Genomic DNA, 144,179 nt, shown 5'->3' on the forward strand with positions numbered 1-144,179 from the left:
GGTACCATTTTTATTGGGAGACTTGGGGTAACACAGAATAGCAAAACAAGTGTTTTTGCCCCTTGTATTTCTCTACAACTTGTCCTTCCAAATGTGTCAAAAAGACGTCTATTTGAGAAAAGCCCTGTTATTCACATGTTAGTATGGGCGCCCCGGAATTTCAGAGATGTGGAAATAACCACTGCTTCTCAACACCTTATCTTGTGCCCATTCTGGAAATACAAAGGTTTTCTTGATACCTGCTTTTCACTCTTTATATTTCAGCAAATGAATTGCTGTATACCCAGTATACAATGAAAACCTATTGCAAGGTGCTGCTGATTTATTGGCTCTGGGTTCCTAGGGTTCTTGATGAACCTACAAAACCTACAAGCCCTATATATCCCCACAACCAGAAGAGTCCAGCAGACCTAACAGTATATTGCTTTCAGAAATCTGACATAGCAGGAAAAGGTTACAGAGTAAAACGTTGAGAAAACTGCTGTTTTTTTTTCACCTCAAGTTCAATATTTGTTTTAAGCTGCTATTTTCTGTAGGAAAACCCTTGTAGGATCTACAAAAATTACCCCTTGCTGAATTCAGAATTATGTCTACGTTCCAGAAATGTTTAGCTTTCTGGGATCCAGCATTGGTTTCACACCCATTTCTGTCATTAACTGGAAGGAGGCTTAAAGCACAATAAATAGTAAAAATGGGGTCTGTCCCAGTAAAATGCCAAAATTGAGTTGAAAATTGGGTTCTCTGATTCAAGTCTGCCTGTTACTGAATGCTGGGAAGCTGGTGATCTTATCACCACAAACCCTTTGTTGATGCCTGTTGGACTTTTGCTTATGCAGGGTCATCCCGAATCTTTTTGCCTCCTGCCTCCTATTTTTTCCGACCTGTTGCTGTTGGCTTTTCAACTCTGAGCACTTTACCACTGCTAACCAGTGCTAAAGTGCATATGCTCTCCGTGTAAATTGTATGTAATTGGTTTATCCATGATTGGCATATTTGATTTACTAGTAAGTCCCTAGTAAGGTGCACTAGAGGTGCCAGGGCCTGTAAAACAAATGCTACTAGTGGGCCTGCAGCACTGGTTGTGCCACCCACATAAGTAGCTCTGTAATCATGTCTCAGACCTGCCATTGCAGTGTCTGTGTGCGCAGTTTTAACTGTAAATTCGACTTGACAAGTGTACCCACTTGCCAGGCCTAAACCTTCCCTTTTCTTACATATAAGGCACCCCTAAGGTAGGCCCTAGGTAGCCCCAAGGGCAGGGTGCAGTGTATGGATAAGGTAGGACATATAGTAATGTGGTTGATATGTCCTGAAAGTGAAATACTGCCAACTTCGTTTTTCACTGTTGCAAGGCCTGTCTCTCTCATAGGATAATATGGGGGCTACCTTTAAATATGATTAAAGCGTAGATTCCCCTAGAGAGTAGATGGGCATGTGGAGTTTGGGGTCCCTGAACTCACAATTGAAAAATACATCTTTTAGTAAAGTTGATTTTGAGATTGTGCGTTTGAAAATGCCACTTTTAGAAAGTGAGCATTTTCTTGCTTAAACCATTTTGTGACTCTGCCTTGTTTGTGGATTCCCTGTCTGGGTCAGTTTGACAGTTGGGTTGTTTTTCACCTCGCACTAGACAGTGACACAAAGGGGGCTGGGGTGTAACCTGCATTTCCTGATTAGCCATCTCTGCTAGGAGGGAGGGGTGGAGTGGTCACTCTCATCTGAAAGGACTGTGCCTGCCTCTGACAATGCCGGCTCCAACCCCCTGGTGTGTGTCTGAGGCCTTGCCTGGGCAAGGCAGGATTTCACAGGTAGGTGTGAGTCCCCTTTGAAGAAAGGTGACTTTAAAGACTAAAATGGGTATAAGAAGGGCACCCAAATCTACAGACTTTAGAAACACTTCTGGAACCAAGAGGAACCTCTGCCTGGAGAAGAGCTGATAGCTGAGGAAGAAGTGCTGCCCTGCCTGTGACTGTGCTTTGTGGAGCTTTCCTGCAGTGCTGCTTCTGCCAGAGTAAGAGGGCAAAGACTGGACTTTGTGTGCCTTCCATCTTGTGAAGAAATCTCCAAGGGCTTGATTTAGAGCTTGCCTCCTGTTGTTTGAAGTCTCAGGGACAGCAAAGACTTCTCTCTGCCAGCACCTGGGGTCTCTGGAGAGACTCCTGCTCTGACAAGTGGTGCCCTATCCAGTCCCTGGACCCTTGAAAGGAAAGCTGGTGGAAATCCAAGGAAATCGACTTCGGACGACTCCGGACCGCCGCCGCTGCTGAATCCGGTAAACGCCGCCTGCACCCGACGGCGTGACCTTCGCTGGAACGTGACGCTCTTCGCAGGCCCGACGCCGCTACAGCCCCGCTGAAGTCCGCGACTCCGTGGAAGTCGCCGCACCATGTCGTGACCGACGCCGCTCGAAGTGCACGGATTCAACATTTCGCACAGACGCCGCGATCCCCGACTTCGCGCATCGGCTTGTTTTCACTCTTCACCAAAGGTACTGTACTTGGGGGTCTACACGACTCCGTGTCCAGCGCTGCTGGTGTCGGCTTGTTGGGAACAACTCCGTCACGACGCCGTGTTAACATCTCATCGAAGCATTTTTGTTTCTAAGAGCTATTTTTGAGTTTAATCTTTAAAAATTCATAACTTGACTTGTGTATGTCGGATTTTTGTCGTTTTGGTCTTGTTTTGTTTAGATAAATATTTCCTATTTTTCTAAACCGGTGTTGTGTCATTTTGTAGTGTTTTCATGAAGTTACTGTGCGTGTTGGTACAAATACTTTACACCTAGCGCTCTGAGGTTAAGCCTACTGCTCTGCCAAGCTACCAAGGGGGTAAGCAGGGGTTAGCTGAGGGTGATTCTCTTTTACCATGACTAGAGTGAGGGTCCTTGCTTGAACAGGGGGTAACCTGACTGTCAACCAAAGACCCCATTTCTAACAATGCCATTCTCAGGGGAAAAAACCACAAGCCTTCTTCTGCAGTCTTTTTTCCCCATTTTGTTTTAAAAACGAAATTGCTGTTTTTTGGCTAATTTCTTGGTCTCCTTCAGGGAAACCTATAAACTCTCGGTACCTCTAGAATTCCTAGAATGTTGGAAAAAAAAGACGCAAATTTGCCATGGGTAGCTTATGTGGAAAAACAATTATGAGGGCCTAAGCGCGAACTGCCCTAAATAGCCAAAAAAAGGCTTGGCACCTGAGGGGGAAAAGGCCTGGCTGTGAAGGGGTTACATTTTAGCTAAATTAAAGAGGTCCCATTGTAAATCGCCCCCTGGCAGTGTCTGGATGATTTGTGTCCTATTTAGTCATAGTCATTGCAGTGCATGCTAGAAATTTGTGACATGCTGTGGCATGTGGAAGGGGGGGCAAGGTTTGCAGTGAAAATAATTCCCTTAATTTGTAAAATGAGAGATAGAGGAAACTTGTATAGTAAAAATAAATTAATGGGGCCAGTGCCAGGGTGAAAGAGAGGAAGGGTTATTTGTTTATTAAGTGTGGAAAGCAACTGTGAATTTGTGGCATGTAACCTAAAAATCACCATAGAAATAGAAGAAGGATGTCTACACCTTCTCTAAGGTAAAAATGCTTTAGGTATCAAAAAAGTGTCCACAGGACAGTTGGTATACTGGTTGTTATCTATAATAAGGTTCCTTGTAGACTAATGTTCAAATCTCACTTGGACAATATTTTTATATTGTTTTTCCGTTTTCTTTCTTTCATTAGTTTACCCAGGAGAAAAAGAGCCCTTTGGAAAACACACACTATCGCTATCTGCAATTATTCACAAAAGAGCATGTCAGAAAACTATGACATGCTGTGGCATACGTCACAAGAATTGTGGCATGTGCCACATGCGAGCGTGACATGTGTCACATGGCAGACTTGGGATCCAACCTCTTCTCTCACTGGACAAACAGCCAGGTCTGGTTGACAGCATCACACCCAACATGGGTCTCCTTGCAGCAGGTGGTAATTGGATGGTGTCTTGTGGGAGTCGCTGGACCTCTGTTTGATGAGGGGGCTAATAACACAGCTTTCTGCACAAGCACTCTTTAGTGACTGATAGATTTTTGGGAAGGGTTGTCAGTTTCTAATGTGCCCTAGCACGGTTTTTCTCGTACTATAGAACTTTTTTGGTATTGTTAAACAATTTGTACATAGAGTCTTGAAGTAGAAAAGTATCAGTAAACATGGAAGAATACTCTCTTAAATTCAAGGCGGAACTGGCTGTGCCGGGCATTGGCCGTTTCCCCAGGCGGCTGGAAAGGGGGAAGACTGCTTTTGTTGCTGGGTGCCGGGATTGTAGCAGTGCAGCAGTTTTAAAGGCACTGCAGAGTTCCTTGTATATCCAACTATTTTCAGGCAACAATAAAAGTGCCAAGATAGGGATGGTGATTAATGTACCTGCTAAAGAGAGAATGTAGTTTTGTCTAGTGGCAGTTTTGAGTCATCTAAGGTAGCGCAGAGGATTAATATGCCTGCTGCAAAGAACGTGTATTATGAAGATCACAGAACAGTATTTATGTGCAATGCTCAGTGGGACACTGCTTTTGTGACAGAGATCCTTTTGTTACTGTGCATTTCATAAGTTACAAACATAATCTGGCACACTGAGCTATGAAAACTGTGCTGTGTGCAAACTGCATGGTACAGGTTAGAAAGTTATGTTTTTCCACAATCTTTGATTATTCCAATTTTGCTAAAAAGGGTTTGTTTGGGTAGAAATAAATTGTTATTAGTAAAGATAACCCTAACCACTATGTTACATTTTGAATCCTGAGTTTATGCTTCCCCACATCAAGCACTCATCAGAAATGCCCACCTCTATGAATGACATGTGAATCCTAGACCTTGTAGTCCCCTTTGTCTTATGTAACATTTTCTGTACACTGATATCCATACGCATGATTCATTGTCTTTGTATGTGTTTCTGATGTAAAGTGGTGCAACACGCTTGTAGGGAGGTGCTATGAAACCAATGAAATACATGTGAGAGAGGGGCTATGGACAGATGAGAGGCAGTGTTAAAGGGTAATGGTGAGGGAATCATTGAAGAGCCCCAATAAAGATTGCAGTATCCTGGTGCGCTTTAAGGTTATCATTTACTGTGCTTTAAAATCTAATACAATTGAATATATAATGAAAATGTGTTGTGGAATGCACAAGTTTTGCCATGTTCTCCCAGCTTTTCATGGGAAGGAGAACCCCCTCAAGCCCCATTGTAGTGGTCAGACTCACTCGCTATGCACCCTATGAGGGCTGGTCTGCGAAAATTTGCAAGGGCTGCTTTGGATTCCCAGTTCGGCCCTGCTTAAATCCAATGAGTGCGCAGCTCATCTAGTCCATATTTTTTCTGTGCTTTGTGTGGGCCAACTTCATAATAGAGTTAAAAGGATTGCAAATCCCTCAACGCAAAATAAAAAACCTGGACTCAATGAGATACTCAAGCTTGAAGCCATAAACCTGATATCAATTATATTTACAGTCTGTACTCCACCGGTTTAATTTGACGACGTTCACATCTATTGTCTCTTCAAGCTCTCTGAGACTTCCAGACTTGATGTGTAGATGTGGTGATTGTGAGTGCTCATGTAAGGGTAGAGGTTCTTGAGATGTCTTATTGAATGTGTTATGAAGGTTCATAATAAAAGTGGGAACATGTAAAGTGAGAAACTTGAAGCGAGAAAACTATTAGGGAGAAATTATTTATTGGTGGCATGATATGGTAACAGCAATTTTGTACCCACAATTACAGCAACATTACAAGCCATTCCTTGTAGAATGTGGGCTGCCAGAGAAATCAGTCTTACACTACCAATATCCCCTGGTAGTCACCACTTACTGTGTCCCTTCCAGGGACATACTTATGCCTTCTTTATTCATTTATTTACACAGAACAAAAACGTTTTGTAGGAAATACTGCAGATAGAAGCTAAAAAACCCATAGAATATCACTGTAGTTATGAGTGTACATTTTGAAATGAGCTTGCCTATTTTAGATCATGAAAGAGGACCAATACAGTACAGTGCATTTGTCATATATTCATGGTGTCACAGTGACTAGATACAGTTAAGAGAATTATTGTGAAATGGATGGTTCTCTAGAGCAGCCGCAATTGATGTGAGCAGATTAACTGGAAGAGAGTTCTACTGTACTTCACCTAGTAAATGTAAGCAGTTACACCTATATGTTGCACATGAATGTTTGGTTGCAGCAACAGTTTTTGTTGAATAGGCACAAACTACTGACCCAGAATTAAAGGGAGAGAGAGAGTTGCTGATTCAGAATTAAAGGGTGAGAGAGAGATTTAGGTGAGTCGACATTAATGGCTTTAACGACCAGGATCAGTAGCTTGCATAGAGCCCTGTTTTTTGCTGATACTCAGCTCACAGAGTGGTGGTATTAGGTGCGTCAGTCTGTAAATAGAAAAAAAATACTTTCAAACTGGCAAGAAAGTCAATTATTTCTGTTTTAGAGGAATATAGCATCACTGAGTGACCAGCCTCTAGTTGCAGATGTCTAAAAGCAGTTTTAGATTTGTGTTTGAATGTGAAGAGTGGAAATAGGAAGCAAAACAAGTATTTGAGTCTGATCTGCATGGATAAGGTAGGAATAGCCTAAGGAAGAGATGATATGATCAAGAGATAAGGTGTAAAGTTAGCATAGGAGGGTACCTAGGACTGCGACTGTGAAATATTAACAGCAGAGGTGTAAGTATGGAGAGTAAAGGCCACCAAGAAACAGATGGATTTTGATTAGGGAGGAAGTATAAGACTAGACCGAGTGTGGATTCTGTGATCCCAAGGCTGGTAGGGTGGCTAGTAGAATAAGGTGATCAACAGTATCAATAGAAGTTGGGTATATAGGTGATGACTATTTCTGTGGTTATTGTGCCTAAGAAATCCGTGCTTGGAAGATTCAGTGCACTACAAGAGTGTGTGGATCCCCACTTTAGCAGATGCAGCTGTGGTAGTGGGTTACCTCTGGGGTGTTGTTCTACTGTCACTTTAAATGATTTAATTGCCCATTATGGCATCCCCACTTTTGATGAAAAAATGCACATTTTCCAGGCCAAATTCAAATAACAACTACAAGAGTATAGAAGGTTATGTGTGAGGAAGGAGAGCCATGCCATTTTAAAGAAGCCAAAAAATAACATTGTCAACACAGAAGAAAAATAAAGATGGGAAGGAAGAAAAGAATACAGAAGGGCAAATGGAATAGATGGTGTGATTGAAAGAAAGCGAGGAAGACAATGAAAGGAGAGGAAGTAAAAACACAGAAGGGAAAAATAAGGAAATATTATACAAAATATGGAATGATGGAGAAAAAGAAATAAAGAAGAAAAGGGGAAGAAATAAAAAAATAAGGATAAAAGATAAAGACATGAAATAAAAAAGGAAAGAGAAGGAGGAAAGAAATGGTAAAGGCCAAACATAATAATGACATGAAGTAAGCTCGAAATAGAACAGAATGAAGGCAAGAAAGAGGGAAGAAAGGAGTTAAGGAATGGAAGGAAAGAAGAAAAGAAAGAAGGTTAGGGGAATAAAATATGAAAGGAGGCAAAGAAAATAAAAGAGGGAAGCAAAAAACAAGGAATTGTATTAAGAAAGATTTACAGAAGGAAAGAACGATGGAAGAAACGGAGAAAAAATAAAAAAGGAACGAAAGATGAAAAGAAAATATAAATGGGATCAGTGGCGTAAAAAAGGCCCTGCAACCCCCGTGGTGTGGGGGGTCCCTGAGCTCCGAGGACCCCCTCAGCACAGTTTACTATGCACAGACGGCAGGCTTCTGACTGAGTCTGGGGGAGGGGTGCTACAGGTACTTTTCAGGGGGGCCCTTTAGGTTTTGTTACGCCACTGAATGGGATTAATAAAATTGAGAATTTAAGAAAATGAAGTAAATTGGAAGCAAAGAAAGGGACTCTAAAAAAGAAAGAGAAAAAACATTGAATGAGGAGAATAGGGATTGCTTGCTGCTTGATGACATTCAGGATACTTCTCAAAATTGTTTGTATTCCATCTTTCTGGCTATGCCATCTAGGTGAAGTATTTGTGCATGTGGATTTACAACACTACTTGGAATTTTGATTCGGATGGTAGCTTTGGTTACAATCTGCCCTGAGATTTCTTGGCACTTAGAATAGTTCCCTTGATTGGAATTTGTGTATACAATTAAACAGCCCAAACATTATTTTCTTTCTTATATCCCTTTTTGTTGGGTTTTTAGAGATAAAATCAAAAAACTTAAGAACTAGAGAGTATTGGTAAACTTTGCTCCGCCAGGGGAGTTCATGAAGGTTTGCTACTCTGCACTCCACTAAGTTTAGCAAAAACTCCTCCCACCACTGCATAGCGGTGTTTACCGGCACCCACTCCTTTGGAGCCATCTGGTATTGGGAGGAATGCTAATGTGTAAGGGGACCTATAATTGGTGACACGTCAGACAATCATAGTGCGCCGGAAGAAATTATGAAGAGCTGATTGGCTATGGAGTCTCTACTTGCCTCTGTCCCAGCCATCCTCTGATAGTCAGCTCTTTGCTGCTCAGTTTAAATAGGTTAAATAGGTCCTTGGTTGGCAATACATTTGGAGACGGCATGTCGCTCTGCCTACGTGGTTTAGCAAACTCTAATTTGAAGGACAGCAGACGGGGAAACAAGGACTTCGTACAAGCTGCCTGTGTTTTCCAAGCAAGCTAAAATTTAAAAAGTCAGGTGTCTTTCTGCATGGAGAAAGGGCTACTGTTTACTGAACACGTTCTTAAAGGCCATAGAGCTCCAGTTCATGACCCACAGGGAACAATTCGCATTGGCAGCAATGATGACGCAGCCACTTTAGCAATTTGGAAGCACACAGTAATTGACTCAACATGCAGGTTTGTGGCATATTTTGCATTCAGTGCTATTTTTTTGCTTTTACTTGAGTTAAAAATAACCCAGACCCCAGACCTGAGAATGTTGAATAAAATAAACCAAAATCAAGTGTGTTCTTTGATTGCAGTCTTCTGAGGATTTGTGTTTTAAAGCAGCAGGTGCGCCAGAATTCTTCAAATGCTCATCAAATAAATTTCAGCTTGTAAATTGTTGTATTTCTATTGTTTTTTTTCTGTGACATTTCTTCAGTAGTATTTGTAATCATCAAAATCTCTGCTGGAGAATAAGTGTTCTAACGCATATGGGCAGAGGTGTAATCCCCTTTCCCCATTTACCCAATTTTAAAATCCTCTGCAGATCTCCTTCTTTCTACACTTAAATTCCCTTTCCCGCAAAAATGCAGGCACCGAAAGTATGTTTAATGCCAAGAAATGCAGGTATTTATAACTTGTCACGATTGCACCACAGCAGATAAAGCTGTTGAAATGTTCATGATTATACATAGCACTGCGTTCAGACGCCAAGTTTCAGGAGAAGCAGCAATCCCTGCTAAACCGGATGAAGAACAAGGGCCGAAGGTGCTTTAACTGCATCGAAATAGCAAGCAATCATCCACTCTCCACGTAAGGCTGCTTTCTGGTAAACTGCACAGTGATACTGACCATACCCCGTGATTTTGTTCATTTCATTTGCAATATTACCCCACCGGTATTGTAGCAAAACTTCGTAATGTGCCTGCATTGTGGTTTTACTACAAACCTTGAAATGTGCCAAAAGAAAACGATGTGCGATCTCCAGTTGTCATGTATTATTTCCACTTCTGTAGCCCCGTCAACTATTTGACTGAAAAATAAGCACTTTGGAACATCATATTTGTTTATTATCTATAACTACGAATACCTATATACAAAGTCATTATTTTATTCTATCTGAAGAATAAGGAAGTATTCTTTTTCAGCAGTGCAATTCGCTAGTGTCACAGTCAATTGGGCATGAGTCGCATGTTTACTTTTTCACATTGCAATCTTCAGCGTGAGAATTGCAATTTAAATCATCCATAAAATAGCATTGTGGCTCTTTTATGAGTGTGTTATTTTGAAAGCGCCCGTTATTGTATTACCAGAGCTGCGTACATTTGTAGGATGCTACAGCCCATAAATCACCTCAAATAGACTGAATGGAAGTCACGAATAAGACTGTGCTGTTTCTCTCTGACATGCTTCATAATCCGAATATTCCTCCTTTGTCTGCTCACATTTTATTCATAATACTAAGCATGCATGTCTACCCCGATCTCACAGAATGTAAGGGTGGGCGTAACTCTGTGGAATTCCGAGGAGTTTTTATGCAACCCTGCATAATTCAGCGGAGTGAAGCTCTGCGAGTTCTTCCCACCCCTATTAACAACAAAATGGCACCAATCAAAGGTACACCGAGGCCCTCATTATGACATTAGCAGTAAAAAAACACCTACCGCGGTGGCGACGGTCGCCAAAAGACCGTTGCCGCGGCTACCATCCGTCCACCATATTATGACCACAGCCGGATTTCCTCCACAAAAAGGGCGGTAATCCAGCTGCGGCCATAATAGTGGATGGCGGTAAGGTGGCACTGCTACCACCAGCCGCGCCACACCAGTAGACCGCCACCAGCCATATTATGACAAATAATACGGCCTGACGGTGTTCTTCTGGCGGGCACTGCTGGCGGTACCAGCACCCCGTCCCGTCTCCTGCCGAAAGACCCCCTGGATCCAAGTAAGTCGGGTCTCCAACAGGGGAGGGTGTGGGGGGAGTTGTGTGTGTGTGTGTGGGGGGGTGCATGTATGTGTGAGTGTGTGCGTGAATGCAAGTGTGTGTTTAGTGTTGTTTGCTTGCATGTATGTATGGAAGTGTGAGTGCGTGTATGTATGGAAGTGTGAGTGCATGTATGTATGGAATTTGGAATGCGTCTGTGTGTATGTTATGATGCGTGTGGGGTTGTGTGCATGAATTGATGAATGCATGTGTGTATGTACGTGTGAATGATTGTGTGTCTGTGTGTGTGAATGGGGGTGTGGATGTGGTAGGGGTGGGGGGGTGTTTGGAGGGGTACGGGGGCCTCTTATCAGTGACAGAACTCCCTGTCACTGATAGGGCCTACCGTCATGGTTTTCATGGCGTTGCGAATGTCATGAAAACCATGGCGGTACGCATGGACATAATACCGCTGGTGGCACAATGGCAGCAGCCAGGCTGGAGATGGTTATCTCCAGCCCGGCATCTACTACCGCCACAGCGGTCAGAGAGCTACATTGGCGGGATGGTTGAAGCCAACCCGCCAATGTCATAATGTGGCGGTAAGTACCGCCAGCCTGTTGGCGGTACTACCGCCGCATTAGCACCGATCTCCGGGGTCATAATGACCCCGTGAGTCTGTTTGGGGTGTGGATACATCTCGAATGAAGGTCTTCTTTGGCCTCTCATAATCGCCTGTACTTCCAGCATGAGGACCATACTTTGTCCCAATTCTTGTGGCATCTCTGACCCTTGTAAACCACCCTCTCTGCCATCATACACCAGCCCATGTCTCTCTATTCAGTCAGTTCTGGCTCCACTTTTGTCCTCACCACACTGGGCTATATGCCGTTTCACCACTATAAGCCCCAGTGCCATTCACAGTTTAGGGTACTTTGACACTGTTGCGGCCCCTCATACATTTAACAGAAACAGTTTGACTGCTCGCACTTCTTCAATACCTGTCATCTGTTACATGCAGTGTGTCATTCCCTCCAAGCAGCTCTGCAGTTTAGGACAGTCCCACCTAATATGGATGAAAGTGCCCACCTGCCTGCATTTCCTGGCACACATTTGTGAAGCACCTCTTCCCATCCTATGTGAGGTTACCCAGTAATAGTAATCCTCTAGTGCACCCCCTTGGAGAGGGGGTACACTAGAGAATTCCCCAAGTTAATCTAATATCTGAGTATTGGCCAAAAAGTTTTAACATTTTGATGACTCTCGACATAGACTGGTGCGGGTCTGCTATATGTAACAACACATCATCTGCATAAAGGGATACATTCTCTTCCCATCTGCTGTCCCATCTCAGACCTCGAATGAAAGAGTCCTGACAGACCGATACCATGTGCGGTTCCACAGTAAGAGCAAAAAGGCATGGAGTAGAAACATTGTGACCAGCTATAAAATAGGGGTGGATGGAACTCACAGAATTTGACTCAGTGGAATTCTGCTGAGTTGCATAAAAACTTTGCGAGATTCTGTGGACTTCCACCAACGGGCAGAAATAGACACATCACACTACTCACACTGTGATTTAGCACCAATATCATGTTCCATGCTGAAAAATGAGCACAAACAGCACCACGCAATGCAGCAGAGGGTGAGCTACTCCAGTTGATTTTGTTGTCCTGAAGTAGGTTTTCTACCTGAGCTGCAGCCTTCTGACCATGAGTGATCGTGAATGGTTATAAAAATCTCACCGGATGTCCTCCTAGCAACCAGAAATCACGCTAGGTGATGCCAAATCTCACTCATGCTCGCCAACTTACCTTTCTAGAGCGGCACATGAGAAAAATTCCACTTTGTGGCATTGGTGGAATTTGAAAAAAGAGTAACAGAGTCTGCAAAATTCCTCAGGGAGAACAGAATGTTTCACCCCCCCTCTAATTTAAAATAGAATTTACATAGCTCTCCCTGCACAGCACCACCTGTTCCTGCTGCTGCCCTGTGTCCCGTGAGCCTGTGTTGCATAGGTTCTCATTATCCGAATGAGAGTACTGGATTTGGGCAGCAGAATCACCTGAATTGTGGGTACTGAGTACAATCCCACATCATGTGACACCTGTCGGCCCAATCCAGATTTTCCCGGCGAAGTAGCAGTGTTTCATCTTCACCCAAGAGCAGGGATAAGTGTGGCAACTGGGCACATGACAGAGAAAGGCTCCTCAGGGGAATTGTGGTCAACCAGATCTCATTTGTTTCTCTCGGTTACAGTAGTTTTGCAAAGACAAACAAAAGCAAAGTATGGTTCAATAGTGTTAGAAATGAGGTCTTTGGTTGAGAGTCAGGTTACCCCCTGTTCAAGCAAGGACCCTCACTCTAGTCAGGGTAAAAGAGAATCACCCTCCGCTAACCCCTGCTTACCCCCTTAGTAGCTTGGCAGAGCAGTAGGCTTAACTTCAGAGTGCTAGGTGTATAGTATTTGTACCAAAACACAGAATAACTTAATGACAACACTACAAAATGACACACCAGTTTAGAAAAATAGGAAATATTTATCTAAACAAAACAAGACCAAAACGACAAAAATCCACCATACACAAGTCAAGTTATCAATAAAAATGCAAAAAGAGTCTTTAAGTAGTTTTAAACACACACTAGCGCTGCTAGCGTGAAATTGTAACTGGTGCACGTCAAAAATAACCTCACACGGGTGGGTGTGTGTAAACAATAACCCCGCTCGGGCGGCTGTGAATCGGAAATCCAGCCGCACGATGATCCGAAAACCCCACAGCGCAGGTTGTGATCTCCCAGCCTCCGTCAGCGTTGCTGCGCGTCGTTTCTCCTGCTCCATGCGTCGATTCTTCGGTCGTGTTTCCTGCGAGCGTCGTTTCTCAGCTGCGGAGCCGGCGGCGCGTTGTTTTTTCAGCCACAGATCGGAGTTGCGTCAATCTTTTCCCCGCACGGCACTCTGTGTGTGGATTTCCTTGTCTTTAGGCTGCCAGCTTCTCCTTTCAGGGTCCCAGGAACTGGATGGGCACCACAGGGCAGAGTAGGAGTCTCTCCAGAGACTCAAGGTGCTGGCAGAGAGAAGTCTTTGCTGTCCCTGAGACTTCAAACAACAGGATGCAAGCTCTAGATCAAGCCCTTGGAGATTTAGATGGAAGGCACACAAAGTCCAGTCTTTGCCCTCTTACTCTGGCAGAAGCAGCAACTGCAGGTTAGCTCCACAAAGCACAGTCACAGGCAGGGCAGCTCTTCTTTCTCAGCTATTCAGCTCTTCTCCAGGCAGAGGTTCCTCTTGGTTCCAGAAGTGTTTCTAAAGTCTGTGGTTTTGGGTGCCCTTCTGATACCCAATTTTTCCTTTGAAGTAGGCCTACTTCAAAGTAAAGTCTCCTTTGAATGTGAAATCCTGCCTTGCCCAGGCCAGGCCCCAGACACTCACCAGGGGGTTGGAGACTGCATTGTGTGAGGGCAGGCACAGCCCTTTCAGGTGTGAGTGACCACTCCTCCCCTCCCTCCTAGCACAGATGGCTCATCAGGATATGCAGGCTACACCTCAGCTCCCTTTGTGTCACTGTCTAGTGTGAGGTGCAACCAGCCCAACTGTCAAACTGACCCAGACAGGGAATCCACAAACAGGCAGAGTCACAGAAATGGTATAGGCAAGAAAATGTCCACTTTCTAAAAGTGACATTTTCAAACACACAATCTTAAAATCAACTTTACTAAAAGATGTATTTTTAAATTGTGAGCTCAGAGACCCCAAACTCCATGTGTCCATCCACTCCAAAAGGGAATCTATACTTTAATCAGATTTAGAGGTAGCTCCCATGTTAACCTATAAGAGGGAAAGGCCTTGCAACAGTGAAAAACGAATTTAGCAATATTTAATTGTCAGGACATATAAAACACATTACTATATGTCCTACCTTAACCATACACTACACCCTGCCCTTGGGGCTACCTAGGGCCTACTTTAGGGGTGCCTTACATGTAAGAAAAGGGAAGGTTTGGGCCTGGCAAGTGGGTACACTTGCCAAGTCGAATTTACAGTTAAAAATGTACACACAGACACTGCAGTGGCAGGTCTGAGACATGATTACAGAGCTACTTATGTGGGTGGCACAACCAGTGCTGCAGGCCCACTAGTAGCATTTGATTTAAAGGCCCTGGCACCTCTGGTGCACTTTACTAGGGACTTACTAGTACCTCAAATATGCCAATCATGGATAAACCAATTACATACAATTTTACACAGAGAGCATAGGCACTTTAGCACTGGTTAGCAGGGGTAAAGTGCTCAGAGATCAAAAGCCAACAGCAACAGGTCAGGAAAAATAGGAGGCAAAAAGACTAGGGATGACCCTGCAAAAAGGGCCATTTTCAACAAATACGGTTATTTGAGGTATCTGCATCTTAGATAATATGGCATGTATTACAATAACTACGACGATAAAACACATTTCAAAGCAAAATTTTGACAAGACGAGTGAAACGCAAAAACAGTCCCACCATACTGTTACTAGGAATAATATATTTGTTTAATACCTAAGCTATGTTAGAGCCCAGCGTAATAAGCCCTAATCCACCCTTCAGGTATCCTCCCTGGAAATACATAATTTCCCCATACCTGAGCAAGGATGCATGTTTTCTAAAAAGGCACTGTCCTCATGTAGACCAGGGATTCAGCAGTCTAAGCAAGCAGCTCTAGCAAAGACTTTCAGCAATCAGCATGCAGTCGTGGTCATCTGGCTGGAATCTCCTTCTAATGTGTATGGGACAGAGTAGTGTTTTTATAATAAAACAATTGACGTTCTAAGAAAAATGTCCCCAGGTAAGGATGTGTATGTTTCAATGAACGTTGGAGACACAGCGCACCACTTTTGCAGGCAACCCGTTCTGATTGCAGCCTTGAGGAAAGCACAACGTGCAATGCTAAGATCATGATGCTTTCCTAGGTGAAAAAACAACTAGATAGAGAAAATAAAACAACAACGCAAATGTAGCTAATGCTAGAAAAATAAAGCGATGCTGAATAAAATGTAACTGGGCTAAAGTGTACAACAGCAGGCCTAGTTTCCTAAAATAACGTGTCTAAAATATGGCTAAAATAGCTATAGAACGCCCTCCCCTTGTCGGTTCAAAGGTGATTCAAAGCCTAAAATGAAATAAAATATAAAAGCTTACTAAAACCTATTCATAAAACCAAATAAACATGAATGTCAATAATGACAAGTTGAAAGACACTTGAGCGTGGTGTAAAAGGGGTAATTTAAAAGATCAGTAGTAGCGCCAATAGAACCAACTTCAAAAGTTAGTGTGATTTTTAAAGTCGCCAATTATATCCGGGACAATTGAAGCCAGGAAATGTTCCATTTTGGCAGGTGGTAAATTATCCAAATTGTTGCCAAGAAAAACCATAGAGCACTCATGTATCAAAGCCTGAGCTCCAGCCGAGACAGCAGCATTCTGTGGTGTGCCCTATGTTGTGTTAAGAGCTGCATTATCCACTAAGGGCAACTCATAGTCAGCTTCCCATAGCAAACGCACCCTCAATGTGCATGTCTGATAATGGGCCCTGAGCAAGAACATCAACAGATCAGTGTCCAATGAAAGTAAGCGCTGCGTAGAAAGACAAACTTTCAGTGCACAGTCGAAATGGCACCAAAAGCATCGAAACACGGGATACACACAATCCCAAATCGGTCTAAATGATAGAGACCAGTCGCACTCCAGTTCTTCCAGGAGTGGTGCTCCGGAATACTGCATCAGGTGTTCATGATACTGTTTCGCTGGTGGAAGCTCTTTCAGTCGTCCTTCTTGTGAAGGGACAGCCATTGCGCAGAAAAAATAGCAACAGCAGAATGCCACCTAATATAGCCAAAGTAAACGGAAATCCCCCCAAAACTCTCAAAAATATTGAGTGTATGGCTAAAGGTATTAAGCCAAATATAGAGGAAACAGTGTTAATGAAACCAGAACCAACAGCCTTGAAGAAATGCGCTATCCCAGTAGTACTGGATGAGTTGAAAAGTCATCCCACAAGTTCACTAAAGTGTCTCTGAAAGTTTGTACTTAAAAGGGACTGAATCTCTGCAGATGACCTCGCAACTTGAAGCACATGGGTCTCGCAAGGCAGATGTAAGTGCTAAATGTTTCTGAAACAATAAAGCCTTGAGTCTTCTCCACTAGTCAAAATTCACATCTAAAGTAGCAATATGGGGACAAATCTTTGCTACTTCCCTTTGTTATGTGGGGGGAAAAGGACATTCCCGCAACAGGTGAGAATTTGGAAGCCTGAAATGACATAAGCTATTCCAGCTCGCATTCCACAACAACTCTCACTGTTAGGGAGCACATAGCTACCATTTCAGAGCACCTGTAATGCAGGTGTAATCAAGGGGACTGGAACTCCCTTCAGATAGCAAGTCAAGTTCGCTGTCGAGGCATTACATGCCCCGTGCAAGGACAGCTGCTTACAAGTCATGAAATGGCTCACAGAAGTCTTGCATTCACTGCCGTTAAGAAAGACCTCTTTCATGCCATTGAAACATTTGTACGAAAAAGGAAGCTCCCACACCTTGTGTATATAACTATCTCCTAGCCTTTCATATCCGTCACTGGAATGTGTTTTAAGCAGGATGTGAATTGAAGTGTTGAAATAGGCAGATTAATAACCATGTATCAACCATTAGCAGATATTATTTTAGCCACAGTAAAAGGCAACTTTTCTAATTTCTCAATGTTTTGCATGACATGTCACTTCTTTCTTAGCCATTGATTGTTGTTGTCGGGTCTAATTAAGTTATTGAAAATATATCCCTAGCACCAACGTGTTGCCAGGAAAGGAGACCTGCTTTCAATGTTTGTAGTGTCCAACCTAACTGCAAAATGGACCTTAGCTGTCTCTGTCCATGGTGTAAATATGATATGTCATTCTGTACTATGTCTATTGCAGAAGAGACAATGGGGGTCATTACGACCCTGGCGGAACAAGTCCGCCAGGGCCGTGGGACGCGGTGGCACCGCCGACAGGCCGGCGGTGCCCCGCGGGGCATTCTGACCGCGGCGGCTTAGCCGCGGTCAGTAAAGGGAAACCGGCGGTCTCCCGCCGGTTTCCCGCTGCCCCAAAGGAATCCTCCAAGCCGGCGCAGCATGCTGCGCCGGCATGGGGATTCCGACTCCCCCTCCCGCCATCCAGTTCCTGGCGGTTCTCCCGCCGGGAACCGGATGGCGGGAGGGGGAGTCGCGGGGCCCCTGGGGGCCCCTGCCGTGCCCATGCCTATGGCATGGGCACGGCAGGGGCCCCCGTAAGAGGGCCCCTAAAAGTATTTCAGTGTCTGCAAAGCAGACACTGAAATACGCGACGGGTGCAACTGCACCCGTCGCACCTTCCCACTCCGCCGGCTCTATTACGAGCCGGCGTCATCGTGGGAAGGGAGTTTTCCCCTGGGCTGGCGGGCGGTCTTGTGAAGACCGCCCGCCAGCCCAGGGGAAAACTCGGAATACCCTCTGCGGTCTTACGACCACGGAGCGGTATTTCGGAGGGGGGAAGCCTGGCGGGCGGCCTCCGCCGCCCGCCAGGCTCGGAATGAGGGCCAATGTTGTCTAAAGTGTACATCCGTCGTTAATACCATTAACTACAATGGCTAATGCTTTGTGTAAACTTTTCTGATCTATTTGCCTTCACTGGGCAGCAGCTTCTTGTTGAGAAAGTTTCCAAATTTCATCACACACTCACATAAGAAGCGGCTTCTGCGTAACAGGAAATCCTGAAAATCTGTATCGTTAGAGAGGAGACTGAGGTGTTCTTTAACAGCATCAAGTGAGGAACTTTTCAACCATTGCTGGCATAATTTCCCTACACTATATGTTGTCACTATACCCGAGTATTTTAATGATACATAGCGAGGGTCTGGCCTATTTGTTCTAAAACCTCCTGTGGAGTTTACAAAATGTGTATGGCACCCATTGTTGCACTGGCCATGATAACCACCCACCAGGACGTGAAAGTGATGTGTTAAATGTTCCATTCTGGACTCACTCATCGGGTTGATCTTCAGCTGCATTTATATATTTTTGCTATTTGTTAAGTTTTGCAGACGGAAGGGAATACTGGGCACATTCAAATCCTTAATTTTTGCTAAGCTTAAACAACTTGTCTTTTGTACAGTTTCATTTAATCATAGGCTTCTATAGCTAACTGGGGAACAGTGGAATCCAAATAAATCAATTTTGTATCAGTTAATAAAATGTGCTGACTTTCCATTACTGGCAATTTAAAATAATATGACTCAACATTCTTAACTTTGTGCCCAGCAAAATATGCAAACTCTTCATTATACATTTTGGAACTCACCACTGGTGGAGTCGGAAAGTGTTCCCACTGCATAAAGTTTAAAAATAGTCTTTGGGGTACTTGCTCTGTGAATTAAATGAGGTCCATAATACTTATAACAGAACATATCTCCATAATTCTCTTGATTGATAAACATCTTCACTTTCAAATACAGTGAAATATTGCAGATCAGGTATCATATAATCAATTGTCATCAGAAATCACACCAGGTGTTATTAAATTGTTCATGGAAAGTTAAAATACATATTTAATTTGAATGACCTCAGTCGGGCCATATATATCAAATTATACTTTATCCCGAACAATCCCATCAGGAATTGGTATAACAGAAATGTTCACTAGGGACAAGTCTCTGCGGACTTTGTGAGTAGAAAAATGTGGTTTTAGGACCTCATTCACCAGTTCAACTGTAGAGTGTTCAAAAAGGTAATGACCAAGTATCCGTAAAAAGAAAAGTATGAAAAAGCCAATCCACAGGAGGAATGCAAGTGCAGTTTATAAAAGCCACAGATAATTCCATGGAAGAATAAAATAGTTAATTTTGAGCCAAATTATCAGTTTATGTGCTCTTGACAGTTCTGTTGCAGTAGAGGCAGATGGGTCGGTAAAAGTGTCATTGATGTTGGCAAAATATCTAGAAGTAGTTTGTGCAAACACTGGAGCCCTATTTGGAAGATGAGAGCTGGTAGAAGTCTCTTGCTGTGGTTCATAGTAGACTATACCACCAGAAGTTGAGTAGAATCGCTCAATGGTGCTGACATTACTTGTCACAGAAGAGTTTAATTTAACTAATGAAAGATACATTTCCACCCTCCCCAAGCTCGGAGAGGTGTCAGCAGATGTGTTGTCATCACGGAACTACTGTAAGTCCTGCAAGACTGTGACACGTTCATTTATGTAAAAAGGTGCTTCTGCAGCCTCTGTGTCAGGAACATCAAGATCTGGAACATACATTTGTGTTCTGAACAGGCATTTGTATGAGGTACGCCCCCCCAGGGACCTTCTCGTCAGATCATTAAGTGTTCTCTGGTTTCCATACAGGTGTGTATGCCCACTAAGACCCATGCCTAATGCTTTGGCAGTTAAGGATTGCTTTAAATCTCAGTTGCTGAGCTCCACAACACTATTTCCCTCTGGATTAAATGGAGACGAATAGTGCAGTTAGACCCCTAACGTAGCCATGACGTCCTTGAAAGCCCTTGAGGTGAAAGCAGGGCCCTGGTCCAAGTGGAAAGCCACAACAGCATTTGTGCCGATAAAGACTTGCAAATCTTTAATGACAGTTTGAGCATCAGCCGAGCGTTGTCGCCAAACCCATAGAAATCTGGAGCATGAGTCAATAGCAACTAAAATGTATTTATCTGCACTGTCAGGCGTCAGGGGACAACATTGATCCAGGTACACACATTATTATTTCTGTTCTGGTGGCCGGATGAGACCCAACAAGAAATGTGACTGGACCCCCATGGCCTGTGAGGCCATTTGCCAATAAATGTGCTGTGATTGGGGGTTGCATGTTTACTGCAATTGCTACACATTGCAGGTTTGCCATGGTAATGGTAAAGGTATTTGTTCAGAGATAAGGACACCACATGGGGATTGTTTCTTTTGAGGTTCAAGCCTGAACAACGTACAGCGTTAGTTAAGTACTCCCTATTTAGCTGAGGAGGAAATCCTCAACACCACAGCCGTCTCCGTATATAGTTTTTGGTGCCTTTAGCACATAGTGAGACAGCGATACTTAGGAGGATCCAAAAATTAGTGCCAGACAAAACATTGGCAGCAACATGTTGCGTAGATTATCCTAATGAGACTACTGGATTTAGGTGACAGAATCACCGGAATTCCAGGGTACTGAGTAGAATCCCACACCATGTGACACATGTCCGACAATCCGGATTTTTATGGCCAACTAGCAGTGCCTCATCTCCACCCAAGAGCAAGGATGATAGTGGCAACCAGGGACTACAAGACACCAGCATCTGCAGCAAAGTACTGTAGTGGATCCACTCCTTCCTCTCTGGCCGAACCCAGAGAGCCAGGCTCCCACCCTTCAACTCAAAACCAATGGAAACGAGCTGTGGAGTACGCCAGGGATCTTCTCTGAGCCCGACCCTCTTATATGTCTACATGGCCCCATTTGCTAAGCTCATCAGACATCACGGGCTCAATATTGTCTCATATGCCGACAACACATAACTAATTCTCTCTCTCACCGACTAATTATTGACAGCCAAAAACAACTTTCACAATGGAATGAAGGCAGTTGCCCACTGAATGAAGGACAGCTGCCTCAAGCTGAACTCGGATAAGACAGAGATCCTCATCCTGGGCCTTGCCTCCACTGCCTGAGATGACTCCTAGTGGCCCACTGCCCTCGGAATTGCCCAATCACCAACCAGCCATGCATACAACCTTAGCATCATCCTCAACTCCTCACTGTCCATGGCCCACCAAGTCAATGCGGTTTCATCCTTGTGCTTCCACACACTCCATCTGGCCCAAAAGATTTCCAAGTGGATCCCCATTGATGCTAGAAAAACAGTCACCCATTCACTCGTCAGCAGTAAACTCGACTATGGCAACGCACTCTATGCCGGCATTAACAAGAAACTCCAAACAAGACTCCAGAGAATACAGAACGCCACTGCAAGACTCATAATGGACATCCTCCACCACAGCCACATCTCTGCCCACCTGAGAGACCTACACTGGCTCCCCATCAAAAAATGCATCACTTTCAAGCTCCTGGCACACACTTACAAGGTCCTTCACAACAACGGACCTGCCTACCTCAGCCACTGCCTCTCCTTCTATGCACTCCCCAGGAACCTCCGCACTGATCAACTGGTCCTTGCCACCATCCCTAGGATCTGGAAGAACACGGCTGGAGGAAGATCCTTCTCCTACCTAGCTGCGCAGACCTGGAACACGCTGCTGCTTCACCTCAGTCAGTCGCCCTCGCAGGCTCAGTTCTGGAAGGACCTCAAGATTTGGTTCTTTGGCTGACCCACATCCCTTGAGCACCTTGAGACCCCCCGGTGATAAGTTGCACTATACAAACATCTGATTGATTGATTGATTACGTGGCCCAAGGCCTGAGTTCTTGGATGAAGAAGGCAAGCAAATGCTCCATTCTCCTAATGCAAAGTTGAACTGTAGCATTCAGAAGGATCAACTAACACATTCTGCTGTGTGGAGTCAGCATTTAGAGAATCTGATTTAGGAGGTGTGTAGAACCGAAAATTACAGGTATTGGCTACTACTGTTTCAGATCAAAGGCCTTTTGCTAGAGGTGAGAGCAGAATTAATGAGGGAGGAAGGGGAAAATGGGAAGGGACTAGTGAGAGGCAAGAGGCTAAGACAGAACAAAGCGAGAACTACAAAAACTTGTGCCATGTTGCTGTCCCAGGTGAAACAAGGGAAGTAGGGTGAGCCTCCTTTCACTAACATTGCCTCTTTTCCTCCTCAAATGTCATTCACTGCTATTATTAAAAGTGGAACTAGTCTGGGAGGAAATTCTAAAAAGTTCATGGGTTACTGGGCCATACACGAGTTCCTCTTTTTTTGGTGAACACACCCTGGGCAGTCACTGCTCTTATGGCAAGTCTATTGCTGCGTAGCTGACCATAAGTTTTAATCCTTTATTACAATTTTGATTTAGAACCCTCCATGAAACCACCAGGGCCTACGTCCCATAAGACGATAATAGTACCTCAGTAGTCATCACACACAACACATGAAAACACTTCCCACATAGACTCAAAACATAAATCACACCCTACCAATCACGCACCATACACGAATTAGCGTGCTTTCTGTGTGGGTAAATACTTCAGCACCTCAAAAATAGGTAGGAAGAGTTATACTAAAGCTAAGATAGAATACAGGTACCTGGGAGATTGTTTCAAGTATCTGAGGATATGTGGTGACTGTGCAAAATATCCAGAGCTGTTTCAGTTTTGTGAAGGTTGTGTAAAATATCTGGTACCATGCATGAATTGTATGCCTGCATTACCTTGAGGATTTGCGAAGTAGCTTGTGGCTGTGTAAAGTATCAGTAGGCTGTGTAACACACCTGGAAGCTGTGTAATATTTCTGGGGATTGTGTAAAGTATCTAGAAGCCTTGTAAAGAATCTGAAGGCTGCATTTTTACACTAAGTATACATGGCTTCGTGAAGTATCTGAAAGATGTGCCTGGTGGCTAATGGTTGTGTGACGAATTAGAAGAGTTTTTGCCATATCTGAAGACAGAGTGCACTATATAAAAGTTTTATGAAGTATCTGCAGGCTTTGTGAGGTATCTCAAATTTGTGAGACACATCTGTAGGCTATATGAATTTTCTGTAGAAGTATGGAAGTAGTAGGAGGCTATGGAAAACATCTGGACTTGGTGCACACTATCTGAAAGTTCTATAAACTATCTTGGAACTGTGTGAACCAACTGCAGGCTGTGTGTAGTATCTAACAGCTATTTGAAGTATATTCAGGATGTGTGAAGTAATGAAGTATCTGTAGGCTATTTCACATATGTTGAGGATGCATTAAGTATATGGGGGGGTCTATTAAGTACATGGGAATAAATGAAGTATGTGAATTATGTACAGTATGTTACTATGGTGTGAAGTATATATCGCACCTAAAAGATGTTTGAAATAACTGTAGACTTTGTGAATTACATTAGAGACTGTGGCCCTCATTCTGACCCTGGCGGTCTTTGACCGCCAGGGCGGAGGACCGCGGGAGCACCGCCGACAAGCCGGCGGTGCTCCAATGGGGATTCCGACCGCGGCGGTAAAGCCGCGGTCGGACCGGCACCACTGGCGGGGTCCCGCCAGTGTACCGCGGCCCCATTGAATCCTCCGCGGCGGCGCAGCTTGCTGCACCGCCGCGGGGATTCCGACCCCCTCTACCGCCATCCAGATCCCGGCGGTCGGACCGCCGAGATCCGGATGGCGGTAGGGGGGGTCGCGGGGCCCCTGGGGGCCCCTGCAGTGCCCATGCCACTGGCATGGGCATTGCAGGGGCCCCCGTAAGAGGGCCCCTACATGTATTTCACTGTCTGCTGCGCAGACAGTGAAATACGCGACGGGTGCAACTGCACCCGTCGCACAGCTTCCACTCCGCCGGCTCGATTCCGAGCCGGCTTCATCGTGGAAGCCTCTTTCCCGCTGGGCTGGCTGGCGGTCTGAAGGAGACCGCCCGCCAGCCCAGCGGGAAAGTCAGAATTACCGCCGCGGTCTTTCGACCGCGGAACGGTAACCTGACGGCGGGACTTTGGCGGGCGGCCTCCGCCGCCCGCCAAGGTCAGAATGAGGGCCTGTGTGAGCTAGCTGGTGGTTGTTTAAAGTATTAATAGGCTGTTTGAAGTATGTGAATCTTGTGTGAACTATCGAGAGACTCTTTCATATATATGAAAGTTTTGTGCGGTATGAAGAGGCATGTGTGTTTTACCTGTATGCATTGCCTTGGGCTCCAACAGGTATCTGTAGAAGACGTCTAAAGTGTCTGGAAAAGGTATGAACTATTTTGGGAGCAGTATACGGAGGGTATATGAAGTATCTGGAGGCGGTAAGAAATACCTGTAAACATCCGGAGGCTCTGAGATGTACAAGGCGTCTATGTGCGGCATATGGAGGTGACATATGTCAAGTATCTGGAGGGGGTGAACTAACCGTGCACTGGGGGGGATGGATAAAAAGTCTGTAGGGTGTATGATGTATGTAGAGATACTGTCAAGTATCTCGGCCTGGAAAGGATCTGGTGATGGTGTAATGTTTGTTGAGGCTGTCTGAAATATTTGTGATGATCTGTAAAGAATCAGGAATCTATATAAAGTATCTGGAGGATGCATAAAGCATTTGGGGCTAGATGAAATATCTTCAGGCTATGTGCAATATTTTGAACTTCTGAAGTATTTAGACGTTTGCAAAGGAGCTGGAGGCGGTCCTATGTATCTGAAAGCTCTGTGAAGTGACTGGAGGCTCTCTGAAGTATCTGGAGACTTATGCGAAGTAGTTTGAGGATCTGTGAAGTGATTTGGGCTAGGTGAAGTGTCTCCATGCAGTGTGTAATATCATGAGGTTCTTTGAAGTGCCTAGATATTTGTGTAGTAGCTGGAGGCTGTGCTATGTACCCAAAGTCTGTGTGAAGTGACCAGAGGATGTGCGACGTAGCTGGAAGTTGAGTGCAGTAGCTGGAGGATGTCTGAAGTGCCAGGAGGCTGTGCGAAGCAACTGGAGGATGTGCACAGTGGCCTGAGGATTCGCGAAGTAGCTTGAGGGTGTATGAAAAGGCTCGAGGACTATGAAGAGGCTGGAGAAATTGCAAAATAGCTGGAAGATGTGTGCAGTGGTTGGAGGTTCTGTGAAGTAGTTGAAGGCTGTTTGAAGTATATGGAGACTCTCTCAAATATCTAAAGGCTTTGTGAAGTAGCTGGAAGATATGCAAAGTGGCTGGAGGAGGTGTGAAGTGACTGTCAAATGTGCGAAGTGGCTGGAGGATGTGCGACTTGGCTGGAGGATGAGCAAAGTAGGTTGTGCGAAGTGGATGGAGGAGTATGAAGCGGCTGGAGGATGTGTGAAGTAGTTGTAGGATATGCAACTTGGCTGGAGGCTGCGTGAAGTAGTTGAAATGCTGTATGATGTTGCTGGCGGCTCTCTAAAGTATCTGAAGGCTTTGTGAAGTAGCTAGGGGATCTGTGAAGTAGCTGGAGGATGTGTTAAGTAGCTGGAGTATGTGCAAAGCGGTTCGAGGATGTGCAGAGTAGCCTGAAGATGTGCAAAGTAGCTGGGAGATGTGCGAAGTAGTCCGCGGATGTTCGAAGTGGCTGGAGAGTATCCAAAATAGCTGGGGAATGCGTGAAGGGGTTGGAGGATGTGCGAAGTAGTTAAAGGCTGTGTGAAATATCTGGAGACTGTATGACGTGTCCGGGGACTGAGTGAAACACCTGGATTCTGCCTGAAGGATAGACATCTATGTGAAGCGTCAAAGGTTACCTTTGTGCTTGACCAAAGTAAAAAAAGAAATACATAAAAAACATTCATTTCCCCATGCCTGATATTATGTTTATTTGTAATGCAGCATGAAACGGGTATTGCAAGAAAGTAAGCATACATGAAAAGCAAAACTTTACAGTACTACATGCTATAAAGTAATGTCCCCAAAACATGACGCCTGCCCTCTTCCTCCTCACATTCATTCCTGAGTGTTACCCAGTCTCTGTCGACGCAGCATATTGGTCTATGTGCAGCATACGAGGCACGAGCTGCTGTCGTTGAAATAAAAATGTTTTATGTACAGTTAATATCCCCACACTATATAAAATACCAATTGTAATTGAAAAATGAAAAACAGAAATACATCCCCATCCTATTGTCTCCACATTCAAAATGAAGTGTCATGATAAAAACAGTGTTACAATTCCCTTCCCATGCCCTGAGAATCATGGCAATCACACCACTGAATTGTTGGTTGATTGCATTTCCTTCACGACCCACCACATATTCAATCAGACATCCTGCCACAAACACATTGTGATTGAAATACCCACCTACAACGTCAACTGGCCCCGTCACACGTTGTTCAAATTGTCTGGTTGTCACTGATTTTGTACTAGACTCAGAAGTTAACATATGTACGTCAAAAACATGTGAACTTGGTTTTCAATCACACTGGGCACTGGATGAAGGAAATATGATGCCGATGCAATAGTCATGTCCCAGGAGTCGATGAAGCCAATATTGAGACCCCGAAAAATCTGCTTGGTGGCGTAGTAATGTATGTACCCATGGAAGTCACTCAGACGTTCTATGTCTGTTGAATGCTCTCGGATGTTTGCGGTCTGTACTATGACCTTGCTGTCAGGACTCCGGGCAAGGAGGCGTTCCACAGCTTTGCGGACACAGATGACTCTCCGTAGAAACAGAGTGAGTGGGAAAGGACGGAAGTGATGGCCAATTGTTACAACAATGACGTAGTTTGCCCCACCAACCAGTTTGTCAATTTCACGAGGCATATAGGCAAGACTTTTGACATTGTACATACTTTCTGTTAAAAACGGATGTCCGTGCCTGATCCACTGAAGTTGTATGTTCTTGTCGATGTCCACATAGCGTATGGTTCCATGGAAACCTTTTTCATGGATGTTAAAAGGTTTAAGACCTGAGGAGGAAACAGAATATCGAATGAGTTGAAATGATTAAGAGGTCAATGCAAATAAGAAATCAGCTAGGATTGCAATTTGCCAGACCCAATTACTCTTAAGGAGCACAAAGAGAATTTGCTCTTTGCCATCAAACATAGCATCAATCAGATATGAACTAGTGACAGGAATAAGGACCACGTGTGACCAGTGCATCGATGTCAGAGCAGATGTTAGTCTATTGGGGTGCAGGTTGTTTGCTATTCCAGGTGGTGAAAGCAGACCCAGAATTACAAATACTTGGAATATCATTAATACTGGATGTTAGACCTGACAGCCTTAAGGTAGTCATCCTCAACTTTTTGCCTGCCTCCCTCCACTTTTCTGACACTGTTTTTGCTGGTTTTAGGACTCTGCACACTTTACCACTGCTAACCAGTGCTAAAGTGCATATGCTCTCTCCCTTAAACATGATAACATTGGTTCTTCCCCAATTGGCATATTTGATTTACTTATAAGTCCCTCGTAAAGTGCACGACACGTGCCCAGGGCCTATAAATTAAATGCTACTAGTGGGCCTTCAGCACTGATTGTGCCACCCACATAAGTAGCCCCTTAACCATGTCTCAGGCCTGACATTCCAAGGTCTGTGTGTACACTTTCACTGCCACTTCGACTTGACATTTAAAAATACTTGCCAAGCCTCAAACTCCCCTTTTTCTACATATAAGTAAACTCTACGGTAGGTCCTAGGAAACCTGTAGGGCAGAGTACTATGTAGGTAAAAGGAAGGACACGTACCTATGTATTTTATATGTCCTGGTAGTGAAAAACCCCTAAATTTGTTTTCCATGTTTGTGAGGACTGCTCCTCTCATAGACTAGCATTAGGACTGCCCTCAGATACTTTTTGAGTGGTAGATTCTGATCTGAAAGGGGTAACCAGGTCATATTTAGTATGGCCAGAAAAAAAGGTAATAGAAAATCCTGCTTATTGGTGAGGTTGGATTTTATATTACTATTTTAGAAATGCCACTTTTAGAAAGTGAGCATTTTTCTGCACTTAAAACCATGTATGCCTTACAGCCTGTCTTCAGTCAATGTCTAGTCTGGGCTGGTTGACAGCTCCCTTGTGCATTTCACCCAAACAACTACAAACACAGGACACTCAGTCCCATCTGCATTCATCTGCATACTGAATGGGTCTTCCTGGGCTGGAAGGGTGTAGGGTCTGACACTTGCATTTCAAAGGTCAGTGGCCTGGCCTAACACAAAGGACTGATAACCCCCACTGGGACCCTGGCCGACAGGACTGGTCTTGAAGGAGGCACTTGTGCACGTCAAAACCACTCTTTGAAGTCTCCCCCTCTTCAAAGGCATTTATGGGTATATAAAGTGGGTCTCTGACCCCACCATCTCAGAAGCGTCTGGACCTACACCTGCACCCTGTCAGAGGATAGGAGCTACCTGGCTACCCAAATGACTCATCTGGTCTGATTTGCTGAGAAGGACTGCTGCCCTGCTGTCACCCTGCTGCCCTGCTGTCCTTTGACTTTGCTGGAATGACTCTGCCTTCCCCAAATGTGCTTTCCAAGGGCTTGGCTTGAGCTTGCCTCCTGTTTCTGTTTCAAAAAATTCCTTGTGTGTCAAAAATCGACGCAACCTCTGAAGAAATCAATGCAAAGCCTGCATTGCAGCAGAGAAATTGCCACACAGCCATTGCAGCTGAGAAATCACTGCACAGCCAACCGGAACGATGCAGCCCCGACTTCCTGACTGGAAATTTTACGCATCGCCTACCTTGCGTTGGAAAATTTGACCCATCGCCTAACAGATTGATGCAGCAACTGTTCCTTTTTTTAGCATGTCTAGGATTCTCAACGCATCACCCTTGGGCGTCAAAATATCCCCGCTTCATAGTGAGGAACCAATACTCAGCGCCAAAAAACATTGCAAACCCCTTGCAGCGTGGAAAGAAAAAACATATTGTCTGTGCCGTATCAGAATATCCAATGCAACACCTTATTTTTAAACACATCTCCTCCTCTGTGATCTCTGTGCATCGTTATTTTTGACGAATACCAGGTACTTTGTGTGTAACAAAGAGGCAACTGTCAATTTCTAAGGATTGAGAATCTTTTAAAACGTTTATAGGTAATATTTCAACTTGTGCTTATTGGATCTTTGTCCTTTTTACCTTTTTTTATTCAGATAAATATTATCTACTTTCCTAAACCTGTGCGGTGTATTTTTGTGTTGTTTTCGCTGTATTACTTTATTATTTATTGCACAAATACTTTACACATTGCCTTCTAAACTAAGGCTGACTGCTCAGTGCCAAGCTACGAGAGGGTGGGCACAGGATAATTTGGTTTGTGACTAGGATTGTGGTCCCTACTTGGACAAGGATGTACACCTATGCCAACTAGAGACCCCATTTCTAACACTGGTGATCGGCGGTGAGGACAGCACTTGTGTTTGTGCAGTGCCACACAATGGCTATGTGAACACTACTCACCCACAGTCAAAGATCATTTTTTGAATTGTTTATTTTTCTGAAAATATTTCTACTGGACATTTTTTTATCTAATCTGATACAAAATGTCTTTGGCTGGGTCCCAAGTAGGAGCTGGAGAGTTTGACCTAGCCAAGCTGGAGGCATACACTGTCAGCCAGCTGAAAAGGGTTCTGCAAGGGGATGGTAGTACCCACCCGGGGAGCTTCCAAGACGGAGGAGTACCAAAAGGCACTGAGGGCCTGGGTAGAAGCCTGTTCACAGGAGCATGTTGAGTTGGGAGAACAGGTGGATGGCTCTCCCGAGGATTTGCCAACAGCAGTGGGGGTTGACACCCTTGAATTTGTGACCCCTGAGAAAGCAGGGTGCTGTGTCTCAAATCATGGCCTGACTGCAGAGGAAAGGAAAGAGGAGAGAGAATTCAGGTTACAGTTGGCCAGATTGCAAACAGAGGCAGAGGAAAGGAAGGCTGAGAGGGCCTTGACAGAAAATAAACTATTGCTAGCCTATGAACTGAGTTTTAAAGAGCTGGACATCAAGGCTAGGTAGCCTGAGTCCAGCAGTGATGGTGGCAGCATGCATAAAGGACTTACTGAAGACAAAAAGGTTCATAAACCCAAGGTTGTGGTGCCAAGTTATGTGGTGGGAGATGACACTGACAAGTGGTTTTCTGCATATGAAGTTGCACTAAGGGCTCATGGGGTTCCTGAAGAGCAATGTGGGGTAGGCTTGTGGAAACACATGCCACTACTTGGGAGGGACACACATCTCACATTAGAGGTTGGGGACCAAACCAAGTATATCTCTATGAAGGCCATTTTAATTGCCAAATTTGGAGTGACCCCTGAAAAGTGTCACCAATGATTCAGGGACATGAGCAAGCTCCCCAGCCATGCCTTGGTGTACTTTAATGGTTTTTCTAGTAAGGCACTGAATGGCTGGGTGTGGGACAGTAAAGTAAATGATTACATGGGTTTGTACAATTTAATCCTGAGAGAGCAGATGCACAGTATTTGCTTTACAGAGTTGCGCCAGCATCTAGTTGACAGTTGTAAGGAAATGCCTCCTTGGCATGGTTGCCCCCTGACTTTTTGCCTTTGCTGATGCTATGTTTACAATTGAAAGTGTGCTGAGGCCTGCTAACCAGGCCCCAGCACCAGTGTTCTTTCCCTAACCTGTACTTTTGTATCCACAATTGGCAGACCCTGGCATCCAGATAAGTCCCTTGTAACTGGTACTTCTAGTACCAAGGGCCCTGATGCCAAGGAAGGTCTCTAAGGGCTGCAGCATGTCTTATGCCACCCTGGAGACCTCTCACTCAGCACAGACACACTGCTTGCCAGCTTGTGTGTGCTAGTGAGAACAAAACGAGTAAGTCGACATGGCACTCCCCTCAGGGTGCCATGCCAGCCTCTCACTGCCTATGCAAGTATAGGTCAGCCACCCCTCTAGCAGGCCTTACAGCCCTAAGGCAGGGTGCACTATACCATAGGTGAGGGTACCAGTGCATGAGCATGGTACCCCTACAGTGTCTAAACAAAACCTTAGACATTGTAAGTGCAGGGTAGCCATAAGAGTATATGGTCTGGGAGTCTGTTTTACACGAACTCCACAGCACCATAATGGCTACACTGAAAACTGGGAAGTTTGGTATCAAACTTCTCAGCACAATAAATGCACACTGATGCCAGTGTACATTTTATTGCAAAATACACCCCAGAGGGCACCTTAGAGGTGCCCCCTGAAACTTAACCGACTGTCTGTGTAGGCTGACTAGTTCCAGCAGCCTGCCACACTAGAGACATGTTGCTGGCCCCATGGGGAGAGTGCCTTTGTCACTCTGAGGCCAGTAACAAAGCCTGCACTGGGTGGAGATGCTAACACCTCCCCCAGGCAGGAGCTGTGACACCTGGCGGTGAGCCTCAAAGGCTCACCCCTTTGTCACAGCCCAGCAGGGCACTCCAGCTTAGTGCGCCGCACCAACGTTCTTTATGGCCACAAGTCTGCGGGGTAGGTTAATCAGCCTGCTAAACAAGGAACTACAAGTAAGTCCCTTTGATCCGTTCGTACTCGCTCGCAGCCGCTGCTGTTTCTGATCCCCGGTTTTTGTGCTTGCAGACAACTATGTTTACGTGTAGCAATCCGCTACGGACATGTATTTAGAGTTTTGCCCCTGCCTTTGTTGACACATCGCTAACAAGGGTTGTTTTAATACTATACAACATCGTGCTTACCGGAGCATTTTCTTTATATACAACCAGTATAAAAAAATTGTCTTTGTTTTTCGTTTAACGACATTAGATCGAAGTATTCATAACGCTAACAATGATTTGAGTCCATTAGTTTATGAGGAATTCATTTTTCACAACTGATAAGAATATAATCAATTTTACTAAATTTCTTTTCACTAAACTTGGAGCCTCAGCATTGTACTTGTGCATGATCTAATCAATACCAATTGTTTTTATGTTGAACCCTAGATTTGATCCGGCGAATTGAGAACTAAGTATTTGCCATAATTTTGGCTAGCCATGTTAATAATTCTTCTTGATTACAAAATACAGAATTAAAGTTCCTTTTTCCTGACTTGTGATCCTTTTAAGAACGCTATCCTGAAATTGGGGATGGTAAGCCTTTTTTTGATTCATTTTTGTCTTTCACTAGAGTGAGCCACTGTCATCATACTAACTTCACATACGCACTAATTTTGAAAATTTTATTATATAAATTGATCATGATTATATCATATTTTCTTAGGGTGAACTCACAAGTAGAACTAAGTAAGTGACTACTTATCTTTAGATACCACTGAGTATTTATTCTAATAATTATGGAGTAGACTTTCTTTTTTCAGTCCTGAGGAAGCGTCATGGGATCCGATTGGACCATTTGGACGCGAAACATGTAGACCTGTTAGAGAGAGATACCATAGATTGTCTATCCTCTTTTTTGGGAGTAGGTGACCATTATTTATCACCCATTACTCTCCGATTTTGTTTTTAATCTTGGTCTTCATCAGATGAAACAGATTAAAACTATGATTGATGATCACTGGTGATTAACCAATTTTAACTTTTTTCTTTCACTCCATTGACATTTGGGTACTCCCTATTGGGCACCCACTCAAATCAAATCAATGTTTTGGAAGTGCTACTATCTGAGCACCCCGGTTAAGAGCACCCCCTCTGGGGGAGCCCGTTAGGCATTGCAGTACCGGCCTAACGAGGAGCTTTCCCAATGATGAAGCCAGTCATCCACTGTGGTGCATGAGGGTTCCTGCTCCTGTAGATATTTCTTTCACTCTATAGTTCATTTTCAATAGGAACAGTGTATTTTTTGATTTATAATGTCTGTTTTGGGAGACCGTACACTGGACCTCTAATCTCCCGGTCCCTCTCTCTTATTATTTTGTTGCATGTACAGTAGTCATACTGTGGGACCTTCTAGCCTTTATACTGAATTTTGACAACTATTGGTTGACCCAGTCGTACTTCACAATATGGAAGACTTCCAGGGTCTAAGTTATGATGATGACATGGTATCCGCCATATTACAAGCACCTTCCATTCTTGATAATGAAGGATCAAGTTCATCAGGAAGTCTTAAGGAAGAATGGAACAAACTCTCCACCCTGAAACGTGAACTTATCAAGACAGTCATGCATGGGACCATCATGACTGAATATTTACGAGCGAATATAGCTCCTAATGGATTGTTAGTGGCTAATATACCTAGAATCTTCTTACAAGATCTTGCATTTAGAAAAGATTGGGCACAAATTGCATGGAAGTGTACCAGAGATTGGCTGGTACTGATTATCAACACTTCCAAACGCATAGCCGATTCCATCACCATTCAAATAGCTACTATGGAAAATACTTTGAAAACCACAATTACATTGACAGCTTTCAAATGTCGCCTCACAGAAATCAATGCTGAACTTAATGAGACAAAAGAGTTTCTAACTCAGCAAAAAATAACGAAACTTCAAAAAGACATAACTAAGTTCAGTAGGGAGAAGAACTACCCGTACATCAAGGAGGACTATGATGCTGATAATCAGTCACGCTCCTCTGATGAATCAACTACTTCATATAGAAAACCACGTCAGTACAGTAGTGGTTCATCATCTGACGGGTGGAGTACCGACGATAATATACCACAACCTTTTTATAACTACCCACCCTATCCAACTAATCAACCTATTCCTTGGCAACCACCCTACCCATTCTTCCAACCCCGTCCCTTGATGCCTTTCGGGCCTTTTTTAGGCCGCGGCCGGGGCAGAGGCAGAGGCAGAAGAAGAGGAAGAGGCAGATCAGTTCAATGGTCCAAGGAAGAACCACAAATGGTGACGAGGAGCCACACGAGGATGCCCACACCCAGAACCTAGTGGTTAACTTATCCCAAAAAACACTCTCAATTGACGAAACTAACGTCCTAAACAAGGGGTTAGGTTTCGTACCTACCCCGAAAGAGGATTTCTTCCGCCTACATATCGAACTAGCTCAATTCTTTCGGAAGATTCGCCTCCATATGTTCTTTAGAGATAAACCTATTGAACCAAGATGTGATTCTGGTCTCAAAAAACCTTCCACGTTTTTACCTCCCACAACGATGGTGCCAATTGAAGTACTCACATTTGAAAAGGCAGTATTGTCTGATGTCTCCCGGCTATATCCAAAACACTCATATGTGAATATTCCAAACCGAGAAAAACAGGCACTTCAACAGCTATCCTCTGATCCAGACATCATGATAAAACAAGCAGATAAAGGGGGAGCTATCGTGATTATGGACACAGTAGACTATAAACGTGAGTGTTTACGTCTCTTGAGCGACACTACTTACTACACTAAGATCACCCAAGATCCAACCCAGAGACTCCAAATTCAGATTAGAAGTCTTTTGGAAGAAGCTAAGAGCAACTCATGGATAACTTCAAAAGAAGCGGAATTCCTTGACACAGAGGACCCACGAACACCATACTTCTACTGTCTACCTAAAATTCACAAGGGAATTCAGCCACCACCAGGTCGACCAATTGTATCTGGCATTGGATCTGTCCTGGAACCTTTATCTATCTTCTGTGACCACTTCCTACAGCCACTTGTGAGATCTTCCTCCACCTACTTACTAGACACTAAGGATGTCTTAAACTTAATCGACTCAATCAACTTGACTGGAGCAGTACAGGGGATCATCACCCTAGATGTAGAAGCACTCTACACTAATATTCCTCAAGAGGATACTTTACGGGTAATTGAATCAGCTCTATCAGATGACCCCACGGATTTAACTACACCCATACCCTTTATTATGCAACTAGCCACCTTGGCTTTGACGGAGAACTTCTTTGAGTTTGAAGAACAACTCTTTCATCAGATTAGAGGGACATCGATGGGCAGCACTTTTGCCCCCAGTCTAGCATGCCTTTATATGTATGATTTTGAAAGAAAATACATTCTAACATCAACGAACCCCTTCAAAAAAGACATAAATCTATGGAAACGCTACATAGATGATATTTTGATCATCTGGCAGGGTCCCTTTACATCAACTGATGAGTTTATATCTTGGATTAATTCCCTTGATCCTTTTCTAAAATTCACGGCTTCTATGTCCACCACTCAATTACCTTTTTTGGACTTATTGATCACCATTGATAAAGGTCTATTGAGCACGAGCACCTACCATAAACCGACAGATCGAAATAGCCTTCTCTTATATGAAAGCCACCATCCAAAAGCCCTAAGGGATAACTTCCAGTGGGCCAATTTTTACGATTAAGGCGCAACTGTAGCCTTGTTCAGGAATATGACCGACAGGCAGACACCCTTCAAACCAAACTCTGTGACCGACATTACCCTACTAAGATTGTAAATGCTGCTCGAAAAAGAGCTAGAAACAACCACAGGGAGTGTTTACTTGAGAAAAACATAAGAACTCCTCAGTCAAAAATAACCTGTGTAACTACATTCACCCCTTTATCTAATACGATCAAAAAGGTGCTTAACAACCGGTGGTCGATCCTAGAAAGTGGTGGCTCGACCATACCTAAACCCCTCTTTGCCTTTAAACGTACTTCCAACATAAAAGACATTGTGATCCACACACGTCCACAAAGACACGACATTCCAAAACAAAGAACTTTATGGGATCTTCCACCTGTTGAGGGTCATTTTCCCTGTGGCAACTGTAACGTGTGCCCGTTAACAAAAAAAACGACATCGCTTGATCTTGACCCGATTGGAAAATGGTTCCTAAGAAAACACACTAACTGCAACTCAAAAAACTGTATATATATGATCACATGTCCTTGTGGCCTACGTTACGTGGGGATGACAACTCGACCAGTGAGGATACGTATAAATGAACACAGAAGCAACATTAGATGCCAGAGAATAACTACGAAACTATGTGCTCATTTTCTGGATACCCCCCATTCGCCAGATGAACTACAATGGGTGGTCCTGGAAGCCCCGAAAAACCTCCCTAACGGTTCGAAATCACTCTTCAGAATAGAACAGAGATGGATTTTTAAATTAGGGACAATGTTACGGGGATTAAACGATGACATACCTTGGTCCGCTCTCTCGACATAATTCCCCTGATGATGAACAACATATTTAAGATCTTTTTGCTATTACTATTCCTTTAGGATTAGGGATTATCATTAATAATGACTATTGCAGATTTGGCCTTCCTACAGTATTCCATTTATGATGAACAACATATTGCAGATCTTATGGCTATAATTACTACCCCTCTTTTTGATTCGGGATTACCATCAACAATGACCTTTGTTAATTGGCCTGTCGTATAGGATTCCCTCTTCTTCTTTTTCCTGTATAATTAATTATTTTTTCGGAATTTAATTTTTCCGTTTTTTCCGACATTTCTCTATTACTTAATAGTGCCTTTGGCTTCTTATCTTTATTAAATATTTTACAAATACACATAAAGCATCAACTATTGAGGACCCGTTGATTTTATGATTGCCCCCCCCTCTTAATGTCCACCTTTATTTTGTACAACCGGATACACGTTAATTCCGGCTTCCATCCACATTTCCGTAATTGTAGTCCGTTAACTTCTAACGAACTACGAATTCAAGTCTTTTTCCGCTTTTTATTAGCCGCGAGCCGGCTGACATTTCCGGTCTCTCTTGACGAGGGTTTCGCTTTAAAACCCCGTTAGAACGCCGCACCAACGTTCTTTATGGCCACAAGTCTGCGGGGTAGGTTAATCAGCCTGCTAAACAAGGAACTACAAGTAAGTCCCTTTGATCCGTTCGTACTCGCTCGCAGCCGCTGCTGTTTCTGATCCCCGGTTTTTGTGCTTGCAGACAACTATGTTTACGTGTAGCAATCCGCTACGGACATGTATTTAGAGTTTTGCCCCTGCCTTTGTTGACACATCGCTAACAAGGGTTGTTTTAATACTATACAACATCGTGCTTACCGGAGCATTTTCTTTATATACAACCAGTATAAAAACAATTTCTTTGTTTTTCGTTTAACGACATTAGATCGAAGTATTCATAACGCTAACAATGATTTGAGTCCATTAGTTTATGAGGAATTCATTTTTCACAACTGATAAGAATATAATCAATTTTACTAAATTTCTTTTCACTAAACTTGGAGCCTCAGCATTGTACTTGTGCATGATCTAATCAATACCAATTGTTTTTATGTTGAACCCTAGATTTGATCCGGCGAATTGAGAACTAAGTATTTGCCATAATTTTGGCTAGCCATGTTAATAATTCTTCTTGATTACAAAATACAGAATTAAAGTTCCTTTTTCCTGACTTGTGATCCTTTTAAGAACGCTATCCTGAAATTGGGGATGGTAAGCCTTTTTTTGATTCATTTTTGTCTTTCACTAGAGTGAGCCACTGTCATCATACTAACTTCACATACGCACTAATTTTGCAAATTTTATTATATAAATTGATCATGATTATATCTTATTTTCTTAGGGTGAACTCACAAGTAGAACTAAGTAAGTGACTACTTATCTTTAGATACCACTGAGTATTTATTCTAATAATTATGGAGTAGACTTTCTTTTTTCGGTCCTGAGGAAGCGTCATGGGATCCGATTGGACCATTTGGACGCGAAACATGTAGACCTGTTAGAGAGAGATACCATAGATTGTCTATCCTCTTTTTTGGGAGTAGGTGACCATTATTTATCACCCATTACTCTCCGATTTTGTTTTTAATCTTGGTCTTCATCAGATAAAACAGATTAAAACTATGATTGATAATCACTGGTGATTAACCAATTTTAACTTTTTTCTTTCACTCCATTGACATTTGGGTACTCCCTATTGGGCACCCACTCAAATCAAATCAATGTTTTGGAAGTGCTACTATCTGAGCACCCCGGTTAAGAGCACCCCCTCTGGGGGAGCCCGTTAGGCATTGCAGTACCGGCCTAACGAGGAGCTTTCCCAATGATGAAGCCAGTCATCCACTGTGGTGCATGAGGGTTCCTGCTCCTGTAGATATTTCTTTCACTCTATAGTTCATTTTCAATAGGAACAGTGTATTTTTTGATTTATAATGTCTGTTTTGGGAGACCGTACACTGGACCTCTAATCGCCCGGTCCCTCTCTCTTATTATTTTGTCCCATGGGGAGAGTGCCTTTGTCACTCTGAGGCCAGTAACAAAGCCTGCACTGGGTGGAGATGCTAACACCTCCCCCAGGCAGGAGCTGTGACACCTGGCGGTGAGCCTCAAAGGCTCACCCCTTTGTCACAGCCCAGCAGGGCACTCCAGCTTAGTGGAGTTGCCCGCCCCCTCCGGCCACGGCCCCCACTTTTGGCGGCAAGGCTGGAGGGAACAAAGAAAGCAACAAGGAGGAGTCACTGGCCAGTCAGGACAGCCCCTAAGGTGTCCTGAGCTGAGGTGACTCTAACTTTTAGAAATCCTCCATCTTGCAGATGGAGGATTCCCCCAATAGGGTTAGGATTGTGACCCCCTCCCCTTGGGAGGAGGCACAAAGAGGGTGTACCCACCCTCAGGGCTAGTAGCCATTGGCTACTAACCCCCCAGACCTAAACACGCCCTTAAATTTAGTATTTAAGGGCTACCCTGAACCCTAGAAAATTAGATTCCTGCAACAACAAGAAGAAGGACTGCCCAGCTGAAAACCCCTGCAGAGGAAGACCAGAAGACAACAACTGCCTTGGCTCCAGAAACTCACCGGCCTGTCTCCTGCCTTCCAAAGAACTCTGCTCCAGCGACGCCTTCCAAAGGGACCAGCGACCTCTGAATCCTCTGAGGACTGCCCTGCTTCGACGACGACAAGAAACTCCCGAGGACAGCGGACCTGCTCCAAAAAGACTGCAACTTTATCCAAAGAAGCAGCTTTAAAGAACCCTGCAATCTCCCCGCAAGAAGCGTGAGACTTGCAACACTGCACCCGGCGACCCCGACTCGGCTGGTGGAGAACCAACACCTCAGGGAGGACCCCCGGACTACTCTACGACTGTGAGTACCAAAACCTGTCCCCCCTGAGCCCCCACAGCGCCGCCTGCAGAGGGAATCCCGAGGCTTCCCCTGACCGCGACTCTCTGAAACCTAAGTCCCGACGCCTGGAAAAGACCCTGCACCCGCAGCCCCCAGGACCTGAAGGACCGGACTTTCACTGCAGAAGTGACCCCCAGGAGTCCCTCTCCCTTGCCCAAGTGGAGGTTTCCCCGAGGAAGCCCCCCCTTGCCTGCCTGCAGCGCTGAAGAGATCCCTTGATCTCTCATTGACTTCCATTGCAAACCCGACGCTTGTTCTAACACTGCACCCGGCCGCCCCGCGCCGCTGAGGGTGAAATTTCTGTGTGGGCTTGTGTCCCCCCCGGTGCCCTACAAAACCCCCCTGGTCTGCCCTCCGAAGACGCGGGTACTTACCTGCAAGCAGACCGGAACCGGGGCACCCCCTTCTCTCCATTGAAGCCTATGCGTTTTGGGCACCACTTTGAACTCTGCACCTGACCGGCCCTGAGCTGCTGGTGTGGTAACTTTGGGGTTGCTCTGAACCCCCAACGGTGGGCTACCTTGGACCAAGAACTGAACCCTGTAGGTGTCTTACTTACCTGGTAAAACTAACAAAAACCTACCTCCCCCAGGAACTGTGAAAATTGCACTGTGTCCACTTTTGAAATAGCTATTTGTGAATAACTTGAAAAGTATACATGCAATTGAAATGATTCAAAGTTCCTAATGTACTTACCTGCAATACCTTTCAAACAAGATATTACATGTTAAATTTGAACCTGTGGTTCTTAAAATAAACTAAGAAAATATATTTTTCTATACAAAACCTATTGGCTGGATTTGTCTCTGAGTGTGTGTACCTCATTAATTGTCTATGTGTATGTACAACAAATGCTTAACACTACTCCTTGGATAAGCCTACTGCTCGACCACACTACCACAAAATAGAGCATTAGTATTATCTATTTTTACCACTATTTTACCTCTAAGGGGAACCCTTGGACTCTGTGCATGCTATTCCTTACTTTGAAATAGCACATACAGAGCCAACTTCCTACAACAGTAAGCTGACTGATCCCAGGAAGCTTGCTGAGGAGGCGGACCTTTGCGCTAGCACCAGAGTGTTCAAAAAGGTATCTGGGGGGGACATCCACAAAGGTGGTCAGGGTCCTCAACAGAAGAAAGAGGGGGGAGAAAAACTCAAAAATAAGGAGTTATCAAAAGGGTCCCAAAATAATTCTCAAGGGAATAGTGGTAACCATTCACAGTCTGATTCTAAAAAGAAAGGGTTCTTTGACCATAAGATAGGGAGGGTTGTACCCAAATGCATAGAGTGCTCTAAGTATGGTCACTCTAAGGGTGACTTCAGATGTCCAAAGGGGGCACAGCCCCCCACTGGAGGGCAGACACCTGGGTTGGCTAGTGTAGCACTCGGGAAGGAGGTTATCCCACTTAGTTTTGAGGAACAGACAGAGGTAAACCTAGTGTCTCTGGGGGATGCAGAAATGGTGCCCAAAGCCCACATACCTGCCAATACTTTTAAGTATAGGCACTGGGTCACCATTAATAGGCAATGGGTGGAAGCTTTGCTTGACACAGGAGCCAGCGTGACTACTGTCCAGGGTCAGCTGGTGTTAGCAGAGCAGGTCCTACCAAACACATTCCACCAAGTCATAGTCGCCAACAATCAGGAGAGTCACTTACTGGTAGCTCTGGTTCTCTTTGAGTGGGGGGCGGGTCTCTGGTACTCTGAAAGTAACTGTGAGTCCTGCCATACCTGTAGACTGTCAGTTAGGTAATGACCTTGAGCACACTACCTGGAGGAAGTTAGGGCTAAGGTCTCACTTAGAGATGTTGGGATTGGCTGAGAGAGTCTGCATGACCACAAGGTCCATGGCTGCCTGGGAGGGGAGTCAAGGGCATCTGGAGCCTGGAAGAATGGCCCAGACATCTGCCAAGGAGGGGGACGCGGGACGCGGGAAACCAGTCCCTGAAGTTCCCACAGTGGTTGATGTGCTTCCTGAGGAGGAGGCCCCTGAGCCAACCAGGAGGACACTGCTGCCCTGGTTGACCTACCTGAGCTTGCTGGATGGCAAGTTGAGGGTGGGCCAACCAGGGAAGAATTCTGCAAAGCACAGAAAGAGTGTCCCACTCTTGTGAACTTGAGGCAATAGGCCTCAACCCAAGCACCAGGTGAAGCCTCTGGGGATCACCTTATCTATTGGGCGAATGATGTCCTTTACAGTGAGCCTAAGGTTCCGGAAGCTTCCTAATAGGTCTGGCACACAACATACCCATTACAGGACATTTAGGGAAAGACAAGACCTTTGTCAGGTTTGTCACCCTCTTTTATTGGCCCCAAATGAGCACTGCCTCAGATGCATTCTGTAGGTCCTGTCCCACCTGCCAGGCCAGTGGGAAGATAATGAAAAGGCTCAAGGCCCCCCTGATCCTACTTCCCATCATCAGCACCCCCTTTGAAAGGGTGGGCATTGATGCCATTGGTCCCTTGGACCCCCAAACTGCCCTTGGCAGCAGGTTTATCCTGGTTTTGGTGGACCATGCCACCCGCTACCTAGAGGAAATCCCTCTGAGGACAGTGACTGCACCAATGGTGACCAGAACTATGATGGGGATCTTTACCCATGTGGGATTCCCAAAGAAGATTGTGTCTGACAGAGGCACAAACTTCATGTAGGCATACATGAAGTCTATGTGGGATGCTTGTGGGGTGACCTACAAGTTCACCGCACCCTATGATCCTCAATCCGATGGTCTTGTGGAAAGATTCAACAAGACCTTGAAGGGCATGATCACAGGCCTCCCTGAGGTCATGAGGCATAAGTGGGACGTCCTCTTGCCATGCCTTCTCTGTGCTTATAGAGAGTAACCCAGAAGGGGGTAGGGATCAGTCCATATTAGCTTCTCTATGGGTACCCTGTCAGGGGACCCCTAAGCATTAGTGAAAGAGAGATGGGAGAAAGCTCACAAGGCACCCCCCCCAGGATGTGGTCAGCTACATGTTGGCCCTGCGCAACCAGATGTACCACTTCTGGAAGAAGGCCAAGTGCAACCTTGAGGTCAGTCAAGAGGTTATGAAACACTGGTATGACCAGAAGACCACCCTGGTGAAGTTTCAGCCCAGAGACAAAGTATGGGTGTTGGAGCCTGTAAAGCCTAGAGCTCTCCAGGTCTGCTGGACTGGCCCACATGAGATAAAGGAGCGTAAAGGGGAGGCCACTTACTTAGTGGATCTCCAGTCCCCTAGAACCTCCTAAGGGTGCTCCATGTGAATAGACTGAAGCCTCACTTTGAAGTCAAAATGCTTTTAGTGACAGATGAAGGTGTGGAGGAGGAGAGTGTACAAACTGAGGTGGAATGATATTGGAAAAATGTCCTTCTCTGAATGGTCACTCTAACTGTTTTACCTTCCACCTCCTCTTTTTCTGACCTCCTTTGTGTTGGCTTTAGGGCTCTGTGCACTTTGCCAGTGTTAACCAGTGCTAAAGTGCTTGTGCTCTCTTCCTAAAAGTGGTAACATTGGCATATTTTGTTTATTTATAAGTCCCTGGTGAAATGCAATCTATGTGCCCAGGACCTGTAAATGTAATGCTACTAACCCCTGCAGCACTGATTGTGCTACCCACTGAAGTAGCCCTTTAAACATATCTCAGGCCTGTCACTGCAGAGCCTGTGTGTACAGTCTTATTGTCACTTTGACTTGGCATTTAAAACCCCTTGCCAAGCCTTAAACTTCCCCTTTGCTACATGTAAGTGACCCACTCCTAAGGTAGGTCCTAGGTAACCCATAGTGCAGGGTGCTATGTAAATTAAAGGTAGGACATGTACTTTTAAGTTGTACATGGTGTGGTAGTGAAAAGCTCCTAAAGTCAATTTTCCATACTGCGAGGTCTACCCCTCTCATAGCATAACATAACATAATATTGGGAATTCCCTATTCAACTTTAAAACTGTAATTATTGATTGAGAAGGAGTGGCTATGTTATGTTTCAAACCATTGGAATGATAATGATAAATCCTCTTTACCGGTAAAGTCTGATTTAACATTACTATTTAGAAGTGCTACTTTTAGATAGTGGGCATTTCTCTGCTCTTACAGTTCTGTGTGCCATTCCAATACATGTCTGGGGTGGGTTGACAGCTTTACTTTGTGCATTCCCTCTAGACAGCCACAAACACAGGACATGTAGTTGTGTCTGAGTGCTCATCTGCATTTATCTGCATTCTGATGACTCTTCCTGGGGAGGAAGGGTGGGAAGAGATGACACTTGCACCTGAATACAGTGCCTGTCCCCACAAAAAGTGCTGATTACCCTCTCCTGATAGTCTGGAGCCAAGGCCAAGAAAAAATGAATACTTGTGCACTTCAAAGACCCTTCTTTGAAGTCACTTCCACTTCAAAGGCACTTTTGGGTATAAGTATTCGATCTCTGACCTCAGCAAGTCAGACATTTCTGGATCTATAACTAGACTCTGTCAGAAGAACTGCTGTGCTGCATCAAGGACTGTTACTCTGCTGGACTGCCGACCTGGAAGGACTGCTTTTCTGCTGTACTCTCCTGCCTGCTGTTCTCTGACCTTGCTGAGGGAGAGCTGGACTCTGCCTTGCACCCAAAAGTGATCACCAGGAGCTTGTTGGCTTGCCTCCTGTTGCTACAGGCTCAGGGATATCAAAGTGTCTACCCTTGCTCCTGTGCCTGTTTCTCTAGTCCCAGATACTTGCTCCATCGAGAACTGAAGCATTGCATACTGCGAGAGGTAGAACCAACACATCTCTGATGTTGCAGGTGTAGGACTAGCGCATCACATTTAGAACCAGCGCTTCACCACCGCATCGTCGCCGCTTCGGAACTACCGCATCGCTGCCGCTGCTAAAGGAAGATCACTGCATGGAGAAACCCGCCACATCGGCTTCGGAACTGACGCATTGCAACACTGGCATTTGGCCTTTGGAACTGATGCATCACCAGCACTGTATGAGAAAAATCAATGCATCATGTATATGCGACCAGGATCAAGGTACTCTGTTCCCTGGGCCTGCGTAGCTGCAGAACCCAGGCCATGCTCCATTGCGGTCGACTTGAACTGTTGCGTTTGTCCCGGTACAGTGCCACTTCAGTAACCCCTAAATCACTATTTGCTTCTAAGCGCTAGATCTCTTTCCTTCTTCTACAGTTCATATCTTAACTTGTACTTATTGTATTTTTGTTGTTTTGATCTTGTTTTGTTCAGAACTATTTTTCTGGAGTCTTTTTGTTGTGATTTCATTGTGTTACTGTGTGTGTGTGTGTGTGTGTGTTGCACAAATACTTTACACATTGTCTCTTTGGATTCTTCTGACTGCTGTATTCCAAGCTAGCAGAGGGTGAGCACGTTATCATACCCCTGCCAACTACAGACCCCATTACTAACACATGGTTTTCAAAATAACAGTGGGTTGGAATGCGGCCCAAGTAATTACCAGTGACTGAGATTAATTCAATTATTCCATCCAGCATTTTTTTTATACTTTAATACGGAGGCCTAACACTACTGAGGTACTGAGATATCCCACTACACATGCATATGGACTGGAAATAACAGTTAGAAATTTGGATTAGTGGCCCATATTCGCATGTTTTTCTCACTTTTGTGGTCAGTTTCTGGATACAAAACTTAGTAATTCTAATTTCAGCCTCAACTGAAAAATTTAGTAGAACAAAAAGCTGTAATGAAGGAACATGTGTTCATTTGGCATCACAAAGGTCCTTGCTGGGGGGGGGGACTCATTTCTCAAAAAATGATTACTGGTGGGGCCTCATCATGAAAGGAAGCCAGGAATCTGCTGTGGCAGGTTGCAGACCCCTTCACTACAAACTAGAATTAAATATCCCTAACAAAGCTACAGGAAAACAAAGGTTTGTCCATGTAACCATACTGTCTGTGACACTGTTGTATCTGGGACTGTAATCCAATTGTATAGTGACAGACAGCGGCGGCCGCTGCAAATCTCAAGGGGTGGGGGGTGAGGGGACGGAGATGGAGAGGAAAAAAAACAAAATTACCATACCACCGTCTCCTGCGCCTCATGCTCCTCTTCCCTCCATGTGGTGTCCCAGCATTCACTGGGACACCAGCACAGGCTCCCCTGCAATCCTGACGCTGCTTTCATGCTAAAGTTAGCATGAAAGCAGTGTCAGGACTGGTCTGAGCAGCAGTGATTGCTGCTCAGACACAGCCCTGGGGCCTGTGCAGTTTCTCCAGCCCGGCTGTGTACACAGCTGGGCTGGAAATACCTAAGTGCGCATGTATTTTTGGCTGGCCTAAAACGGATGGCCAAACACACATGCGCACTTAGGTACACTCACTTCTCATCCCCCATCCCACTTCCAATGACCCAGCCCCACCCCTCCCTACACTGCTGGTTGAGCCAGCAGATGAAAAATGAAACAATAGTAGAACTATTGTTTCATTTTTCATCTCCTGGCTCTTGGCCAGGGGGCCGACATTCCTTCGCCACAAGCGAAGGAGCCGCCCCTGGTGACAGGCCAGAAACATAAAGTAATTTTTTGCAACCTGGTGCATTTTTGCTGTCTGGCTATGGCCCCGTGTAGCGATCATCATGCCTTCCTTCAACATGCCAAGCGGAGTCATCACCTGTGAAAGAATAGAGAGTTGAAGTATGGTGATCATTCTTAAGTTACACGCTGGATGAACCTACTTTTCACATTATTTGTGAAATACGGAATCCACTGGCGAAGAGTTGAATCTCCCATCAAGTAAATCATCTTCCCAGGTAGACACTTGTCCATCAGATCCTTGGTGCTGCTCGGGGACATGGAGCAAAAAACTGGATTCCAGACACTTTCCAGGAAGTAGCCGCTGGGGAATGGGGAGTGCATCCCGGTCCTGCATTTTTCTTCTTTTAATGATCTGATTTCTGATTTAAAAAAATTATGCATATTGTAAACAAATGAAAACACATTATACATAGATCAGAGGTCTGTGCGGGTTAAGAAATTATGAAGAATCCAGATGCCTGTTTGGCGCTTTCAGGTATACAACGTAAAGTACAGTGTGATTGAAATGTGTTTTCGCTATAAAAGTGATATTCGAACTAAAGCCTTGTCTTGAATGAGTCTAATTATGTATGTGGAATAACAGCTATGAAATTATCCTTCCTGCTGTAGACAATGAAGCAAAAAACAAATTTGGGATACAGTGTGACCGTAAGTAGTCATCTGAAACTAAGCTGAAATAATAATAAACATAGCAGTAAAATCCACTAGCAGGAACCTTGAAAGATTGACAAAAAAGCTTCCTACGCCATATTTTTAAACTAATAGACTGCCCAAATAGACACTCCTTCATTTTCAAACTAATTTTAAAAAAAGCAAAGCGTCACACAAATTGACATTATAGGTGGCACAAGATGCTTTCATCTCATTCCAGAATGCTGATCAGCTTTCTGGACATGAGTGCGCATTCGACCTCGAGGAGCTCTCCTTAGAATTATCCATAAAAAAAACTAGTATATGGTCTCTTAGACAGCTGCATATTTTAAAATGTGGCTGTGTGAAGTTGTGCAACTTAAGATTTCACAGCCTGCGTATATATTTCTTTTTAAAAAGCTACACAAGCTTTGCTGAGTGCATAGCTGAAGAACTTTTTTTATAAGAGCAAAAGAGGAGAGTTCCCCTTGTTGTTTAGGGATGCGAGCACTCTACTGATCAGCCACAGCGTGCCAGTTCGTAAAGAGCCATCATATACTACAGATTCCAACTACTGGCTGCCCCAGGGGTGATAAATGGGATTTAAGGCTGTAGTCAATAAACGAGGTAGGCTGGTGTCAATTTTTGCCTTCTGCAAAGCCAACAAATGTCATCTTTCTTCTTCAAATGTGAAGATATAGCGGGTAGTAAGGGTGAGAGTTGGCCGCACTCAAGGGGAATGTACATAAATGTTGTAAGTCTAAGAAACAAGGCGTGGTGCACGTGATCAGGTGCCCTACTACCCTTGGGCAACAATAATGTGTAGGGTCAGTACACAAGTAATAATATGCAAAGAAGATCACAGCACACAGTATTCAATAGTCGAACACAAACGTGATTGAAACATTTTGTCGTTGTATGGTAGAGATGAATAAAAAGATTTTTCCAGGCACATCGGTATTCAAATCTTGTCTCCAGGGATAAGTTCATTTATTCAGAACAAAGTAGTATTCAATAAGACAGAGAGCATCTTTCCAAAACAGCCAACACGTGTTTCGTCACACCAGTGACTTTTTCAAGGCCGAAAAATAACGGAAAGGTTTCAAGCAAGTAAACCCAATACGTCTCAGAACCATGAAAAATCCAAATAATGTTAGGTAGTCTCTAAATAGTCCTACAGGGATTAAAACGCCGACACACGGGCGGACTGCAGCATATATAATTTACGAAACTTACACTTGGACCTACCGAGGTCCCCCTCATTTGATGGAAAACATCGCGCAGCTTTTTTGACTCCCCATTATACGCTGATGATGACTATACCGATGTGCCTGGAAAAATCTTTTTATTCATCTCTACCATACAACGACAAAATGTTTCAATCACGTTTGTGTTCGACTATTGTATACTGTGTGCTGTGATCTTCTTTGCATATTATTAAATGTGAAGATATGACAACTTCATTGGAATACGTAAGCAATGTTTAAATTCTTACACTTCAAGCTGCAAGATAAATACGTGTTTAGTCCTCCATAATAGATAAATTATTTCCTTGGCGATTCTCTGAACTAAAGCATACGTTTCACACCATATTCATCTCCTTCTTTAACCTTGACATCCCTTGTCTCTCGTTTGAACAGGAATGTCTTCTGCATGGTGTACATTTGTGTTCTTCTGCCTTTAGCGCCCCACTATGTATATCTGGTGTCTTGGTTTTTATTTTTGAGCCTAGACTCATGTTAAGCTAGCATGTGCACAGAGGTCTTGATCTGTCCACAGACATGGCTGAGGTCATTGTCCTGTCCAGTGACTATAGGGATGCTCCAAGTATGCAGTCATTGAAGAGTCTGTGGACTACTAATGGGATTACTTCATAGGGCTATGGTGGCTGTGTACCATATTTTGTGAATCCATAGTAGCGGTCAGACCTGTTTGTCCGTATCACTGGAATGGAGATCTACTGGCCCACTTGTGCGAAGTTCATTTCTATGCACACACCTGCCCTGATCCTAGCGCTAATATCTCAAGTGTATGAGGAGTATGTTTGGGTGTTTAGCTTGCTTGGACACATGCATGGGGTGTGTGTAAGCCAGAGTAACAGAGGACTCTGGAGTCCAGTTTGGGTGCCCCTGGCCTAACCTTTGCACAAAATGGAGGCAAGATGGTTTTCTCAGACAGTGGAAGTATATTGATGACATGCTGAAGCTGGAGGGAGGAGATCTAGACACTTGAGTGAGGGTACGGGAGACAAGTCTCCTTTAGAAATTGAACTAGGCCTTTACTGAATAAGGAGCTGTTGATTAGTCTACCTTAAACACTGCCATTTTATAGATGGTGGGGGTGAAGGGTGGAACTGTAGGCTATATTGTGCAAGGTGTCCCACATTCAAACGACTGATGACAGTATCAGCTAGGTGCAAAAACCTCACACCTCTTTGTCCCACTGTTGTGAGGGTTCCAGGCTGGAGACAAACCTCTTTTTAAAAACATCAATCAACAAAACATGTCTTTGAATAGCAGATTGGGAAAGACACTTGAAATAACCACCCAAACCAGTTCTGAAAGTGCAGACAGTGGATCCTCATTTCAAGTCTACTTTACTGTACATAGGTAAGACACATTGACTTGGGTTTCGAGCTCCGAGTTTGCTTTGACTAGGGATGGGAGTATATAAAAAAAGAGTACACTGTTCCTAAGAAGCAACAATGGAGACAGGTTCTATACTGGCAGTTCCAGTACTAGAAGAAGTGGGCCCTCACACACCCATGGGATGTCATGCTTCATCATAGGGCCTGCTTCACGTCAGACTGGCACTGCAATGTCTGATGGGCCCCCGGAGAGGGCACTCTGCCAGAGGTATTTACCAAAAGTGTGTGTCTGGAAAGGGGTTAGGAATGTATCTGAACCTACCCTACAAAAGCAGAAAAAAATCAAAAACTAGGATAAAATTGGCTCACGGTCCTCCAAAGGCTAATTTTAATTGGAGTGGAAGACCTTGGTCAAGATAAAAGAAAATAGGCAAATGGAGAGTGGATACGGAGTAAGGTTTCTCCACTCACACAGTGAAAGTGTTGTAGAGAATAATCTTCCCAACAGCTAATAACTCAGGTCAACATGTTTCGTGCTGTCGTGCCCCCGCGCTTCATCAGGACCAAAAATAGCAATTCATTTTCTGCTGCGCTACATTCCTCTAAAAATTATCGAGCCGTAGATTTTACTTACATGAACATTACACAGAAAGTAAAAAACGAAGAACCTGTGTGACAAAAGGACAGAGCATTATCTCTGAATGTCATTTAAACAATCTGATCAACAGCTCTCAAAAACAACCAGTGATGTTGTGAGAAAATCATGTGATAATTGTGAACAAAGAGCCATGCACCATTAGGTACCTAAATAAACTCCTTACCCTCCCTTCCTTGGGAACGAGTACCTTGGGATCTAGCTGACCCTGGGACTCACAATTCTAAGTAAAAATACGGAAAACAAAGCGAAAAAAAGTCATCATCATGACTTAAAAACTATATGGAGAAAAAAGAAAGAAATCTGCCATGAGTACTTCAAACAACTGTTAAATATACAGCAAAACACATAACAGAAATAAAAATGAAAATAACCTGTTAAATATTTACAGAAGTATAGGCAAAGCAGAGTGCAAAATGTAAATAGGCTGATGGCCAGAAAAAATCTCATATTGACTGCGGAGTAACATGCTCCTTCAAAACTAATTGAACACTGAACATTGTGAGTCGGCTAGGTACACAACTGACAATTCTTACACAGGCCTGCCACTGCAGCCTGAATGAAATAACGTCCACGTCTTTTCACAGCCATTTATCACTGCACATAAGTAACTTATAATTCATCTATATGTCTAACACTTACTTAGTGAAGGTTGGGTGCCAAGTTACTTAGTGTGTGGACACCCTGGCACTAGCCAAGGTGCCCCACATCGTTCAGGGCAAATTCCCCGAACTTTATGAGTGCGGGGGCACCATTACACGCGTGCACAATATATAGGTCACTACCTATGTATAGCATCACAATGGTAACTCCGAACAAGGCCATGTAACATGTCTAAGATCATGGAATTGTCACCCCAATACCATTCTGGTATTGGAGGGACAATTCCATTATCCCCCGGGTCTCTAGCACAGAACCCGGGTACTGCCAAACTGCCTTTCCGGGGTTTCCACTGCAGTTGCTGCCAACCCCTCAGACAGGATTCTGCCCTCCTGGAGTCTGGGCAGCCCCAGCCCAGGAAGGCAGAACAAAGGACTTCCTCTGAGAGGGGGTGTTACACCCTCTCCCTTTGGAAATAGGTGTGAAAGGCTGGGGAGGAGTAGCCTCCCCAAGCCTCTGGAAATGCTTTGATGGGCACAGATGGTGCCCATCTCTGCATAAGCCAGTCTACACCGGTTCAGGGATCCCCCAGCCCTGCTCTGGCACAAAACTGGACAAAGGCAGGGGGAGTGACCACTCCCCTGACCAGTACCTCCAAGGGGAGGTGCCCAGAGCTCCTCCAGTGTGTCCCAGACCTCTGCCATCTTGGAAACAGAGGTGTTGGGGGCACACTGGTCTGCTCTGAGTGGCCATTGCCAGCAGGTGACGTCAGAGACCCCCTCTGATAGGCTCTTACCTTTCTTGGTAGCCAATCCTCCTTTCTTAGTAGCCAAACCTCCTTTTCTGGCTATTTAGGGTCTCTCCTCTGGGGAATTCTTCAGAAAACGAATACAAGAGCTCACCAGAGTTCCTCTGCATCTCCGTCTTCGACTTCTGCCAAGGATCGAGCGCAAGACGACTACCAGCAACATTGTAGCGCCTCATCCTGCCGGCTTTCTCGACTTTTTCCTGGTGGTGCATGCTCTGGGGGTCATCTGCCTTCACCCTGCACTGGAAGCCAAGAAGAAATCTCCTGTGGGTCGACGGAATATTCCCCCTGCTAACGCAAGCACCAAAAGACTGCATCACCGGTCCTCTGGGTCCCCTCTCATCCTGACGAGCGCGGTCCCTGGAACACAGGAACTCTATCCAATTGACTCCTACAGTCCAGTGATCCTTCAGTCCAAGTTTGGTGGAGGTAAGTCCTTGCCTCCCCACGCTAGACTGCAAACCTGTGTACTGCGTGATTTTCAGCTGCTCCGGCTTCTGTGCACTCCTCCACAGATTCCTTCATGCACTGCCTAGCCTGGGTCCCCAGCACTCCGTCCTGCAGTGATCAACCCTCTGAGTTGGCCTTCGACGTCGTGGGACCCTCCTTTGTGACTCTGAGCCAGCTCCGGTTCACAAATCTTCTAAGTGCCTGCTTTGGTACTTCTGCGGGTGCTGCCTGCTTCTGTGGGGGCTCTCTGAGTTGTTGAGCGCCCCCTCTGTTTTCTCCTCCAAGGGGCGACATCCTGGTCCTTCCTGGTTCCCAGCAGCACCCAAAAACCTCTACCGCGACCCTTGCAGCTACCAAGGCTTGTTTGCGGTATTTCTGCATGGGAATACTTTTGTAACCTTCAGCACGACGTGGGACATCTTCCATCAAAAGGAGGAGTTCCTAGTCCTCTTCGTTGTTGCAGAATCCTAAGCTTCTTCCATCCGGAGGCAGCTTCCTTGCACCTTCATCTGGGGTTTTCTGGGCTCCTGCCTCCCCGGACACTATCGCGACTCTTGGACTTGGTCGCCTTGCCTTGCAAGTCCTCAGGTCCAGAAATCCATCTTCAGTGCTTTGCTGGTGTTTGTGGTTCTTGCAGAATCCCCCTATCACGACTACTGTGTCCTTGGGGATAGTAGGGGCACTTTACTCCTAGTTTTCAGGGTCTTGGGGTGGGGTATCTTGGACACCCTGACTGTTTTCTTACAGTCGCAGCGACCCTCTACAAGCTCCCATAGGTCTGGGGTCCTTTCGTGATTCGCAACCCACTTTTGGAGTATATGGTTTGGTTTGCCCCTAGACCTATGTTTACCTATTGCATCCTATTGTAATTCTACACTGTTTGCATTACTTTTCTTACTCTTACTTACCTGCTTTGGGTTTGTGTACATATAACTTGTGTATGTTACTTACCTTCGTACTGAGGGTACTCACTAAGATACTTGTGGCATATTGTCATAAAAATAAGGTACCTTTATTTTTAGTAACTCTGAGTATTGTGTTTTCTTGTGATATTGTGGTATATGATATAAGTGGTATAGTAGGAGCTTTGCATGTCTCCTAGTTCCGCCTAAGCTGCTTTGCCATAGGTACCTTCTATCAGCCTAAGCTGCTAGAAACACCTCTATTCTACTAATAAGGGATAACTGGACCTGGCACAGAGGGTAAGTACCACAAGGTACCCACTATAAGCCAGGCCGGCCTCCTACATTGGTGGTGCAGCGGTGGGATAAGTGCTTGCAAGTGCTTTACCACTTTGTCATTTGGTACTTTTCATAAAAGAATCATATACCAAATAGTTCAGTATATGTACACTTTACCAAAAAAGTTTACTTTTAACAAAGTTCTGAAAAGTTTTTGAAAACTTCTAAAGGTTTTCCCAAAGTTTGAAAAAGTTTTTTCTCTGTACTTTCTAAAGTTCTAAAACTTTTTCTTTCTCACTATCCTTAAACCTATACTATCATGTCTGTTGTAGAGCCTACTCCCAAAACTGTTAATGCAACATATGAGAGTTTAAACTACAAAAGTTTAAAGGGTCTCTGCCTGGATAGAGGTTTGAGTATAGGAAAGAATCCTACAAACGAGTTTCTCTTTAACATGCTTGTTGTAGATGACCAGAACCAGTCTGGACCATCAAATGAGAGGTTAGAAAAGGGAGAAGCTTCCCAGTCAGATTCAGAGGAGTCCCCTGGCGAAGCTGGGGAGGGTTCTTACAAGGGTCTGCCCCCTAGCAGGATACCTAGTGATGCTGGTATTGATAGAGGTTCCCACAACAGTAGGGCATCCTTCATCCCTAGAGGCCAGGTTACTAGGGTCCAGACAGTTAGAGACAGGTCCCCCTCTGAAACTTCCCACATTTCCTCTGTGTCAAAGCATTATGAGGATAACTTGTTAGAAAGGGAACTCAAAAAGTTGAGGGTTGCAGAGACCAGACTGAAGCATAAACAGCAGCAGTTGGCCTTAGACAGAGAATCCCTAGACATAGAGAGGGATAGAGAGAGGTTGGGGTTAGTTCCCCATGGTGGCAGCAGCAGTATTCCAGATAGCAATCCTGTTAGAGAGCAAAATTCCAGGAATCCCTCAAAGGCAGTGGGCTGCTATTTTGTGGCTATCTTTCACTGGAAAGGGTAGGGATAGGCTCCTTACTGTTAGAGAAAGTGAAGCCAATAACTACAAAGTTTTGAAAGATGCACTCTTGGATGGATTCAGCTTAACCACTGAACAATACAGGATTAAGGGCCAGATGTAGCAAAGGCTTTTACCCATTCTATGTTTATGGGAAAATGTGTTCGTACATATGGCCCAAAGTTCAGAGACACCAGAAAAGAGTCTTCTCAAGACTGGACAGATTTTGTGAACAGTCCAGTGAAGGCCTTGAAAGGGTGGTTGCATGGCAGTAAGGTATCGGACTATGAAAGCCTGTACAATCTTATTCTGAGAGAGCATATTCTTAACAATTGTGTTTCTGACTTGTTGCACCAATACCTAGTGGACTCTGATCTGACCTCTCCCCAAGAATTGGGAAAGAAGGCAGACAAATGGGTCAGAACAAGGGTAAACAGAAATGTTCATACAGGGGGTGACAGGGATGGCAAGAAGAAGGATGGTAAGTCTTCTGAGAAGGGTGGGAACAAAAGTAACCATTCTTCATCAGGCCCACAAAAATCCTCTGCAGGTGGTGGGTCCAAATCCTCTTCTAATAATCAACCTAAAAAGCCTTGGTGTTATTTGTGCAAAGTCAAAGGCCATTGGGCAAGTGATTCCACTTGTCCAAAGAAAAACACCAAACCTCCCACCACCACAACCCCTGCTGCAAATTCTAGTGCCCCTAGAAATAGCAGTGGTAGTGGGAAATCTACTACTAATAACCAATCCAAGGGTGTAGCTGGGCACACTATTGGCAATGTAGTTGGGGTTGGTCTTGTTAGGGAGATCACAGAGGCTGTTTTAGTCTTTGATGGTGGCATTGATTTTGCCACCTTGGTTGCTTGTCCCCTTAATATGGATAAGTACAAGCAACTTCCCCTAATAAATGGTGTTGAGGTTCAGGCCTACAGGGACACAGGAGCCAGTGTAACTATGGTGATAGAAAAACTGGTCCACCCTGAACAACACCTACTTGGTCAGCAGTACCAAGTGACAGACGCTCATAACAACACTCTTAGCCACCTCATGGCTGTTGTGAATCTCAACTGGGGGGGATTACTGGTCCAAAGAAAGTTGTGGTAGCCACAGATTTACCTGTGTACTGTCTACTAGGAAATGATTTGGAGACATCAGCTTGGGCAGAAGTGGCGTTGGAGGCTCATGCAGCAGTGCTAGGCTTTCCTGGGCATATTTTTGCTTTAACTAGGGCTCAGGCCAAAAAGCAAAAAGGACAGGGTAACTTGGATCCTGGAACAATGGACCAAGTGCTCCCTAAAGCTAGGGGTAAGAGGGGTAAATCCCTACCCACTATCCCTCCCTTTACAGATTACTACCCTTCTGAGGAAAAGGAATTTCCTCCCTGTGCAGAACCTACACCAGAGGAGCTGGCAGCAGACACTGCTGAGCTTTTGGGTGGAGGGGAGCCTGCCAGGGAAGAGCTGAGTGTGGCACAGCAAACATGTCCCACATTAGAGGGTCTCAGACAGCAAGCTGTCAAGCAACAAAATGGGGATGTCAGTGACAGTCATAGGATATACTGGGAAGATAACCTCTTGTACAAAGAGTCAAGGGACCCAAAACCTGAAGCAGCCAGGAGATTGGTCATTCCCCTGCAGTACAGAGACTGTCTTCTCACCCTAGCACATGACATTCCTTTGGCTGGGTATTTGGGCCAGACGAAAACTTGGGAAAGACTTGTCCCCTTGTTTCACTGGCCTCATATGTCAGAGGACACCAAAGATTTCTGCAAGTCTTGTGTGACCTGCCAAGCCAGTGGCAAGACTGGTGGCACTCCAAAGGCCCCTCTAATTCCACTTCCAGTGGTTGGGGTGCCCTTTGAAAGGGTAGGGGTCGACATAGTTGGCCCCCTCGACCTTCCTACTGCTTCAGGCAATAGATTCATCTTGGTGGTAGTGGACCATGCCACAAGATATCCTGAAGGCATACCTTGAAGGACCACTACAGCTCCTGCAGTAGCAAAGGCCCTCCTGGGAATCTTTTCCAGAGTGGGTTTTCCTAAAGAGGTGGTGCCAGACAGAGGTAGCAACTTCATGTCTGCATACCTAAAAGCAATGTGGAAAGAGTATGGTGTTACCTACAAGTTCACCACCCCTTACCATCCACAAACAAATGGTCTGGTTGATAGGTTTAATAAAACTCTCCAAGGTATGATAACGGAACTCCCTGAAAAACTCAGGAGGAGATGGGATGTCCTGTTACCTTGCCTCCTTTTTGCTTACAGGGAGGTACCCCAGAAAGGAGTGGGCTTCAGCCCTTTGAACACCTCTTTGGGCACCCTGTAAGAGGTCCATTTACCTTTGTGAAGGAGGGTTGGGAGCAACCTCTAAAAGCTCCTAAACAGGACATAGTAGACTATGTACTTGTCCTAAGATCCAGAACTGCTGAGTATATGAAAAAGGCCAGTAAAAACCTTCAGGCCAGCCAGGAGCTGCAGAAGCAATGGCATGACCAGAAGGCTGTCCTGATCCAGTACCAACCAGGACAGAAGGTGTGGGTATTGGAGCCAGTGGCCCCAAGAGCACTCCAAGACAAATGGAGTGGACCCCATCTTATTGGTAAGAAGAAGGGTGAGGTTAACTATTTGGTAGACCTGGGCACTGGCAGGAGTCCCGTTAGGGTGATTCATGTCAACCGCCTGAAACCCTACTATGAAAGGGCTGATCTCACCCTGCTCATGGCAACAGATAAGGGACAGGAAGTAGAAAGTGACCCTCTCCCTGATCTCTTCTCCGCCACTGAAGCAGATGCCTTAGTGAAGGGAGTAGTTTTAGCAGATTGTCTGACTGCAGAACAGAAAGACAACTGTATCAATCTCCTAAGCCAATTTTCAGACCTCTTTTCACTTGTACCAGGTACAACATCCTGGTGTGAACACACAATTGACACTGGAGACAGTCTGCCTGTCAAAAGTAAAATTTATAGGCAGCCTGACCATGTCAGAGACTGCATTAAACAAGAGGTGCAGAAAATGTTGGATTTAGGGGCGATTGAACCTTCTGAAAGCCCATGGGCTAGCCCATTGGTGCTTGTACCTAAACCTCACACCAAAGATGGAAAGAGAGAGATAAGGTTTTGTGTAGATTACAGAGGGCTCAATCAGGTAACCAAAACTGATGCTCACCCTATACCCAGGGCAGATTAGCTCATTGATACACTGGCTTCTGCCAAGTATTTTAGCACTTTTGATCTAACTGCAAGGTATTGGCAGATTAGATTGGCAGAAGATGCTAAACCCAAGACTGCATTTTCTACCATAGGAGGGCACTACCAATTCACAGTAATGCCCTTTGGTTTGAAAAATGCACCTGCCACTTTTCAGAGGTTGGTGAACACAGTCCTACAAGGGTTGGAGGCCTTCAGTGCAGCATATCTAGATGATATTGCTGTCTTTAGCTCAACCTGGTATGATCACATGGTCCACCTTTGGAAAGTTTTGGAGGCCCTGCAAAAGGCAGGCCTCACTATCAAGGCCTCAAAGTGCCAGATAGGGCAGGGGAAAGCGGTTTATCTGGGCCACCTGGTTGGTGGAGAACAGATTGAACCACTACAGGGGAAAATCCAGACTATCATGGATTGGGTGCCCCCTACAACACAGACCCAGGTGAGAGCCTTTTTTAGGCCTCACATGGTACTATAGGAGATTCATCAAGAATTATGGCTCCATAGCAGCCCCTCTTAATGATCTCACTAGCAAGGAAATGCCTAAGAAGGTCTTATTGACAGCTAGCTGTCAGAAAGCTTTTGAGGAGCTCAAACAGGCCGTGTGTTCTGCACCTGTCCTAAAAAGCCCATGTTACTCCAAGAAATTCATTGTTCAAACTGATGCATCTGAATTAGAGGTAGGGCAGTACTATCACAACTGAATTCTGAGGGCCAGGATCAACCAGTTGCTTTTATCAGCAGAAGGTTGACCCCTAGAGAAAAGCGTTGGTCTTCCATAGAGAGGGAGGCCTTTGCTGTGGTCTGGGCACTGAAAAAGTTGAGACCATACCTATTTGATACTAACTTTACTGTTCAGACAGACCACAAACCTCTACTTTGGCTAAAACAAATGAAAGGTGAAAACCCTAAATTGTTGTGGTGGTCCATATCTCTACAGGGAATGGACTATAGAGTGGAACATAGACCTGGGAGTATCACCTCCAATGCAGATGGACTATCCAGATTTTTCCACTTAGACAATGAAGACTCATCTGGACAAGGCTAGTCTTATTGTCCTTCATTTGAAGGGGGGGGTTGTGTAGGAAAGTACCATCTTGCCTGGCATGTTACCCCCATTTTCACTGTATGCATGTATGTTTTAGCCCCTGTGTCACTGGGATCCTGCTAGGCAGGACCCCAGTGCTCATATTATGTGCCCTGCGTGGTGCCTAACTGTATCACTGAGGCTTTGCTAACCAGAACCTCAGTGTTTATGCTCTCTCTGCTTTCTAAATTTGTCACTGCAGGCTAGTGACTAAATTTACCAATTCTCATTGGCACATTGGTACACCCATATAATTCCCTTGTATTTGGTACTGAGGTACCCAGGGTGTTGGGGTTCCAGGAGATCCCTATGGGCTGCAGTATTTATTTTGCCACCCATAGGGAGCTCAGACACTTCTTACACTGGCCTGCCACTGCAGCCTGAGTGAAATAACGTCCACGTTATTTCACAGCCATTTAACACTGCACATAAGTAACTTATAAGTCACCTATATGTCTAACCCTCACTTAGTGAAGGTTGGGTGCCAAGTTACTTAGCGTGTGGGCACCCTGGCACTAGCCAAGGTGCCCCCACATCGTTCAGGGCAAATTCCCCGAACTTTCTGAGTGCGGGGGACACCATTACACGCGTGCACTATACATAGGTCACTACCTATGTATAGCGTCACAATGGTAACTCCAAACATGGCCATGTAACATGTCCAAGATCATGGAATTGTCACCCCAATACCTTTCTGGTATTGGGGGGACAATTCCATGATCCCCCGGGTCTCTAGCACAGAACCCGGGTACTGCCAATCTGCCTTTCCCAGGGTTTCCACTGCAGCTGCTGCTGCTGCCAACCCCTCAGATAGGATTCTGCCCTCCTGGGGTCTGGGCAGCCCCAGCCCAGGAAGGCAGAACAAAGGATTTTCTCTGAGAGAGGGTGTTACACCCTCTCCCTTTGGAAATAGGTGTGAAGGGCTGGGGAGGAGTAGCCTACTCAGCCTCTGGAAATGCTTTGATGGGCACAGATGGTGCCCATCTCTGCATAAGCCATGTCTTGGAAACAGAGGTGTTGGGGGCACACTGGACTGCTCTGAGTGGCCAGTGCCAGCAGGTGACATCAGAGACCCCCTCTGATAGGCTCTTATCTTTATTGGTAGCCAATCCTCCTTTCTTGGTAGCCAAACCTCCTTTTCTGGCTATTTAGGGTCTCTCCTCTGTGGAATTCTTCAGCTAAGGAATTCAAGAGCTCACCAGAGTTCCTCTGCATCTCCGTCTTTGACTTCTGCCAAGGATCGACCAATGACTGCTCCAGGATGCCTGCAAAACTGCAACAAAGTAGCAAGACGACTACCAGCAACATTGTAGCGCCTCATCCTGTCTGCTTTCTCGACTGTTTCCTGGTGGTGCATGCTCTGGGGGTCATCTGCCTTCACCCTGCACTGGAAGCCAAGAAGAAATCTCCTGTGGGTCGATGGAATCTTCCCCCTGCTAACGCAGGCACCAAAAGACTGCATCACCGGTCCTCTGGGTCCCCTCTCATCCTGACGAGCGTGGTCCCTGGAACACAGGAACTCTATCCAAGTGACTCCCACAGTCCAGTGATCCTTCAGTCCAAGTTTGGTGGAGGTAACTCCTTGCCTCCCCACGCTAGACTGAAAACCTGTGTACTGCGTGATTTGCAACTGCTCCAGCTTCTGTGCACTCCTCCACGGATTCCTTTGTGCACAGCCTTGCCTGGGTCCCCAGCACTCCGTCCTGCAGTGCTCAACCCTCTGAGTTGGCCTCCGACGTTGTGGGACCCTCCTTTGTGACTCTGAGCCAGCTCAGGTTCACAAATCTACTAAGTGCCTGCTCTGGTACTTCTGCTGGTGCTGCCTGCTTCTGTGGGGGATCTCTGAGTTGCTGAGCGCCCCCTCTGTCGCCTCCTCCAAGGGGCGACATCCTGGTCCTTCCTGGTTCCAAGCAGCACCCAAAAACCTCTAATGTGACCCTTGCAGCTAGCAAGGCTTGTTTGCAGTATTTCTGCGTGGGAACACTTCTGTAACCTTGAGCACGACGTGGGACATCTTTCATCAAAAGGAGAAGTTCCTAGTCCTCTTCGTTGTTGCAGAATCCTAAGCTTCTTCCATCCGGAGGCAGCTTCCTTGCACCTTCATCCGGGGTCTTCTGGACTCCTGCCCCCCTGGACACTATTGCGACTCTTGGACTTGGTTCCCTTGCCTTGCAGGTCCTCAGGTCCAGGAATCCGTCTTCAGTGCTTTGCTGGTGTTTGTGGTTCTTGCAGAATCCCCCTATCACGACTATTGTGTTCTTGGGGATAGTAGGGGTACTTTACTCCTACTTTTCAGGTTCTTGGGCTGGGGTATCTTGGACACCCTGACTGTTTTCTTACAGTCCCAGCAACCCTCTACAAGCTCCCATAGGTCTGGGGTCCATTAGTGATTCGCATCCCACTTTTGAAGTATATGGTTTGTGTTGCCCCTAGACCTATGTTCACCTATTGCATCCTATTGTAATTCTACACTGTTTGCATTACTTTTCTTACTCTTACTTACCTGTTTTGGGTTTGTGTACATATAACTTGTGTATATTACTTACCTTCTTACTGAGGGTACTCACTGAGATACTTGTGGCATATTGTCATAAAAATAAAGTACCTTTATTTTTAGTAACTCTGAGTATTGTGTTTTCTTATGATATTGTGCTGTATGATATAAGTGGTATAGTAGGAGCTTTGCATGTCTCCTAGTTCAGCCTAAGCTGCTTTGCCATAGCTACCTTCTATCAGCCTAACCTGCTAGAAACACCCCTATTCTACTAATAAGGGATAACTGGACCTGGCACAGAGTGGAAGTAACACAAGGTACCGACTATAAGCCAGGCCAGCCTCCTACAGGGTTCATTACCTGAGTCTACCACTTGCTGGAAGACTAGTTTACCTGACCTGAAGTTTTGCAAAGGTCATGTCTTCTAGTGCGGAGACCCCTTTTTCATTTCAGTTTGAAGATATGTATTGAAAATGTAACAAGTGATGAATTGCTATTTTATCAAATGCACGTTTGCGGCATGTGCTTTTATTCTGTAAATGTGTAATGAATATATTATGAAGTTTTGATAAGATCAATCAAAAACACATTTAGTGAATATTTTGTGATTGCTTATTTCAGAAATTATTCTAGAAATGTCATAAATCTTATACGTTTCCCTTCATAATTCTGTTAGTTTATTTATTTTATTCACTTGCTTTTAGGCTTCTTTAGTTTAGTTTTAGGTTCCTGAACACATATATGTAGACTCCATTTTGTGCATACAGAGACTCCATTTTTTCACTGGTATGTGTAGCGAATGGCAGCCCCTATCTTTCTAGGTCCAAAAATGGTAGCTCTTGTCTTGAACTGTACATATGTCACATCCTTTTGACTCATATCCTCCTGTCTATGGAATAGACAGAAATCCACAGTGCAACATCAGCCTGGGACAGGTGTTTTTTTCACAGTCAAATGACAAATCTAACCCAAACAATGTGTACTGTTTTTACATATTTTTTACCTTATTATTATGTCTACTGCTGTATATGATTATGTCAAGACATTTCTAAGGTGATGTTGGAAATTCCATCCTAGATAAGCTACAGTATAAAAAGGTTGCAACTTGATCACTTGTCAGGAGCGATAAACTTCATCCAGGTTGTAGCTTGCAAACCCAAATGACCATAGCACCAGATTCCATTTGACTAAAGAAGCCTTCAGCAAGACTCTCTAAGGCTCTGCAAAGCATTCCATTGTGCCTTTACAAACTGGTGCTAGGATACTGTTCTCGCACAATGCAATTTGATAGCTTTTGGCCTTGTTCTCAGAATAGCTCACAGCAATTCCTACCTATGGGATGCCACTACAGCCATCGAAGAACATGGAGCCACTGCCTTGTTGAATGCAACACTGCAGGAGAAGCCCTGTTGGAGCTGCCAGTTCACAGTCTATCAGGGGCGGGAGAGCGAGTGAATGAAGGAGGTGCCATCTGTGTGTGAAGACCCTCCATCACAGCCTGAGCAAGTCTTGCTCAGTGAGAAAACATGAAACTGTGAAAGACTGAGCACACTGTGAGAGTAATGAGGGTCATCTGTCCCCTGAGCTTAATCACTCTCCAATTTTGACTTTGGGAGGGACACACTTGAACTATAAGGGGGAATGGGGACCAACAGCAGGAAACAGCAAAATCTACCTCAGTGCCAAGAACACTAAATTGCATCTTGCTAATGATTTTGTAGTATTTAGTTCTGATGTGCATTAAAGTATTTTCTTTCTTGGAAGTAAAACATTGAGTTTTACAATAATTTATTACACTGCTGTGCGACTCTGCAGTGCTGAGCTCGTGCATACTACTTTGCGTCAAACTTGGGACTGCTCGTCATTTTTACCACTGAGAGAACGTTCTTGAAGGGGTTGTACTTCTCTCAGTTTTGAAGAGCCACAGTAGGCTGGACCTAGGGACATGGAAGGCAAACAACCTCATCTCCCACAGCTGAGGCCCAGTAGCCCTCTCTTGCCCCATATCCCACTGAAAAGGGACTGACATATCGTTTTCATTTAATTCTGGTCGTTATTCAGAGTATTTGCCCATGGCTCAGCAATCATATACACTAAGCTTCCACCCATAACATGGATGCAGTTACATTCACGGATATCTGTGTAAGGTATACACGGCTTTCAGGCCTTCCAGGCACTGGCGAAAGTCGTAGTTAAATACTGAAGAAAATGGCATGAGAGTTAAAAGCAGATATTGCTACAAAGAAAAAGCAAAGATCTAGACTTTGAATCTTTACTGGAATCCAGAAAAGAGGAAATAAGAGAAGATCTGGTATCAATAGGAAACATAACTGCTAATATCCCATAACCAGGGGCACCGCAGTGATTTCAACTTACTGTTACACTGAAGAACATTTATATCCTCAAAGGGCTTTGTCACTTCTTTACCGATGTTGGATCTGTAAGACAGCACGCAACATATAAAATGTTCTCTTGAACATAGAAATTTCGAACATATTTGCATTCCAATGGTACATTTTTACAGTTAATTGTCCCTTTCCTCCTAGCTACCTGTATGAATAGACAAAGCGATTACAATATTACTGCCTAAGCAACAACTGGAGGTTAAAAACGTGGAATTAAATCGTGGAAAGCTAAACATTCGTAAAAAACAGCAAAAACATGTAGTTTGAATAAAAATGATGTCTACGAGCTCGGTTCGTCGATTTTGAAATTGTGAAAAAGCTCATAATTTTGCAACTTTTGTTGAAAGTAGACAACAATACTGTGAGGTAGGCCAAACCTCACATGCACCCACTAAGCCTCTCTTACCCCAACCCTAAACCTAACATGAAGCTGAACAGCAACTTCACCATCAGCTAGTGCTTAACTTGTGTAGGAATAAGTGCCAGTGCCAAGAGCTCTTCTCAGAAACCTGCGGCCGGTGCAATTGCATGTCAGTGCACTGAATACCAGGGCTGCATAGTCAGGATTCCACCTCATGCCTTTTTATTTCGCTACCAAACACACTCTACCCGTTTATCACACTCTTGCAGGTTCCTGCTTCCTCCCTTTATGACCTTATTACGTCTTTCTCTTCCTCCATTTTTCCATTTTGTGTGCTGTCTCCTTTCTCGCTCTCGTAAATGTATAATGCGGAAAAATTACCTCCAGTCCCCAAAACATGATTGCTAGTGGTCTCATCAGCAACCACCGGCTCAAATTAAGCCACCACTAAACCCCAAAAACCCTGTCCAACACCTAACCTTAAAACTTACTATTAACTTTACCCTAAGCCTAACCATAGTACTAAACCGTTCACTAACTCTTCCCCTAACTGTAAATCTCACCCTTTTCTTTGATGATAATAAATATAATGGGCCTGATTACAACTTTGGAGGAGGTGTTAATCCGTCCCAAATGTGACGGATATACCACCAGCCGTATTACGAGTTCCATAGGGTATAATGGACTCGTAATACGGCTGGTGGTATATCCGTCACATTTGGGACGGATTAACACCTTCCTCCAAAGTTGTAATCAGGCCCAGTATGTTATAATGTAAAGTTCTTTTAACCTTTACAAGCCTTTTGAAGACTACCTTTTTGCCAAACATTTTGCTTTCCAGTTACGGTATTTGCAGCCTTTAAATTCAAATATTTGCTTTTGCTAACTATTTGATTCATATGTCTGACATCACACCACTGGTTACGATTTAAACCAAGTGCAGCCTTAACGTGTACTGATTTCGCCTGAGGCCCAAGTACGATATCAGATGTACTTACTTTGTCGCATAAGCTTCTTTAACCACTGGAGATGTCTACAATTTTAGATATATATTGCATTTCTTCTCTGTATCTCTAATACCATCCAGTTTTTTAACCTGAACGTGGTTGGACCATGATGTAAGTATTGGTAGCCCAGCGAAGTATGACACCAGCCACCAGCATGCATCTCCTGTGGCAGTCAGATGAAGGTAGTTTGAAGGGAGAGCAATGTCATTTGGGGCACCTCCTGCATATGAGCTGTTTGCACACTCCTCTGCTCTTCACCAGTTAAAACGTAAGCGGCAAAGTATGCTCACATTGATGTTAAGCTCCTTTTAGGTCAAGCTTATCAGGCAGTGGAACCTGGTTGCAAAAGAAACATTTTGAAATTACCAAGTACATACAGGAACTTTCGCCTGCCCCTTGCTTGCCATTGGTTAGCTTTAATGTCGCTGTTATTTGCCTGCGTATTATTCATGTCCCAGCTTGTAAATGTTGTGTACATCCTTCTCATGGAGTTTAGCCTCTTTACCATCACTCTGACTGGCTGGGTTCTATCATTTCATTGCTTTCTTTTAGAGAACTACTTTCTTCTTTTTTTTTTTTTTTTTAAACTGCCCACGAAAGTGCATGGTTTTTGTAGCTATCTCCCCTCTGTGCTTTTCTCCCCACTCTCCATCTTACTTTCCCTCATCCATGTGCTCCTCTTACCCACAGCACTCTCTTGCCTCTCTTTCGACTGTGTGCTTCTCACTCCCATGCCCCTTAGGTCCACATTGTTTTCGTTCCCTTGTGTTGCATTTTCCCCCACTCACAGTTTTGCTTCTCCTCAACCCCTCCCCAACCCTCAAGCTGGTTATCTTTTTTATTTTTAGGACGAGCATTCGAGACCTCTTGTATATACTTAAGTATATACTTCTATGCTTGTTTGTGGGGTCTCTGCTTTTTTCACTGGTTTGTTTCAGTGTCATTAAAAAATCCTTGCTTGCTAGTGGTCAATCCTTGCTCTTTGTCCCACCTTTTCCACAGTTGTACACTTCCCTGGAGCATGGCCCTAGTACTTGTACCCTTCCACTCGTGCCTATGTAGTATGTGCTTAAGGATTACTTTTTTCAAAGACTAATAGCATTTGACCAGAGCGCTAGATGTTTCAGTGGCTCCAGTCTGTTTATGTTAACAGGGCTCTAGTCTATTACTTATTTTCATCTGCAGTCATTTGGGACTTTGTTTATTCCATCCTTTTCTCTCCCTTGCCCATTTTCTATTCTTGTGTTGCAAATGCTTGTTCCTTTTGTCTGTCTCTGTGAGCTCACAGTGGCGCTTTGAACCGGACGCTTATGTCAACTGTTTGACTTTTTATTTTCAGTTTGTGTGGCAAGAAAAAGCAAATAGCTCGAACTCGACCGAACTCGAGACCCATTGCAGTTCAAATGCTTGTTTTTTTTAGCTTCTTTTGCAGACACAGTGTTCCCAGCCAGACAGTCAGCAGCTTCATATCAATATAGCATGTCTGTACACATCCTGAACTTGAAATCCTCCTCAGCCGCTTCTGCTCTTTACTCCCAACCATTGCCCCACGGCAAAATCTCTCACAAGAATCTCACATGAACCCGCCCCTCGTCTTCAGGCAGCAGTTCTAACTAAACAGCAGCTAAACTCCATCTAGAAGCTCTTAGCGCTGCTGCCCACTAGATGGTGACCACAGACCAAGAAAATATCTTGTGTGATGGCAGCATCAACATTTCAAAGATATTTCATCTTGACAACCAACAGTATTATTGCCCCGTTTCTGAGCCTGTATGTACAATGTTAACTTTGCCCAGTTGTTTAAAGGCAAAGAAGCCGTGAGGCTGGAACCTTTCATGGGTTCTCAAATTTCTATTGCCTCACATGAATGCTCATTTTGAAGCTTACAAAACAGTTTGAATTACTTGTTTCTAATGGAAAGAGCAGCAAACGAGCTGCAAAAATACATAAGAATCTGGAAGAATAGTGGGCTTGCATTTGGTGGGAGGTTCTTATCAGCACCACAGTAACATACAGAAGACAACACCTTAGGGAACAAAATGTTAAGTAGCTGCCACTCACCCGGAAATAAAATGAATGCACTTCCAAAGCAAGCTATTTAAACACAACTATGAAGGACATGTGTCTGTTTAAATACACTATTTAAGTTCTTCGGCTTTATTTTGCAGTTGGATGAATTTGAGTGTGAAATGATCAATAAGATTATCCCACTATAAGGTGCAGAGAACATCCGGACATAGTTAACTTTAGTTTCATATTTAAAGTGTCTTTCATTCCTGTCCAGTCTGTACCTGTGTTTTACCAAATACTGCCAGTTTATTCTTTAGAATGGCTCTGGTATAGTGTTGAAATTGGTATTTGTATAGTACTTCGGTACAGCTAATGTGGCCTCGAAAACTGGTTTTACTACGTCGATGTACACGAGCTGATTTTAAAAAGTCGATTTTTGTCTTTTTTTCAAGGAAGAATTTTATGTACGCTTTGGAGTTGTTTAATGAATGTAAATGCCTTTTTATGTAGACTGAGAACCCAGAATGCGCCTTGCAGTGTACATGTAATTGACAAGAAAAATATATATGCTGTCTCGCTACTGTATGCCTGTAATTATACATGCAATTCTCACTGTTTAGTTGAAGTATTCCTGGAGGCACTCAACGAGGACATGGGTAATTCTATGTACCCGTTGTGCTTCCCTTCTGTTCTAAATGTCAACTTCAGCATAGTTGTTTCTCATCTAAAATGAATTTGATGTCATTCTTGTTATGCAAGGAGGCACAGAAGGGAGAAGCTGGAAGAGGGAATGGGAGTTGCAAAAAAGAAAAAAAAAATTGACAAGTCCGGTGGCTTTCATTTTTTTGTCAAGCGTGCAAGCCGGGAGCTCTGATTGTGGGGTGGGAAAGTGGTATTCTATTGGAATTAGCATGGCAGATTTAAATTAGAATGCTAAATGGCAACATTTTATTTTTTTTATGCAGATAAAGAAAGGAAGTGCTTTAGTTATATGCAGGGCCACAGGAATTATATGATGGAAAAGACAAAATTATGAGGCAGGGTTGACCAATTTGTATGGCAAGAAAAGTCCAGGTATAAATTTACAATGCCAATAGCTCTAACTCAAACAACTGCGAGACTTTTTGCATTGCAAATGCTTGTTTTTAATGTTTTTAGTGCTTTCGTGCTGTGTTTTAAAACAGTGCCTTCACGCTTTTTTATTTGCCAACCCACAAGACCTGTATTGGTACTTCGGATCGGTAAGTAAAAAGAGAAAAACACCAACATCATTTTGTAGGCGCATGATTGCATGTTGAATGTGGTCACATTCCTTTTTTGATAGCCATGTTGTACAGCAATTGCAGTACTGTGCAGCCTGGCCACAAAAGATTGGAAAAGCCATGGCTTTCCTAATGCTTGTTTAACTCCTCCTATTGATAAACCTTATTTACTGAGATTGTTCTTTCTTAAATGTAATTTCGCTTGGGGCATGCTTGAAGCTGTACGTTAAGCGCATTTAAGGTATGAACTTGTGTGTATCATACACTGCAGCACTGGACGCCTCTTTCATTTAATGCATACCTGTGAAAACTCAACGGTCAATGAGAGATTTCTCGAGGTCGCTCAGGTAGGAGTGTTCATTGTTGACAGACATCATGGACGTGAAACCATCACAAGGAATATGGTCGGGTTTGACACAGTAAAAATATTCTCCATCTCGATCATCGGCGTACTCGCACAACTGTTTTTCTGTCTGTATTTCAAAGTTGCACTTAGTGTTGACACTGTGGGTCTGGTTGATGAACGTGCCAGTAAAATCGACATTTTCATATCCTTGATTTCTTGCCTTCCATATGGCTGCATTGGCTTCACTGGGATGTAGCAGTAGCAAGGATAACTTCAATTTGCCTTCCCAAAAAAGGGTAAAATGAACTTGATATGTTCCATTATTAAAATCTTCAATCTTCCCAGAAGTTCCCGCTCCAAGCTCAGGTGAAAAGATTCTGCCAATGAACAAGTCTTCCCCATATTTCTTTCTGTTGCCAAAATAATCGAACGCATCAATCTTTATGGTTAATTGATCGCCAACACAGTAGTTTTGCTTGGGGTCCATCAGAGTGGTCTGGCTATTTTCAGCGCTGGACGTTTGGTTCTTGTGAGTGTAAGTTACATGGGTAATCATCTGGTCGATTTTGTTGAAGATTTTGTCAACTTCTAGGTCAATGGCAGTCTGTTTAGATCTCAGCGGAGCTTTCATCTCGAACTTCAATAAGTTAGATGGATGCAAATACAAACAAGTAGAATTCTAAAACACAAAAGAAGATTTGAGTTTGTATTAATGGGGTATAGGTAATCTGGACTACTGTGCTGCAATATCTCCTTTAATCATCAAGCAATGTAACATGATGTAGTATTTTACAATATTTTACAGACATTCGCTGTCATCTCCTCCACAGCCACCTGTGTTCCACACATCTGAAGGGCTGAGGGACAGAGTATTCCAAACCTAACTGGAGAATACAGTGAAAAGGGAAAGGAATTCTGAATAATCAACTGTTTAAAAAACAAACTCAACCTTTGATTGTTTTAGAAATGGTGACATCGTATTCTTTTTTAGCGATGCATAGAGGGAAGCGTAGTTGGTGTGACCTAAGCAGGCATGTGCAAGACTTTTACTACACAACCATAATGTTGTGGCGTTGTGAATTATTGGGGTATCCCTAATTTCTGTAGTGTCCCACATTTCCCATGCCTATGACCTTGCATACTTGTCTTTCATGAGTGTTATAGGGCGCAGGCAGCCCACAAGACTTTTGTATGAAACAATATGCCTTGCTTAGCTTTCACTAGTGTGTAGAATGAAACTGGTATGCCAGAAACTCACAAACATTTGAAATGCAAGCACACACTCTGCAGTTGCTGAGCTAGAGGGGGCAGCCAAGAATGTTGCGGCCCCTCACCCTTCTTGCATTGTTCTTCCCAGTGCACCCACCGACTTGGGGAAGGGGCGAAGACAACATGGCATCCATTTAGTGAATTCACTCCAGTTGATTTTGCTAGTGAAGTCTCTCTTATTACCTGCAACTCTTCGTTTGGCCTCTTACCAATTATTTTTCTTCTGTGATTTCTTTTCTATATTTCGATGCACAGTGCTCGACCTGTGCCAAGGTTATATTATAATCCAAGCAGATGACAGAACGAACATGCTGCACTTATTTCAATGTTGCAGATACTCTGCAGTGGCTTATCACTACTCTCATGCACACTTTAGCTGGATAGCTCCTCCTCTAATAGATGGTGGGAGCTGATTTGTCATTGTGCTTGCCCCTTACTCATGATCCAGAATAACAACCAATAGAGCTTTCTATCTGGTGCTGTATCAGAAGCATCCTCATGGCAGTCCCATTTGGGCCCAAGACAGGGCAGCACTTGTGTTGGTGTTGCTGCCTGCGTTAAATGAGCTGGAGTTGCTTTGGCAATGTCACATCACCACATTCAGAGAGCTGATGAATTCAACAGATAATATAAACAAAATACTAATGTGGGCCGCATAGGGAAACAAACATGAGCCACTGTTAACTCCTGTTTCACAACCCCTGAGTTTCCCAGGTTGAATTTTATTTAAGCCCTGGCACCACACTCATGGAAAGTGTGTTTAGACGCCTAGGCCTGTCCTTGACAATACGTGGTCCATGCCGTGTGTGCATCATATAAAGTGGTGATGGCATTGTATCATGTTTTATTAAATTATAGTGTGAGCCTGACCCTTTTCTCTAAGTCTACTTACCCATTTTGTGTAAAGTTGTGTACTGAGGCCAGTGGATCCATTTTGTATGTGCTTTATTTAGCATGGCACCAGATGAAGGATAAGGACAGCTTCCAACTAACAATGGAAGCTTAGTCCCCAAATTCCTGTGGCTGGAAAGTACAGACCCAGACACTGAGGTGAGAAGAATGAGAACAAGGACCCTTTAGGAAATCCAATTAATTCCTTATAGCAAAGGACTGCTGTTTAGGGCTCACAGAGCACTGCCATTTGGTAGATGGAAGGATGGGGGGTGGACATTCTGTTTCTGTTATTGAATGTGAGGAATTTACCAGACATGACCTGCCCTTTTATTTCTCTTTGATCACTGCTTCAGGAGGGCTAATGTCAGCCAGGTGCAGAGATCACACTTGGTGCCCTGGTTCAGGAAGGTGGGAGAAACTTGTAGACAGTGACTCTGAAGTGCAAGGAATTCGCAGCCTTCCTCTGCCTTGGCTCCAAGCTGGATGGAGTAACAATACAGGGTCATTAGGCCCTTTGTGTGTGGACAGGACACAGCCTACTCATGTGTAAGTGAGGCTTTGTCCAGCTCCTCCGTCCCCCCACTCCGGTGTCGCTCATCAAGTCCCACCTAAACTTCCCATTGTGTGTGGATGCCTAGGAGGAATACACAAATCCTAACTGCACCCAGCCATGTGACCAGAGACAGCTACATGCACCAAATGGCCAAGGCAAGAAAATGCCAACTTTCTAAAAGGAATTTGTGGGCCTGACAAAAGATATATTTTACCAGGTTGAAATGCCAGTTTAAAACTGTACCCACAGGCTCTACAATGGCATGCCTGAGACTTGTTTAAAAGGGCTACTTAAGTGGGTGGAATAAGCATTTTAATTGCAGGCCTTGGGCACATTTAGTGCACTTTACTAGGAACTTAGAAGTAAATTAAAAGTGCTGATTGGCCATACGCTAATTCCACCATGTCCTATTGCAAACAAAAATGAATTCAGCAAAAAGTAGGAGAAGGAAGGCAAAAAGTTTGGGGATGACAGAAAGACCCAGGTCCAACACTTATTAAAATTGTATCCATGTTTACAGCCCTGCAATTTCTTTGTTCCAATTGGACTGTGTAGCATTTAGTTCCGATGTGTAATTAAAGTACTCACTTTTCATATAAAAGATAATCACTGTACTGGACATTAAGTTATTGTGGCTATTGATTGGCTTTTGAGTACTGAGCTCTTGTCCCCCAAAGTGCCTCTCTGAGAAGCCTGTGACTACTCACCATTGCTTATCCTGCAAGTCAAGTGTGGCAAAGGTTGCACTTTGCCAAGTTTTCAGAGCCATAGTAGGATGAACCCTAGAACCCCTGTGGGAAACAGCTTCAACCAGTATGTTTTGGGGCCCCAGACACCCCTGTCTACCTGTGCTCACGCAGGGAGTCTAGCATTTAAAATGCATGCAGGCAATGCAGGAAAACAGGTTACTATCTGTGAGAAAGTAGCCTCTTTCTAGCCTTGTTACCCCCACTTTTGGCCTGTTTGTGAGTGAGTGTCAGGGTGTTTTCACTGTCTCACTGGGATCCTGCTAGCCAGGGCCCAGTGCTCATAGTGAAAACACTATGTTTTCAGTATGTTTGTTATGTGTCACTGGGACCCTGCTAGCCAGGACCCCAGTGCTCATAAGTTTGTGACCTATATGTATGTGTTCCCTGTGTGATGCCTAACTGTCTCACTGAGGCTCTGCTAACCAGAACCTCAGTGGTTATGCTCTCTCTGTACAAATTGTCACTAACAGGCTAGTGATCAATTTCACCAATTCATATTGGCATACTGGGACACCCTTATAATTTCCTAGTACGTGGTTCTGAGGTACCCAGTGTATTGGGGTTCCAGGAGATCCCTATGGGCTGCAGAATTTCTTTTGCCACCCATAGGGAGCTCTGACAATTCTTACACAGGCCTGCCACTGCAGCCTGAGTGAAATAACGTCTGAGTGCGGAGGACACCATTACACGCGTGCACTATACATAGGTCACTACCTATGTATAGCGTCACAATGGTAACTCCAAACATGGCCATGTAACATGTCCAAGATCATGGAATTGTCACCCCAATACCTTTCTGGTATTGGGGGGACAATTCCATGACCCCCCGGGTCTCTAGCACAGAACCCGGGTACTGCCAATCTGCCTTTCCCAGGGTTTCCACTGCAGCTGCTGCTGCTGCCAACCCCTCAGATAGGATTCTGCCCTCCTGGGGTCTGGGCAGCCCCAGCCCAGGAAGGCAGAACAAAGGACTTCCTCAGAGAGAGGGTGTTACACCCTCTCCCTTTGGGAAAAGGTGTCAGGGCTGGGGAGGAGTAGCCTCCCCCAGCCTCTGGAAATGCTTTGATGGGCACAGATGGTGCCCATCTCTGCATAAGCCAGTCTACACCGGTTCAGGGATCCCCCAGCCCTGCTCTGGCGCGAAACTGGACAAAGGAAAGGGGAGTGACCACTCCCCTGACCTGCACCTCCCCTGGGAGGTGCCCAGAGCTCCTCCAGTGTGCTCCAGACCTCTGCCATCTTGGAAACAGAGGTGCTGCTGGCACACTGGACTGCTCTGAGTGGCCAGGGCCAGCAGGTGACGTCAGAGACTCCTTCTGATAGGCTCTTACCTGTGTTGCTGGCCTATCCTCCTTCCTAGGTAGCCAAACCTCCTTTTCTGGCTATTTAGGGTCTCTGCTTTGGGGAATTCTTTAGATAACGAATGCAAGAGCCCATCAGAGTTCCTCTGCATCTCTCTCTTCACCTTCTGCCAAGGAATCGACCGCTGACTGCTCTGGACGCCTTCAAAACCGCAACAAAGTAGCAAAGACGACTACTGCAACCTTGTATCGCTGATCCGGCCGCCTTCTCGACTGTTTTCCTGGTGGTGCATGCTGTGGGGGTAGTCTGCCTCCTCTCTGCACTAGAAGCTCCGAAGAAATCTCCTGTGGGTTGACGGAATCTTCCCCCTGCAACCGCAGTCACCAAAAGACTGCATCACTGGTCCTCTGGGTGCCCTCTCAGCACGACGAGCATGGTCCCTGGAACTCAGCAACTGTGTCCTAGTGACTCCCACAGTCCAGTGACTCTTCAGTCCAAGTTTGGTGGAGGTAAGTCTTTGCCTCACCACGCTAGACTGCATTGCTGAGTACCGCGTGATTTGCAGCTGCTCCGGCTCCTGTGCACTCTTCTAGGATTTCCTTTGTGCACAGCCAAGCCTGGGTCCCCGACACTCTGACCTGCAGTGCACAACCTCCTGAGTTGTCCTCCGGCGTAGTGGTATCTTCTTTTGTGACTTTGGGTGAGCTCCGTTTCACTCCTCTTTGTAGTGCCTGTTCCGGCACTTCTGCGGGTGCTGCCTGCTTCTGAGAGGGCTCCTTGTTTTGCTGGACGCCCCCTCTGTCTCCTCACGCGATTGGCGACATCCTGGTCCCTCCTGGGCCACAGCAGCATCCAAAAAACCTAACCGCGACCCTTGCAGCTAGCAAGGCTTGTTTGTAGTCTTTCTGCATGGGAATACCTCTGCCAGCTTCTTCAGGATGTGGGACATCTATCCTCCAAAGGAGAAGCTCCTAGTCATCTTCGTTCTTGCAGAATCCACAGCTTCTACCATCCGGTGGCAGCTTCTTTGCACCCTCAGCTGGCATTTCCTGGGCATCTGCCCAATCTCGACTTTGTCGCGACTCTTGGACTTGGTCCCCTTGTTCCACAGGTACTCTGGTCCGGAAATCAACTTTGGTTACATTGCTGGTGTTCCTTGCAGAATTCCCCTATCACGACTTCTGTGCTCTCTGGGGAACTTAGGTGCACTTTACACCTACTTTTCAGGGTCTTGGGGTGGGCTATTTTTCTAACCCTCACTGTTTTCTTACAGTCCCAGCGACCCTCTACAGGCTCACATAGGTTTGGGGTCCATTCGTGGTTCGCATCCCACGTTTGGAGTATATGGTTTGTGTTGCCCCTATACCTATGTGCTCTCATTGCAACCTATTGTGACTGTACATTGCTTGCATTGCTTTCTATTGCTATTACTGCATATTTTTGGTATTGTGTACATATATCTTGTGTATATTTGCTATCCTCATACTGAGGGTACTCACTGAGATACTTTTGGCATATTGTCATAAAAATAAAGTACCTTTATTTTTAGTATATCTGTGTATCGTGTTTTCTTATGATATTGTGCATATGACACTAGTGGTATAGTGGGAGCTTTGCATGTCTCCTAGTTCAGCCTAAGCTGCTCTGCTAAGCTACCCTTTTCTATCAGCCTAAGCTGCTAGACACCTCTTCTACACTAATAAGGGATACCTGGACCTGGTGCAGAGTGTAAGTACCCCTTGGTACCCACTACAAACCAGGCCAGCCTCCTACACTATCCCGCTGTGTATTAACAGTCCTCTTTCATTCTTTGAAGCAAGGTACCCCTCCAAACATATAGTGATTTTATCTTTGCTTTAGACCATGTGCAGTGCTCCACTGCCTGTCAGCTAGATTCACACTATATAAATGCCAACTACATTCATTCATACATGCATGGTGAAGCACCCCACTATGAAACATAGGCTGAATCGCTACAATGGCTTATCATTAGTATTATCACATATGGGGCAGATACAGTGTAAAACCTTGTGCCATTGCTTTGCTGAACAGGAAAGGAATTCAAAAACTGTAATTAATTGCTGGAGTCAGAGGCAAGCTAGTTGAGAGAAAGACAAAGTAAGAACACCAAAGGCAGGTTTTTGATTAGTGCAAGATAACAAAGATGACAATGCTTTGTTTTGTATGGGTGAATCATGAACATTTATGCAATGTGGGAGGAGATAGTGCAAGATATAGGGTGACCAGGCTTCCTAAGCTACAAATGCGTGCAGGCTAGTGACCTACTACTACAATTTGTTAACTGAAATATATATATTTCTTAGGAGTTAGGAGTTGTTTAATGACAGTTCCCTCAGTTCTGTATTACATAACACAATGACTACCAAGTGCCTACATGTCTTGCATGGCACTTTCAGCCAGTTCTAGCCATTCAGCCAATAAGAATAAGCATCATGTGAACCAATACTGTTAATGGGAATAGCCAAGATACAAGTCTCAGAATACCTAGTACTGTTAGTTTAAAATACAGCTAGGGATGTCAAGCATGGGCTGGGAAATTTAGGAGTACTGGCATTCCATTTGCTGATTTAACTAACCTAAAAACTTTATGCTTCACGTTGCACCCAGCTGACAGTCTGAGCATTTATCAACAATGGTTGCAGATGCAACTTCAGGGCTAGGCTTGGGAGAGGCCACAGCAGATCTTCAAAACTCATAGTGTAATGGTGTCTGGGTGAGTCTAGCATGGGTTTGTAGTCAAAAGGTACCCTTCCAGTACAATATACCTAGACAAACTGTAAATCTTTTCTTACTTTGTATGTGTGCTGTACAGTGTGGCAAACAAGTAAGGTCAGAAAAGACAAATAAAGGTATTTCTCCTTTTAACGCCTGCTTCAAAGTGGCACTGTTTTTTGGTGCTAATCCCTGTCTACTATTGATAGTAGATAGAGGTTTGCATCAAAAACATGGGTGGAGCACCCATGTACCAGACATGTGATGTGCCTCTGATGCAGATCAAAACAAAGCAGTGCTTTGCGCTGCTTTGTGTTACTCTTAGGCAAGTTTTTATTGTGGGTTTGCGTGACTTTTGTGATGCAACCCTAGCACAAAAAGATTGCAAATCTGACTCTAAGTCATTTGCCCAGAATCACAGAACATTGGGTCAAACACTGAGGCTTGGGTTCAAAACCGACGATAAACCACATCTCCAGCCAGAAATATACATGTAAAAACGCTCCCTTTCTTTCCTATTTTCTCTGCTTTTCTCAGAGTGCCAAGGTTTTGAAATTAGATGCAATATTTGATAATAAATTGCATCATCTAAGTGTTGTGCTATTTTTACATGTTGCCAATTGCTTGAAAATAAATTGCTGCCAATTTCTTATCCTATTTTATTGTTCTTCTTTGGCTTCACATGGAGTCAAATGAATGCATTTTGAAAAACCTCATGTAGGGGATGATTACATACTGCAAATTCTTTGGAATGCCATGAAATTATACAAACATTGGGCCTAATTTACAAGAAATGATGCATCATTACATTGAAACAACGATGTGTCAAAAATACTTGTGCTACGGTACACCAGATTCTTACGCAATGGAATCGCCATAGTTACAGTATGGCGCACCATGGGGCAATGAACTTGGCTGCAGCAGAAAAAATTACTCATCCGTTTGCTTTTTGTCACAGGCAAATCTGATGCTACTGCTGCAAAAGTGGGTAATGTAAATCAGCCCTGCACCACTTTTGTTCATGGAATGTAACAAAAAACTACCAAAAATGATGCATCAGTGGACAAGCAATGGCATACTTCACAGAAGGCAGCCTATGGAGAAGGCAGCAGATGCAAGGACCACTACTCTAGCACCATCCAGGATGTCCAGGCAGACTCACTAGGAAAGAGGAAGAGGAGGTTCAATCTTTAGTGAAAATGAGAATGATATCTTGATCACTGAGGAGGCAGAGCACCAACATCAGCTTTTCGTCACCTCAAAATTGCCACTAGGGAGGAAAGAGACCATTTGGCAGCCTATCATAGACAAGATCAAAAACGTGGGACAAGAAAAAAATATCTGTATCTGACTGCAAGAAGCAGTGGTACCATTATAAGTGCCAGACAAAAGAGAATCTGGCCAACAACTTGAAGACAGCAAGGAAGGAGGGAGTGCAGTGCCCCAGGAGGAGCTGGATGCCTTGTAGGAGTGGATGGCAGTTGTCATCCCAGACAGTTTGGTGGCTGGTGTCCACAGAGAAGGTAGCATAGCACACAGGGAACAATCACGGATACAGGGTACAATTAACAGGGGGCAATGGGGACAGAAAAGTTGTGTTGTGTAGCACAGTTAGCTACGTCCCAGTGCTCCTCTGGGCTGCATGCAGAGCATAGGACAGGAATCTGGACCATGTCCTATTAACTTTTACTGAAATGTCACTCTCACTGCCCACTAATATGACCGCACAGCTCAGTCAGTCTCTGACACATGTGTAAAGCGCATCACCAATCCATGTCAACCAGTGTATACTGGCATGAGTACTGCAATACACAAAATGAGTCACCAGAACCATAATTCAAAAACATGTAAGCCCAATCACAAGGTAAGCAGCACAGGGCAGCAATGCAAAACACCTTTCTGTGCTACTGGGTGCCACATGGAAAGGGGAGAAACAGCTTGTAATGACTAGATATTGTGCATTACTGTTCTCTGCCCCTGCATTGATCCACACTGGGCAGGACATTGCCAAATTGGCAGTACCCTTGCAATATTTGTTAAGGTTGACTGCATTGCAGACAGGATTGTCCCTGTGCAGGAAGGGACACCCTCATGCACACAAACAATAATGTCTAGCATTGTACTCTTCCTATGTGTGATGCAGAATGCAGCACACAAAGAAAGAGTAAAAAACAAAGAAACACCTGCCTAGGTTCAGTGAACTAGGGAATAAGTACCAAGGCATGTTGTAAGAGACAACACTCCTTGGTACAGTCCTTCCAGGGAGGTGTCACTGCAGCCACTTGTTTAGCCTTGCTGTAATACATATCTCCAATAGCAGAAAAAGCTGTGCAAAGTTGAGCATTGTGGCATTGTATAAATGGGTCTGCAGCTTCCCCTACTGGTGTGTCACAAACAGTGAAGTAGCAGCAGCAGAAGCTGCATGAACATATTCACCATGGACTGCAACAACATGTCATGCATGGACACCCCAACCCTATACAACCTGATGGGAAACATGCGGGTCCCCCTGTACCTTGACGCTGCTGTGTCTGAAATCAGCCCATGAACATAAACATGCACTGTTACAAAGCCAATAGCATGTACCTGTCAAAGGGGAAACAGCTCCCCTCAGTAGGGTGAGGATGAATGGGGTCAGGTGTGTGGTATGTGAAGTATTAACACATAGAGATATACCACGAGCCAAATGCAGATTATTTCTCATAACACTACATATCACTCAGCTGCCCTCATGTGCTTGGTGACAACACAGTTGTAATATGGCATTTTTAGGGACCAGCTGAACCCATGTATTGTACTAAATCAGGTTGAGTCAGGGGCAACGATCGTGATGCACATCAGAGAACCATGTTTTGGACCTCAAACAATTAAGGATTGTCAATCTGGCTGAACTTCCCTCTTGGCAATCTGATCATTCTCTCCCTCACTGAAACACTACTCTTCCACATATGTAAAATGCAATGTATAGCCAATTGGACTCTGCCTAGACATTCTGTGGCTCTGATGAAATGTTGGGGTTGTTGAACCAAGAACTGCCATTTGCGACTTGCTTCTATGTCCACTTGTAAATAAAATCCCCTTCCCCATAGAGCTTGGTGTATGTATTTTAATTATAAGACAGAGTACACTATGTTGTTTTCCTGGCCTGTAACACAGATTCACAAAATGAAATTGTGTGCAATAGACACATCACAAAATGAGCCCAGGGCAAAGACAAACGTGTATGGGAAACATACGTGCATCTGAACTAACAAGTAGTTACCAAACTTTACATGTATGAAGTTCTACACATAAAAATCTGTCAATGGTCATGCAAAAATATGTGACTGCCCAGGTGGCAGATATGTTAATGGATGCTAGCCCACCATCAACCATGATGTGACAATCAATTGGTTCAAAGGAGAGTGAGGACATTAATGGGAACAGTTTGTTAGCCTACATAACCTTGAGAACTTACACTTGAATCACATATTTGCTGTTACATAACATTTAGCTTCAGTTACAGCACAGCTTTTCGATGAAAATTTGTATGTGGCCTATTCACCATCCACAGCAAGAATGTCACTTTCTCCACACAACCATGTTGGAAAATCCATTTAGTCATTTCATTTCAAACATACTGTGAGAAAGTAGCCACTTTCTAGCATGGTTACCTTAATTTTTGGCCTGTTTGTCAGTGTGTTTTTACTGCCTCACTGGGATCCTGCTAGCCAGGACCCCAGTGTCCATAGTTTGAGACCTATTTGTCAGTGTGTTTGTACTGTCTCACTGGGATCCTGCTAGCCAGGACCACAGTGCTCATAGTTTGTGGTCTATAAGTGTTGTCAGTATGACTGACTGTGTCACTGGAGTTCTGCTAACCACAACTCCAATGCTTATGCACCCTCAATGTACCACATTTGTCACTATAGTGTAGTGACTCCATATTCCAACCCTGGATCCCCCTTATAAGTCGCTAGCATATGGTACCTAGGTACCCAGGGCATTGGGGTTCCAGGAGGTCCTTATGTGCTGCATCATTTCTTCTACCACCCATAAGGAGCTCATACAAACACTCCTTCAGGACTGCCATTGCAGCCTGATTGACATAGTGCACACACTATTTCACAGCCATTTTTCACGGCACCAGGTAACGTATTTCTCACCTATATGTCTAACATTCATTTACTGAAGGCTAGGTGCAAAGTTACTGTGTGTGAAAGCACCCTTGCACTAGCAAAGTTGCCCCCACATTGTCCAGGACCGATTTCCCGGACTTCGTGAGTGCAGAGACACCATTTTAAGCGTGCACTACATGTAAGTCAATACATACATGTAGCTTTACGATGGTAACTCTGAATATGGCCATGTGAGGTGTCTACGATTGTGAAATTGAACCCCCCCATCCAAATCAGGCATATGAGGGCCAATTCCATGCACCCTGAGGGCTCCACCATGGACCCCCGTACTGCCAAACCAGTTCTCTGATGTTTCCATTGCAGCCCCAGCTGCTTTCACCTCACAGACAGGTTTCTGCCCTCCTGAGGATTGAACAGCTCAATTCCAGTAACACCTAACAATGCATTTCCTTTAGGAAAGGGGTGTTACACCCTCTCCCATTGGAAATAGGTGTTACAGGCATGGGAGGGGTATCCTCCCAGAGCCTCTGGAAATCCTTTGAAGGGCACAAATGGTGTCCTCCTTGCGTAATCCAGTCTACACTGGTTTAGGGACCCCTAGTCCCTGCTCCGGCATGAAACTGGACAAGTCCCCTGTCCATCATCACCCCAGGGGTGGTGCCCAGAGCTCCTCCAGAGTGTCCCTTAGCCATCGTGGATTCCAAGGGGTGGGGACCCTCTGGGAGCATCTGAGTGGCCAGTGCCAGCAGCTGACGTCAGAGACCCCTCCTGATAGGTGTTTCCCTGGGTAGGTAGCCAATCCCCCTCTTAGGGCTATTTAGGGTCTCTCCTCTGGGTGTTTCCTCAGATTTGGTTTGCAAGATTCCTCCAGGACTCCTCTGCATCCTCTGCTTCAGCTTCTGAGTGTCGGAACAACCACAGACTGCTCCAGGAACTGCTGTAACTGCAACAAAGTATTCAGGAAGGCTCCTGTGACCTGCAACATCAGCTCCAGCCAGCAACTGCAACAGTTTCCAAGATGTGCACGCTCTGAGAACTGGCTGTCTTCACCCTGCACCAGAAGAACTGAAGCAATCTCCTGTGGAGTGATGGAGTCACTTCCCTGCTTCAGCAGGCACCTCTCTGTGATGAAGACCAGTACTCTGGGACTCCTCTTCTGTCACCAAGCGTGATCCCTGGAACACAGGTGGTGGACCAAAGTGACCCCGACTGTCCAAAGGCCCAGCTGCCCAAATTTGGTGAAGGTAAGAGCTTGGCTCCCCGTGCCAGAAAATACCCCTGTGCATCACATCCTCTGCAGCTCCTCGGGCTTCTGTGCACTTCTTCCAAAATTTCTTTGTGCAGAGTGTAGCCCAGGTCCCCAGCACTCCATCCCGTTCTGCACAGCTCTCTGAGTTGTTCTCTGCCGGTGCAGGATCCTCCTGAGTAGTGCTCTGATGACCACACTTTGCAACTCCTTTGTCCCCGTGTCCTGGGACTCCAGTGGGTGCTGCCTGGTCTTCTGAGGGCTCTCTGAAGTGCTAAGAGCCCACTCTGTTGCCCCAGTCCAAGTTAAGACTCACAGGTCCCTTCTAGTTCCAGGCAGCTCCTCTTTAATGCAAACCATGTACTTGCGTGAACCAAGGCTTGTTGGCGGAATCCAGTGATGCAAACAGCCTGCATCCAACAACTTGATGTGGGACATCTCTTTCACCAAGCAGAAACCTGCAGCTGTCTTCTTTGGTGCATTTTTGTACTTTTCTTCCAACCAGAGAGTCCACTTTTGCACCTTCTTCCAGGTGAGCAGGGGCTCCTGTTCTTACTGGACTCTTCTTTAACTTCTGGACTTGGTCTCCTCTCTCCACAGGTCTTCAGGTCCGGGAATCCATTGTTGGCTTCTTGCAATCTTGCTTGGTTCTTGTATAATCCTTTACCACGACTTCTACTGTGTTTTGAGGAAACGTCCTGTGGTGGGTAGTTTACTTACCTTTGGTGTTTTCTTACACTCCTACACACTACACTTGACTAGGGTGGAATCCGACTTTCGCATTCCACTATTTTAGTATATGGTTTGTGTTGCCCCAGGTCCACTGAAATCTATAGTGTTTTTCACTATTTGCACTATTCTATGACTGTTTACTTACGTGATTTTGATTACTAGTGTATATATTGTGTATAATACTTACCTCCAGAAGGAGTATGGCCTCTAACATATTTTTGGCCTTGTGTCAATAAAATAAAGTATCTTTATTTTTGGTAACACTGAGTATTGTCTTTTATTGTGTATAAGTACTGTGTGACTATAGTGGTATTGCAAGAGCTTTGCATGTCTCCTAGTTCAGCCTTGGGTGCTCTGCTAAAGGTATCCCTAGACAGCCTAAGCTGCTAGACACTGCCTAAATTTCACTAATAATGGATAACTGGACCTGGTACAAGATTTAAGTACCTTAGGTACCACTAGAACCTAGGCCAGCCTCCTACAGTCATTGCCCACACCTGTAGACCATATCATTGGTCAGCTTAAAAGAAAAAAGGAAGATGAGCCGGTCAACACACTTTTGGCAAACTGACACAGTGGGTCTGAATGTCTTGTGACATATACATTTAGGAGCATATCTGCAAGCGGCTTGCCCCGCAGACGCATCACTTTTTGTGCTGCATCAGTGGCGCAGGCTGGAAGCCCAATATCTACAAGGCCATGCAAAGCCCATCCAGTTGCTGTTTGAGGCCTAGGTGCCATTTGGTGCAGCAAAAGGACGAATGATTGCCTCCGTAGCCGGTAGTTGGTGATGACCTCATCCTCCGATAGGTCAAGGTGGCTAACCCACTGCCGATATGCACACTCCTTTCTCCTGCTCTGCCTTGGGGTGAGGAGTTGGGTGGCAGTGCTTATGGATGGGGTGGTGGGAGTTGTCACCTTCTCAGTGCCACTCCCAGCTGCAATATGAGGAGCTCCATGATGTCATTGAGCTTACCAGACTCTTCTCGCTGTGTTCTCTTTATGTTACAATGCCAATGTGTCATTTCCTATGCCTGGGTTATGGATGCCGAGGAATTTTGAAGCATTTTTTTTACAATTGGGTAAACTTCCTTCTGATGCATCACTTTCAAATAGCCAAGCATCTTTTTTATGGTAAAACATATGCAGGAACGCCTACCTTACATACATTTATATTTACTGAAGCATACAGGAACAGGCAGAGGAAACATTTAATGCAGGACGACTAAAAGTGACACATCGGCTACCTGTGTCACCTTGTAAATATGGAGTACTGACTGCACCACCAATGCATCAAATATGCTGACGCATTGGCTGCGCAAGCTCCTTGTAAATAAACTCCTAAGTTCCCACACATTGACACTTATGAAAAGGCATAGGGGAGCGTCTACACATGACAGCCTCATTTTTGCCTTCCCTGTGGTAGTGCAGACCGCTGATGATACAGGGACAATTATCTGCCTGTCAGAGTCTATCTGGCACTGGGGAGCATTGGTTAAAATTTCAGTCTATACAGGTGGACCAAGATGGGTGAGTTCCAGAGTGGAGTGATGATCAAATGAAATGTTCTGTCCCACTGCAGCCCCACCTTAGATTGTGGTATTCATGATGAAATAATAAATCACTTACATGCCCGGGAGCTGCATGTCTTGATTTTTTTGCAAAAGGCACTAATAAGAGGGATAAGCAATCTGCTGCTCATGGCTCTTCTCCTTACCCGAAATCAGAAAAAAATGCAAACAATCGCACAAACATAACAATGCAATCCAACAGAGGGTCCATGATGCCTAACCAGAGTCTGCAACTTTTTACAAAATAAATATTAGCAGATTATTGAAGTAAACCTAAAAAAGCAAAATTTAAAAATGAGTATTTTAAAATGCTCTGTAAATGTGAAGGAATTTGAAACTGGGGGCTAACAATTAAGTTGATATCCTTATCTTGATTTGTGGGAGCAGCTCAAGCACAACAAACAGAATCTAATAAGGATGATTGGTGGCCCCAATAGAAGCACTCCAATGTATGGACAAAAACATTGTGCATTAAGTGCAAAAAAGCTAAAGTGACATGCTAGAATTTAACATATCACACGCTCCGCCTACCCTAACACAGTCTCAGTCTGCACACCAGCTATCATAATGCAGCAATCACATAGTGCACAGGACTGTCAAAGTACAAATACAATATACTGTAGTTAGTTTGCATTGTGTTTCAAGTTCTACAGCACTTCATAGGCTTGGCAAGGCATCAAACCACTTTGCAGATTGTTAGGGTTGCAAAATCTGTTCCACCCATTTATTCCACCCAGATGTTTCGCTTGATGATCACCCAGTTTTTGGACCTTTACTGTGAGTGAGTTTCACTACTCAATTGTCGGTCTGAACTGTCAGAAGGACAGGCTGAAGAGGCTCTAACTTAGTGTACTCCTGCTTGGCGCACTTTAGGTGTACCAGCCTTGGGGTTCACCCCTGAGGCCCCCTGAAGTTCTGGTTTGCAATGGCATTAGTTTGGCTGGCAGGTGTGGCCCCTATTGATATGATGTAGAATGCAGGTACGCATCTTCTGAGGCATGACCAGGTGACCAGGAGGGGACTATCTTGAGTGAAGGGGCCCTGCTAAAACTCACTTGAATTGTTTGGGTGACTCCTCTGGGGGGGGTCACCAGTGATTACACAATGTCACCTATGGTATTTCCCATCTGCCAATATATATTTGTAAATTTCTGTGTAGTATTTAGTAGTGTGTACAAAATAAATGTACTTCTTTTTTAAATGGACAATCATTTATTGAGTGTTGTTACTGCGTGCCAGTGATTGGTGATTACTAGCCCACTCCACCTCCCTTGAGTAGGCCTTAGACTGCTCTGCCTCGCTACTTTGTGAAAGTAAAGTGCTACAATGGGGTGTTTGGTTCCCACTGAGGAAAATGAGGAACTATTACTTGTGCTGGTTACATAATTAATAGGCCGAATTCCAACAGTGTTTCCTATCACCATTATCCCGGAGGATTGTCACATCAATCTTCTTAGTTTCAAGTCAGAGAAAGAAAATAAACAAGCACCCTCAGAAGACAGTGCCTGACATTTAACCCTGGTCTTTGAATACATTGCAAATGGGACAAAATGAGAACAACATTTAAAGGCCTGTATAAAGACATGGAGCACTCAGAAAGATACTGTATATAAGGTTTGGGCAAGGAAAGATAAGAACTCAAGCTAGATGGCCTAAAACAAATAAAGCCTGCAAATGGAAAGCAAGAAAATGTGAGTTACAGACCACAAAGCCAATAGCAAGCGACTGGCAGAATGCATTCTAGGTCAGTTTTTCGAATGCCACCAAAATGTCTTTAGCAAACCAGACAGTTGTGCTGTCTGGGAGGCTGCAACCTAAAAAGAGACACTCTGACCCACTCTACAGTACAATCCACACAACTGTGGATATTACAGAAGAAGAATGGCTCAGCTGACCTGCAGACCTGTACTCTTCATCCCAGGTAAAAATTACTCAAATAGTCAGCTGACTGACCTCCTGTTCTGAGCTACAGGGACACAACACGCTTCAGATGTCTTCCAGCAACTTCCCAGCTGAACCTACTGCACTGGACCTACCCTTACCTCCATCTGGACCTGCCTGAGCCATGCGGGCTTCTGCTGGAGTGAGTCCCTGATTCTCAGAGGTATCACCCACGTCCTGGGCACTTGGTGTGGCATCACTTAAGCTCCTACTTGAAGAAAAGGAGTAAACCTGACGTTTTGGAGCTCTTTGCATCCGCAAAAGGGCCTGTTCATGCCAAGCTCTTACGTTCATGCTGACCGCCAACTTAAAGCTCCAGTGAACCTTATTCTTCAAGTGACAGTGACAGCCAGGGACGACTGGAATGTGAGATCTGCACTTCGTGCTACAGCATCAACAACCTGCTGTGACCGATGCCATGAATCCCTAGGAATGACTAGCTGCAACACCCAACAGTATCTTTGTGCTATAGACGACCTCCCTGCTCCTCGCGGCCTCTTCTACCTCAAATGGATTTCTTTGTGTTGGACTTCAGACGGTCATTTTTTCAGTGGGATTAAACTGGTCTCTGTATCCAACCCACACTCCATAGTGGTCAGCCTGAACTTGTGGCTTTCATTCGGTTTTGCACGAGCAGATAACCGCGATTCACGCTTTATGCTTTTAGGTGCTATACTTATCTTTTATCTTTGAAATTGCACATCTTCAGTTCTACTGATTAAATTTTGTTGTTTAGCTGTCAAATAATTTAGCAATTTTTTTTTTTTCAAATTTGGTATGAGATTGTTCATATGTTGTGTTCTAACTTTATTACTGTTTGTGTGCTGCAGAAATTCTTTACACATTGCCTCTAAATTAGGCCTGACTGATTTTGTGCCAAGTTACCACATGATTAAGCACAGATTAATTTAGTGACTTTTGTGGCTCACCCTGAGGGGGATTCTGGCTGTTGCTTGAGAAGGGCTCACAACCACTCTACCAACAAACCGGTGTTCAGAATACATTGGTGTTCAGTGGTGGGTTTTAAAACTTGTGTTTTTGCAGTGGCATACAGTATTTTTTGTAACACAAAACTGAAAGTATAATTAATTTGATACCAATTCAATTTTTCTAAAAATCTTCTTGATGGGCTTCTTTTGCTTTTTCCAAATTAACTTCTATTCCACCTGAGTTTGTACATCTGTGATCCTACCTCAGGCATTGAGCTTGAGTTTAATAATCTGAAGAGCTATACTGTGGATGAGCTCAAGGAATTCTTCAGGGAGAAGAAGCTGCCAACAACCAATGGTTACAAGACGCAGGAGCTCCAGAAGACCCTCAGGACTTGATGAGAGGCACATTAAGTACAGGCTATGGAGGAGTAAAATGAGTAGGTGGATGTTGAAGAGAAGCAGAAGAGAACAAGATGAGGCTAAGGATGGCAGCCCCCTGATCATGGTCCCAGAACAGGCAGGCTGACCTACAGGAGTGAGCTCCCTTTCTAGATCCAGTACAAGCAGTTACATCCATCTCTTTTTCATAATCTGTCCCCAGAGGAGTTGGAGGACAGGAGGGCTGAGAAGGAGTTTCAGCTGGACTAACCCAAATAGGAGAGGGAGTGGTTGGACAAAATATTGAGTTGTAAATATCGGGAGACACAAATATCAGAAAGTAAAATAATGTGTCACAAAAATATTGTGATGCAGAAATATCATTGCCAAGAATATCATTCTTTAGGTAAGGAAAATCACTGTTAAGAATGTTGTTTTTAATATCGTTTTCAATAATTTAGGTCCAAAAAATATTTTGTTTTAATTATTTTAATGTGATTTAGTTTATACATTCATTATATTTGTTACTATTTTTTGCATAATTTGTATTAATATTGTTCTAATATAGTTTCTAATTTCAGGTGATTTAGATGTTATAATATAATTGTTAACAGTAGTTTTTAGTGTTATAGATGGCTGATCGGCTTGTAGGGGATAGGGTGGTAAGTTAATTACATAATAATTCAGTATGTTTAATTAAGTATGTGATCTGTATTATATATGTACATTGTGTAATACTGATTTATTTAACTTATAGTTTAGATGTGGCAAGGTTTGCAGGGGTATAGGGTGTGAAGTTTATTAAGTAATAATTAATCAACCATAAATTATTAATTTATTATTAATTATTGAATTGATTATTGATGATGTGCCTTTTTGTAATATTGATTTCTTTCAGTTACATTTTAGGTGCAGGTTGCTAGGTTTGTAGGATTAAGAGTGGGAAGTTAATTGAGTATTTTTTAATTAACAATGTAATTAATTTGTTATTATTTTAAATGTACTATTCATTATGTAAATTGTGTATTAACTATACAGTTTATTTATAATTTAGGTGCAGGCTGCTGGGTGTGTTGGGGTAGAGAATGTGAAGTTAATTAAGTAATAATTGACAATTATGTTTTAATTAATTATTATTGATGTAATGATTGATTACCAATTATTTAAACTGTTATACCTATATAGTTATATTTATATTTGTTTTAATTTATGATTAGTGAATTGTTTATTAATTAGTTAAATTGTTTACATATTTTTTAATGGTAAATACATATTCATATATATTTATGGTAATTAATAATGTTTACATTAAAACATTTACATTTTTTCTAAGTTAATAGGATTATTCAACTATGTAATGTGTTTGAAGTGACATGCTTTCCCTACTGTTGCTTAGACTGGAGTGGCACTAGTAAATATTGCCAATGTGAAGTGCAATGCTTTCTATACTATTGCACAGACTGGAGTGGGAATGTTAAATTGTACCCCTGCAAAGTTCAGCATTTTTCTATAATTGCGCTACTTGGAGTGGGAATAGTATATCTAAACTCTCCAAATTCCAACTCTTTCCCTACTGTTAAGCTGTTTGGAATGGAAATAGTAACATAAGCCCTTCAAAGCCGTACAGTTTACATAAACTGGAATGGGAATAGTATATCTATTCTTCACAGACTCTAATGCTTTGCCTAATATTAGGAATAATCTATCTTTTAGTAGTATTTGTTTATTTTTGACATTTTATTTTATTGGTTTACATTTTTATTTTTTCTTAATTAGAATAGTTTTTGGAATTTGTTTTGGTTTTTAATTTTGTTTATACTTTATTGATTTGGTAATATATTTCTTGTTTTTTTAATTGAAATGTTCATATTTCTTATGTTTCGATTGAATATATATGTGTATTTATATATATGAAACATACACGCACATAGGTGTGTGTATTTATATATAGTATTACATTTTAATAAAATGTAATTAATTTACTCTTTATTAATAATATATATTAAAATATTTATGATTTACTACTTTACAATACATATTTATTAGAAAACAATATGCTTATATATTTTGAATTATATTAGTGTGAAACGATATATTATACCCGATATTTTTGTACTTACCATTAAACGTATCAGGACATTATAATTTTGTAATCAATATTTGACCCACACAATATATATGTCAAACAAAGTTTTTTACATTGTTATTGTGTCAATGAACTGGAGAGTGAAGTGGCTAAGGAGGAGGCTGCTATAAAGATGATGGCATAGGAGGCTGCTGCCCAGAAGGCCCGTGAGGAAATGAATTTGGCAATGCAGGAATTAAAATGACCGATGAGCTAAGTCTCTCAGAGAGACATAATAGCAAATAGAGTCTAGAAACATTGGTGGCTGCAATAGCCCAGTGCCCACTGGAGACAAGTGGGTCTACATTCTCAAGGATCTACTGTCTAACTTTTGTTGTGGGAGTTGACATAGATTAATCGTTTCAGTCCTATGAGGTTGCCCTGGAGATGCACAGGGTCCTTGAGGAATGCTGGGGATCCAGTCTCTGGAGGCTCTTCCCTGGTGAAGGAAGGGATGCACTGTTAGCCCTAGTGAAAGGGGGTCAGGTTGCCATCATGAAGGGCACTCTTACCATGAAATATGTTCTTTTTCCTGAGAAGAATAAGCAAAAAGTTTAGGGACAGATAGAAGGTACCCCATCTGCCCTTGGTGGATTATGTGGATTATTTTTGCAAGGCACAGGATTATTGGGAGAAAGGCAGTGGTGTGAAGGATTACCGAGGTCTTTACAATTCGTTCACCAAGGAGAACATGTTCAGGAATTGTTTTATAGAGCTGGGTTAACATCTAGTGGGAAGTAAGCTCACTCACCCTATGGAGATTGCTAAGGGGGAGGACTACTGGCTCAGCACCAGCATCTACAAGAAGGTACCTGGGAGTGACCCACAGAAGTGTGGTTATGGCTTCTCCCAACAGAGTGAGGGGGAGATTCATGGAGACACATCCCAGGGTAAGAAGGGGAAAAGAGTTCCCATGCCCGAGCTTAGAAACAGGGGAAGTTTCTGATAGGCAGTAGCCCGGGGTGCCCCATTTCCAACCCCGCTGCTTTGATTGTTACCAGCTATGACACAAGCAAGGGGACTCTGTCTGTCCTAAGAAACCACCAGTGGTGGAAATTCTACAGGGGTGGCCAGTGTGGACTTAGTAGTCCCCAAGGCAGGTGAGAGAACATGTGCAAATCTCCCTTAGTTGGGAGATATACTCCAACAGTAGACTTTTGATGCCTGAGGGTAGAAGCCATCACTTCTATCAGATCACAGTGAATGGGATCCCTGTCACTGCTCTGAGGGATGCTGATGTCACCAGACCATGGTGGTGGAAAGGATAGTTTCCCTACATCAGTACAACAAACAGGTATGTAGGGCAAGTCAGGCACAGGGGCAGGAGTTTTTCTATCCAATGGCTTAGGTATCCCTGGGAAGTGGTGGGAAGGTGACCCAGAGATAGGTAATAGTTGGTTCCTAGAGGCCCATTACCTGCATTTTGGTAAATTTGTAACCAATTTTAGAGAAGCTGGAAGGGAATGGTCACCCAGGGTACTCTGAAAGCTCAGGATTCTGGGGGTACCACTCCCAAACAGAGGGTACAGATACCCAGATGGAGGGGTAGGGGGAAGAAAGGAAGGCTCACACCTGACCCCTGTCCAGCCAGAGAAAATCACACATTCTTCAAATTACCTGTTATGTTATGTGTTATGTTATACGATTTGTAAAGCGCATGGCTACCCTAAGGCTTCCCAGCGCTAGCGGACCAGACCAAGGCTAAACATAGAGGACAGTCAGTTCTAAAACAGCCAAGTTTTAAGTTCCTTACGGAAGATGTATTCCTGGCTTCTGAGACGAAGTCTAAGAGGGAGGGAATTCCACAACTTGGCCCCCAAATAAGCCATTGTGGCACCACCCCATCTAACTTTTTAAAATCTGGGTAGGGAGGCCAAAGCTGTCGAAGCTGATCTAAGAGCTCTATTCGGCTTGTAGAAAGAGGCGAGGGTTCTTAAAAGCGCTGTCCCACAGTTGTGAAGGGACCTATGGATACAACACAAAGCTTTGAATTTGATCCGCTGTTCAACCGGCAACCAATGTAATGAAACTAATGCTGATTTTACAGAAGTGTGTCTAGGGATGTCTAAAAGAAGGCGGGCCGCTGCATTTTGTACCTGCTGCAACTTATTTTTCACATATAGGGGAGAGCCAAGAAATATGCCATTGCCATAATCAAGTCTCGAGAGAATAACAGCTTGAATGATAAGCCTTTTTGTCAAATATGGAAGAATTGTAAAAACCTTCCTCAGAAGTCTCAGTATCCCAAAGCAAGTAGCCGATATATGTTTGGCATGCTGATCCAACGTTAGCCCAGGATCCAGCCATATCCCTAAGCTCTTAATGTATTTCTTCGGAAGTGGAAAGTCAGCTAGAGCACTTGGAACTGTGAGTGCCTTACCTGGACCAGGGTCATACCCCAGAATCATGAGCTCTGTTTTGTCACCGTTAAGTTGCAGTCTGCTGTCCATCATCCATCCTGTAGCTGCCTGTAAGCGAGAGGACAGTGAAGAACCATCCAGATTAACATTATCTGAGAAGGATACCACCAGTTGGGTGTCATCCGCATAGGACTCCATGGATAGGCCAAAGTATTCCACTAAGTCCGCTAAAGGTGCCATATATATATTAAAAAGCGTAGGGCTAAGCGACGAGCCCTGAGGTACACCACAAACTGGATTAAAATTTGTCTGAGAAATAAGATCGATCAAGGACCTGAAATGATCTGCCCTCTAAAAAGGAGGTCAGCCATGCATGGGCGAGCCCCTCTATTCCTATGTTCCTCATCCTTATACTCATGACTTGATGGTCTACGGTATCAAAGGCCGCACTCAAATCCAGAAGTATAACTCCTGTTGTATGACCAAGATCCATGGCCTTCCTCGCCTCTTCCTTAACTGCAATCAATGCAGTTTCTGTGCTGTGCCGGGGTCTAAAACCCGTTTGTGTAGGGTAGAGACTGTTATGTGTTTCCAGAAAAGTAGGGAGTTGAGTATTGATATGTTTATCTAAAATTTTGGCCGGTGTCGGTAGTAGAGATATGGGTCTATAGTTCTTGAGATCTGCCATGTCCAGGGAAGCCTTCTGTAATAATGGTTTGACTATGGCGTGCTTCCACTGATCCGGAACTAGGCCCCTAGATATTGAGGCATTCAAAATGTCCGTAAGAGCCGGACCAATCACTGTCCATCCCAGAGCAATTATATGTGGGGGAGCTGGGTCAAGGGGGGATCCTGACTTAAGTTACTTGAGCAACAAGCCAGCTTGTTCCTGAGGAAGGAGAGTAAACTGGGAAATAGTAGCAATGCCCTTCCTTGTGTCAATAATCAGCTCTTCTGATATGGGTATATTCTTAGGGAAGTTGGAGTAGATATTCAAGATTTTATGTTGAAAGAAACTAGCTAACTGATTACTGTATACTACGGAGGCCTCAATAGGATTCTCTTTGACTGGTGCTTGGAGAATATCTTTTAGCACCTGAAACACCTCTTTAGGGGAGCTGGCGGCTTCTCCAATTCTATCAGCATAGTAGGAGCTCTGTGCTATTTTTATCTCCGTATGATACACTCTGATAGCTTTCCTATAGCTGTCCCTGTCCTCTAAAGCATAAGATTTTCTCCACCTTCTCTCTAACCTTTTACAATTTTTCTTAAGAAGGTGCAAGTGTGGGGTGTACCACGGAATACTGTCTTTCCTGCGCGGACCCTTTTTAGCCCTTAAAGGCAGTACTGAATCCAGACTATTGATGATCCAATCATTAAATGTCTTTACGTCAAGGTTCATGCTGTTGAGGGACAAAGGTTTACAATTTTCCAACACCCTTGTCCAGTCCATGATACTGAGCTTATGCCAACATCTACCCACCTAAGCAGGAGGCTTGGGGCTATTCCAACTGATATCAGTGGCTAAATCCAATGTAACTAGGAAATGATCTGACCAAGCCAAAGGCGTGGGGGGTTTCGGAGTAAGGGAGGTCAAATTACTGAACACTAGGTCAATAGTATGACCATGTTCATGATTAGGGCCTCTCATCAATTGCTCTAAACCCAGCGCCTCCATATCACCCATAAGACGTCTTGCTGCTGGCTGAGCTAAATTCTCAGCATGAATATTAAAATCACCTAGGACAGTAAAATTAGGTCTCCTACATACATGATCAGCGATACTGCTAGAAAGGGAAATTAAAAAGTCCTCTGGTGACCCCGGGGGCGGTAGAGGAGGAGTCTTGAAAATGTAAATGAAGGATTGAGCTCCATGGAAAATAGCATGGCATCCCCTTCTACTACATGGAAGGGCTGAAATTGCATTTTCAAGGAATCCCTATAAATAATAGTGATTCCTTCCCCTCTAGATATAGTCCTATCTACCCTGGCTATTAAATATCCCGGAGATAGTGCTAGAGTGATGTCCAGCCCTGACCCTTCATGCAGCCAAGTTTCAGTAAGGAAGAAGGCTGTGGGTGCCACTTCACTTAATAAGAGGTTTATATCCAATTTGTGAGCTGGCATTGAGCGAGCACTACTTAGTAAGAGAGTGCTATGACACTGCACTGCCGCTGCATCACGGATTAAATAGGGAATTCCTGGGCTGCGGTATGAAAGAAAACTAGACCACTGACCCAGAATAGCCGGAGCAAAAATGGCGGCCGCACCCGGAACTGGCCCTAACAAACAAGATGAAAGCCAGTTCAGTGCAAGGAATGGGCGAGAAAGGCCGAAAGACCAAAACTGCCCCCCAATAACTGACTGGCCACTGAACACGGGCCCAGCTCAGTTCACATGAAGCCCAGTCACACCTTCACACATAAAAAGTTTAAAACAGATTAAAATTTTAGGAACAAAACTTGGTAAAAGTAAGTAAAAAAATTACTGGCAAAGACTGTCGCCTCTGTTTCCCTAATATAGCCTGAGTACCTCATCTTGTCAAACAATTATCTATCTTGGAATGTAAGCCCCAGCAACTAGAAGGCCATCAGAATGAAGAAAAGGAGCAGGCAGAAGGTGAAACTATATATGATTATGCATTACTGGACTTAATATCGCAAGACACAACCTCTGAAAAGTCAGAATTCAAAGTATATAGCAACCTGATAATGAAATAAATATCAATGAATGAAAGATTTCTACAATTCCGTATTCAAAATGGCAAGAGGCAACTACTGGAAAATATAAGTACTGGGCAGTCAACATATAAGAGTCACAAAGTTTGCAGGAAGCAAGACCAATAATCTCATCATGCTGGATCTCAATAACCCACATCTTATGCAGGCATGACACTTGTAATGCACCAAATTTCTGCAGGTGTGTAATAAGCAAACTTTAAGTAAGAGGTCATGAGGAAAGAGGTCGGGAAAACCAGGAAAATTAAAAGTGATAGCCCAGAAATTAGAAAGATTTGCACAATGAGCTACAGAAACCACCTGTATAAACAGGAGAAAAGAAATAGACAAGGCAACAAAAAAGGTCAACAAAAATGCGGATCTGGAAATTAGCCCCAGAAGATCAAATGTAAGAATTCAGGGATATCCCACAGACTTGGAGGGGGAGGTCCCAAGAAGAATTTCTTTGAAAAACGAATCAAGGAAACATTCCTTACTGATTTTCATATTAAAGACCTTGCCATAGCCAGAGCCCATTGTGCCCCTTCCACAAACCTAGGAGTGATGCCCCTCCATATAACTATAACCTTTTCAATTTCATATCAAAAAGGAAATTTTAGAAAGGTTTCAGATTCTTTATCACTTCCCTAGAGTATAATTATTGAAAACTCTCAAATTTAGCCCACAAAGCTGCATGGAGAGGAAAGGCGATGAGGAAAATCATGCCAGATTTTATATTTGCAAGGATCAAGGTCAGATCATTCAATGATCAAGTCTCCACATTCAGTGGAATGAAAATGTTCAAATACTCGATGAAGACTGTGAGAACTTGGGCTGTTGGTTAACTGGGGTGCAAGCCCTCATCGAGCAGCAACTACAGACTCATGACAGGGTGAGGCACAAGCCTACCCTAAATTAACCAGAGCTTAACCCTCTGCTAGCTTGGCACAGAGCACTCAAGCTTAACATAGAGGCAATGTGGAACGCTTAAACATTAAAACAGTGAAAACACCACACAAAAAGGAGCTTACAATAAATTAGAAAAATAGAACAAAATGTAATAACTGAAACAAGACCAAAATTACTAGAATCAAACGATAGAATCGGAGACATTCAATTTTACCTATTTAGGTAAAAATAGCATCTAAAAGCCCAAAACGCCATCTGTGGATATCTGGTTGTGCCAGGACAAGGTCACAAGTTCAGGCTGACTATGATGGAGCACTGACCAAATAAAGGAACCCAGATAGGCCTGCTGAACAAAGTACCTTAAATCCTATTTGCGGAGCGTTGCGAGGATCCATGTTGCAGATGTATGCAGAAGTGATGCATCAGTTCTGAGATGCGGTGAGGCTGTGATATAGGGGCCTGCATTGTCATTGAGGATCCTGTTTATGGGGCTAGCGATGCAAAGTCTGGCGTCGAGAATGCAGCGCGCTGTTAGGGCGATGCATCAGTTTCGAAGAGCTATAAGGCAGAGTCAAGTGTCATCGTCGAGGCTGCCATTGTCGAGGGACATGTGCTGAGGATGCATTAGGCAGTTGGGGCAATGTGATGGTTCCAAAGAGCTGCGATGCGGGTCTTTGCAACAGGTATTCACAGATGTGCCTTTAAAGTGGGGAAATCTTCTAGAGTCTTGATTTTGAAGTGCACAGGTGCCCTGCCTTCCTGGTACTGGCTCCAGACTAACTACAGAGGATATACAGACTATTTTGTGGAGACAGAAAACAGCCTATGGGTCTTGGTCCAGCTGTTCTCTCCCACCCTGCAAGTATTAGCTCATCCAGTCACACCTACACTCCCCATTGTATGTGGCTGTCTTGGAAGAATACATAAAGTCCAACTGTCAAATATACCCAGTCATGTGACCCAGAGACAGGCTGCAGGCAGCAACTTCTAAAAGTGGCATTTTGAGACATGTAACTAAACTTCAACTACACCATGAGATTTTAAATTGGGAATCCAGAGGCACCAAACTTAAAGGGGTCATCTGTTTTCATTTGGAAATTACATTTATAAAACGTACTGAGGTAATTCCAATGGTATCCTATGGGAAATAAAAGCTGCAATAGCTAGATCAGATAGGTGAAAGAGGTGGGCATAAAGTTCGATAGAGAAGACCACCCTAAGGCTGTCAGATGTAAAAGAAGTGATACCCCCAAAACCTGAACTGCCACAGTGCCCTGGGTGGTTGCCCATCTCAGTATTTCTAATACTAGGGCTAACTCATTCCCCAGAATGCAGTCTATGAGCATCTAGGAACTAACTATGACCTTCCTCTGGGTCACCTCCCCACCTCACTCCAGGGCTACTAGGGCCATAGGGCAGAAAAGTCATGCGCATGAGCCTGAGTTACTCTACACACCTGGCTGGTGTACTGCTCTGGAAAAACTAGCCTTTTCTCTATCATGTTCTGGCTAGACCTTGTATCCCTCAAAGCAGTGATTGGGACCACATTCACTTTTACCTGGTAGAAGTGATAACTCCAACCCTCATGAATCACAGCTTACCCTCTTAGTGGACCACATGGCTAAGGGAGATCATGGCATTTTCTTATGCACCCTGGTACTGAGCCAGTAGTCTGCCTCCTTAGCAAGCTCCATGAGGTCAGTGAGCTTACTGTCAATAAGGTGCTAGTGCAGATCTCCAAATCAAGGCTGAAAATGTGCTCTCTCACTATCAAATTGTGCAGTCCTTGATAATCCTTTACTTCACTGCCCACCACCCAACCACCCATTCCCTTGCAAAAGGAATCCACACAATCCACCCAGATGTGATGGGCCAGTTTCTAGGCAGAAGTACCTAAACTTCTGCCTCCACTTCCCTGGGGTAAGGCCATATTTCCTGACAAGGGCTTCCTTCACGAGGGTACACTTTATCTCTAGGGCCAGTAGGGTGTCCCTTCCCTCACTAGGGACATGCTTCCACAGAATAGCCTCGTAATCGCCCTCAGAGATCTGTGCATCTGTAAAACAATGTTGTAAGCTTTAAACCACTTGTCAATATTGTCCCCCACAGAAACTTCAGGCACCAGACCTTGCAGGATATGGAATCTCTTGTCTCCAGAAGGCAATGCAGGTATGCTACAACCATGACTGCTAGTCCCTGCATGCTTGACCTTGTGATCCAGCTCCTTCAGACTCAGTTTGTGAGCCAGCAAGGTTTTTCTTTTCTCCAAGGCTCTCTAAGCCTTAGCCTTTATCTATTCCGCCTCCTTGCCCAGTTTCTTCTCTTTTATCCTGAGCTTGGCCATCTCCAGCCTGAGGCCTTGGAAGACACACTACTTCCTGCCCTGGCAGGGATTCCAACTCAGGGGAGACATCCTCCGTCTCAACAGATTGCTGCCTCTCAGGAATGACCTCCAATCATCTCCTTGCATGCCCATCTCATCATCTCCTTCTGCTGTAGCCAGGGACCCAGGCTCTCAGTGCCTTTTGTGGTTCCCCCTTCCTGGAGGTGTTCTTAGCTGGAAGTCCCTTCTCTTTGCAGAACTCCTTCAGTTGTACCACATTGTAGGACTTCATGTTAGCCAGCTCAAACTAGATAGGTGAAGTGGTGGGATTCAGGCACCACAAACAGAGAGAGAATTTTTAAAAAGCAAAAAGCCAAATAGTGAGAATGTAAAATTCAAATTGGAAACATTTATAGGATAGTAATGTACACCAAATTACCATTCGGCACTGCACAAGTCCTAGCTCACTGCTGATCACTAGTGTGAGAAATTGGGTTGTCAGTTGACTGTGGTGTGAGTTATGGTCAAGCAGCAACCACAATCCTTGCTAGAGGGAGCCACAAGCCAACCCTAAATTAATCTTTGCTCAACCCTCTTGTAGCTTGGCACATAGCAGTCACCCTTAACTTAGAGCAATGTGTAACGTATTTGTGCCACACACCGAAGAGTGAAACAGTGAAAACCACACAAAAAAGATGCCACACCATATTAGAAAGAAAAGAATGGAAATTAACAAATAAAACAAGACTAAAACAACACAAATCAGCAGCAGAACTGGGTATATACAATGTTCGAGATTTAGGAAAAAAGAGCGCCAAAAAGCACACACGCTAACTGTGGAAATCTGGTTGCACCTGCCCGGAACAAAGTCACAGGCCGACCACGATGGAGCGCGTGCTGGATACAGGGGCTCAGTTAGCCCGCTGAACAAAGTACCTTAAATCCTGGTTTGTGGAGCATTGAGAAGATCTACATCACGGATGTGTCGTGCAGCAGAAGCAATGCGTTGGCTCTGAGATGCAGCGAGGCTGTGATGCGGGCCCTGCATCTTCATCAAGGCTCTCTTTGATGGGGCTTGTAATGTGAAGTCCGGTGTCGAGGATGCAGTGCACAGTCAGGACAATGTATCACTTCCAAAGAGCTATGAGCCTACGAGGCAGAGTCCGGGGTTGTTGTTGAAGCTGTCGTCGACGAGGGATGCAAGGGCCTGCTCAGAGGGTGCACCATGCAGTTGGGGCAATGCTGCGGTTCCGAAGAGCTGTGATGCAATGTGGGTCTTTGCAACGGGTTCAATCCACCCAGCAGAAGGTGATGCATTGGTTCTGCTCAGGTGTGCATTGCGCAGCATAGGAGATGGATTGGTTCCATTGGGTGTACCGATTCTGGCAGAGCACCTTAAAGCCCTCATTTTGAACATGGCAGTCTGGACCGCCATGCCAGAGGTGGCAGAAATTACCGCCACAGGCATGGCGGTCCGGACCGCCATATAATATACACGGGGAGACCGCCAAAGGCGGAATTCCACCACCACCAGGCTTCCGCCGCCAGGCAGCCTGACGATGGCGAAGTTCCTTATCCAACAGGGCAGCGCTGCAAGCAGTGCTGCCTGCCAGATAATGAACCTGTGTTCCCCCAGCCTTTCCCTGGCGGTTTAGCCTGCCAGGGAAAGGCTGGCAGAATGGGTGCCCCGGGGCCCCCTTGTTAATTAACAAAATTAACACAAGAGCACAAAGAGATCAAAGAGGAAGAGGCAAGAAAAGAGGAAGCACACAATATATATTAGCAAGTTGGGACATAAACCTGTACTCAAGGTCATTAGAGGATAAACATATCAAACTGTTAAATAAGGGACTAACTTTTTGCCCCATGGTTTAAATGGATCTAGCCACTGCCAGACTTTATCTATATACATTTTCCAGGAAGTTGAAATTGAAAAAATGTTTAACATAAAAAAATTAACAAAAGAAAACAGAGGAGAAGAAAAAACTACAAGATGTGTAACCCATCGGCAGTGCAGAGATGGAACATCAAAGAAGTCTTCTTGAATTGGAATAGGAACCCAAAACACTTTTTCCCCACTCTTCCTCAATGGGATTTTTCAAATTTTTTAACATGAAAACAGTCCAAACCTCTGAAAGGAATTAATTCAAATCTGGCAGAAAGCTAGCTCTTGGTCCAAAAAGTGTGCTTTTTGTGATTTGGTGTTAATCCCTTTATTAGTTTTGGAGATTTTGGAGTTTAAAAAATATAGTTATCTAGGGATGTGGATCCTCTGCAGATTCAACTGTCCCAGTGCTGATATCTGATTGGCTGCCAACACTTCAAGCAGGAAGTAATTAAAAGGGGCCAGAGTGACCCTGACCAAAAGTGATGCTCTGATGGCAAAGGAGCCTTTTAAATCTGGCCCTATATTTGTAATGAATGCAAAGCCACCCCAAACTCTAAAATAATAAATAAAATCTCCAGCACAGCATCAGCGAGAATGTAAATAAGTACATTACAAAATGTATCCAAGATCTAGAGCAGATGAGACCCCAAAAATTAAAACAGCACAGTATGATAACAAATTTGGGAGAAATTCACAAGTAAATGTAAGAAAAAGCTGGAAATATATACAACCTAAGATCTCTAACTCCGTGCTATCCAAACACATTTTAAAAAAATGAACAAAATTAGGGGTTTCTGCCCACAACAAACTTTTGCAAAATACTTCACTGAACTTACTTGATATCCTAAAAAGTAAACATTCCAAGGGTGGATGAAGCAGTAAAGACTTCAGACAAAGGAGGAGTGTTCCTTTTTATCCAAAATTCAAATCCAGAATTTCCATGGGCTAAACAAACCACACAAAGGACTCTACAGGACCTGAGTCTTCAGGTCCACTCAGGGAATAAACGAACTTAAAATTAATTTTCAACTTCAACTTTACCATTGTGCATGATAAAATCCTGGCACTTGCATTCGGGTCGATGGTCTTGTTCCTGTGCATCAATTACATTTTTCCTATGTTCCTGCAACAGAATTTTTGACTAAACTGACATCTTATTTAGGAGATGTGATATAATGTTGTAATCTCCTTCATTAGTCATCTTTATGAAACATAGGAGTCTCAAGGTTATGTCAGCATAACAAAAATTACACACAGGACTAGTAATGGCCTAAATCCTGGACAAGGAGAAGTCTGAATTGTAATATTTTTTTCTCCCAATGTCTTCTGCCCTTTCTTGGCTAATAATAGATATGTTGAGTCAGTCATATATTTGTTCAAGGAATCCGCTGGAAAGAACATATGATCTACATAATTGAACCAAAGTAGATCCTCCTGTGATGAGAAGTCATATTGTTTTAGTGCTTGTGAGACTATGGTTAGTGACTAAGTAAGCCCATAAGGCAGTTGACCTCATTGGCTCCCCAGAAAATGTGAAGAGATGTTGGTTGCCAGTGTTTATAGGATACAGAAGATGGCTAAATCCATATATATTACCTACAAATCACGCATGGTTGGAATATGGTGGGTATTGTCACAGGATTGGGAACAACAGGATTACTAGCTATAACTATAGCATAACTTGCTCACAAGTCTTGCACAAATCAGTATGTGCCTTTGTCAAGCTTCTTGATAAGTAAAATAGGAGTACTGCGCACACTTATAGCAGCCAATAGGACCCCTTGCTTAAGTAAATCACATGTAAATGGTCTGATTCTTGCTTCTGCTTTGGGGTGTTTTGGGCGTTGGGAAGAAATTGACAATGTCTTCATTGGAGTTACCTTAAGCTTCACCAGGTTGGCCTACAGAACACATCCAACATCACTTACTTGTTTAGACCAGGCACTTGGTCAAGTAAGTCAGAAGAGATTTTTACACATTATTTTCACACTCAACATCATCAGTGCAGGCAGTGATCACAGATATGACCACCACACATAAATGTGGCCCAGTGCAAATGAGTGAAACAAGATGTCTCTGAACAGGTGCAATATTATGGGCACTTGTGCAGTGGCCAAGGGGCCATCAGGATGCACACTGACTGGGCAACACAGAAGTGGGTAGACAGTTACTGTGCCATGGTGCAAACAGTGAAAGTGTACCCCATTTGCAATACAGCCCCAGGAGTGTCTAAGATATGCTTAAGGTGGAAGACGTAGAGCTAGATTTAAGTCCACAGCCAGATAACGCTTGTGCTTTATTTAAATTATTAGGTGATTTTTTAAAGTATTTCAGGATATTGTTTAAGCAAAGGTAAGACCAAAACAATTTTAATCTACACATAGGAAGAGGAATTAATCAAATCTCAGGACCTTTCAACAATAATGACTCGGTATCTAGGGGTAATTGTTAATTCCAGGGGAAGCTGTTTATATACATGGAATTGTGTTATTATTAACTAAAGTTGAACTTTTTCTATAGTTGCCTTTATTAAAATAATTTACCTGCTTATTTCTTATTAAACCACTTCCCTACTATCTAATACAAAGACTTTTCCTAATGAAGTATTAAATATATTTATCTTGGAAGGAAAAAAAACTCCCAAGGATGGGCTTGCCCACATTTTGAACACTAATGCTTTGTAGACATTTCACAAATTTATCAGTGGGTAGCCATTCTAAAATTAAATTGTCAATTCACCAAGAGCTATATGGATATGTACTTTGATTTGATGGCTTAAAATATTTAAAGCAGTTTACATCTTCATATTAAAAGCAATATGCCACAATTATGATATGTTGCTCAGAAAGTGAGATTGACTGTCTCTCGCTATGGAAAACCCCAAGACATCATCGGGATCTTACTGTGTACCTGTGCAACTGGAAAATGAAGGTAAATAAAGAAGTGGAAGAGCTCTATTACCTTGATACAATGAAGTAATTCGTAGACATAGAGACTGCACATGGGCTAAGATAAAGATAACATTTTTATAACTACCTCCACCAGCTGAATTATTTGTTAAAAAAGGATGAGGGGAAAACAATAATTATCTTAGAGATTGCATTCCAGTACTCACCAGCAGAGGCCACCGTGCAAGTCTGAGCAAACATTTACAGTATCTCATTAGGATGACCAAGAAAAGATGTCAGCAAGATAGGCTGGGGATATTGGCAGAGGAATTTCAGCTAATGAATTGCCACAATTTAGTACGGAAATACATACCTTACCTGTAATCGTCAATCTAAGTAGGATTCAATACTTCTCTCTATATCAACATTATTTCATACCAACTCGCTTACATAAAGGTTTTACAAGGAATTTGTATTGTTATAGTTAGTAAGGCAATTTGGTACATGTATGTTGCCATGTAGAGAGGTTGAATACTTCTGAAGAAGAATTTTTACAGAGATTAGTAACATTTGTTGCCTGCCTATGCAACCCAATCTTTGTACTGACAGGCTATTCTATTTCCTAATCGGTAACCTATTTGCCTCCCTTCACCTAAGCAAAACATGATCTTTTTTATTTCCCTTTTTGCTCATTCTCTGATCGCATATTACTGGTAATCCACTGAAGTTCCAGTGCAATTTATCTAGCAGGAGAGATGCGATCTTTACAAATGGGCAGAACAATGTGGGATGGTTACGGAGGTTTGGGGTCTACTGGCTCAAAGTGTATGTAAAGGATATATTAGTAATCAGTTGTTTGATTTATTTTAAGACATTGACATTATAGACTGAATCACAAGTTCTGGTTTTACCTAGTTTTATAACCTGGAACACACGCAACCCAAGACTGGTTTCACCCTATTTGGGGCTCCTCAGGTGGGTGCCGCTTGGTTTCACTGACACAGTGAGCAAGGAACTCACACCCGGGCATACCCATCGCCTTTAGAGCATCATACTGTAGTAGAACAAAAATGTGATGGGGGAATGGTTGAATTAATCTCAGCCACTGGTAATCACCTTGACTGCATCCCAGTTAATTGTTTCTCCACAGCACAACCTCAAATTAGACTCAGTTATAAGAAATTGAGTTATTGGATGACTTACTCGGGCCAAGGACTTTGAGCCATTCTTCACTGGCTGGATAATTTTATTACAGGCCTTAAGGGACCCCTTTATACAATCATTGTGGGAGACTTCAATCTTACCTTTGAGCCAAACTTTATTACCCAGGATACATTAAATGAAGAAGATCAAATCGGGGGAATCCATCCTAGGTGATGTCTATCCAGAGCATCTTTGCTGGTGGTGGACATCACCTTGGCACACACTTTCGTGATGCAATGGCCATTCTCCTTCAGATGCCCATTTAGCGCCAATGTTTAGGTGTGGGTCTTATAAAAGCCCTATTGACTAAGTCAGGTTAGATATTAAATTATGGGAACACATGGCTGATTTGAAAGTTACTGTGCAAGTACTTTCTACTAGGAATTTGTTAGCACTGGCCACCCCATGACATTCAGGGAGTTACAAGCAGTAATTGAAACTGACCAGCAATGGCAGAAATGTTAAACGGGAGGCAGTAGAACACTCCTTCATAGTAACAAATGCAATATATCAGTCCCTCACTGCAATTATGGAGGCCATGCTCATACACTGCTCATACACTGGAGCGATTGTGGGGAGATCATCAAGGAACGGATTAATCTTTTTAACACACTGAAATATATTTTTAGGTTTAGGTCTTCCTTCTAGTTCAGGCAGTCAGAAAAGCAATGTTGGGTAGTTCAATATAAGCTGTAGTATTAGGTTATGAACTATTAGAAGTTAAAGCAGGGCGTGGCAGGAAGATTAGGGCTACTAGAGCCACCTATAGGAGAGAACTAAAACAGACAAAAAGTGAATGCAATGGTAAACTGTGGTACGATTGCAATGAAGCTGCTGATGTTAATGACCAAATAAATTTCTGGTGGCTTATTAGCAGAGGCAGCTGGAATCCACAAGCTCCTACAGGGTCCTCAATACTCCTGTGCGAACGGGTCACTCACTTCGGCAATCTATATTCTTGCACCCCCTGATACTCACTAGAGAGGCCTCACTTTGAAGGACCTGAGGACATGGTCTCCATTCCATTAGAGTTTACACTAATAGAAACCCTATCACCAGTTAACACACATAAACAAGGAAAGGCCCATGGCCTGGATAAAATTCCAGGCGATTTATATAAATCGAATACTGATATCTAGGTGCCATACATTAACTTAGTTACTAATGCAATTTCTGCTGGCATACCAATACCTCCAATGTGGAAGGGGGCAGAAATATTTAAAAAGGGTAGACCCAGAGATCCATCCAATTCCCGCCCAATTAGCCTTCTGGATAATCTCCGGAAAGTTTTCTGTAATCAAGTTCTGGATCGGTGAGTGGAGTGGATTGACTAAAACGATGGAATTTCAAACCTCTTAGGAGGGTTTTGACTCTTAACTAGCTCCATCGATACAGGGCCAGATGCAGGAAACGGATAGCGACTCGGAAACGACAAAAATTGTCATTTGCGACTCGCTAATCGCGTTTCCCTATGCAGAAATGCATATTGCGAGTCGGTACCGGCTCGCAATATGCATTTCAGAATCGCAAATAGGAAGGGGTGTTCCCTTCCTATTTGCGATTCGGAGTGGTATGCAATACCATTTGCGACCGCATATGCGGTCGCAAATGGTGTCGCAGTTACCATCCACTTCAAGTACCGACTAGCAATATGCATTTCAGAATCGCAAATAGGAAGGGGTGTTCCCTTCCTATTTGCGATTCGGAGTGGTTGCAATACCATTTGCGACCGCATATGCGGTCGCAAATGGTGTCGCAGTTACCATCCACTTCAAGTGGATGGTAACCCACTCGCAAATTTGAAGGGGTCCCCTTGGGACCCCTTCCACTTTGTGAATGGACCCACAAATATTTTTTCAGGGTAGGTAGTGGTCCAAGGGAAAAAAAACTAAACTAAAGGTTTCGGATTTTTTTTTAAGTGCAGCTCGTTTTCCTTTAAGGAAAACGGGCTACACTTCAAAAAAAAAAACTGCTTTATTTAAAAGCAGTCACGAACATGGAGGTCTGCTGACTACAGCAGGCCTCCATGTTTGGTCGCTATGGGGCCGCAATTTGCGATCCACCTCATGAATATTAATGAGGTGGGTCATTGCGACCCCATAGCGAGTCGCAGACGGTGTCTGACACACCGTTCTGCATTGGAAATTGCGACTTGCAATTTGCGAGTCGCAATTCCCAATTTTGCTACATCTGGCCCTAAGTATTTACATTTATGCTGATTAAGTGGAAGACTGTAGATCTAGGAGGTGGAAATCTCTTTGTGGCTTTTGTAGACCTCCATGGGGCCTTTGACCTAGTGACGAGAGGGAAGTTTTGGATTACCCTGTGGGAGATGGGGGGTCCCAAAAACACTGTTAAGAATTATCATACAATTGCAGGAGGGGAACTATGCCAGGATCTGATATGGTACTAAGGGTAAGCTAACAGACCCAGTAACTGTTGTAAAAGGGGTTTGACAGGGATGCGCTTTGGAGCCCATGCTCTCTCTTCTGTATATTTACAACTGCATCAGTTACCTAAATAACTGTACAAACGATTACCCTTCCCTAGCTGGCCTGTTCTATGCTGAAGATGCCTTTCAACTATCCAAAACTAGGGCGGGGTTAAGAACCTATTGTGCATTCTGCAAAGATTTTTGGATTGGCGGTTAATAATGCAAAGATTAAGTTAATGGTTCATACTTAAAGAGGAGGCTGAGTCCAGAGTTCAGGGCACCCATGAGGTAACACTGTCACATGTACTTTCAGAAGTGTTTCTTGATTCAGGAAAGGTGTCCACTGCACTAGCCCAGGGTTTAGAGGCCATGGTTTGCCTCTTGGGGTCTGGGACTACAACTCCCACAGTGCACCTCTTCAACTTATAAAGTTGTTCCAAACATCTCCACACTTCTGGACCTTCTTCCAGAGGTCCTTTCTGGGTCTTTAAAGTGTCCACAACTTGATCCAAGGTTCCAGAAGCTCTGAGTTGCTCCTTGGGAGTTGAGACTACAATTCCCAGAATGCACCTGGTCAGAATCCTCAAATGGCCACTGGACTCAGGTCATCTGGGCTATGCTTGCAGGATATGATGCAGGGGACTCTGGGTGGCTCCTTTGTACCTGCAGCAAACAGGGAGTCCCTTCTTGAAGCAGAAGAAGACAGGCAAAGTCCTTTTAGTGGTTAAGCCTAAGTGTGCGGCTGGTACAATTATTCAGAGTGCCGTTTCCAGGTGCAAGTCAGGGGTCCAGCAGGACAGCCCTTCTTCTTCTTTGTCTTGTTCCTTGTAGGGATTGGAGGTGTGGATGCAGCTCTGCCATATTTATTCTTGCACCTTTGTGAAAAACAGGGGGGTCCTGGGTATCCAGTCCCAGGCAGGCTCTTCCTCCTTTAATGACCACTTCCTGAGAAGTATCAATCTCAGGGAGCAACATTCCTCAAAAATCCAACATGGCTGAAAGTTATTTTTGGAAGTTAGATCTGGCTGAGCCCACCCACTGGTGTGGCTAAAAATTCTAAACACGCCCTTTTCCTGCCCTCTCCTAATCTAATCAAGAGGGTACCTAATTGTCTTGGGTTGCAGGATGTGAGGGAGGTTCTGCGCTGCTCTGAATGTCCTTTCCTGTCTTTGAAGACCAGTTTGGCCGCCCTTTCCCGCTTCCCCATCTGCTGAGGCAGACCTCCTCCCTCATGCACATCTTTTGTGTTCAGCCCAGGCCACTTCACACCTCATCAAGGCAGCCTGGCCAGCTGCCAGAGGCTGGCCAATCAGAGATGGGCACTACAGAGCTGAAGTTGGCAGTTTTCAGGGAGAGTTTTAAAACTCTTTACCTGAACTAATTATATTAAATCCAACATTTGTAAGTTATGGGATTTATTATAACAATTAATTTGATACCAAGGTATCTGACAATTAAGGGTACTTTGTTAATTAAAATAAAGTCTCCTCATTTTAGCCTACGGAGGCCATTCACTACAGTGAGGGCAAACAAATTTGGCTATTTTACCTCACCAGGGCTTATAAAGTAATTTGTATAAGGTCCCTGCTTATAGTTACATGGCACCCAACCATAGGGGCACATAGGGCACACCTTAGGGGTGACTTATATGTAACAATAATGTAGTTTAGACTTTGGAAGTACTTTTAATTCCAAAGTTGAATAAGCATAGAACTTTAATTTAAAAGCAGCCATTAAAGCAGGCCGGCCTTTAAAATGACCCTAGGCTCCTCAGCAGTGCACCTATATACTGTATATATATATATATATATATATATATATATATATATATATATATATTATTTATATATCTATGTGTGTGTTCCAAAGTAATTGGCATGCCAAGAGATTCACTCTGACTTCAGGTGCCAGCGTGGGGTCCAGACCAAAACCCTCATTAATTGAACACCACAAGGAAATGCTGCACTTTTGGGGGTTATATTCATGCAAAGTGGTTCCATCTATTTCATTACCTGTTATTGAATGAGTGACTTTTATGCATCATTCTAGCATTCTGGCATTCGTGGTCCAGTGCTTCACACACCTGGAAGCTATCTCCTTTGATAGTTCAATTCACGATAACTACACGATTCCACCAACTACATCAATACTGCAACTCTAATGGGTGAGTATTGTTATCCAGAAAGCAAAGTACCAATCACATCTTGGTTCCCAAAGCACAGTGCCACTGTCAGAATAATTATGAAAACGTATTCGTATCAATCCCTCAGAGTGAAAACTGGCAGTTCATGTATTTTCATGCTAACAGCAACAAGAACTTCACCTTTGATCCCTGAGCCCTTTCCACTCAATAATTAATCAGTAAAAGGCTGCATCAGCACTTTGGGTATTTTTCACTCACATATATAGTTAAGAAGTTGTGCACTGTGTTATTGAAGTCAGTCTCCAATTGTAAAGTACAACACACAGGGGATTAGTAGCTCCTCACTTCACTCCGAAACAGTGTATTGAGTAGTTCAAATCCTTCCCAATGTTGGGCGCCATCGTTCTTCATAAATTCCAAAGCAATTGGTCTACCAAGCAAACCTCTCTGACTGCTGGCTAACACCAAAGCAAATGCTGCACCCCTGGGGGTTGTATTCAAGCAATCTCCATTTATTAACATTTCAGCAGTGGTACCGTCTGTTTACACACCTGCTGTTAAATGTGTGACTTTCATGCATCATACTAGTATTCTGGGATTTGAAGTCTATTGCCTCACACACCTGGAAGCTGTTAACTCATTTGATAGTCCAATTCATGATAACTACAAAATTCCTCCAACTACATCTATATTGCAACTCCACTGGGTGAGTATTGTTATCCACAAAGCAAAGTGCCAATCACATTGTTCTTCCCAAAGCAGTGCCACTGTCAGAATAATAGTGAAGACGTCTTCTTAGCAATCCCTCAGAGTGAAAATTGGCAGTTAATGTGATGGCCCTGGGGACGGCCACCACCCAGTGCTGGCTCCTGCTATATCCTGGTCTGCCCACACCCAGGACATAGCTGTTTGCTTTTACTTGGTGGGAGCTGACAGCCACCACCAAGCAAACGCAAACAAAATCAGCTTTCTGTTAGGGACACATTTCACGCTGAGTTTTCATCTGTCTTCCCTACACACAAATATGCATGCAGGTAAGACATTCGAAAACAATGCTCCTAGAAGCAGGGAGCTGCTACTAAAAGTAGCTCCCTGCTTCTGGGAGCAATGCTGGCTCCTGCAGGAAGTGGGGAGCCAGCTAGAATCGCAGGGGCATTGAGGCTCTCCCCGAGGTCCTGTCACTCTCTCTCTTTCATCCTATAATGGGATGGGGGAGAGAAAGAGAGAGATTGTAATTTGATGGTCTCTCCATGAAAATGACTTTAAAGAGTTAGTCTAACAAGATGTGTGGTTTGAATGTTATAGTTATGTTTTAATGCAAAGCAGAACAGAGTCTCTTCTGACCTACTGGTAAAGCTCTTGGAATTTCACTCAGTAGGTTGATGATTCAAAGCCTAGCGTCTCAAGGCAGAGAGTCTCTTAATCTACTAGTGATTATGCTGTTAAACCTTCCTTGTAATGGAACATTCATGTCTCTTTCCTCTCGAAGAATGTGTGGGCTGAATGTCATAGTTATGTCTGGAGAAAATACAATAAAGATTCACTATGGCCTAATGATTAAGGTCTCAGACTCTCACACTGACAGTTGAAGGTTCTACTCCAGGTGTGTCTGTGACCTTTACCCTCCCTTAATTTCTTTTCAATTTCAAAAGTTTGGAGAAGTTTCAAGCAACTTTGTGAAAAAGATCCATAAGGTGACCGACCCGATGACAAGAGTCTAGCCAGCCATGTTGATTCCAGACCTTGCATGAATTTCAAGTTTGCCCTGCGGAATCTCCAGAGCTTTTCCCTATCTTAGAGACTTCCAGGAGTTGACCGGGACCTTGCACTGAGCCAAGCCAATGACATTGCATCACAAGCTGGCCTGAAGAGGAGCCTTGACCAATGATGAGAAAAACCTCCAGAAAAGAGACTAAGCCAGAAGGTAACATTTTGAATGAGGCCTACTGCTCATCGTATCCTCCTGCGGCTCCATCATGGTTGGCCTCAAACTTTTACTTTGCCCCAGTCAAGCACGACCAGATAACCCTGGTTGATGCTTTTTGCTTTTAGAAAGTGGAAAACACATTTTTACATCTAATCTTTAAAAATGTATATCTCCGGTTTCCTACACTGGATTTTTGTCATTTTGGTATCATATGGAAGATAAAGATGTTTCCTATTTTTATAAAGTGTTGTTCGATTTTTATTATGTGTCATGATTAACTTATTCACTGTTTTGTTGATATTAAATGCTTTACACACCTGTCTCCTAAAGTAAGCCTAAATGCTTATGGGCCAAGCTACCAAGGATTGGACAATGATTAATTTATTGACACGTTGACTGGACCTAGTGTATGATTGTGGCCTGTTACTAAGTGTAGGTACCTACCTGCCCTTACTAATAATCCACTTTCTAACAGACACATTTACCAAATCAAAGAACTGATTGGCAATAGCGACCAGCACTATTGCCAGGAGAACTGTGAACATCCAAAGTGACATGGAGCACTGCTGTAAAGATGTAGCACGTGGTCTGGTCCAAGTGACCACAGCTCTGGAGAACATTCAGACACATAACCTCTCAGTCACAAACATATTACCACCACCTTGTGGACCTACGATCTGCTTTTGACCTGGTCCCAAGAGAAAAACTGTGGGAAGTATTACATAGATTGGGCACTCCAATTAATACAATCCATCTTTTACATCGGCTGCATGAAAATACATATGTGCAAGTGCGATGGGGTAATCAAGGAGAGTTGACTGAAAATATTCCTGTTCAGAGGGGAGTTCGTCAGGGTTGTGTCATGGTCCTGATCATATTCACCTTATTTATCAATGAGGTGGTACAAGTCTTGATCTCCTGTCAGAATGATGCTCCCACACTGTATGTGCTGAAAATCCCTATTCTACTTTTTGCTGACGATTCTCTTCTCATCTCCAAGACCCCTATGGGTCTTCAAATCCTTGTTGATAGATTGAAATCATTTTGTACAGACTATGGGTTGGAGTTGAATGTAACTAAAACTAAATTAATGGTGTTTAGTCCCGGACCTTGTAGGAGATGTACCATTAACTTGGATGGGATCTCCTTAAGCAAGGTTAGTTCAATAGACTACCTGGGTGTGAGAATATCAAGCAAATTACACTGGAAGGATCAGATCAGCAAAAGCGCAGGACTCCTTCAGCATAGAGCGGCCGCTATCCTGCAAAATTTCAGTATCAAAAGCTGTATCTACAGCTATTAAAATCTATTTGGCAAAGGCGCAGGGAGTGGCCGCCTATGGTGCTGAGATATGGAGGTTTTCTAACAGCAAAAAATTAACTGTGGGTGAAAACAATTTTGCCAGGGCCCTAATTGCATGCCCTCGTAGCACACCCCGGACCTCAATATTTCTGGACCTAGGGTTCAATCGTATAGCTGATCTAATAGCTTTAAGACCTTTACCTTTTTGGATAAGTTTTTGGACTGTTCCCGAACTTGCCATATACAGGGACTCCCTCCTTGATCTATTAAAGAGACCGAATGTGGTTACCATCCCATGATTTAGACGTGTTCAATTGGTTTCGTATTTTGGGTCTGGGAAGTTTTTGGGAGAACTGACAAAAGTTGGAAAAGTCCCATAAAATTACCCTGAAAACAGCTTATTGGTCCCACGTATGGAATGATTCCATCTGTTGTAAACTATACGGTCGGTTGACCAATCTATTCATTGATTTTAAGTGGTACCCCCTGTATGAACCTTATTTAGATATAATACCAGATTTATTGGGTAAAGGCCTGTACGCTAGTTTCCGTTTTGGGAGCTTACTGCTGATGTCTTCAACAAGTAGTTGGGGATTAACTCCTTTCTCTGATTTATGTCCAGCATGGCGTGGTAGTCCAGAAACTGTTGAGCACTTTACGTTTTTTTGTCCTGCCTATTCCACTCCTTGGTCAAAATGGATTCACAGAAATTGTCGAGAGTTGGGCATGAATCAATGTTGTATAGCTATAAGGGTTTTAGAAAGCGATATTTCTAATTATCTAATTTTTGCAGTTAGCAAGTTTCTTGTGGCAGCATGGTATATACGCAGTCGCTTTTTAAATAATTCTTCCTGATGGAACATAAGGTATATAAGTATTTTAGAGCTAAGAAGTTTAAGATTGTATTTATTAGTTTTATGTTTTTATATTTTGTACAGGTTTTTAAATTCTGAATTTAAATTGTATTGTGATGCTTTGATGGTGATTTGACCGAATAAAGCTTGTTTGTTTGATTGATTGACCACCACCTGAAAGCGAAGACAGCTTTGAATTCAGTGGAACATCTGTACCAGATGGATGCTGTACAAGGCGAGCACGCTGAATACATCTGGCACAAAAATATCCACAGCCAAGTCCGGTTGAGACGGCAACCTGCACTAGAGGTAATGAAAAGTAACTTTTGTATGCACTGAGGTGTATGTTACTATATTATTATGTTTGTGTTCTCAAACTTTGTTGCTTTGTTTAAGCATTGACATCCTATAAGGGTACAGTTGATGATACACAATTATAAAACATATTTACAACCTGAATAAAAGGTTATCTTTCTGTAATGGAAAAACATTACCATGATGCGTGCTGCTCATTTTTTAGATGTGATCATCATTCTTACCTTAAAAATAGTGGTTTGTGATCTCCATGCATTGTGCTTGACCCTCTGCTTCACGTGTCCCATCCTGTTGAATCTCTTACAGTGGTATGAGTCTGATTGTGGCTCAATGTTGACGTTGTGAAGAGCCTTTCTCATTGCTGTGTTATGAAAAATAGCACATGTGGCAATGATTTTCCAACAGGTCTCTGGTCTGTACAGTAGCGCTTTGCCAGTTTTATGTGGGCATCTAAACTGATCACGTTGTTTTAAGTGCCCTATTACACTGCATTTCACTTCTGGGTCTTGGATTCAAGTATGGTGTCCAAGGGCTAAAGGCATTTTGTAGCATGCCCCATGTTTGGGACTCACTTCCAAGTTCACACAGACCAGTAGCCCCTCAGATGGCTCATGCAGATGAGGGGCAAAAATCCTAAACTCTTGAGGTGGTCCATCTCCCTACAGGGAATGGACTTTACACTAGAGCATCTCCCAAGGACTGACCATGCCAATGCTGATGGTCTCTCCAGATTTTTCCGCTTTAGTGATGAAAGCTCCCAAGGGGTTGGGTAGCTCTCCCCACTTTCAGCTGGAAGGAACACATGTTAGACCTGACAGCCGTAGGGTAGTCATCCGCCAACGTTTTGCCTGCATTCCCTCCATTTTTCTTACACAGTTTTTGCTGGTTTTAGGACTATGTGCCCTTCACCACTGCTGCCTAGTGCTAAAGTGCATATGCTAGCTCCCCTAAACATGATAACATTGATTTCTACCCTTTGGCATATTTAATTTAACAGTAAGTCCCTAATAAACTGTACTACATGTGCCCAGGGCCTGTAAAATAAATGCTACTAATGGGCCTGCAACACTGATTGTGCCAACCACATAAGTAGTCCCTTAACCATGTCTCAGGCCTACCATCGCAAGGCCTGTGTTTGCAGTTTCACTGCTACTTTCTTTGACTTGGCACTTAAAACTACTTGCCAGGCCTTGAACTCCCCTTTTTCTACATACAAGTCAACCCTAAGATAGGCAATAGGTAACACATAGGGCAGGGTACCATGTAGGTAAAAGTTAGGACATGTACTTATGTGCTTTACATGTCCTGGTAGTTTAAAACTCGTAAATTTGTTTTTCACTACTGTGAGGCCTGCTCCTCTCATTGACTAGCATTAGAACTGCCCTCAAATACTATTAAGTTGTAGATTCTTATCTGGAAGGAGTAGCCATGTCTTGTTTGGTATTGTCAGAATGGTAATAGGAAATCCTTCTTACTGGTGAAATTGGATTTAGTATTACTATTTTAGAAATGCCACTTTTAGAAACTGGACATTTCTCTGGACATACTACCATCTCTGCTTTACAGCCTGTCTTCAATCCACATATGGTCTGCATTGCTTGACAGCTCCCCTTGTGCTTTCCACAAACACAGGACACTCAGTCACATCTACATTCAACTGCTCACTGAATGGGTCTTCCTGAGCAGGAAGAGTGGAGGGGCTCACACTTCCTATTCGAAGGCCAGTGGCCTGTCCTCACAGAAAGGACTGATAACTCCCCACAGGGATCCTGACAGACATGACTGTGCTGAAAGGGGAACTTGTGCACTTCAAAACTATTCTTTGAAGTTTCCCCCACTTCAAAGGCATTTTTTGGATATGTAAAATTGGCTTCTCACTCCACCAAATCAGACACTTCTTGACCTACACCTGCAGCCTGTCAGAGGAACTGCCTGACTGCCCAAAGGGATCATCTGGACTGCTTTGCTGAGAAGTACTGCTACCCTCCTTGTTGCCCTGCTGGCCTCTGACTCTACTGGAAGGACTCTGCCTTCCTCCTGGAATGCTCTCCAAGAGCTTGGATTGAGCTTGCCTCCGGTTTCTGAAGTCTCAGGGTCAACAAAGACTTCACCTCTTCAAGGAAATCCTTATTAATCGAAAATCGACACAACACCTGCAGAAATCAATGCAAAGCCGGCATCACAGCTGAGAAATTGCCGCACCGCCAACAGGAATGACGCAGCACTGACTTCCTGACAGAATATTTGATGCAGCGCCTGCTTTGCGATGGATAATCTGACGCACCTCCAACCAGATCGACGTTGCGCCTGCTCCTTCTACCAGCAAGTCATACATTTTCAACGCATCGTCCCTGTGTGTCAAAAATGTCCAAGGATTGAGACTCTTTTAAACCTTTTAAAAGTGATATTTCAACTTGTGCTTATTGAATCTTTGTTGTTTGTACCTTATTTTATACAGATAAATATTATCTATTTTATAAACCAGTGTAGTGTATTTTTGTGGTGTTTTCACTGTGTTGCTGTATGATTTATTGCACAAATAAGATACACATTGCCTTCTAAGTTAAGCCTGACTGCTCAGTACCAAGCTACTAGACGGTGGGCACAGGATAATTTGGATTGTGTTGTGACTTATCCTGTCTAGGTTTGTGGTCCCCATTTGGACAGGGGTGTGTATGTCTGCCAGCTAGAGACCCCATTTATAACACTGGTGATCAGCAGTGAGGATAGGACTTGTGTTTGTGCAGTGCCATACAATGACTACATATATACTACCTACCCACATTTAAAGGTCAACTTGAATTGTTTTCCTTTTGCTGCAATTTCCCTACTTGACATTCTTTAATCAATCCTATACTTCATGTCTCTGGCTGGGTCTACAAGTGGAGCTGGAGAGTTTGACTTAGCTAAGCTGGAGGGATACACAATTAACCAGCTGAAGGGCTTTTGCAAGGGGATAGGGGTACTTACCTGTGAAGTCTCCAAGAAGGAGGAGTACCAAAAGGCGCTGAGGGCCTGGGCAGAAGCCAGCTCACAAGAGCATGATGAGTTGGGGAAGCAAATGGACGGCTCTCCTGAGGAGCTGCCAACAACAGTGGGGGAAGACACCCCTGGATTTGTGCCCCCTGCTAAACCAGGGAGCAGTGTCTCAAGTCACAGTCTTACCGCAGAGGAAAAGAGAGAGGAGAAAATTCAGGCTGCAGTTGCCAAAATGAAACATGGAGGCAGAGGAGAGGAAAGCTGAGAGAGACGCCAAACAAGCTGAGGCTGAAAAAGCCTTATCTGAGAAGAAACTTCTATTGGATCATGAACTGAGGCTGAAAGAGCTGGAACTCAAGTCTAGGCTGCCTGAGTCCAGTAGTGATGGTGGCAGCATTCGTACAGTACCTGATGGAGACAAAAAGGCTTCTATACCCAAGGATTTGGTGCCCAGTTATGTTGTGGGTGATGACACTGACAAGTGGTTTTCTGCTTGTGAAGCTGCACTGAGGGCACATGGGGTTCCTGAAGAGCACCGTGGGGCAGATCTGTGGAAACATGTGCCTACACTTGGGACACATGCTGGGGACCAGAACAAGTACACTCCCATGAAAACCATTTTGATTGCCAAATTTGGACTGACCCCTGAGAAGTATTGCCAAAGATTCAAGGACAGTAGCAAGCTCACCAACCAAACCTGGGTAGATTTTTCCAGTACTTCCCTGAATGGCTGGGTGAGAGTCAGCAGAGTCAGTGATTATGTTGGGTTGTACAATTTAAAGCTGAGAGAGCATATGCTCAGTATTTGCTTTGCAGAGCTGTGCCAGCACCTAGTTGGCAGTAAGTTGACTGATCCCAGGAAGCTTGTTGAGGAGGCGGACCTCTGGTCTAACACCAGACTGTCCAAAAAAGTATTGGGGGGCACCCACAAAGGTGGTCAGGGTTCCCAACAGAAGAAGGAGGAGGAGAAAAACTTAAAAATAAGGAGTTCTCTAAAGGCTCCTAAAATAATTCCCGTGGGATGAGTGGTAACCAGTCCCAGGCAGATCCTAAGAAGAAAGGGTTCTTTGATCATAAGACAGGGATGTTTGTACCCCAATGTACAGAGTACTCCAAGTATGGTCACTCTAAGGGTGACTCCAAATGTCCAAAGAGGGCACAGCCGCTCACTGGTGGGCAGACAACTGTTTTGGCACGTGTAGTACTTGGGGAGGAGGTAATCCCAGCTAGTTTTGAAGAGCAGACAGAGGTAACCCTAGTGTCCCAGGGAGATGCAGACATGGTGCCACAAGCTCACGTGCCTGCCAATACTTCTAATTATAGGCAGTGGGTCACCATTAATGGGCAATGGGTGGAGGCTTTGCATGACACAGAAGCCATCTACCTGTGGCTCTGGTTTCCTTTGAGTGGGGGAGGTCTCTGGTACTCTGAAAGTAGCTGTGAGTCCTGCCATACCTGTAGATTATCTGTTAGGCAATGACCTAGAGCACATCACTTGGAGATGATGGGATTGCCTGAGTGGTTCTGCATGACCACACAGTCCATGGCTGCCCAGGAGGGAAGTCAAGGACATCTGGAGCCCGGAAGAATGGCCTAGGCCGCTGCCAGGGAGAAGGGCAAGTGGAGCGGGAAATGGGTCCCAGAAGCTCCCATAGTGGAGGTTGAAGGGGTCTCTGAGAAGGAGGCCCCTGAGACAACTGTGGAGACTATTGCCACCCTAGGTGACCTACCTGTGATTGCTGGCTGGGAAGTTGAGGTTGGGCCCGCCAGGGAGAAATTCTGCAAAGCACAGAAGAAGTGTCCCACTTTTGAGGTTGAGGCAACAGGACCTGCCCATGTAGCAGGTGAAGCCTCTGGGGATCACCTATTTTACTGAGAGAATAATCTCCTTTATAGTGAGCCTAAGGCTCCGGGTACTGTGGAAGCATGTGTGCTGGTGGTCCATCAGTGTTACCGGGCCTTTCTACTGGGTTTGGCTCATGACATACCTCTGGCAGGACATTTAGGGAAAGACAAGACCCTTGCCAGGCTTCTCACCCACTTTTGTTGTCCCCGAATGAGGACAGCCTCAGATACATTCTGCAGGTCCTGTCCTACCTGCCAGGCCAGTGAGAAGTCAGGGAAAATGCTGAAGGCTCCCCTGATCCCACTTCCTGCCACTGGCACCCCCTTTGAAAGGATGGGCATCAATGTCATTGGTTCATTGGATCCCAAGACAGCCCTAGGCAACAGGATCATCCTGATCTTGGTGGCCCATGCCACCTGCTACCGAGAGGCAATCTCTCTGAGTATGGTGACTGCACCAGCGGTGCCCAGAATCCTGATGGGGATATTTACCCATGTGGGGTTCCCCCAAGAGATAGGGCCTGATAGAGACACTAACTTTATGTCTGCATACATGAAGTCCATGTGAGATGTGTGTGGTGTAAGCTACAGCTTCACCACACCCTATCACCCTCAATCCAATGGTCTAGTTGAGAGGTTCAACAAGACCTTGAATGGCATGATTGCAGGCCTACCTAAGGCCATGAAGTGTAAGTGGGACTTCCTCTTGACATGCCTCCTTTTTGCTTACAGAAAGGTACCCCAGAAGTGGGTAGGGTTTAGTCCCTTTATGCTTTTCTATTGCTACCTTGTCAGGGGGCCCTTAAGAATTGTCAAGGAGGGGTGGGAGAAAGCTCCCAGGACGCCTGTCCCCCGGATTTGCTACATGTTGGCCCTCCATATCCAGTGCATTGATTCTAGAAGAAGACCAAAAGCAACCTTGAGGCCAATCAAGAAGTAATGAAATGCTGCTATGACCAGAAGGCCATTCTGGTGGAGTTTCAACCTGGAGACAAAGTATGAGTCATGGAACCAGTAGAGCCCAGCGCTCTCCAAGATCGCTGGAGAGGCCCATATGAGATAAAAGAGCACATGGGGAAGGCCTCTTAATTGGTGGACCTCCAGACCCCTAGGAGCCCCCTATGGGTGCTTCATGTAAACAGAGACTGACGCCTCACTGTGAGAGGTCTGAAGTCAGCATGCTCCTCGTGACAGATGAGGGTGTGGAGGAGGAGAGTGAACCTCTACCTGACCTCTCTGCACAGGAAAGTGATGGGTTAGTGGATGGTGTCTGCACCTCTGACTCCCTGACCCTAGATCAGCGAGATGACTGTTACAAGTTACTGGAGCAGTTTTCCTTCCTGTTCTCCCTCACCCCTGGACTTCCCACACCTGTGCATCCACACCTGGGAGTCCATTATATTGACACCGGAGACAGTCCATCTGTAAAGAACAAAATGTACAGGTTGTCAGACAGGGTGAAGGCCAGCATCAATGATAAATTTGCCAAGATGCTAGCTTTAAGGGTGATTGAAACCTCTAGGAGTCCCTGGGACAGACCAGTGGTTTTGGTACCAAAGGCTCCCCCACCGGGCGCCAAACCAGAACGTTGTATCTGTGTGAACTGCGAGGTTTCAATTCCGTCACAAAGACTGACGCACACCCCATCCCCTGAGATGATGAGCTCATTGACAGACTAGACACTGTCAGATTCCTCAGCACCTTTGATTTAACATCAGGGCACTGGCGGATCACCTTTACTGAGGGGACAAAACAGAAGTCAGCATTCTCAGCCCCTGAGAGACATTACCAGTTCTGGGTGATGCCTTTTGTCTTCAAGAATGCCCCTGCTACCCTCCAACAGTTGGTTAAAAGGGTCCTGGCTGGTAATGAGGAATTCTGTGCTGCCTACTTAGATGACATTGTCGTCTACACTGCCAGCTGCGAGGAACACCTGCTCCACCTCCAAGAGGTGTTCTAGGCCCTGCAACAGGCAGGACTGACAATCAAGGCCAGAAAGTGCCAGATTGGGCATGGTTCTGTGGTGTATTTGGGACACCTGGTAGGTGGTGGCAAAGTGCAGCCCCTCCATGCCAAAATTGAATCAATCATGGCTTGGCAACCACCTAGAGCCCAAAGTGAAGTGAGAACCTTCATGGGCCTCACAGGTTACTAACGCATAGTTTTTAAGGGAATTGGTACTGTGGTGGCCCCCCTTAATTGAGCTGACTTCCTAAAAACAGCCCAGGTTGGTGATCTGGATAGAGGCTTGTCAGAAAGCCTTTGATTCCCTTTGATTCCCTAAAGGAAGCCATGTTCACGGCCCCTGATTACTCCAAGGAATTCATAGTGCGGACAGACACTTCAGAGCATGGCATAGGGGCAGTCTTAGCACAGTTGAAGGAGGAGGACCTAGACCAACCAGTAGCCTTCATTACTAGGAGGTTACTTCCATGGGAATGTAAGTGGAATGCCATTGAAAGAGAAGCATTTGCTGTGGTCTGGGCACTGTAGAAGCTGAGACCATACCTGTTTGGGACTCACTTCTGAGTTCACACAGACCATTGGCCCCTCAGATGACTCATGCAGATGAGGGTGAAAATCCTAAACTCTTGAGGTGGTCCAACTCCCTACAGAGAATGGACTTTATGGTGGAACATCTCCCAGGGACTGACCATGCCAATGCTGATGGTCTCTCCAGATTTTTCTGCCTTAGTGATGACAGCTCCCAAGGGCTTGGGTAGAACTCCCCACTTTCAGCTGGGGGAACACATGTTAGACCTGACAACCTTAGGCTGGTCATTCCCAAACTTTTTGCCTGCCTTCCTCCATTTTTCTGACACTGTTTTTGCTGGTTTATGACTCTGTGCACGTTACCACTGCCATCCAGTGCAAAAGTGCATATGCTCTCTCCCCTAAACATGGTAACATTGGTTCCGACCTATGTGGCTATTTGCTTTACCTGTAATCCTTTAGTAAAGTGCACTACATATGCCCAGAGCCTGTAAAATAAATGCTACAAGTGGGCATGCAGCACTGATTGTGCAACCCACATAAGTAGCCCCTTAATCATGTCTCAGGTCTGCAATTGCAATGCATGTGTGTGCAGTTTCATTGCCACTCCCACTTAGAATTTAAAATTACTTTCCAAGCCTTAAACTCCCCTCTGTCTCCATATAAGTCACCCCTAAGGTATGCCCTAGGTAACACATAGGGCCTCCCCTTAGTTGCTATGTAGGTAAAAGGCAGGCATGTGTTTTACATGTGCTGGTAGTGAAACACTCATAAATTCAGTTACCCCTACTGTGTGGCCTGCTCCTCTTATAGACTAGCATTATAACTGCCCTCATATATTCTTAAGTGCCAGAATGGCAATAGAAAAGCCTACTTACTGCTGAAGTTAGATTTAATATTACTATTTTAGAAATGCCACTTCTAGAAAGTGGGCATTTCTCTGCATTTACTACCATCCGCCTCCAATCCACGTTTGGTCTGTGCTGGTTGACAGCTCCCCTTGTGCATTCCACTGAGACAACCACAAACACAGGATACTCAGTCACAATTGCATTCATCTGCATACTGAATGGGTCTTCCAGGACAGAAAGGGTGGAGGAGCTTACGCTTACATTTCAAAGGCAGTGGCCTGCCCTCACATAAAGAACTGATAACCCCCCACAGGGATCCTGGCAGACAAGGCTGGGCTGAAAGGGGAATGTCTGCACTTTAAAACCACTTTTTGAAGTTTCCCCCACTTTAAAGGCATTTGGGGTATATAAACTGGATCTCTGACCCCATCAAATCAGACACTTCTGGACCTACACCTACACTATGTCAAAGGAATTGCCTGACTGCCCAAAGGACTCATATGGACTGCTTTGCTGAGAAGGACTGCTGCCCTGCGGGAAACATCCTGAACAACTAGGTCTAAACCACTACTTGCCTGAACCACTGCTGCTAAACAACTAAAAAGTGTCTACAACTAAGTACTGAACAACTACTGTCTGAACAACTATTGTGTCTGAATAACAATTGCCTGAACAACTAATTTTAAGGTAAGGTTTTCCTTTTGGTTTTTATGGTTTATTAGTTGTTTAGAATATATATATATATATTAGTTGTTCAGGCAATTGTTATTCAGACACAATAGTTGTTCAGACAGTAGTTGTACAGTACTTAGTTGTAGAGACTTTTTAGTTGTTTAGCAGTAGTGGTTTAGGCTATAGTTGTTTAGGACCTAGTTGTTCTGTCACATATTCCCCTGCGGGAAACATCCTGAACAACTAGGTCTAAACCACTACTTGCCTGAACCACTAATGCTAAACAACTAAAAAGTCTCTACAACTAAGTACTGAACAACTACTGTCTGAACAACTATTGTGTCTGAATAACAATTGCCTGAACAACTAATTTTAAGGTAAGGTTTTCCTTTTGGTTTTTATGGTTTATTAGTTGTTTAGAATATATATATATATATATTAGTTGTTCAGGCAATTGTTATTCAGACACAATAGTTGTTCAGACAGTAGTTGTTCAGTACTTAGTTGTAGAGACTTTTTAGTTGTTTAGCAGTAGTGGTTTAGGCTATAGTTGTTTAGGACCTAGTTGTTCTGTCACATATTCCTGCCCTGCTTGTTGCCCTGCTGCCCTGCTAGCCTCTGACTCTGCCTTTATCCTGAAGTGCTCTCTAAGGGCTTGGATTGAGCTTGCCTCCTATTTCCGAAGTCTAAGGGCCAACAAAGACTTAGGGGGTCATTCTGACCCTGGCGGTAAAATCCGCCAGGGCCAACGACCACGGGAGCACCGCCAACAGGCTGGCGGTGCTCCCATGGGCATTCTGACCGCGGTGGTACAGCCGCTGTCATAAACGGAAAACCGGCGGTGTACCGCCGGTTTCCCGCTGCCCTGGGGAATCCTCCATGGCGGCGCAGCTTGCTGCGCCGCCATGGGGATTCCGACCCCCATACCGCCATCCTGTTCCTGGCGGTTTTGGCTGCCAGGAACAGGATGGCGGTATGGGGTGTCGTGGGGCCCCTGGGGGCCCCTGCAGTGCCCATGCCAATGGCATGGGCACTGCAGGGGCCCCCGTAACAGGGCCCCACAAAGATTTTCAGTGTCTGCCATGCAGACACTGAAAATCACGACGGGTGCAACTGTACCCGTCGCACCCCTTCCACTCTGCAGGCTCCATTCGGAGCCGGCATCCTCATGGAAGGGTGTTTCCCGCTGGGCTGGCGGGCGGCCTTCTGGCGGTCGCCCGCCAGCCCAGCGGGAAACCCAGAATACCCGCGGCAGTCTTTTGACCGCGCAGCGGTATTCTGGCGGTTCCAGCCAGGCCGGCGGCTTCCGACGCCGGCCGGGGTCAGAATGACCCCCTTAATTCCTTCTAAAAGAAAATACTTGTGCTTCAAAAATTGATGCAATGCCTGCAGAAATCTACGCAAAGCCTGCATGGCGGCTGGGAAATTGCAGCACTGCCAACTTTTAATGACATACCACTGACTTCCCCACTGAAAATTTTACACAGCGCCGGCCGTGGGTCCTGTGTGCAGATTTTAGTCTTGGTTAGACTAGCTTCTCCTTCTAAGGGCCCAGGGACTGGATCGGGCACTACTTGGCTGGGTAGGAGTCCAGGTGCTGACAGGGGAAGTCTTGATGACCTTGAGACTTCGAAACAGGGGACATGCTGAGTCCAAGCCCCTGGAGACACTTCCCATATAGGAAAACATAGCAAAGTCCAGTCTTTGTCCTTTCAAAGGCAAAAGCAGAAACTGTAGGCCAACCCAGCAAAGCACACTGACAGGCAAAGGGGCAGTACTCCTCCAGCTCTTCTCTTGGCAGAGGTTCCTATTGATCCAGAAGTAATCTAAAAATCTGGGGTTTTGGGGTCCACTACATAGACTCCTTTCTGCCTTTGAAGTAGGCAAACTTCAAAGGAAAGTCTGTTGTTCACAAGATCCTGCCTTGCCCAGGCCTGGCCCAGGGCACACACCAGGGGGTTCGAGACTGCCTTGGGGAGGACAGGACAGCCCTTTTCAGGTGTAAGTGTCAGCTTCTCTGTAATAAATTGATGCTAATGTGATGTTGGAATGGCGCTAGGGGCTCTTAAATTAGCCTGAAGTGAGTAGGGCCCAGTGTCAATCATTGACACTTTGGCACAAATTGGTGGAGTCAGTAGTCTCTCTGACTTCATCCTACTCTGTGGAGAGGTAGTTACTGCTGCCTCCACTCACTGGCTGACATAGGGTCAGCCAATGAGTGGACGCAGCAGTCCAAATCCTCCTGGCACCTCTGAGGCTACCCCTGAGCACTGCAGTAGCTAAGTGTTGTGTTTTAATTGACTTTTTGGTGCACACATGTATGTATGAATGTAGGTGTATTTGTGAGTGAGTGTTGTGAATGTGCGTATGTGCCCATGTGAATGCATGGGTGTAAATGAATGTGTGTGTCTTTGTGTGTCCCCCATTCCCTTTAAGTTGCACTTACCAGCCACCACTGGGTAGGAGATGCCAGTCCTCCCAGTTGCACTAATTAATTTAATTCTTCTGATATCCTTTTTCTACCATTCAGCTGAACTTAAACACAAGAAGCACTGGTATCAACCATTGTGAGATATTGGCTCAATATGCTTTAATCACACATCTCTTCCTCAGTATCAAAGAAACATTCCTGATGTTTGGAATTGCACCACTTCGGAATCTTATTTTGTGAGTTAATCCTTTCAGAAAACTTATCTCTATAAGAAAAACTGAGGAAACTCTGTTATCAGTTTCTCCACTCCATCTTCTGCATCACAAGCAATTGCACAGGATGATCGGGTTTAAGGAAAATTCCCAAACCCTCTTTGATCTTTCCACCCTAACAAAACTTTCTTTTCATTACCACACTCCTTACTAAGGCCTTCATCTCCTTAATAGGCAAAACTGTCAAACACACACACACAAACACACACATAAACTCACATACGTACGTCAATAACTAACTTTATTAACATCAGATTCTCTTAAGACAACATCTTGCAAGCTCTTGAAGAAATTCCTGTAAATCAATATGTAACAGGGGCATATATCTGCCCACATCTGTACTCCTTACCCTTCTACTCAATCCTACACACTAGGAGATTACACACATCATCCACCTTTTCGAAATTCTCCCACGTTTCCATAACATTACTCATTATTAAACATATTTCCTTCACCTTCAATGTTATCATTATTACCCAAGGGCTCTTCCACACTGATGGATATTTTTTGCACACTCTAATATGTTCAGCATTCATGCACCTATAAAATGTGAGTATTTTAACAGAACTGTCAGGTATGAGAACACATTTCTGATAAAAACTGATTCAAAGTTCACTCTCTGACTATATAATATTGTACTTTTTAAAGTAGCAATGGCATGAGACCTCGCAGATAAGGAAGTCTGCAGTGAATGATAGGGAAGAGAACACATTCCTGGTTGGGTGAGGTGAACAAAGAGTTTAAAAGCCCTTGTCCCTCCTCTTGGCGTTTCTCAGTTAATTGCAACCACATGCACGCTTGCTTGTTGACTTGTCACTGAATTGAAGCTGCAAAAAAATAGGGCACTTTGGGGCATGTTTACAAGGCCCGTGCACCTCCGAAGTGTCACTTTTTTTGATGATCCGGCAGCGCAGACTGCAGAACCATATCTATGATGCCATGCAAAGGCACTTTGCATGACTTTTCATGGTCTCATAAATATGGAGTAAGGCAAGGCATTGCAGGTTGGTGTGTTGCCTTACTGTGTGTCGGGGGCGTTCCTGTGGGTATTCCAATGCAACACCCTTGGATTTTGATGCCTTCTGAGAGTTACTAATAATGTAATCCTAGGATTGCGCCAAAAATGTACACCTCCCCAGGGGTGGAGTAACGAGGAGGAATATTTTTATTTTTCCTTGTTATTTCCTCTTTCTATGTGTGCTGCATTCTGTTGCACACATAGAAAGAGGAAAATGCCTTTTTGGACTGATTTATTTTTTTTGTGCAGGAAGGTGCCCCTTCCGGCACAAAACAATCCTGCATGCAACGCAGAGACCTTTGCACATGGTGAAACCGTGCTTGTGTTGGCTCTCAGCACCAAACTTTGCGCTGGTGCTAGGTGAAAGGAAAAGAATGCACCGTATTTCATAAATACAGTGCATTCCTGCGCTTTCACATTGGCTTAGGGCAGCGCAGCAAAAAGACTTGCCCTACGCCAATATGTTGTACATATGTCCCTTTGTTTCAAGGATACGAAAGCGGCAGGGGTATAGAACAATATGGTGACAATTAGGTGCTGGCCATGCTAATTCCTACAGCTGTCACAAGAACAAGGTTGCTGGCACATTTTCTCCAGCCACTAGAAGGCAACATTTATTGTGATCTATATATATATATATATATATATATCTTCCAGTACTTCTATTTTACATTTGGTAGCATACGTCAACTATAGAGAGCGGCAGTTATTCACTTTGAGTGGTGGTAAACACTCAAGTGCAGTGTTGCCAGAAGAAAGTGTATTTGTGACTAGAAACAAAACATTTTAACTCCAACCTGTGTCCACAGCATGTAAATCAGGATTATGTATGTTGCAATGACCATCAACAGAAAGGCCTTCTTTGCTCTGTTAAAAAAAAAAAACTAAATATTCAGATTAGTGCTTCTAACAGATAATAAATCATCTGCATGATCACGCTCCTCGAAATACAAACCTATCTGTGAAATTTAGGGATTCCATTTTGCAATGACTAGGAATGCGATGATGGTGAAAACAGTGATTTCACGGCCGGACAAAATTGGAAGGTCCACGATTGTTCTTGCTTATTTTAAGTGTATCAGGGGCAGCAATGCTTCTTTCTTACGATACTGTTGAGGCGTCAGTAACTGAAAAAAGGGAGAATTAAGAAAACATATTATAGCGCACCATTAGATCTATTGTGGGGCTAAGGTGATCAAACTAACACTGACCGTGTATAGAGCACACAAAGAAAACTGCTCTACGCAAAACATAAATACATTAATTTCCTGCGCAGATTGTATACTTAATGGGCTATGTGATTAGCAATCGTCGGTCCAGTTCATACTTCACGATTTAACACCAAACACACATGAAAGAGATTACCTGCAGTGATTCGAGCAACCTTCACATTAAACACATTTCAGCGATGATGGTGGATAACTGATCGATCTAACTGTTCATCGCTGGTGTATATGCGGAGGTGCTTTAATGTATTCCTTTTAAATGTGCGGTATTACAGCCCTAGAGCCATGCGGACAAACACAATTGCCTTCTTTAGAGTAAGGGCATATGGGGGGTGGAGGTGGTGAGAGAGCGTAGCTTAAATAATATATATTATAGACGTGAAACACTTACATTTGACAATGCAATATTAATAATTAATGATTGAATTGTATTAATAAAAATTGTGATTTACTCATTTATGAACACTAATGCTGAATTAATAATAATAATCCTCCGATTATATGTATTATTACGATCAAAACTGTATTCATTAGAACTCGTATATCTTAAGTTAGCGTGAGTCAAGCGTATTCTTCTGTCTTTTCAGTGTGCGGACTTGCAAACGACCATGACCCAGCTATTGTTCTTTCTGTATTTGTTAGTAACATGAAGGAATTTTCTCATCCGCATGCTAGCAGCTTTTAGTATAAAATGATGTGCTTCGAAACATTAATGGACACTTCCAAGGACAATGAGACGAGGGAAAGAGAACTTTTAACCTGAGACATGTGCCAAGATGGTGAAGTAACCCCGGATATGCCACCTACGAAATGTCGATTATGAAGACCAATTAGAAGACGAGCTAATATCAAGAAATGACAAATGCATTACTTAATGTATAATTTGATTGGTTACCAATAGTGAGGTGTAGTTATTAACCAATAGAATTTTGGGGGAATGTATTACGAAAAGGGGATAAAAACTCATGACACGAGAGACGAGTGGGATTAGGTAGGGAATGATATCGATTGCATCCAGAAACTCTGTCACTCTATATGGTGATTTGAGACTTAGACAAAATCATCCTAGCCCATAGACTGCCCTATTACACTTTCCTCCTTATGAGGAAAGTGTCCCTTGCCTCTAATTTAGATAGATTGACGGTGAACTAACTGATGTCCTGAAGACGAAGACTGATCCTGTATGCTGACCTATCTCGAGGAGGGTAATTATATTGCTAACGGAAATCTATTTGCCTTTTCTTTCTAGGTACCAACTGCTGTATGTTTTGATTAGAGACCTTAGTTAGATGTTTTCCAAATTGGTGTTCAAATTGTTTTGCATGAAGCCCAACATGCTGATGCTAATCAGAGGTTAGACGAGGTATCCATTTGTATGACAAACTAACGTGACTGACGTGATGCTATGCTGAACTAGTATCTTAGAACATTGGATGTATTGTGATCTGGTTATACCCATCTGATTATCTATGCTACTGATTTTTGCATTCTTGAAAACTTACTGTGGTTGTCATCATGTAACTGTACTTATATGCTTCCTGGCTTTGAGATTAATGCCGTTACTACTAGATTGACCCAAGGGTAGGTCGCTCCCCCTGCCGCTGCAGCTCCTCCAAGTTCCCGAGTTCCTGTGTTCCTGAGACCCACCTAACTGTAAGTACCCCCCTCCTCCCAGCCCCTCGCCCTGCCCCGCGCCACTCACCTTCTCTCCTGCTCCTGCTTCTTTTCCTCCTCTCTGTCTCTTCCTCCTCGCTCCCCCTCTGCAATCTTCTTCTGTGTTCTTCTGTTCTTCTCTTCTGTTCTTCTGTTCTTCCCTTCTGTTCTTCTGTGTCCTTCCGGTCTTCTGTGTTCTTCTTCTCTGTTCTTCTCGGTGCTTCTGTGTTCTTCTTCTCGGTTCTTCTGTGTTCTTCTGTGTTCTTCTCTGTTCTTCTCTGTTCTTCTCTGTTCTTCTGCTCTTCTGTTCTTCTGTCTTCTGCTCTTCCGGTCTTCTGTTCTTCTGTTCTTCTGTCTTCCGCTCTTCCGGTCTTTCTGTCTTCTGTTCTTCTGTCTTCTGTTCTCCTGTCTTCGGCTCTTCTACCTCCTCCGTCTTCTTCCCCCGAGCCTGCCCTCCTGCTCCTTCCTCATCCCCCTCCCTCACTCGCCTCCCCCTCTCTCACCCCTAGCTAACCCGTTCGCTATCTACCTCCCTCACTCCTCCTATCTTCCTATCTCTCTAGCTCCCTATCTCACTATCTAACTCCCCCACTCTCCACCTCCTCCTACCTACCTATCTGTCTATCTATCTATTTCCCTATCTATCGACTTCTCTATCTATTTTCTCTATCTATTTCTCTATCTCTCCCCCCCTCCCGCCACCCCCTCTACTACCTATCTCCCTATCCTCTCACTCTACCTCTCTCCCTCACCCACCTCTACAACCCCCCCTCCCCTATCTTCACAACCCTACTCCTATCTCTCTCCCTAATCTCCAAACCTCCTAACACTCACCCTCCTCCACCCTAAACCCCCTCCCCCAGCTCCTCTCACTCTACCTGTCCCCCCCCCCTCCCTCGCGCTTTCCCGCCGCGACCTCCTGCACGCCCCCGCCCCCCAGCTCCCATTCGCCCCCAGCTGACCCCTCCCCCCCCTCCTACCTCTTATGGCGGCCGCTGCGCGACAGTGGTAGCGACCCTTGACCCAAGGGTAGGTCGCTCCCCCTGCCGCTGCAGCTCCTCCAAGTTCCCGAGTTCCTGTGTTCCTGAGACCCACCTAACTGTAAGTACCCCCCTCCTCCCAGCCCCTCGCCCTGCCCCGCGCCACTCACCTTCTCTCCTGCTCCTGCTCCTGCTTCTTTTCCTCCTCTCTGTCTCTTCCTCCTCGCTCCCCCTCTGCAATCTTCTTCTGTGTTCTTCTGTTCTTCTCTTCTGTTCTTCTGTTCTTCCCTTCTGTTCTTCTGTGTCCTTCCGGTCTTCTGTGTTCTTCTTCTCTGTTCTTCTCGGTGCTTCTGTGTTCTTCTTCTCGGTTCTTCTGTGTTCTTCTCTGTTCTTCTCTGTTCTTCTGCTCTTCTGTTCTTCTATCTTCTGCTCTTCCGGTCTTCTGTTCTTCTGTTCTTCTGTCTTCCGCTCTTCCGGTCTTTCTGTCTTCTGTTCATCTGTCTTCTGTTCTCCTGTCTTCGGCTCTTCTACCTCCTCTGTCTTCTTCCCCCGAGCCTGCCCTCCTGCTCCTTCCTCATCCCCCTCCCTCACTCGCCTCCCCCTCTCTCACCCCTAGCTAACCCGTTCGCTATCTACCTCCCTCACTCCTCCTATCTTCCTATCTCTCTAGCTCCCTATCTCACTATCTAACTCCCCCACTCTCCACCTCCTCCTACCTACCTATCTGTCTATCTATCTATTTCCCTATCTATCGACTTCTCTATCTATTTTCTCTATCTATTTCTCTATCTCTCCCCCCCTCCCGCCACCCCCTCTACTACCTATCTCCCTATCCTCTCACTCTACCTCTCTCCCTCACCCACCTCTACAACCCCCCCTCCCCTATCTTCACAACCCTACTCCTATCTCTCTCCCTAATCTCCAAACCTCCTAACACTCACCCTCCTCCACCCTAAACCCCCTCCCCCAGCTCCTCTCACTCTACCTGTCCCCCCCCTCCCTCGCGCTTTCCCGCCGCGACCTCCTGCACGCCCCCGCCCCCCAGCTCCCATTCGCCCCCAGCTGACCCCTCCCCCCCCTCCTACCTCTTATGGCGGCCGCTGCGCGACTGCGCAGCGGGCGCGCGCAGCGGGCACGCCGCTGGCGCGCCAGAGGCGCGCCAGAGGCAAGCCCGTCTGCGCCCGTCCGCGCCTGGCCCGCGCCCAGCGCCACGACCCCTGGTCCCCAGCTCCCCCAAGCCCCGCTGATCCGCTACGACCCCACCACCCTCCACGCCCTCAACCCAGGGCGCTCCAAAACCTGCTTCCTAGCTCACCCCAAACGCACCCATGGACCCTTCGCCTGCAACTCCTGCAAACGCATCTTCCACCACGCAACTACCACGACCACAAGCCCACGCGCCATCAACCACCTCAAGTGCATCCTGATCAACGCTCGTTCCGTCCACAAGCACGCCGTTGAACTTTGGGACCTCCTGGACTCCACAGCCCCGGACGTCGCCTTCATCACGGAGACATGGATGAACGCCTCCTCTGCTCCAGACATCGCTACCGCCATCCCCGAAGGCTACAAGATCTCCAGAAAAGACCGCACCAACCAAGTAGGAGGAGGTGTCGCCATCATCTTCAAAGACTCCATCAGCGTCACCACCTCCACCGAAGACCCCCCCCCCTCGCCGCTGAACACCTGCATTTTCAGATTCGCACCGACCCAAGGACCACCCTCAGAGGATCCCTCGTCTACCGTCCTCCCGGACCTCGCGCCTCTTTCAGCGACGCCATCGCCGACTTCATCTCCCCGCACGCCCTCGCCTCACCGGACTACATCCTCCTAGGCGACCTCAACTTCCATCTGGAACAAAACAACGACCCCAACACCACCACCCTGCTCGACAACCTCGCCAACCTCGGCCTCAAACAACTGGTGAACACCGCCACCCACATCGCCGGACACACGCTCGACCCTATCTTCTCCGCCAGCAAACACGTCTTCTTCAGCCACACCTCTGCCCTACACTGGACCGACCACAGCTGCGTCCACTTCACATTCCGACGCGAGACCTCCCACCTCCGCACTCAACCCATCCCTCATCGACAGTGGAACAAGATCCCTGAAGAGCAACTCTTCTCCGCTCTCGCCGCCAACCAACCCACCCTCACCACCGACCCCAACGACGCAGCTCTCAACCTCACAAACTGGATCTCCAACTGCGCTGACAACCTTGCTCCCCTCAAACGCACGCATCGACAGACCAACACCAAAAAACCTCTCTGGTTCTCTGACACCCTCAAAGAATCAAAGAAAACTTGTCGTGCCCTTGAGAAGGCCTGGCGCAAGGACCACACCGCTGACAACATGACCGCCCTCAAGAACGCTACACGCGAACACCACCACCTGATCCGCACTGCCAAAAGGAACTTTTTCACCGACAGACTAGACAAAAACAGCCACAACAGCAGAGAACTCTTCAGCATCGTCAAAGAGTTCTCCAACCCCAGCGCCAGCGCCAACGCCGTCACGCCCTCACAGGATTTGTGCGAATCCCTCGCCACTTTCTTCCATCGCAAGATCAGCGACCTCCACGACAGCTTCGGACACCAGACCCAACCATACACCACTGAACCCGCTTCCCCGGACATCACCCTCAACAACTGGACCCACATCAACACGGAAGAAACCAAATCCATCATGAACTCTATCCACTCCGGCGCCCCTTCGGACCCCTGCCCGCACTTCATCTTTAACAAAGCCGACGACATCATCGCCCCGCACCTCCAGACCGTCATCAACTCTTCTTTTTCTTCTGCTACCTTCCCCGAATGCTGGAAGCACGCTGAAGTCAACGCCCTACTAAAGAAACCTACGGCTGACCCAAGCGACCTGAAAAACTTCCGCCCCATCTCTCTTCTACCTTTCCCAGCCAAGGTAATAGAAAAGTCCGTCAACAAACAGCTGACCACCTTCCTGGAAGACAACAACCTGCTCGACCCTTCACAAACCGGATTCCGAACCAACCACAGCACGGAAACCGCCCTCATCTCAGTCACAGACGACATCAGAACCCTGATGGACAACGGTGAAACAGTCGCCCTCATTCTCCTCGACCTCTCGGCTGCCTTTGACACCGTCTGTCACCGCACCCTAATCACCCGCCTACGCTCCACCGGGATCCAAGGCCAGGCCCTGGACTGGATCGCCTCCTTCCTCGCTAACCGCTCCCAAAGAGTTTACCTCCCTCCGTTTCGCTCAGAACCCACCAAGATCATCTGCGGCGTACCTCAAGGCTCATCGCTCAGCCCGACACTCTTCAATGTCTACATGAGCCCCCTCGCCGACATCGTACGCAAGCACGACATCATCATCACCTCCTACGCCGACGACACCCAACTTGTACTCTCCCTCACCAAGGACCCCGCCAGCGCCAAGACCAACCTACAAGAGGGTATGAAGGACGTCGCAGATTGGATGAGGCTCAGCCGCCTAAAGCTGAACTCTGAAAAAACGGAAGTCCTCATCCTCGGCACCACACCGACCCCCGCAGACCACGCCCGCAACCTCGGCTTCATCTTGGACCCTCTTCTCACCATGACCAAGCAAGTCAACGCCGTGTCCTCCGCCTGCTTCCTCACTCTCCGCATGCTCCGCAAGATCTTCCGCTGGATCCCCGCCGACACCAGAAAAACCGTGACCCACGCCCTTGTCACGAGTCGCCTGGACTACGGCAACACCCTCTACGCCGGGACCACCGCCAAACTCCAAAACCGCCTGCAACGCATCCAAAACGCCTCGGCCCGCCTCATCCTCGACGTACCCCGCAACAGCCACATCTCCGCACACCTGAGACACCTGCATTGGCTCCCAGTCAGCAAAAGGATCACCTTCCGTCTTCTCACCCACGCACACAAAGCCCTCCACAACAAGGGACCGGAATACCTCAACAGACGCCTCAGCTTCTACGTCCCCACCCGCCCCCTCCGCTCCGCTGGCCTCGCACTTGCTGCCGTCCCTCGCACCCGCCTCTCCACGGCGGGTGGGAGATCCTTCTCCTTCCTGGCGGCCAAGACCTGGAACTCCCTCCCCACCAGCCTCAGGACCACCCAGGACCACTCCGCTTTCCGGAGACTCCTAAAGACTTGGCTGTTCGAGCAGCGATAACCCCCCCTTTCCCCCCTAGCGCCTTGAGACCCGCACGGGTGAGTAGCGCGCTTTATAAATGTTAATGATTTGATTTGATTTGATTTGATTTGAATAGGGAATAAAACTCATAAAACTTCATTAAGGTGTGGTTATTCATGACTGAAAGGTCATGGGTGCGCCGAATGTTTATTAATGACTAAAGTAAGATATAATTTAGTGTTAACTATTGACAATGTTATTGACATATTGATTGATATATTGATTAGTTATCTCGTCCTACGGTGTCTCACCACTGGGCCCAAAGATTCATTGTCCTAAAACGAGTCCTGATGTGTATAAATTAACATAGACGGACGCGTTAACAGTTCTGGTAGCAGAGCGACGGTTTGGCCCTTGGGGGCCCTAGGACGGAGTTTCATTGTTTAATTTGTTTTCTTGTGATAATACAATTTGGAAAAATGATGAGTTGCTAGATTCGCCATGGGCTTTCCCGGGATCTCGGAGCCTGCCTAAATGAGTTGGGAATGTTCTTGGCGCCATAGTATGTGTGGTTAGGGTCTTTGCGCTTATTAAATCTTATGTACTTCGCAGGTGATTGTGAATATTTGAGTGCGATTAGGCCAAATAAGTGTTGTTTAGAAGGAGTGGGCGTACTCCACAGCATGAGAGTAGGGAAGTCGGCGTACTTCATGTGAATGCAGCGCTTGTTGCTCAAAATTATCCACGTGGTGGGTTGTTGTATACGGGCCTATCGAGGTCTAAGACTCCGGAGTATGATGTTAAATTGGTTTATGTTGTAATCTGTGCGGTTTAGTAGGTCAATCGGGCGTGGTTGACAGGTCAATTTTCGAGTTATGATGCATGTGTGAAACCTTCGATGGAGATTTGACAAGTTCTAAAGTGCACTAGAAGGAGTCATTGACAAGTCGAGAGTAGGATTTGCGGGTCGAATCTGCTTGCGTATGAGGGAACTGAGAAGGAGAGAGTAGCGGCCGAGGCTTCAAGTGAAATCTCTGTAAAGTTCTGAAGCGAATGTATTTCCCTTCCTGTAGTAACCCAGCAGATTTGTGTTATCGTTTAAGTGCTAGCAATAATTCGCATTAGTTTGTATGAGTTGTAAGAAGTTAGCGAGGTGTGGACAAGCCGCAAGACTTTGTCAGCTGCAGTGTGTATGAGTGTGACGTCAGTGGTGCCGCGCTGGGATAGGTCAGATGTCGAGAGGGGTCGCGCACGGATTGGCTGCCGTTCGTGAGAGGCATTAGGGTGAGCAAAGGGCAGGTGAAGAGTGTCCTGGGAACTAAGCCGTTTCCTGATTGAATATAAAATAAAATGAATTTTGTTAAGGCATTCAAAAGCGCTTTGAAAGGAGATGTGTATATTGTTGCAACTGATGGGGAACCTACACCACCTGAGGGTACACCAGCTTACACGGTTATGGAGGAAAAGGGTGTTGCACCGTGTTTATGGATAAAACAATGGTGCAAATTAACCGAGAAAGAGGGGTGTCTAGCGTTTCCAGAACATGGAACATTTAATCAAAAGGTGTTAGAAAATCTGAGGTGGATGTTAAGTACGCAGAAACCACCTCCAAGACCGGCACAATATGAGGCTTTGGCAATTTGGGACCTGATGGCTCTTAAACATAGACAAGAAAGATTTCACAGAAGATTGACAAGGGCAGAAAAATCCTATGCAGAGGCTAGGTGGGATAATGAAAACAAAATGTGGAGACGAGGAATAGTGGATGGGTTAAAGTTGTTTCCGGCAATAACACAGGGAGAAGAGACACAGGGAAAGAAAGCTTCTTGCAAAACTGACAAAGATTCAGGCAAACTCAAAGAGAATAAAAGGTCCTGGGAAGAAGAGGATGATTCAGATGATGAGGCGTTTATGGATAGATTGTTACATGATCGTCCGCCGCCATACGCAGTGAACAACAGTGCTCCAAGTACTAGCTTGGATCCTGGGAACCAGACGCAGGAGAAGGGAGTTACTGATACGGTACAAACTAGCAATACAGCCTTGATACAGAATGGTGTCAGTGTACCCACTGCACCAGACTCGCTGATACAGTTACAGCCTCCACCACCGATAAAAAGAATTTACCCCGATGTCCCAGTACTTGAGACTACTACGAACTTAGTGGTGCCGCCAGACCCGATATATACAAAACCAAGATTGATTCAGATGGAGTCAACTCCAAAGTTAGTGTCACAACCGCCACAACTGATACCTGGGTATAATCCAGTAGCGGGTCCTTTGAAAGAACCTGCACCAGGGTTATTAGAGCAGACCTATGGTGTTGCCGCTCCTAGAAGCCTGAGTGCAGGTCAGACACCTGCCGCTATATCACTACCTATCACTGTCGGTCCTCCAGTGCCGTTATATGCACAAGAAAGAACAAGGACATGTGAGCAGGGAGTCATGACTCATGAAACGATAAGAGGAGGGTCTATTAAAACTCCACAAATAATGGCTCTGGAAGAACAGGTATGTGAGCAGCAGAGACCCTTAATGGACCTTAGTCCAATAGGGGCACCTCTTGAAGTAATGCGACAAGCAGGGTTGGGAGTCCTGACTCCCCAAACTATGAGTACAAATACCTCATACACTCCAATGATACATGCAGGGAACATTTCACTGCAGGGTTTTACAGTACAACAGCTAAATGAGTGGTTAGAGAAAACTTGCACGTCACAAAAGACTACAGCGACTACAGTCGAACCTGAAAAGGAAAAACAAGATGAATACCTAAATCTAGTGCGACTAGGAGCAGAAGCTGCTGAATTGGTGGATGGAACAATAGGAATAAATAGGTTAGAGTCTTACACTGAGGCAGAATTAAGGTACTTATGCCCTAAAATTACCAAAGAGGTAGGCAAAGTACACCAGAAATTAACGAATTTGGCAGACAAATACAATATCGACATTGGAAACACGAAACATTTGAAACAAAGTTACAGATTAGATTTTGACACAAAGGATTTTGAACACATGAGATCTGCAGGCATGAGAACACATTTGAAAGAGTTGCTGCAAAGCGCATAAATCTGGGGTGCACTAGAGAAATGGGAAGGCCGATGGGTGAAGAAAAGAGATAAGGGAAAAAGAGATAGTCCAGGATCTGATGAAACAACAGTCACACCAAATTTAGATACGGTAAAAATCCTACCTATGAGAGAAACAGCTGGAGGTGTTTTGGTGCATGTGCCTTGTTCCAGGGGAGACATTTTGGGGGTGATTCTAACCCTGGCGGTCGGTGTTAAAGCGGCGGCCAACCCGCCAACAGGCTGGCGGTAAAAAATATGGAATTCTGACCCTGGCGGGAACCGCCAACACAGACAGCCACTTTAACACTCCGCCCACCACGGCGGTACAAACAAACAGCGCGGCGGTCACCGCCAACAGCCAGGCGGCAGACAATGTACCGCCCACACTATCACAACTCACCAATCCGCCACCTTTTCCGGGGCGGGAGCACCGCCGATAAAAACACGGCGGAAACAGACTACGAACGGGAAAACGCTCACCACTACGCACTCCAGGAGGAAGGAGGACAGCATGGAACCCGAATTAAACATCCTACCTGCTCTCGTCTACCTTCTCATCTACCACAAGTACGAAGTCCGGCGCAGACGACAACGGTGAGTACTGCACCTACGACACAGGGGAGGGGGGAGGACGAAAGGTTAAGGGCACACACATATGCGACCCCCCCCCCAACTATGTACACACCAATGCAGAGCAACAAGTCACAGTGACACCACCCAAACACCCCTGAAAAATGCTAGGACATAATCAAATTCGGAATAAATATTTATGTACCAAAAAGCTCCTGAAAATTATCGGACAACCATGAAAGGTATTCACAAGAAAACAAATGACATACACATCAGTGTATAACTGAAGTAACAAGTCCTGCACATCCTACGAATGCATCATGTCCGTGGGCCAAAGTTTTGAGAAACAAGGGCAAAGCCCACACAGGAGACCTGAGTCCTTTGGAGAGAACACTGCAGGGGCATCAGATGTAAAAACTACAGGCACCTCAGGGGGAAGGGAAGGGGGGGGCACCACAGCCACATGAGTCCACGACTCCAGATCCACGAGGAGCCACCATGCCCACTGTACCATCCTGGGGAGTGCAAAGCCACAGTCTCTCAATGTCTCTACAGTGGGTGGGCTGCCCACTGTACCATCCTGGGGAGTGCAAAGCCACAGTCTCTCAATGTCTCTACAGTGGGTGGGCTGCCCACTGTACCATCCTGGGGAGTGCAAAGCCACAGTCCATCAGGTGGATGACAGTCTCCACTGGTCAAGGAGGAGGCATGGTGGGCACAGTGAACCATAAACAGTGATTGAGACGGCGGGGCCCAGCGGAGCGGTGCTTGAGAAGAAGGGCCCAGCGGAGCGGTGCTTGAGACGGCGGGGCCCAGCGGAGCGGTGCTTGAGAAGAAGGGCCCAGCGGAGCGGTGCTTGAGAAGAAGGGCCCAGCGGAGCGGTGCTTGAGATGAAGGGCCCAGCGGAGCAGTGCTTGAGATGAAGGGCCCAGCGGAGCGGTGCTTGACAGAAAGGGCCCAGCAGAGCGGTGCTTGAGACGGCGGGGCCCAGCGGAGCGGTGCTTGAGATGAAGGGCCCAGCGGAGCGGTGCTTCAGATGAAGGGCCCAGCGGAGCGGTGCTTGACAGGAAGGGCCCAGCGGAGCGGTGCTTGAGACGGCGGGGCCCAGCGGAGCGGTGCTTGAGAAGAAGGTCCCAGCGGAGCGGTGCTTGAGAAGAAGGGCCCAGCGGAGCGGTGCTTGACAGGAAGGGCCCAGCGGAGCGGTGTTTGAGACGGCGGGCCCAGCGGAGCGGTGCTTGAGAAGAAGGGCCCAGCGGAGCGGTGCTTGACAGGAAGGGCCCAGCGGAGCGGTGCTTGAGACGGCGGGACCCAGCGGAGCGGTGCTTGAGAAGAAGGGCCCAGCGGAGCGGTGCTTGAGAAGAAGGACCCAGCGGAGCGGTGCTTGACAGGAAGGGCCCAGCGGAGCGGTGCTTGAGACGGCGGGGCCCAGCGGAGCGGTGCTTGAGAAGAAGGGCCCAGCGGAGCGGTGCTTGAGAAGAAGGGCCCAGCGGAGCGGTGCTTGAGATGAAGGGCCCAGCGGAGCAGTGCTTGAGATGAAGGGCCCAGCGGAGCGGTGCTTGACAGAAAGGGCCCAGCAGAGCGGTGCTTGAGACGGCGGGGCCCAGCGGAGCGGTGCTTGAGATGAAGGGCCCAGCGGAGCGGTGCTTCAGATGAAGGGCCCAGCGGAGCGGTGCTTGACAGGAAGGGCCCAGCGGAGCGGTGCTTGAGACGGCGGGGCCCAGCGGAGCGGTGCTTGAGAAGAAGGTCCCAGCGGAGCGGTGCTTGAGAAGAAGGGCCCAGCGGAGCGGTGCTTGACAGGAAGGGCCCAGCGGAGCGGTGTTTGAGACGGCGGGCCCAGCGGAGCGGTGCTTGAGAAGAAGGGCCCAGCGGAGCGGTGCTTGACAGGAAGGGCCCAGCGGAGCGGTGCTTGAGACGGCGGGACCCAGCGGAGCGGTGCTTGAGAAGAAGGGCCCAGCGGAGCGGTGCTTGAGAAGAAGGACCCAGCGGAGCGGTGCTTGACAGGAAGGGCCCAGCGGAGCGGTGCTTGAGACGGCGGGGCCCAGCGGAGCGGTGCTTGAGAAGAAGGGCCCAGCGGAGCGGTGCTTGAGAAGAAGGGCCCAGCGGAGCTGTGCTTGAGATGAAGGGCCCAGCGGAGCGGTGCTTGAGACGGCGGGGCCCAGCGGAGCGGTGCTTGAGACGGCGGGGCCCTCTTCAGCGGTGCCTATCTTCACGGCGGGGCCCTGTTCAGCGGTGGTCTTCTGCACCGCGGACCCTGTTCAGCGGTGCCCATCTTCACGGCGGGGCCCTGTTCAGCGGTGCTCTTCTGCACGGCGGGCCCTGTTCAGCGGTGCTCTTCTGCACCGCGGGCCCTGTTCAGCGGTGCTCTTCTCCACGGCGGGCCCTGTTCAGCGGTGCTCTTCTCCACGGCGGGCCCTGTTCAGCGGTGCTCTTCTCCACGGCGGGCCCTGTTCAGCGGTGCTCTTCTCCACGGCGGGCCCTGTTCAGCGGTGCCTATCTTCACGGCAGGGCCCTGTTCAGCAGTGCTCTTCTGCACGGCGGGCCCTGTTGAGCGGTGCTCTTCTGCACCGCGGGCCATGTTCAGCGGTGCTCTTCTGCACCGCGGGCGCTGTTTAGCGGTGCTCTTCTGCACCGCGGGCGCTGTTTAGCGGTGCTCTTCTCCACCGCGGGCCCTGTTCAGCGGTGCTCTTCTGCACCGCGGGCCCTGTTTAGCGGTGCTCTTCTGCACCGCGGGCGCTGTTTAGCGGTGCTCTTCTCCACCGCGGGCCCTGTTCAGCGGTGCTCTTCTGCACCGCGGGCCCTGTTCAGCGGTGCTCTTCTGCACCGCGGGCCCTGTTCAGCGGTGCTCTTCTCCACGGCGGGCCCTGTTCAGCGGTGCTCTTCTGCACCGCGGGCCCTGTTCAGCGGTGCTCTTCTCCACGGCGGGCCCTGTTCAGCGGTGCTCTTCTGCACCGCGGGCCCTCTTCAGCGGTGCTCATCCAGCAGGTCAAGGGAGCCAGACCTGGCCTGGACTCCCTGCTCAGTCGCCCTCGGACCGTGACGTTTCTGGACCCTTCGGGGACGGACTCCTGGCCTCCTTAGTGTCCTCCTTCCCAGCTGGGATGTGACATGTGGGGTCCACCTTCTCCGCGCTCCTGCTGTCCTTCCGCTTCTTTGATGGGGCTCTCGGGCCCTTGCCTCCCCTAGATGGTGTGGGTGGTGAAGTGGCCGCACATTGCTCCTTGGGGGCAGCCCTGTCGGTCCTCGCACGGCGGCCCTTGTTTTTGCGGGTCCTCTTGCCGGGGGGGGGGCTGGACGTGTCCTTGCTGCTGATCGATGTGTCACTGCTGGCAAAGGGTGGGCTCCAGAACCCATGCACAACAGTGACACCCGAAGCTGGGCTGGTGGTGGCTGCGGTGCTCTTGGGACTCTTTGCAGATGGAGGGGGGAGCTCATCGGAGGGAAAGAGGTCAAGATTAGCCAGGAAAAGTTTTTTAGGGCCAAGGTAAAGGGTAGGAGAAGTGGAGATGGAAGTGGAGGAAGAGGAGGTGGTTGTAGGAGAGTCAGGTGTGCTGTCATTGGGTGAAGGTGCTGGTGCTGTAGGCTGTCGTGAGGTGGATGGCTGTTGGGTGGGTGGCTGCCTGCGTTTGTGTGTCTTGGAAGAGGGGGTGACAGACACAGTGGGAGAGGACACAGGGGACGTGTAAATGGCAGTGGGGGTGGTGACTGCACGAGTGTGGACTGTACTGGAGGGTGAGGTGGTGATGGAAGCACTGGCTGATGTTGGGGTGCATGCAGGTGTGAGTGTAGATGTCACAGGGAGGGAGGAGGGAGACGAGGAGGAGGGGGACACAGAGGTGGTTGTGACTGTTGCAATGTCTGCATCTGGGTGTTGCTTGGGTGAGTGTTTGTGGGATCTGTGGTGCTTGTGTTTGGATGAGCTGCTCTTGGGTGTTGAGGTGTGAGCAGGCTGGTGTGATGGTGTGGATGGGATAGGCTGAGGAACAGGAGACAGAGAAAGACTGGAGGCAGTAAGAAGAGGGAGGCTGGAAACAGGGACAATGGCTGCCGTCAGTGCTCAGGCCAGAGCAGTGAACGCTCGTTGATGGGCAGCCTGACCCGAATGAATGCCCTCCAGGTACGCATTGCTCTGTTGCACCTCCCTTTGCACACCCTGGATGGCATTCAAAAGGGTCGTCTGCCCAACAATGAGCGTCCTTACCAGGTCAATGAGCTCCGCACTGAGGGCAGCAGGGGCAACAGGGGCAGGGGCTGAGGTGCCTGGGGCGAAGGAGACGCGCGCCTTCCTGGGCGAACGGGCACGGAGCGAAGACTGAGGGGCTGCTGGGAGGGCGGTGCTGGTGCGCTGGGTGGCGGCTGTACCTGTAGAGGCGGGGGGCACGGATGTTGCCGCCACCGCTAGGGAGCTCCCATCCGAGGACGTGTCGCTGTCGCTGCTCTCACCAGCTGTCCCCGTCGTGGTGCTCCCCTCGCCCTCCGGATCACTGGTGCCCTCGGTGTCTGTTCCTGGGCCCACCGGGGCCTTGTGTCCTGCAGCTCCCTCGTGCTCCGATGCCAAATCTCCTCCGCCTGATGATGCTAATGCACACATGCACAAGAAGATGAAGAGAAAGGGTGGGGGGAGAAAAAAGAAGACCAGGTTGAGTGCATGCAAGGTCAACACCGTTGGCGGAGAGGACAGACACAGGAGCCTCATGCACTAAGGCACGCATTCGGGGTACACTACTCAGTACTACTGACTAGGACAACAGGCCAAGAGACGTCAAACGCGCACATGGGAGATGCTGGACCTTCAATGGCTGTACTTGTCACCCTACAGAGGTGGGGGCCGGGGGCACAGGGCCATGCCTAAGGGAGAGGCCTACACTACAGAAAGCGCCCTGGCCTAATGTCACCCACAGCCCTCCTCCCCCACCCAGACGCCTCCACTGCGCAGAAAGATAGGAGAATGTGCTGATACTCACCCCCTTGAGTCTGCTGTGATGCCTTAAAGCACCCATCCAATTCAGGGTAGGCCACCGCCAGGATCCGGGACATCAGGGGGGTCATGGTGCGACTGGCACCCCTCCTAGGTTGGGAGGCCATCCCCAGCAGTGTTTCTGCGGTCTTCCTTGTTCCGCGGCGGATGTCCTCCCACCTCTTGCGGCAGTGGGTGCCCTGTCTGTTGTGGACCCCCAAGTTCCGGACTTCCTTGGCGATGGCACGCCAAATCTCGATCTTCTGATGGGCGCTGACCTATTTGACATGTACAGGGTGGAAAGGAGGAAATCATCAATGACCTGCATGTTAGATGTGATTGGCCCCCCCCACAAACTTTGCCATATGGCACATGCTCTCATCTGTCGGGCGTTGCACTCCTCATTCGCCCCCCCACCCCACCAACTTACATCCACCCCAATCCACACACGCATAGCCCATTCCATGTGCACCCGGTGTACTCACTTGTTGGTCTGGAGGACCGTAGAGTAGCGCATACTGGGGGAGGACCCCATCCACGAGCTTCTCCAACTCTTCAGACGTGAAGGCAGGGGCCCTTTCCCCAGTCGCAGCAGCCATTGTATCTTCCAGACCGAGGTCACAGCAGCACTTGCAGTATAGGTCCTCTCCTGTGGATGATCAGGTCTCAAGTGATTAATCAGATAGAAAATGGCGGTCACGCCCTCGGCGGTGCGTACCGCGGCGGTGCGTACCGCGACTGCCGGCGCACATCGTCATTGGCTCCTGAAACCCATAGGGTTCAATGTTAACCAATGCGGCTTTGCGCCGCGGTCTTCGACCGCCTACCGCCACGGTGTGCCCCGCCAGCGCATTGACCTCACATCCCATTGTCCCACTTCACAGGTCAGGCAGCCGCCATTTCAAGGGCCTACATGGCTTAATTTTGACTGCGACACACAGGCCTAGGCCTTGCATTGCCACACATACACGCCTTTCAACCCATTGCCATTCTTTAACTGTGCAAGCTGTCTGTACGTACCTGTGGTTTACCTGACTCTGTGCTCCATGTTGTCCTTCCTAGGCACGTCCGCTGGGACTTGCGATGAGAAGGAGGAATCCTCGCGTGTACCGACCGCTGGTGGACCTGTCGACAATGGAAGAACGCCATATAATACTTCGATACAGACTTGACCGTGCCACTATCCATGAACTGTGTGCCCAGCTGGAGCCAGCCCTGATGTCCCCCATCCGCCAACCCACAGGGATTCCCCCTCTGGTGCAGGTTTTGTCAGTCCTCCATTTTTTGGCAATTGGGTCATTCCAGACCACAGTGGCCATGTCATCTGGAATGTCTCAGCCTATGTTTTCAAAGATTTTGAGCAGAGTGTTGTCTGCCCTGATGAAACTCATGCAGAGCTACATCATTTTCCCAGAGGAGGGTGACTTGCCTACAGTGAAGGGTGATTTCTATGCCCTTGGACATATCCCCAACATCATTGGTGCCATTGATGGGACCCATGTGGCTTTGGTTCCCCCAAAAGACGATGAGCAGGTGTACAGAAACAGAAAAAGTTATCATTCGATGAATGTCCAGGTGGTCTGTTTGGCTGACCAATACATCTCCCATGTAAATGCCAAGTTCCCAGGGTCAGTGCATGACGCGTATGTGATGCGAAATAGCAGCATCCCCTATGTGATGGAGCAGCTACAGAGACAACGTGTGTGGCTAATAGGTGACTCTGGTTACCCCAACCTGCCTTGGCTACTGACCCCAGTGAGGAATCCCCGGACCAGGGCAGAGGAACGGTACAATGAGGCCCATGGGCGAACTAGGAGGATCATCGAAAGGACCTTTGGCCTACTGAAGGCCAGGTTTAGGTGCCTGCATATGACTGGGGGATCCCTGATGTACTCACCAAAGAAGGTGTGCCACATCATCGTGGCCTGCTGTATGCTTCACAATCTGGCATTGCGACGTCAGGTTCCTTTCCTGCAGGAGGATGGTGCAGATGGTGGTGTTGAAGCAGCTGTGGAGCCTGCGGAGAGTGAAGAGGAGGAAGACTCAGAGGACGACACAGACAACAGGGACAGAGTAATAGAACAGTATTTCCAGTAGCACACAGGTAATAATCACCCATGCCATTTTACATTTCCTGAAAGCCTCCTGCATCTCAACTTTGTCGATTTCCCACCAGACCTATAAACATGATGTTTGATTTTCCCTTCCCTTTTCTGTGCTGTATGAGCCACTGCGTGACCTCGGCTTGGTTGGCCCATGGACTACTGCTAAGTTACCTCGGTATGTGTAATTCACAATGTTAATAATACGTAATTGATATGTAATGTGTCATACATTTGTAAATAAGACAGGCTGAGTCCTGATTGATTTCAGTGCAATGTGTGATTTATTATTAGTGCATAGATATTGGTACATGATAGTGAAACAGTGATGGGTGGGGGTGGAGTAATGTCCATGGCAGAGTCCAGTTCTCAGTCTCACAGGTGCATTGTCCATATGCCTGTGGCAGGATGGAGCAGGGGCAGTTCAAGGTTTGACAGGGTGGCAATGTGGAACAGTGGGAGGACTTCAGGGGGTATGTGATGCTGGCGGGGGACTTGACATCCTACTCTGTCGTTTTTTTTTATCTCAGGCTCCTTTTGCGGGGCGGTTGTTGTTCAGCAGGAGGTGGGGTTCTGGTGGGCTGTCGTTGTGGTGGGGCCTCCTGTCCACTAGCGCCGGCGGAGGTGGTAGGCTGTTCCTGTTCCTGGCTAGTGACAGGGGCCCTGTGTGATGCCACATGGTCCCGAAACGTGTCCTCTATACGGTTCAGGGCCTGGACTATGCTCCCCATAGCGGTTGAGATGTTGCTGAGTTGGTCGCTGAACCCCATGTAGCGTTGCTCCTGCTGTGCCTGGATCTCCTGGAACCTGGCCAGTACCGTCGCCATCGTCTCTTGTGAGTGGTGGTAGGCTGCCATGATGGTGGTGAGGGCCTCTTGGAGAGTGGGTTCCCTGGGCCTCTCCTCCCCCCCCTGTCGCACAGCAGCCCTCCGAGTTGCCCTGTTTCCCTGGGCCTCTGTCCCCTGGACGGTGTGCCCACTCCCACTGCCCCCAGGTCCCTGTTGTTGTTGGGTTGGTGGGTTACCCTGGGGGCCCTGTAGTGGTAGACACACCGCTGCTTGACCTGTCCTAGAGACAGAGGCATGGGCCCGCTGGGTGGGAGCTGTGCTGTTGTTCCCAGAGGGGGTTGGGTCTGCAGTGGCCTGTGTCTGGGTGAGGGGAACCGACTGCCCAGAGGTCCCCGATGGTCCGGGCTGGTCGTCAGGTTCCAGGTCGACAGAGCTGCTGTCATCACTAGGGGCCTGTTCCGGGGGTGGGATGGACATTTCTGGTCCCTCCTGACCGGTGTGTTGTCGTTCGGGTCCTGCATGGGGTAAGAGGGTATGGTTATTGTTTCTGTGTGTGCATTAGCTTGCGTTTTATGGGTGCCCT

General features: G+C 45.5%; 1 protein-coding gene across 1 annotated transcript; it reads right to left on the reverse strand.

Annotated features, from left to right (window-relative positions):
* Positions 1 to 26,533: 26,533 nt before the first annotated feature.
* Positions 26,534 to 90,870, reverse strand: LOC138283582 (NXPE family member 1-like). Its single transcript, XM_069221519.1, has 6 exons — positions 90,693 to 90,870; positions 88,825 to 88,844; positions 67,745 to 68,448; positions 62,755 to 62,822; positions 45,844 to 46,062; positions 26,534 to 27,122 (listed from the first exon to the last, which is right to left on the reverse strand). The coding sequence occupies exons 1-6, from the start codon at positions 90,868 to 90,870 to the stop codon at positions 26,587 to 26,589; spliced, it is 1,725 nt and encodes a 574-aa protein (XP_069077620.1). The 3' UTR covers positions 26,534 to 26,586.
* Positions 90,871 to 144,179: the final 53,309 nt, after the last annotated feature.

The sequence above is a fragment of the Pleurodeles waltl genome, chromosome 3_1 (assembly GCF_031143425.1).
Source record: "Pleurodeles waltl isolate 20211129_DDA chromosome 3_1, aPleWal1.hap1.20221129, whole genome shotgun sequence".
Classification (NCBI taxonomy): domain Eukaryota; kingdom Metazoa; phylum Chordata; class Amphibia; order Caudata; family Salamandridae; genus Pleurodeles; species Pleurodeles waltl.

What these genes read in the sequence shown, in the direction of transcription:
- LOC138283582 (XM_069221519.1), bottom strand. Translation starts at nt 90,870, where the DNA reads ATGGAGTCCTATGCGGATGACACCCAACTGGTGGTATCCTTCTCAGAT. An exon ending in GGGGTATGACCCTGGTCCAG is followed by an intron (nt 88,845 to 90,692) that starts GTAAGGCACTCA and finishes TATTCTTCTCAG; the next exon opens with GAAAAAGAACATATTTCATG. An exon ending in GACCTCGAGAAATCTCTCAT is followed by an intron (nt 62,823 to 67,744) that starts TGACCGTTGAGT and finishes TTGCGTGCTGTC; the next exon opens with TTACAGATCCAACATCGGTA.